General features: G+C 44.1%; 3 protein-coding genes and 1 pseudogene across 8 annotated transcripts; 3 read left to right on the top strand and 1 right to left on the bottom strand.

Moving 5' to 3' along the window:
* Window positions 1–49,782: 49,782 nt before the first annotated feature.
* On the top strand, window positions 49,783–51,234 carry LOC135987887 (sulfotransferase 1 family member D1-like; annotated as a pseudogene).
* Window positions 51,235–52,749: 1,515 nt separating this feature from the next.
* LOC135987886 (sulfotransferase 1B1-like) lies at window positions 52,750–55,536 on the top strand. Its single transcript, XM_065633161.1, has 8 exons — window positions 52,750–52,829; window positions 53,605–53,756; window positions 53,854–53,982; window positions 54,089–54,186; window positions 54,293–54,419; window positions 54,505–54,599; window positions 54,675–54,855; window positions 54,928–55,536. Exons 2-8 carry the CDS (start codon window positions 53,609–53,611, stop codon window positions 55,038–55,040), a joined length of 891 nt encoding a protein of 296 aa, XP_065489233.1. The 5' UTR covers window positions 52,750–52,829; window positions 53,605–53,608; the 3' UTR covers window positions 55,041–55,536.
* Window positions 55,537–62,247: 6,711 nt separating this feature from the next.
* Window positions 62,248–75,024, top strand: LOC135988041 (UDP-glucuronosyltransferase 2A2-like). Of its 3 annotated transcripts, none has more exons than XM_065633574.1 (6): window positions 62,248–62,980; window positions 70,934–71,082; window positions 72,419–72,550; window positions 72,973–73,060; window positions 73,823–74,042; window positions 74,748–75,024. In XM_065633574.1, the coding sequence occupies exons 1-6, from the start codon at window positions 62,248–62,250 to the stop codon at window positions 75,022–75,024; spliced, it is 1,599 nt and encodes a 532-aa protein (XP_065489646.1). The 3 variants fall into 3 exon arrangements, with proteins under 3 accessions (XP_065489646.1, XP_065489648.1, XP_065489647.1); XM_065633576.1 differs by lacking the exon at window positions 62,248–62,980 and adding an exon at window positions 65,611–66,325; XM_065633575.1 differs by lacking the exon at window positions 62,248–62,980 and adding an exon at window positions 68,292–69,015.
* Window positions 75,025–76,777: 1,753 nt separating this feature from the next.
* On the bottom strand, window positions 76,778–100,200 carry YTHDC1 (YTH N6-methyladenosine RNA binding protein C1). 4 transcript variants are annotated; one of them, XM_065633422.1, is made up of 18 exons: window positions 100,108–100,200; window positions 98,449–98,583; window positions 96,083–96,184; window positions 95,035–95,360; window positions 94,550–94,904; window positions 92,240–92,329; window positions 91,688–91,741; window positions 90,977–91,071; window positions 88,958–89,066; window positions 88,740–88,857; window positions 87,544–87,628; window positions 85,243–85,409; window positions 82,643–82,725; window positions 81,358–81,394; window positions 81,226–81,265; window positions 81,059–81,121; window positions 79,364–79,498; window positions 76,778–78,668 (listed from the first exon to the last, which is right to left on the bottom strand). In XM_065633422.1, exons 1-18 carry the CDS (start codon window positions 100,133–100,135, stop codon window positions 78,444–78,446), a joined length of 2,247 nt encoding a protein of 748 aa, XP_065489494.1. In that variant the 5' UTR covers window positions 100,136–100,200; the 3' UTR covers window positions 76,778–78,443. The 4 variants fall into 4 exon arrangements, with proteins under 4 accessions (XP_065489494.1, XP_065489495.1, XP_065489496.1 ...); XM_065633423.1 differs by lacking the exon at window positions 91,688–91,741; XM_065633424.1 differs by lacking the exon at window positions 98,449–98,583 and having other exon boundaries at window positions 76,779–78,668.
* Window positions 100,201–110,136: the final 9,936 nt, after the last annotated feature.

The following is a 110,136-nucleotide window of genomic DNA, read 5'->3' as shown; positions in this document are numbered from 1 at the left end:
CTTCAGTTTACATCCAGGTCTGATTTACAGAAATAAAGGCACATCTCTACCACAAAAACAGGCTGCTGCTGACAGATACCTGTTACTAGATGAAAAAAGGGCTTAATCTCTTTTTCGCTTTGTCACATTGAGCATCACAAAGGGAAGCACTATAATTTCCAGCTACCAGTGGCTGCAGGCAGAGAGGGGCTTTATGGTTTGTGGTGTGAGGTAATTATAGAGCACACTAACGCTAAATAACATGAAATGGAAGCTGTAGCATACAAACAGAGGCACTGGGTATAGGGCAGGTGAATGTTGCTATTGACTGAAAGTGGTCATTTAATCTTTAAAATGTTAAGCTTCTGCAAAATCTTGCCTTGTTTCCTTTCCTGCTCAACAACACCTCAGGCTTCATCTACCCTCTGAACTGGCTAGCTCAGCTGGACGTCCTCAGCTCTGTCCTGCCTGGTCTGCCTGTCCTGGCACGTATCTGTCTCCTCTGACTGACAGCCATTCAAAGTTGATGGCCTGCCCGTGGCCTTCCCTTGCATTGCCAGAGTAACTCTGTGCTCTCAGCCCTCTACAACTCCTTTAAGCATCAGGCCATCAGAGAGATGAACCATAAATGAATAGAAAAAAATGAAGTCTGTCCTGTTTTCCATAAGGAAAAATGCAGGAGTTCCCCAGGTTCTCACCAGTTTGAAAACATCAGGTGACACTTCTACAGCCTGCTTCCTTTTTGACCTGTCTCCTGTTCTGATGCCCTGTGCTCCTGATTTTCTGTCCACTGACCTGCAGGACACTGATGTGTGGCTCCCAGGAAAAGGGTCTGTCTTTTCTGGCAGGAGGTTGCCAAGTGACTATCAGGGTGCAATGTTTGTTATCGGAGCCGTGACCTTGCAACTGTATGGAGTCTAGGTACAGGAAAAAAAAAAAAAAAAGAGTGCAAATGAAGTGTTATTGCTATAAGAAGTAATCCATTAACATCATTTTGTTATGCACTTTTAAACTAGCACGTGGTTGGGAGGCCAGTTGGTAAGCTTTAGTCTGCTTTCTGAGAAGTCATCAAAGGATACCAGCTGCAAGCTCCAGCTGATGGTGAGCTAGAGACAGTTGGTGTAGATAAAAAGACAGAACTTAAAGCTTCATCTGTCACTTGAAACGGTCTGTACTGGAAGTTTAAGTGGGCTTTACTGGAAGTTTTAAACTTTCTTGATTCCTGATGTTCAAAATATTTGCTCTGTTCTTAGAAGCTGAAATGCATAAAACAAAAGCATCAAGGTAATGTAGAAAAATTGTCCTCACAGCTGGCTTTTCAGCTGATTTAGGTGGTGACCTTCAGACATGGTGTCTCCAAAAGTTAAATATCAAGGGGCATATTATTAAGCAGGTTTAGAGTTCACAAGAAAACCAAAGGAATTACTTGACTTGTCTCCTGTAGTGAATAGTTTAGAAACTGCAGCTCTGTCGTAGCTGTGGGAGGAGCCCAAATAAACAGTGTCTTTTATTTCCTGACATGAATTCCTGAAACTTCAATGGAGTTGAGCTGATCTGCACCAACTGAGGATCACCCATGGCATTTTTGACAAATGGCAAGCATTCCTGATATAGAAACAAATATATGGCTGAACCTGAATTTAATAGTCCAGGTGAATTTTGTCAATACTCAACTCCGCTTATTAAAAAAAAAATTCTGGAGTGAAGCACGTTGGCAAAACTCTCCAGAGGTTGTTTCTTGTTTGAGATTTATGGAAGAAAGAAACAGCTTTAGCTTTGCTCCATGTAGAGTATGGAGTTTTTAGTCTACATGTCATTGCACCAGTGAGAGGGAGCTGCACAGACTGTTCCTCTTTTCTGATGCTTCTCTGCTTGGTCAGCAAGTTCACAGTAAATCTAGAGAGCTCTTCCATGTCACACTTTCAAAGAGGAAGACGATCTTTCAGATCCAGAATGAACTGACTTTCTCCTGGTTATTCAGCAGGTGAGATCAGGGTCTCACAGGCTTGCACTTGAGGAGACAGACAGCCCCACTGTGCCCAGGTGCTCTAGGCACTGGGCTGAGACCTGTTGCTGACTGTCACTAACTTGCTGAGTAACTCTTAGAGAAGATGCTTCTCTTCTGTCTTTTTAGCCATGCCCTGAGCCTGTAGGGACATACAGTCAGCAGGGTGGAAATGAGCTTTCACTGCGCTATATTTCCTTCTGGGACTTTCATGATGTACTCAGAATGATTTTTTTTTTTTTTCAATGAACAGCACAAACCCTTGTCCTCTCAAGCTGCTCAGTTCCTCATCTCAACCTCCACAGGAGAACAGAAATAATTATTTCAGGGAATAAGTGATGACCTTAGAAACACTGCTTAAACACCAAAGCTCTTCACATTTTATTCTAATCTCATAGAATTTGAGACCTGCAGAAAAAAGTAGAGCATGTTTCAAGGTATAAAGGATTAGATTAGGTAAGTATTCCAGCCACTACCCTTTCAGAACCAAAGGGCAGATAGTCTATACAGATGTTCAGCTGCATTCAGCTCTGAAAAAGATGATACAGATCCTCTGACTGTAGCTATTTCTGTCTTCCCCAAACCAGACACAGTTGTGCTTATTCATGACAGCAGACCAGTAAAGCAGGTTTGGTCAGTGCCTGGTATGAAACAGCACCACTTACTTGGAAGTCAAATTAGTAGACAAGGATAACGTATATACGCATTCTGATATATGTTTATCAAAATTAGCCTGTGTTCTATACAAGAATAATACACAGAATGGAGGGACTGTAAGTAGGGAAACAACTTAAAATGTGGCTAAATAACCAGATAAATGAAACTAAGTAACAAAATTCCTTCTAGAGAAGCAAAAAGGAGGGATGAAAATTCAAGTCTTAAGCCCTAGGATATAAAATTTGTGCCCAAAGACATGGCAATTAGCAGACTGGTAATCAGCAGACCCTTTAGCTGGGTATCTAAAGGCATGTAAGCAGAACCATACACAAATAACAGGAGCAAGGCTTGTGGAGGGAAGAGGGGTTATGCCTCATGCCTGGAGTTTCCTCACAGAAGCTGAGCTCCAACACATCTGACACAGCCTTCCCCAAAAAATCACATTGCATTTGCTTCATCCTGTAGTGGAATCATGCATGTTTTCTTATCTCACAGGAATGTAGGGAAATAAATTAGTTACCCAGGCTAAGAAAAAGCAGTGCAGCCCTTGTCCAGGTGCTAAGGTAGTAACATCTGGGCCAGGATGCCTGTGTGGGCAACACGTGTCTTTTAGGCTGATGAGCCAGACAGATATGGCATTGGGGGGATGGGAGGAAGAGCTGGGGATTTACAGATGTATGGATAGGAAGCAGCTGACGTTACCATTTAAGACAGCTGGTTTTATCAGCAGGTAGCAGTATAAGCGTTCTTTTTTTCTTTTTTCTCCCCTCTGCGTTGCTCTGAAGCTCAGAGATGAGCTTGCGAACCCATTCCTGCCATGACGCAGGGGAGCAGGGACTGACCGAGCTCCAGCTCAGCTCCGCATACAGCAGCGCCCTGTCCCCACAGCAGCTCTTGCTCTCCTGAGCTGGAAGAGACTCTGCTTTTCAGACGGTGGTTTTCCAGAAAGGAAGTTTCATTGAAACCAGTCAACCATGTAATTTCTTCCATTAGCTGAGGGCTTGGCATACAAATTAATAACCAAGGCAAGATTGGGCTGAAGATACTGTGCTAAATGCCCCACTGCTTCATTTGTGAGACTGTGTGTTGTGCGATTCTCTACCTTCCATAATATTCATTGCTTACCTGCAAATACTTTTTGAGAGCAGTCTGGGCAAATGTACACTTCTACTAGGTGTTAAAGGGCCAGGTTTAATAGTGGTTTGTAAGAATTCTCCTGTTTTTCCTCCAGTAAAATGTCGTAATTATTGACCAGACTTTGATCAGTGTTGGTTAGGCCTTTCAAAGCTGTACTCTAAGTAGGGTGGCATCTCTGCCTCCTGCAGTTTGGTTTGTTTGATGACTCACACTGTAGGTTTGCTCTGTGACCCAAAGAAAGAACTTCTACATTCCTTAACCTTTTTACCAGTTAAGCCCAGAAATCCTTCCCACCTTGTGTTCCCACTGCAACAACTTCCATATGCTATCCGCTACATAGACTGTTGTCACATGTGTTGTCTTTGCCTATTCTTTTTTAGATGATGATGATGATGATTACTTTCTTTGTATCATTATTAATTTTACTTAGGTTGGTACCTAGAAGACCAGATGGAGCCAGGGGCTCCAACATGCCAAGTGCTGTACAAACATGCAAGACATCACTGACTTTGAGGGCTTTCAGGCTGAACAGGCAGTGGAGATAAAAGGTGGGGCAAGCAGCAGTGAAAAAAGGCATTATTTGATGCAATGGAAAGGGTTGCCAGTAAATCCAGGAACACTGACAAAACTTCTCAAATTCCTGACCATGCCCCTATCTCCTTGTTCAAAACTTCTTTGGTTGATATGAAAGAGTCTTTCCCGCTTTGTGACTTGCCTTGTGGAAGGAAATCATAAGAAGGAATCATAACAGCAACAACACAAAGATTACAGAACAAGACTGTCCCTGGAGAGAAATTTGGGCAACTGCATAACCTAAAATGCATGTTCTAGCCTGGAACATCTGTTTTAATGTCCTAATCTCTCCAGAGGACCTTAAGATTTTTAGATCTCTTTTTCAGTTGCCTTCATGTACTGGGTTGTGTCCCTCTAGTAGAGGCACACCCATGTTTCCTCTTATGCAGGTCTGCTGGTTAAATCAAGTAATATGGAGGAATATAATTTGTATACATACACCCCCAAGCATTGCTCAGTTGCTGCTCCAAATCCTCTTCCCTCTATAGACTATAGTTGGACACTAACAGTGTGTAGGGGAATGACAAAAGACAAATGGGCCAGAGCTTACTCCCATGAAAAAGAGCAGGCTTAGCTTCCCCAACACAAGTTTTTGTTGGAAGCAACCCAACTTTCACCATAAAGGGAATATATCTTTTAACACAGTCACCTTGTAGCTGTTCTCTTACATGTATTTGCTTTGTAATAACATAATCAGTCTGTTTGGCAGATGAAAAATTAGTATGATATGTGGGCCCTTTGCAGACAGCTGGAAACAGCGAGGCTCCCCTGTCATGAGCATCTTTGCACACAGAGGGCTGGATCACTGCACCATAAAGGACTTTCTGAAGAGGTGGATTAGAAGCCTAAAGTAACAGCACAGGCAGTGTAAAAGAAATCGTCCTTTCTGTTAGTGGTGATCAGAGAAGAAAAAGGTGTAAAGCAAGAAGTGTTAGAGCAATTTATATAAAATAATTGGTTTAAGAAATTGCTGGTGTGCCGGAAATACCTATGCCCCCACAGAAATCTGCAACTTTCCCAAGGCCTCATTGCAGTTGCAGAGACGAGGGCAGAACTTTTCCTTTCCACAAACTGCAGAGTTCTTCACCTGAGACACATCCGTGAGCCATGGATTGCCCTCCCATCAGGAACGGGAATATGGAAGTAGTGACAGGGGGACGTCTGCAAATATACACTTCTTTCTTTGGTGTATTATAGATATGTAAGGCTTGATCTTAGGTTTCCTCAATTCCAGTCGTTTTCTTTTAACTTTTGTCTCAGTCTTCCACTTCCAAGAGGAATACCAGCAATAAAACACCAGCAAAAAATTCCTAATTTCCATTCCAATACACATTTCCATATATTTATGTTTCTGTGAACAAAAAGCTCATTATGACATACATGTAAGCAGGGAAATCAGAAGGCAGGTCCTGAGGCTTTAGGAGTGCATTTTAACAAGGATGAAATATAGCCATCAGCTCCTTAAGCTAGATTCAATGCCCCACTCCTTCAAACGTGCAAGAAGTTTTGGTCACATATCTTCTTTTAAGAAACATTCCCTTTCCTCAGAGGAACTGGTCATTACTACTGGCAGTCAGTACCTTCAAACACCTATGGTTTCTGAAGTCTGGCTACTATTGGATACACCTGAATCTTTTACACAGTTGTATGTCTATTAATAGTCACACTGCTGGTTAAACCTGGAGAAAAAAACTGTGAATATAACCAAATACAGTACTAGTGAGAGCGTAGCATGCACCATTTTTTCAGCAGCAGCTGCATTTATCTTACGAGATTACCCACAGCAGTCCAGCAGTTTCAACAGGAATGGCACAGTTACAGCCGGGGGACAATACATAAACAAACATATTCTGGATGATACCTGTCTGTGGAGGCATTTTGTCACTAACTTAGCAATAAAAACTCTCGTGCCAGGAACCAACTCGGTCCTGGTTTTGCTTTATGACGAGCTGCCAGCACTTGCATGTTAGAGGTCAGGACTTAATTTAGTTAACAGAATTGCTATTTTGTAAAATTTGAAAACTTTCAGAAAGATCACTAGAGATGTAAAAATAATAGCGTGTGTGGAATTCCTGATAATTCATGCCTGGGATGTTGACAGTGAGGTCAGTCCTCAAATTTAAATTCCCCAAGACACAGAATGCACTGTGCTGTATGTTTTTAATGGCCACTTATTTTTCCCAACTTCCTTTCAAACACCATATTGTTTAAAGGCACAGGAATCATATATAGTCATTATAATTAAAGATCTGAAGGGTGAAATCCAAGGAAGACTTTGAAAGCTACCATTGCTTCAAAAGATGTGTTTTCACCTTACCATGAGGGGCAGAGAGAAGTCCTGGCTTGCTTGGTAACACCCAGCAATCAGCACTTGTTCTTCATCAAACCTATTGATGAGCTTGTGGTAGATCTGTGCTCCTTGGTAAGCATCTTCCAAGGCTGACATGTTGTGCTGCTTCACAGCCTGCCCTCAAAGCTAATCAGCTTGTGTCCTAATGTGAAAAAAGCTGAACAGCGCTGCTCTTGCTATGGCACTTTCCTCCTAACACTGTAGGTGTCACTGTGAAATAGAAAATCTGCACGTAACAGGTTCTCTTCTGGTGACTTTGCAGGGAGATAGGCTCAACTAGGGTTTACGTGAAAATATTTATCCTCTGATGACAGATTAGAAGCTAGTCTCTATTCTAATACTGCTGCTTGAAGTGTATTTGGCGGTCACGGTTCTCATAAGAAGAACAAAATGTTGATGTTCTAAAGGCAGATTTTTTCCCTCTGCTGTGATGTTGCCATTTGTAAGAGAAAGGCATAGCATTCCTGCCTGCAAAGCCAAAGTGTTGCTTTGCAGAAGTGTGGTGGAGCAGTGATAATTCAGTGATGTAAAAAAAGTAATTTGTTTCTCCCTCCATGGGGATGTGATTGTCCAGGGAGTTGTATCATTCAGGGATGCCTGAATAGATCTGTGCGGGAGGAGTTTCAAATGCTGTAATTAGGGTGGGTATACCCAGTCCACCAGGTTATCCTAACCTAATAGAGTAAATCCACAGCAGGTTCCTGTCTGGTAAACGTGAGACGTATCTTAACTTTGCTGTAGCACAGTTCCGTGAGACAGGGAGATTGTCTCCTGTCTCAAAGGTTCGTTGTGAGGATAAATGCACTAAAAAATGTGAATCACTTAGATATTTTAAGTTGTGAGGGTCAGATCAGATGCCAAATGAGATTCCCCTCTCACTCAGGAACACCAGTTTTTGCTTGTTGTCTCACTGTTCTCACTGCCTGATGAGAAGCTACTCTGTGAAGGCTAAAAAACCCCAGCCTGACACATTCCCTCACTGCAAGAAAAAATACCTAATTTATCCACAATCAACCTTATGTGTCCCATAGTATCACTGCTGCCCTGAGCCCCAGATCTGCCATGCAAGATTGAATTATGAGCCATAGTGCACAGAATCTGACTACTGCAAGTGATGGTTGATACCAGCCACAGATCTGAACTCGAGCATTTCTCTTCTCACATTGTATAACCACCTCTCTTAGATTTGCCTTCTCTTTTCTAGATGGCTCTTACTTTTTATTTCCACTCACAAAGCAATGCACAATCATGTTTGCTAGTGAAAATCAGTAGTAGGCTGGTTCATAGCTCACTTAAACATTTTGGAAAACATTCCTGGCTTACTGATGTGAGTATTCTGGAGGCTAAATACCCTCAAAAAATCCACATCTTGTAGTCTGCCCTCCAAAGCTTAGCTTGTCAGTCAACAGGGGTGTTTGTAAAGGAAAGGGGGGAAAAAAAAAAAGCAGCAAAACCTTGATTTTTTTTTTGTGCATTAATTGCAACTATTTATGCTTTTGAAATGTCCCAAGGGATATATTTTAGTCATATGAATTTTTAGTACATAAATGACTTAAATGACTCATGTAACTTTAAATTCTAGCTCGAGCTCCTGTAACTGTTGCTGGCTGGCAGCAGGTGCCACAGAGAGATAGAATTAGGGGCACTTACGTTTTAGCCATCAAATTGCCTTTACTCCATTTCTTCTTTTTTCCTTCTAACATGAACATGTTCTTTGCAATCTTACGGGTAACAAAGACTATAGGAAGTACTAAAGCAGTGGGTCTGTCTTTTGCCCTTGGGTGTGCTTGTGCCACTCTCACTAATGTCTATGGGGATACTGTGCCTGTATTCTGGGCAGAAATTTAGTCTTCAAGAGAGCTAATGAGCTGTAATTCAGCCCAGAGCTAAAGTCACATGTCTGCATCAGCTGTAGCCCCACTTAGTTGCCTTGGGGGAAAACACAGACAAATCTCTCCTAGCTATGTGATACCTTACTCTTTCTCTCGCTGCTAATAGTTGGCATGAAAGCAAAGAAAATCTGGTCTGAAAGAGCCAGTCCACCTCCAGCCTCAAGTCAGGAACCTGTGTCACTGTGTCTTACATTTGTCTTGCAATGTAAAACTGGCCCCATGCTCCAATTACACCCAATGCTATCCTGCTATATGCTAGTGATAACTCTTGACTAGATAGAATCACTTATTTTTGTTGGATAACATCATGTTTTTCTAAGCTGTTACTCCAAGTTGACAAGATAATTTTGACCACCTAATGATATCCTCTAAACATCATTTGCAAATCTTTCCAGATCGGTTTTGTCTGAAAATGTGATATGTATTGTCTCTGTTACAAAAAATATAGACAAGAACCAGACCTAAGACAGAGCCTGGCAGAATTCTGCTTGGTGCAGCCTTTCACTTCAGTGATAAACCCACTGCTAAGTGTTCCCCTGTGCATAGTTTCCCAACAAGTTTTTATGTTCTGTGGTACTTTCTCTAGCCAGCTACTGATAATATCACATCATGAGGCAAAGTCAAAGCCTTATTGTCTCTGATAACTCTCCATGGAAATTCAGGGAGGTGGTGGATGCCCCATCCCTGGAGACACCCCAGGCCAGGCTGGATGAGGCTCTGAGCAACGTGATCTGGTTGAAGATGTCCCTGCTCATTGCAGGGAGGTTGGACTAGATGACCTTTGAAGGTCCCTTCCAACTCAAACTATTCTATGATTCTATGATTTTGAAGAGTTGGGTGGGGGTGGCTTTTTACCTATTTACAGGATTGCATGAGCTGTTGAAAATCGAGAAAAGGAACTTTTAAAATAAAATTTCAAAATCTTTTTTTTTGTTTTTTACACTCTCAATTAGCTTGAGGTGCAAGTCAGGGCAAGCTGGGAGATCAATTCAGGAAGAGAGGATAAAGCTGTGACACAGTATTCTTCTCCTTCATATGTGTAAATACACACTTTCCTGAAGTCAGTTAGGGATTGGAGCCTCTGAGAAATGGTGCTGTAGAAAGAGCATCATTAGTATCAGCTGCTTTCTAAGGGTACTTGCAGCACTTCAAACTGTATTTTTTTACCTTTCATCCTTCTTTTATCTCTAAGGTCTCTAAACACTTTTAGATGAGAGATGCTTCATTTCCCATTCTTAGCAAGGATAACCACTCTCAGAGGAAAAAGAAGAGATGATGATGAACTCATGATGATGAATTTAAAAACTAGAATAGTAGTGAGAAAGACTAGACCGGAAAGAGCAGGCTTTGCTCTCTGGTGCTTACACATTTTGTTGGTAGTGACTCTGAGTGCTGCTAGCATCTTTGCAGAAATTAATCATAGAGTATGCCTCTGAATAGGCTCAGAGTAACAAAGCTTGAAGTTTAGGATTAAAAAACTGTTCCTATGAGGTGTTTTGAAGTTTTCTTAATCATATGACAGCTGGACCACACTGGATAAATGTAAAGCTGAGTAAATACATGTTTGATGGAAAACATTTAAAAAACCCATCGGAGCCTTTTTTTAAGAATGATGCAAAACTCTCCAGAAAATGTGGCCTTTTCAAATAACATAAACCACCATTTTAATTGTGCAAGTATATTAGAGACATATATTAGTATTAGTGTATCAGAGTATATTGGGCCATATCAGATAAGATATCCCAGAGTGAGCAAGATCCTAGCTGTTAAGGAAAGTGATATCAGCGCCCATTAGTAAAACACAAAAGTATATTTAGCCAGAATATCAACATCTTCGTGCTTTCCACTTCTCAGGTTGGGCAGTGACTATTCACAAGTATTTAGGCCAATATAAACTTCTGCAACCTGAGCTCTGATTGTGCTCCAGTAAAACCCGGACCACTGGAGTTCTGCCACTGAGCTGCTCAGCACTCAGTACAACAGGGACGCCAAGACACTAGGGGTAGAGGAATAATTTCTCTCACTCGTCAGCTGTGTGTGAGGGTAACAACAGGGTGAGCACAGGAAAGAACCTGCCTACAAACCTGCAGGAAAAGAGACAACATGCAGCCAAAGCGTATTGTGCCAATATTTAAATAATATATCTATGTGGGAAAAAAGTTCTCCCCTCTCTTAGTATTTCATGTGATTCTATTCTACGATCAGGAACATGGAAAACTATTGTTGCTGTTTTTCCACACTTCAAAGGAAACGATTGCTCTAGGCACATTTTTACCTTTGGCTTGTCCTGGCTAGTATTTTAGGTTAAGAGGTTCTGAGGGAACAAAAAAGACACATGCTCATTTTATTATAATTCTTGTGCAGGGATCCGTCCTACTACTAGTATGAGCAAAGCATGCCATTCCATATGCTGTAGACATCTAATATATTCTTTTCTTCCCTTTACTCCTGCAGTGCTGGACAAATAGATACTTTTAATTTGTTTTGGTTTTGATGATGTGCCATTCTGAGATACTACAGTAGAAAATTTTTGATTACTTCAATTTACGGTTAACTTAAGTATCTTATTCTTATAAACCCATGAAATAGGAATAGTTTTTAGAGACTACCTTTTAGTACAGTGCTGTATATCCTTATTGTTAGTAAAACAGACAGTACCAAACCAGAACAGAATTATTGATACTAGAAAACTAAAATATTAGATATCAAGATTCCTTTGACCTCTAGAAACATAACAAAGATATTTATGTCACTTTGCATTATAAAGGCACACTAGCTGGTATCAACAGAAACAGAAACATATTTATCCCTAGTACTAATGCTGTTCAAACAAGAATCAGTACTCTCATGGATTGCTAGGTCATTAGAAGGTAAAAGTTAACATAATTTATTTTAAATTGATGATTTTATTAGAGAGATTCTTCCTGTAACTCCAGAGGCAGCAGAAACATTTTGGCATGTGCATAACACTCAAAATAATGCAAGTTGAGACATTATATATTTTTGTAATGAAACAAAGAGAATGAGAATCCATTGAACTAATTTCTTGTAGATGGCTTTTCGGATATAGTTGCACTCACTTTGTTCTGATAGTCACTCTGTTTTCAAAAAAGGTATAGTTCAGCAAAACTCAGCGCATTGTCTTGGTACATGACAGGTTATGATAAATACTGATTTTAGGATTAATGAATTGCTGTTCAAAGATTAATGTCTATGTATTATTTGAATAGGCCAGTAAGGTATGGCTTGCAGGTTACCCAATTAGTTCTAGCTGTCATATTTATACGCTTTTTTTTCATTAGTGTTCCTGAGAGCAATAATTTTTCTCCCTTCCTGCAGGTTAAGTACCAGGCCATTTGTTCATCTGAGGTGAACCTGCCTTATATCTTTTCCTGTCCTTAAGTAGTAGGAAAGGGAATAGGTACTCAGGTTTTAAATTGTGCTGTAAGTAGAAGATAAGTTCACCTCTCCAGTAACAACAAATTATAATGTTACAATAATTATTAGATTGTCTTTTTGTGACTTACAGCATTAAAAGTCAGTCATAATTAGTATGCATTAGCATGTTGAAGAAATTAATGCAAAACCAAATATGTGTATATATACTATGCAAGTCCCTTCAGGTCACAAACTTCAAAACTAACTATTTTCACCTCGTATTTGGTGCTTCCAATATCCTCGTTCCTACACAGGGTTTTGGAGCAATCAAATAGATTCCAGGGTCATAAGGTAAGTAGTTCTTTAGTATTCCTGAATTACTTTTGATTCCTACAGATCAACAAGAATATATAGACTCTCCAATGGAGTGCCAGGAAATTTCTGTAGTCAGAGGCAAGATTATTGTCTATTTCCACCTCAAACCCTGTTCTAATAAAAGTTAGTGAAAAATCCATGAAAAGAATATGTAAAATCCAGAAATTGTGAATGACAGCCATTCTTATGTGCCCATATTATAATTACCTATTGAAAGCATCAGCTGGGTTTAAAAGCAAGAGAAAGAGAAAAGGAGAAAAATAATAGGGTGGTTCTCTAAGAGCTCTGAGGTGGCTAAAATCTCTTCATGAAGAAGAACAGAAAGCTCATGCTTCTCTTTCTGGTTCATGCTTCTCTTTCTGGTAGTCCCAATGGGTCCTCACCCATTCGGAAAACCTGTACCTGTTAAAAATGCCAGTAAGTAGCCACTCTTTTTTAATCTGAGAATTCAGTACTGCGTTCTGCCATGAACACCTGCAATGCTATAGAAATAAGTGCAAAACTCGAGGTTTTCTTTGCCATTAGCTTTCAGAAAAAAACTTCCTGTTATCTGTGAAATCACCTAGGGCTGCTTCTTAAACACAGATCAACCCTCTGCATCTTAGTGTGTCGTATGGTCATCTGAATAAAATCCTATTCCTCTGACTGCTCTTGAGTGAATTGTCCTAAACCTGAACTTTTAGTGTTCTTTCCCTGGACTGGGGACTTTCTTATGCTTTGTAGAGCAAAATGTTGCTAACTCCACCCCAGATCCTGCAAAACAGTTAAACGCACGCTTAAACTTATCTGCACATGTGCTTTGCTGCAAAGCAGCCCATGCTCAGCAGTGTTCAGGAAATGGGTTTTGAAATATTCCATGAGAACTGCAGAAAACAGAATTATTTCAAGCAGACCAACACAGGGGAAAGTATTTTCTTCTGTTTTCTTGGGCAGGAAGGAAATGGAGTGTAAAGATAGTAAAATCTAAGCATGCTTGACTGAAAAGGTACATCATGGCAGTATGTGTGTTTTCTCTGTTTGCAGTGATTATGAACAGCCTGCTGAAAGAAGAGCGGCTGCAGATTTTTTGGAGCAGATATAACTCGGTCTTTTTCCTCACGTTTCATTAACACAATACCGAATTCATGCTGGACTGGGAAAGGTCAGCAAGAATGACAATAAGGGTCAAATATGAACAGAAGAGTAAGTATGTTGCCCTGACACGGATGGTAATTACTCTATGGGACACGCGTCAGATCCATATCTCAGTTTTCGTACAGCCTGTCTTTGTGCTCAGCAGGTAATGAATTGCCGCCACCCCTGGCAGCCAACTGAAGCTGGAAGAGGAAGGTGACTGCCTGGTCTTGAGCTCTGTGGACCTGTTCCATGGAAATAAAGATATACTGTATGTGATTTCTTATACTTTAGTTGATTTTTTACTCCGAAACCACAGCACAGTTTAAAAAACATAATTAATTTATACCAACCTGGCCAGATTCTCTGCATCTCTAGGGGACACAGGAGTCCCGCAAGACCTGAAGCAGAACCAATATTCCTATTTCTTACCAGCACAGCAAACTTAGGACTCACATTCAGGTAACAAAGTATCCCGCACTATGATCTTCTCTTTCTCTCTATATTCAGATTCAGCCCATAGCTATTTGCAAAGCTGGAAACTGTAAGGATAGTAGAAAAGGAGAATTCACACGCACAATTAATTTTTTCCATCTTATTGAGGCCAAGAAAGTGGTACCCCTTACAACAAGATTGGATAGTTATTTCAGATGTTCTCAGAAATGTGAATCTTTCCTCAGAATCCAGTTCAGTCTGTCACTATGGCCTCAGTTTGCAGGGACGGCAGGCAGGGTCCTCCCCAGATGCTGGCCATAGTCGAAGAAGAGGAAAAAGGGACGAGATCCTCGTGATCTCCCACTTTTATATGAAGTATCACGTGAATGGCATGGAATACTTAGTTGGCCAGTTTTAGTCACCTGTTCAGTTCGCTCCTCCTTGCCCCTCTCCCTTACAGGATGTGCATCCTTATCAGCGACCTTGCATTCCATTGCTATGTCTACCAAAACATGTATCCAACTTCAGAAAAGTGCAGTTACTAAGAAGACTTTAGCTGAAAGGAAAATTCACTAAAAGAGAAACTGGTCTTGTTTTTAACAAAACCAGGACAAATAGATTCTAGAGAAATATTACTAGGACATTATTTAGGAACATACTAGTTTGCTGCCGTGAAAATTTAGTTTAATTACAAGGACATTTTTTAATGTCTACTGTGTGTACAAACACATAATTTTGCCCAGTTTCATTATGGGAGGTAATTGGTCTCCCATTCATATGCACAGGAATGTACCAACAATGTCATATTAATCTCTGCTTCTCTTTTCACCCAGGGTAGAATTATTGATTGTGAGTTTTTCCTTTTTTTTTTTTTTTTTTTTTTTTTTTTTTTAAATGAAGTGGAGGTTGCCTTACTCACTTCATTAGAAAAGTACATGTTTGGTAATCTTGTTTTAAAAGCACCTAATTAAAGAAATGTTTTTCACACCCTCCCAAGCTAGGTAGAGGTGAGGTACCAATTTGAAGACCTTAGTGTTACACACAGAGCAGCAGACAGCTTATTAAGGATTGAAGCTTCCTTAAATCAATTATAATAATGTCTCTATTACTCAAATATGAATAAGAAACCATTTATAATACACTAATAATATTTAATGAAGGACTATATCAACAAAAGCATTTAAAATCTTTAGTTCTGCCTAAAGTCACAGTCTAAATTGAAACATTAATTCTTCATTCACCTGCTTGTTTGCCACATGCCTTCTGCAGGTATGTGAAGCTTCTGCAGATCAGGATTTTCACCAGTGAAATCCCAGTGCAATAAAGACTCTGCAGTGCAGAGCAGTGAGGTGCCTTGAATCCACAACTAGATGTTTCATTTCCGTCTCTCTGGTCTTTAGTGTACAAACTGGCACATATTCTGACAAGGCAAGTTTAAATTAAGGCAGTATGATGATCCTGCCGCAACACCGTGCTCTTTCAGCCACTGACTTAAAAGTCTGGGTTGCTAGAAGCTCAAATTCATCTCCTTCCACTTCTTGAGGCAGTTTCTCTCTGCATGTTTCACCCCGTAGCAGAATTGCCTTAGCTTCTCTTGGGGTTGCATTTTGTATATGGAAATTACACAGTCATTGGACAGAAAGACTTACCATGTTCATTATTTACTTGGGCATTGGGCAGGACATAGGAATTACATGGTGACAGCAAGTTACAGTGCCAGGAATGAATTACGTTTCTTGGTAACTCTGCATCAACGAGGAATCCCATTGCGGAGTACACCCTTCTCAACTCACCCCAACAAGAATGCAGCAGCCAGTTGGCTACAAAGTAATTTTTGCTGTGCCCAGTCAAATAGAGGAATAAATCAGTGCTATTCAGCATCTTCAGAAGTTGCTGAAAATCTTGAAGATTCAGCACCTGAAGGACTGTGTTAGATACAACTATTTGCATTTTCAATAATTCCCATTTGAAAGTCGTGAGTTTTCATCTTCTACTGAGTGGGCACAGCTCCACTTGATTTTCTTACTGTTAAACATTGTTGTTATCAAAAAAGCTTTGCTAAAAATATTGGTTACCAGAACTGTATACAAAAAGCAACGAGAAAGAGAAATTATTTCTCCTGGAAGCGAATGCTGCCTGTGAACTCAAGGATTTGATAATTTTGGCTGTAATTAATCTAGTGCAGCGATAGGCTAAATCGCAGTCCTTCTTCATGCTTTCTTTCCGTTAAATGAAAGAGAATACCTATTGACCTTTTGCCAGCAACTAAAATAAATTGATATGTTTAGCCCACTGTTGATATGTAGGAGAGAAAATAAGTGCCCTATAAAACGCGCTCACTAGCAAGCCCATCCATTTGAAAACTGTTGCTGACTGCTGCCTTTAAATGCTGAGCTTATCCAAAGCCCCTACACTGATAGGGCTCTTTCACTAACTTGGGTAAAGTTTGGAACCAGATTTAATGATTACACCAGTAAAATAATATCCAGCTTCTGGCATCTGTAGACTCAGCTTTGGAGCCTGTTCCTGTGAGTAGGTGAAAAAATGAGGATGTGAGCTGTCAATTGGATGGTCTGGGCCCTCCAGGGCACCTGGCGGAAATCTGAACTGTGGGAGCCAGAGACACAGACCAGATACAGATGAAACGGCGGGTAGGAATAGCACCCATGCAAGCAGGCGTACCCCTGCACCCTCTTTCCATAGAAAGAACAACCTGAAGGAGAGACTTGGGGTGCAGAGGACAGCTTGTGGCCCTGTTAGTTTAGTCCTTGATTTAGACATCAGAGAACCCAGGACTTGAAAACTTAATTATAGGGAAGGATTTCGTTCCTGCTTTGTTTTTCCGTCCACATTTCTATGCTAGACATGGCCATGACTGAAATGTATGTGTTGTTTTGTATTCACCGTTAGGGAATAAACTTCCTTAACTTTGTTTAACGAAAACGAAACTGTACAAAAAAGCTCTAAGTTAGACATGAGTTTTTAAGGAAAAAAATCTCTCTTCCCTCCTCCTCACAAAGAAACATATCAGGGGATGCTGATCAAATTTGCAAAAGATTATAGTGATTTTTGGTAGTGTTGAAAATTAGCAGTTTATACCAAATTATTTATCTATTTCTACATTAACTTAAATGATGAATGCACTTTCAGCAAGATTTACAGAGACAAGGCAGGTAGGGCTCATAGAAAATCTGTCACAGTATCTTCCCTTCTTTTGATTTCTAACAAACTAATAGCTGCAAGGTTGGTGACCCCTGGCAGGAAGTTTCATGTCAGAACCTACATAGAATTTATTGCGCAGAGCCCTGGGGACCCTTTAGTATACAGAAAAAGCCAGGAGATTGTATGGGGATGGGAATGTGATGTCTTAGATTTACAATTGGTACTTTTCAGATCTTATGGTTTTGCTAAAAATAAAACCATAGGCCATTTCATACAATTCTGAAGTCACTGTAGCATTACGCTGGAGGTGTGTATACACAAAAAATATGCATATGTATTATTAAAAAAAAGACGTAATCTCTCTCTCTATATATACTGTCTATATATGCACATCTAAAATGAGAGTATGTATGGAAAAACATAATCCCAAAAAAGAAATAGAAGGAATAGGGAAAGAAATCTATTCATTGTAGGCATACATGTTCACTTTCAATTTTCAAAGGCTGGCTGATAGCTCATAAGGAAATCTAGGCACATACTGATGTCACTAAATAATAACCTCTCTGAAGTACCAGAAAAATGAACAGAAGTCATGTAGTATGACTCTAACAAGAGGCATACCTAATACTCCTCTAAACTAAGACCTGAGTGTCTCAAAACAGGTTTTTCTCAGCACACTCCTTACATGTTTATATATGATGACTACAGTATTACTCTCTTACTTTTACAAGCTGCGGGGAGTTCCTGCTTCTAAAACCAAACGAGATGCAACCTTTTCCATTTTTTCTACCAGAATTGTCATCTAAACCATGGAATATTACTTTTCAAAGTCGTATCTATGGAATCTCATTGAAGGCTATGCTTCATGTAAGCAACAACATGTGGACCAGCTGCAGTTAATATCTATGTGTGGTCAGCAGTAAAATAAATTTGACAGGCAGTGAAAGAAATTCATACCAGTTCTGGAGAGCTGACAGACAAAATATGACCCATTTCATAATCACTAAAAAGCATTTTCCCCAAAACACCTCCCCCTGTAGATCATTTGGAAAAGCTGTGGCAAGCTGCAGTTCTGACTCATGGATGAAAGTGTGAGAACAGGTGCTGTAATGACTGGTTTTATCACTCCGAAGGGTGAATTACTATTTCATGCTCTATACATCTCAAAACATTTTTAAAAAGGTAGGGAGTAATTTGCTGTCATTCTCTAGCAGATTGCTAATGGACCCAAGAACAGTTTAAGTTCATTTATCTGAGTTAATAATCACATGACAGTAAAGAAAGAAACATAATTTAGAATATACTTTTGCTTTTTTTTTTCCAGATGGCTAACTCCACATTTGTTGGTAATGGTGGACAGATAATAATACCAGAACAAAACAGATATGAATAAAAAGAACTAAGTACCATTGTTCACAGACGTCAGCAAGAAAGACAGATTGGTATAAAGTAGCAAGCTATTCTGTCCATTCTCACAAGATGTTTTAAGATACATTTTCATTCCTACTTCTCATCAAGACACATCTATAGACCGAATAGTATTTCTGTTCATAAAGCAACATTATGCGTGGCTGGTTGCCTTCTCTATGGATTTTGTTTTCTGTCGTTCCATCTCACAGCCTTAGTGCCTCCTCCAGAGGCTTTATTTACTGCCATTTGTCTGCTTTCTGCCTCCTTTCTCTTTGCTCCCCGGTAAGCTACATGAGCTAAATCCTGCTCTCAGTCCTAGTTCTGTAACTCTACAGTTGCCCACTGGAGACACAATTTAAAATTCATGGGCAGTTGTGGCAATCTACCCCCCACTGCTTGTCCAAGGTTGGTTATGTAAAACACTGCAAACTCCTAAACAACTAACAAGCACCAAATCATCATTAAACTCTAGAGGCTTTCATGGACTTCTTTCCCTGCAGATCAAAATCCCATGTGACAACACTGCCTTTACTTTTTTCTTTTTTTTCCGTGCTGATCTGGTGCCGTGAGTGTTGTGGACACATTGGGAGGCTGCTTTGAAGGTAGGAGGCTCAGCTGAAGAGCAGTTTAACAACATGCAAACTTTTTCACTGACACAGAACACTGTACTGGCCCAAGCACATGGCATTTTAATAGTTAACTGCCTGACTACACCAGCAACTTTCAAGGTTGGACCTCGTTCAAAATTTAGAGCAGCTTTCCCACTGCTGAATTACATGCCTGACAAAATTCCATCAGCAGGAGCTTCTGTAAAGGGCTACACTGGGAGACACAGTTGTCAACTTACCACAGTCCAGTCCCTGAGGTCACTGGCCAAGGTAAGAAACGAGGACCTGCAGTACTCCACTTTCCCTTCAGGGCATTCTCTGCCTCAGTTGCAAACTTCCATGGGACTTCAGCTGCATCCTGCTGATGTCCTCACAATGACTTCTGATTTGGGACTTGGGTGTTAAACCTGGAGATAAAAAGTGTTCCAAAGTCCATCAGCTTTGCCACATTCTGGTACTGAATCTGAATTTAATGCTAGATCAAAATAGCATGCGCACTCTTGCCAACTTACTGGCATCATGTCGTACCAATATTTTGTGCATGGCAGGGATTTTCTGAGGGTTTTTTTGTGCTTGTAATTTCTTTCTTGCTTTCCGACTGAGTCACAGCATGAGGCAGTTTAATTATAAACAACGCTGATATTACTTGAACATGTAATTTATAATAGCTTTTAAAGCCTCCAGCACTGAACTGTGAGGTATGAGCTCACAGCTTCTGTCAGTGAACAAAATCAGTTGTGGGTCATGCGAGTTCCTCTCCCCAGTGGCACCACAGCAACCACAGCCTGGAATTACCTGGAGAACCTGGACACTTGCGACAGCTTGCCAAACACAGATGGCTCTGAGATGACGCAGAAGTCACGGTCACAATATTGCTTGGAGTCCACCTATATTAAATTGTCTATTGGCTTCCTGACAAAGGCCAGTTCTCTCTGGATTCCTCGAACACAAAGAAATATGCTATGTACGCACCTAGGAGAGTGAAAACCAGTAAGCTACAACTTCATTAGGAAACAAAGCTGTCTCAAGAGTGTGTCCTCAAGACACTGTCTCAAGAAAATAATCATAAAGGGCTGGAGAAAGCTCTTTCTGTGTTAAGTACCGGCTTATTTAGGCTACTACCAACCCAATGCCGCTGCACTGTCAGTACTCCATGGTGGATATGACATACCACACTGTCAGTTAACAGAAATTGATTAACATTGCACATAGTTCATAACAGCAGCATGTGCAGGATTATAGATGCATATTTTTCAAATGTAAGTTTCCAGGGGAAAGGCACGAGAAGGTCTTCATCTGACTTAGACCCATTACCATGCCAAATTTTCAGGAAATTGCTGTTACAGTTCCCGGTCTATGTAATTTTACATAATTATTACCAAAATATGACTCAGTATTAGATACAGATTTTGCCTGACCACTGAAGCATTTGCATAGCTACAAACCGTGTACCTGGTTTTTTGCTGGATACTGTGACCTAGGAACTTAAAAAAAATCCCACCCCACCCCAACATCCACTGCCCTGATTAAAAAAAAACCAAAACGAACCAAAACCAAACCAAACCCCAAAACCCTATTCGAAAATAGCTTCAAGTCTAATAACTGATCACTTGTAGCCTTCCAGGCATTTTGGCTTTGAGTTTCTCAGGGTCCTCAGTCCAGCTAGTACCACTTTAAATACAGGCATGTGTTACATCTGGTTCACTCCGGTTGGGTACCACTGGTCTTCTAGCAAGCTTGTAATCCTGTGAATCAGGTCACGAAAAGTGAACATCATTGAAATCAGAAACTATGCTTTAAGCTGTTTAGAAACAGCATTGCTTGAGGGTGACAAAATGTAGAGCAGATCTCTACCCCACACCAAGATCTTCCAGAAAAGGCTGAGAACACACACAAATTTCAACAGTATCCACGTTCATGCCGGGCAAGGGATAAGAGCCTTTAGTTTCTGCCTACAACACATCTCTGACTAATAGACAACCGGATGAGAAAAATGGTCTGACCCAGGAGGAGAATTCCTCTAACTGCAGTATTTTTTCAGAGGAAATTGTCTTGTGGCTTTTCTAATAGGCACCTGTTCAGCACATGAAATCCCTGCAGAAACCTGTGTGACACCTCTCTGCAGGCAATGACTCCAGCTGTGTTCTTGCACCCTTGCACATTTAGCAAAGACATTTGGGTTATGCTGTTATAAAAAGGGTGCAAGTCTTCTGTGTCAGGCTGGTGGTGCACCTGAAGCATATATACTGTTTGTGGATAAACAGTGGTTTCATTAAGTAACTCAAGTTTTACTGCAAATGTTTTTAGAAATTGATTTCCCATGGTTAGCTATATAATTTGTTCAATATTTAAAACATGCATACGGCAGAATCCTTACCTCCCCTCTCTTCCTTGTTTATGTGTGTTTTTTAAAGCCCAGAAAAGGCCAGATCCTGCCTGGTTTTTTCCCTGTCATTCAAAGTTCAATTTCTGTTGAGGACCCTGCTATCGCAGGGCACATTCATAGTGTTCTCTGCCCATGCTGGAAACAACCATCATGTTATACTTGAACTGCCCAGGCAACTTTCAGCCAGAAGTATTTCTGCTGCTGAGGCTTGTTAGAATTGCCATGCTTTAGTAAAGGCTCAGAAAACACCTGACTGAGCAGGGCTTTCATTACTTCATTGGAAAATATGGTTTTTTCCACTCTCTAATGTATCCCAACTCTTTCTGAGTGCATCAGTTCATAACTGGCAGCTGTCCCCAAAGCCCCAGATGGGCTCTGTGAGCTAGAGACACAAGATTGGTGTCTCGCTAACATCCATACTACTCTACACAGTGACACCCAGGCCAGCCCTTAGGCATCATGAGCCCACCAGGATATTACAGCCATATGGAATTGATGGGCACCTTTAACTCAATGGCTGTTCCACTAAAAACCTTCTCATTTCATCTGTACCTGCTTTATTCAAAGTGTTCCTAGAGATGAGGTTTTTGCAGAAGGGAGGGGCACGTGTCCATATCACACTGCAAGTATATAAAAATAGGAGTATTTACAGGGCTGGAGCTGAACCTTTCAAACAATCCTGGAGAGAGGACTCAGGTCATATTTTCATTAGAACCTTAGAAAAAAATCCATGGACATGCTCAGCTCATAAAAAAACATAAGTTCAGGCAGGGCTGACTGGGCAGTGATCAGGGAGCCTAATTTCCTTTTAAAAATGTGTCTTCCTTGAAACTGAACTTAGTGAAATTGTATTGATTTGGCAAAACTTTGTGTCAGAGGACAAGGAAAAGAATTCTGACAATATTAGAACATGCTATTTTTCATAATAGCCCACTTTCATAAGAACATAGTTCTACATATTTTATTTAGTAATTTCCTATTGTACAGCAGAACATAGACTGTTTAAATGACTCTATTTCAGACTTATTTTACTGTTTAGTATGAATCTTAATTTGGAAATCTGAAAACCCTCAGCCAATCAGACTTTCCACTCTCTGCTTTGCTTCTACTCAGATGATTTGTGTAACATTTTTCTAAGCTACCAGTTTTCCTTCCATTGATTGGTGAAAACAAGAATTTATAGAAATTGTCTGTGTCATAGTTGACAGAAATCATTGTGCACAAAAGCCATTGAAAAATCTGACAGCAAGTCTCTATGGTGTAATGTGGAGATACGTGTAGATAAGATTAATGAACACAAGTTGAGTAGTGAGAAAAACATAATTAGGCTGTTTCTGATGTTTATCAGAGTGGAAGGAGCCATGAATAAAAAGCAGGCATTTAATCCACGTGGAGGGATGTGCTCATAGCCGTATGTCTGTTGCAAGCAGACTTTCCCCAGTTCCTTTATGAAGCTGTTTGTCTGGAGAAACACAGCACAGCGTGATGGAAAGCCGTGGCAAAAGGGGGCACATACAGAGCCCACCTCCACCACTTGGGTGCCCTGCAAATGCACTTCCCCGGTGGGGCTGTCATATGGCAATAAATCAGACCAGAGATACATTCCTGCCTCTGTAGAATGTGTTTGGAAAGAGAATATTGGAGCTGCAGTATGGTCATGAACTGTAGTCATTTTGACTTGCTGGTGGCACCCTTGGGACTTAGCATGAAGCTGAATGTCTGGACAGCTGATTTCCCCAGGTGGCACCACAGTGTGCCACACAGAGATTGGATCATGATTTTCAGGGCCTTTTTCAAAAACATGCAGGAAGAGGGGAAAAACATTTAAGTGCTCTTCCACTCTGAAAACATCCATCTATCTTGTCAGCCAGAGGCAGTCCCTAAGACAAAGGGCAATGGCAGATTCAGGATCTTGAAAGTACTCTGAATTACATGAGAGAGTAAGGTAAGTTTTCAGCACAGTACAGAAAAGTGGACTGCAGACTATATCGACTGCAAGGATGGTCCCAGTTAAGTGTCTGACCCAGTATGTAGAAGCTAAGTTTGATACCTTATTTTATTGTGACAGTGACTGAGCATTGGCGCAGTTGCCCAGAGAGGCTGTGGAGTCAACTCAAAAGCCAACTGGGCATGATGCTAGGCAGCCTGCTCCAGGTGGCCCTGCTTGAGCGGGGAAGGTTGGACCAAATGACCTTCAGATGTCACACACCCTTCTTGCATCAAAAAACTCTTTTGTATGCTTACCATTTTAAAAAGGCTTTCAGGGCATGGTGTGGCCTTGTCCTGGAGCTCTGGGTGAGACAAACAGAGTGGAAAACAGATTTTGCTGCTTATTCTCGTCACCAGTATGGCTGTAAGCTAGAAGTCAGAATATCCTGAGGTGGCTCACACAGATCCTACGAAATTGTTATACGCTCTTTAGTATTAGGCATCTGTTTGAATGACAAGATAATTACAAGCCCTCAAGCAGTTTTATGTCATAGAGTTAGTTCCACTTCTAGGTTAATACTATTTTAGCAACAGCTGTAAGACTTGTTGGCTTCATGGTCAAGATCAACTTGACAGATGGAAAAAAGCACTTGAAATGTACTTTAATGCCACACAACCACCATGCACAGGAGCACAAGTCATCCTGGTCGTCCCAAATGTTGGTGTATCTTGGCACACAACTGTTGGGCAGTTTAAAGGCTGCTAAGAAATGCCTCATTTTAGCAAGGGACCAGAGTGTGCGCCAAGTGTCACTCTGGCAGCGTTTTGTGAGCAAGATTCCCTTGAGATGTGAGGAAACCCTGAGCAGCTTAGGCCATCCCACACCAGTAGCTTAAGGTGGACTTTGAGGTTCAACATCAGCCCATTCCCCACAGTCCTTTCCCTTTTCCCCTTTCCATTGACTGCAAACTGCCATTTAACCTTTTAAAACTCTTCATCCTGTCAGATGTATCTAGAAAGCTTTAGGAATTGCCACAGCAAATGCTGCCTTAAACACCCAGGGACCAAACACCTGGAAAATGTACAGCAGCATCTCTGATTTCTACTGCACAGCTCTACATTTACTCCACTAGTCCCCCCTCCTCCAGAGATCTGCAAAGTTGAGCCTTTTCTGGGCAGGTTAGAGGAAAGTGTTTCCTTCCCCGATAAAGGAAAGTAAAATAGACAAATAGTGAGGAGGACAGCAGAAAGACAAATACGTTTCACTTTTCTAGCTTTCTGTGGCATTAGGTGCTGGAGAGTGGGATGGCTAAAGATGGCACTGTTCAGCTAATGCGCTTTCAAAAGACTATCGAATACTTATGCTTTTTATTCTTCCTAGATACGTTTTTTTTTCTTTGAAGACAGCACAGCTCAATTCAGCCCTGGTGTAATTGCAGCAGCTTCAGGGAGGTTGCATCCTCCTTACAACCAGGCTAAAATTATTTGTTCGTTCCACGTTTCCTTCTTTCTGACCAGCCATAGCTCTGTTGTCCTGGTTTTTAACTCTTGTACCAAACCAGCAATTGCTGCATAAAATGCTTTCGTTGTCTATTTACAAGGAGTGACCTCCTTTTCCCTTGGCACAAGTGCCCAGGTGGAAGTATAATCTTTCACAGCTGAGTGACTTTCAATACACAGGCAAAAGCAGAGTGAAAACCTTAGCATTGCTGTTAAAGCTGCTCTCGATAAACAATTACTTGTCTTAATAGGGATTAATATAAGAACTAATCCAGTATTGAAGCAAAGTGAAACCACTGCAAAGCCTGTCTTGCAGCTGTGATTTCCTTCTGCAAATAGAGCTGTGGAGCTACCAAGTCAGGCATTCTTCACCAAGGAGGTTATCAAGAGAGTGAGAGTGCAGAAACAAGCTATTTTGGTGGCTTGTTAGCAATGGGAAGTTTACATAAGACTTCAAATAAACAAAAAATGACTAGCGTGTGCAGAACACTAGAACAAAATAGAATAAGCTAGGTAATAACTTTTATGTAGTGAATTTTGAAGCACAGACAGTTCATTAGGAGCAGCAACAACACAGAACCAACTACTCAGAGAGGCGCTCGTATAATCAGCTAGATTAAATGCAACCTTGTGAACCTCTAATAAGATTACACTTCAGTGAGCTAATCAAGGCAATGTTGTGATTACGTGGAGTTAAAATAGACTATTAGAATAGAAATAAGGCCAGTAATTTGGATGGAATTAGTAGTCTGTCTTTTCTCATTTTTACATTTCTTAAAATTCAAGCTTAGTGTTAATGGTTTTACAAAATCTTTTCTTTGTTTTGTTCTATTTGCCATTCACTAGGATCGCTTTGTTCAGGCAAGCAGAAGTATTAGTAATCTCATGCTTTGTTGTAATGTGTGAAAAAATGACAACATCTGGAGAGATCCAAGTCTCGTTTTGCTAAGGGGCAGCAGTCATACAAAGATGCTAATAACTGAGCAGCTCAGGCACAGCCTTCTTCAAATGCTGTGTTTTGGACCATGCAATGCGTCCAACACAATGTTCCGATGACAGGGCTGGTCTGCTGTGTTCTAGGGTCACGTCTGTCTCACCTGCCTTGACATAGATGTGGCTCACCTTCCTCAACTTCTCCATGGAGCTCGAAAAATGGCTCTGAGCTTCTGAAGTGATTTGCAGCTTAGTACGGCATTTGTGAGTCCTACAGAGCTGTGTGATTTCCCTGAAGAGCATGTACGTGGGCCAGTCATGGCATTGCTACTGGAGATGGCAGAGCTTTCCAAGTCATACTACAGGAGTACCCGGAATAGACAAATACAGTCCATATGATGCAATATCAGATAGTAGTAATCGCTAGGTTATGTGATAAAAGATCATCTGCACAACCATAAACGTACACTGAGATCATCCCCAAACCTGCTCCTTGTTACCTCCCCCAGCTGGCTGTCTCCCAACTGCCCACTTTGAGCCTTTGAGCAGCATTTTACCTCCTTTTTTTTTTTTTTCTATTAAATCTTGTCTCCTTGAGCTTGAATAGTATTTTTTTTTTTGTGGTACGAAAGAAAATACTGAGCTTCAGTATAAGTAGACGGAAACTATTCTACTTTCTTGCCTTAAAAAATAATCATATGCCTCATGGATCTAGAGGTTACTTTGCTTCAGTCTGCCATCTACCACTGCACAATGTTTCTGTTTTTCTCTGTCAGGTTTCAGAATTTTGTGCATTCTGAGGTCAGATGTCAAGATGCTATGTTTGCACAAGTCATTTTTTATTCTTTCTCAAAAAAGTTTCATTTGTTATTTGATGGTCATGGTATGTACGGCACCTCAATTCGGTGTTTATTTAAAATAAAAAATAAAATATTTGGCACCTTGAGCCAGAGCTCTGAGATGGAGTAGGACATGTTTCCCTGTGTCTTTCTTAACCTTTAAAACCACCTTTTAAATTTAGTTTTGATGCTCAACTATTTATTTCTATAGGCCAGAGTAGCTTCTGCTGCAATCTTCATTGAAAACTGATGCAAACTATGCTGAATATAATCCCGTTCTCTATACACGACTGTCCTATTTCTTCACTTTTTTTCCCCCCCAAGACCTTGTTCTAATTTCCTTTGCATGGCCAATATCTGCCTAAGCCACAGCAATTTTTACTCTATCATTATTCCATATTTTCCTCATATCCTTTTTTAATATCCCCCTACTGCAGGCTTTATCATTCTTTTTACTAAAATAAATAGCAATTAGAATATTATCACTAAATTTTAATATAAAAAGAGAATAAGCAGACAAATACAATTAAAATAAAATGCAAATTCTGTTTTCAAGCTGATCAGTGTGAAATGCTTGCTGGCATCTGCCTGGCTCCTCCATATTGCCAATTTCCTTCCAACCAAGAGTTCAGGTTAGGAATCCTCTCCCCGTCGACAGATGCTCAAAGCTTTTGTAATTGTTCCTAAAAGCAGAATGGCTGGTATGGCTTTCTTTGCTCTGCCTGACATACATTTAAATGTGTGTTAAACAAAGCAAGTTGCTGCGTTTCCTGGGAAATTACAGAAACTCTATATATACTGTGAGCAAAATATAACCTTTTTCTTCTATACTCAGCAAAGAGCTTCATGGTGGAATAAAACACAGGATGTGAGAGGCATATTCAGATCATTTTGTTGTGAACTATGCATAATAACTGGAGAGGAAAATAACACATTTACAGAATATAATGGCGTTAAATTGATGCTATCTGAAGAGCTATAAAAGATCTGACAAAGGGTGGCTAAGCCATTGAAATGCAATTTTTCTTTCCTTTTATCAGTTCAAAATGTGAACTGTAATTTTTAGTTTTACATTTGTGACATATCTTTTGCCTGGGAATATAATTTGTTTAAGAGGTAGTTAACTTCTGTGTTAAAACCAGAAATTTAAGACCCTTAGTCAAACTGATCTATTTACACGATATATTTACATCCAAAGTCAGGCTAATTTACTTACTTTTCATGTGCTCAAGCATTTTAGGTAGTTTTAGTCTACGTCTAAGCATTCTTTTCAGATTCCTTTTTTTTTTTTTTAATGTAAGCTTTTTTTTTAATGTAAGCCTTCCCCATCCCGCCCCCAGACATTTAAGGTTAAAAGAGCCTTTGTAACGTTTATTGCTTAATCAAAATACATTAAAAAAAAGAAAATGCCTAGGATTTCCTGCATTCTTTCCTGTTTTTCAGGCAACGACAAACACTCCAGGTAACTCCCTCCTGTTGATCCAACTACTATGTAGGTGTGAGAGAGCATGGCCTGAGTACAAGACCATGCCAGCAACTGCAAAAGCATGATATGGAGAAAACCAAGGAAGATCTGAGTTTGTACCCCAGTTTGCTTTTAATTTGAGTCATTCAGAATTATATACTTATCAGTGTCAGATCTGGTAGCCCAAATACATGAGTTCGCACACTTAGACAAAAGTACATGTGCAGAAATCAAGGCTAGAAAGTTTACCTGAATTTGTCAGCAGCACATTGCCTTGTGCTACTCTGCCCCAGGTTATAGGCATTTTTGTTTCCTTTTCTCCTGCACTCTTACTTCTTTTGAAATAACCCTTTCTACTCCTCTACCTCTGCACAGAGATTTTCTTTCTCAGTGTTTTCCCTGTGTTTTTGCTTAATGTTTTACATGCCTGCGGGCAACTTAGGAGGAAAAGAACTGCAAGAGCACAGTTTATTTACTTGACAAAGTGAAAGCTAGTGGATTAGGTCCTCTCCAGATCAATAAGCTCACATTACCAGTTGCCCGAACCCTCTTTCTGTGCTGGAATTTCCTCTGACTCTACATGAAAATACATACATTCAAACAGGAGAGACAGAAAAAAGCCTCCACACATGCATTTGTATGTGTAACCTCAGACTGACCACATCCACCAGGGACACAACTTGCCGCATGCAAAGTGCAACTGGTGGTATCCCTTCAATGTAGCAACACTTCGCTTTCCCCAGGTCTCCCTTTCAAAAAAATAAAAAAAAAGAGCATAAATTAAACTACTAGACTAAGGTGCAGCAGATAGTAACATGCAGGTTTTGCAACAAAGTCAAAATGCTGGCCTTGTTACTTTATGAATTCCTGTCCCTTTTTGTGAGGCTCAGAACACCCGTGAGTCAGTTGCTAACAGAAGATAATTTGCTCCTAATTAACACTTACACCTATCGCATTCAATTTTTTGTAATTTTACATTTTATAGTTTTCTCAGCTTAGCCTGCTCTTATCCTTTCTGTAATGAATGAACAACTTTGCCTAACTCTTTCCTGCTCTCAAGGGAAGTGTCTGTGAGGTGAGGTGCTGGATGCCAATGCTCTTCTGCAGCCTCTGTCTTAGACACATCCTGTTGCACCGTTCTGGATACCAGGATGACTCTTGCTAGGGCTATATTTCTCCAGGTACACAGGCAAGATAAAAACACTTTTTCCAATATATTTTCAATGAATTTCAGATTAAGGCAAGAGCAACCCAAAACTGTAAAGAGCTCTGAGGACACAGTAGGGACTTGACTGAACATACGTGAGGCAACTGGTGTTGTACTTAATACCGAATAACCCAGCAGAAAAAAAGATGAGGTGTGAGTTCAGAGCTATGCACATAGCACATGTAAAGGACGTTTCTTTTTGTTCTGCATCCACCAGCCCAGCACTTCTCTGGCTTTTTACACGTCACACATATATGTGAAGTAGAAAGTCCTTGAACAGTCCCCATATGTGAAAATATACCCTTCTCCTAGATGGTCAGGAGGAAGAAAGAGCCCTTTTCTCTCTTCACTACCAACCATTTCATCCAGCAGCAATTGAACAGGTATTTACCTTTTAGTTAAAGTTATCTTACCTTTGGAATTGTGTAGAGCTCCTGAATAGGTCATTTTGAAGATGGCTGAAGGTTGCATATTTTGTTTGATGACCGGAACATACTAGAAGAGTCCATACTCTAAGTGTCAAACCAGGCTCTGAAACATAAATTTAGTTTGAGCATTTGCTTTTTACTGATAACATACATTTGGGTAGAAGCCCCAAAACTGAATGCCATCATATCTTTAGATTTACATGATTTTGTATTTTCAGACAACGTATAAATTCTCTAGGTAAGGGGAAATTCCTCACTACTGGACTAGAATATTAAACACCAATCTTGGTTGTTTGGTACCTAAGGACACAGCTCAAGGTTGGTGTTATCAGTGTACGCATACTTCTGCCTATTGTCTCATCTTCATAACTGCTCCAGGTTAACTTCAGCAGAAACCTTTGGTCCTAGTCATAAAGTAAAAACCTTGCTATCAGCATGCTTTTCCTTTCACATCAATATTCACCCAGGTCAGATAGATAAGGTGAATGATACCTCTTAAAGGTGACACTCTCTAAAGAGCTGTCTGCAAATGTGCCCTTTTAAGGTCTAAGCAACATAAATTCCCTGTTAATTTAAAGGAAGCTGTAAGTTTTTATCCCACCAGTACATTTGAGATAAAAATGTTCTTAGCATATAGGCAACACCACATTCATATTTACATTACCTCTGGATTAACAACATGGTTACTGTCACAGCTGTCTTGCAAATATTTCACGAAATCCTGGACATCTGAGCAGCCCAATGGCTATGTTTTGGTTCCTTCTCATGTGATGAGGAAATATCCTTGTAATCCTGCACTAACACATTCCAGCAAGAAAAATGAGTCAAGATTTCATGGCCTTAAGAGCCAGTTGCCAAAAGCAAATCATAGTGTATACCAGCCTGCTCCCATTTCTGCTCCCACAGCTGGCAAAGCTGAGCCTCGCAAGGATAGTGGTTCTCTGTGCATTGTTAAATTGACAAAGACTTTAATACAACTAATAGTGTTCAGTGATGGTGCGTCAGCCAGTCTGATCTTTTTGCCCCAAACTTTACTCAGGGTTACCCCTTGAACCAAGTATCCAAATTTAAAATTCCCTAACAGCATTAACAGTCTGAGCTGCATGTTCTAAAGGAGAGGAAATCAAGCTGGGCTATGCAGTGACTCAAAACCTTTGCAGATGACTGACCTTTGACTGTAACTTCAAAGGACAATTTCAGCCTACTTAAGCAAGCATAGCCATTAAAAGACACAGTCCTGCCCTTCTCCTCGATCATTTATTTCCATGTTTCTTCCTTGTGCTAGCACAAGCTTTTCTGTGAATATACTGGGGTACTGAGCAGGTTGAAAAACAAACCTCTTTTTTGGCTTTGGCCGGGCCGTTCTCCAGCTCCTCAAGTCTTGCCTGTCACCCAACTGCACAAATACTTGTGCTCACCCAAAGGCAAGTTTAAGGCCAGGAAAACTGCAGCCTTCTTATCTGTGGTCATCTGTGCAGACTCCTAAAGGCCAAGTAATCCACCAGTTGATCTCTGTCAGCAGTGCTCTTTCTCCAAGTGAGGGCTGCAGTCCCAGCTCCAAGCCCCGTGCCACACCATGGCACTGTCATGCAATAACATACTCAGTCTCTGCGAAAGAAAACTGCCATGGGTAAATGATCCAACAACAGCAAAATAGTGAGAATCCTAAGTCAATATATAGCTCGAATGACAGTTTCTCCTCCCATTAGATTAGGGGCTTCAGATGACGTATTTGTACAGAACTGCCCTAATTGATTTTTGCACAGGCCTGGTGCTTTTGCTCTCGAAACTTTGCCTAGCAGGAGCCGTTGTTAAGAGATAATTGAAAGAAGGAGAAAAGGGACTTTCTAGTCTCCCTCCTGAATAGCTATTTTGTTCTGGCTTTGGTATGTCTTCTCCATTTCTTGGTGTTCCAGCAGTTAGAGAGCAAAACCCATTTATTCTTGAAGTAAAGCCGTGAAATTAAAAAACCTGAGAAGGCAATGTCGAGCACAGCAAGCCATCTAGGACAGAGCATTTGACTCTGCTCGAGGAACCAAGTTCCCTGCCATTTGACTGTTAGGCTCATGATGAACAGCCTCAAGACCAGGCAACTGAGAAGCCAAACCACCTGAAAATGACAGGCTGCAGCTACTGTTAGGAGCAGAAAGTGCCTTTCTGCGTGAAATCTCTGTATCTTCTCCTGGAAGAGGTGGAATGTGTATGTGCATGGATTTTTCAGTCACAGCTTGACTGTCAGTAAAACCAAGAAATGGGAAGGACATTGATTCGAGGGGGCCCCAGCAGATGGTTTCAGACTGGATGACTAACTCCTACATATTTTAGGGACGAGACCTATATACTGCTTAAATACCAATTCCAGGTGGTGCTGGATAGTACAAAACGTCTAATGAATGTAACTGCAGTTAGTTGTAACCTTATAAGCTTAAGCTGAATTAAGAGGAGACAATACTGTTTTGCTGTGTCTAATGATCAACCATTTAAACAAACTAACTTGCTGAACAAACCGTAATACATGCAGGAGTTTTGTTGGTTTGGTGGGTTTTGTTGTTGTTGTTGGGAGTTTTTTTGGTTGTTTTTTGTTGGCTTTCTGGTTGTTTGTTTGTTTGTTTGTTTTCCTTTATGATTAGCCTCATCTCTTAAACCCCTACAATGTTGGGAGCAAGATCTTGAGAAAAATACAATGGTGCAAGACAAAGTATGATGTGCTGGTGACCTTCAGCTGGCACTCCAGAGCCTCCCTGAGTCTTGGCACATTCACTCTTCATCATGGACAGGCTTCACCTCACTCACCTTTAATCATCAACGTATCTTACACAAGCCATTTTTCTCAGCATCTTCAGCAGGGAGAAAAAAATATAGGCTCCAATTAATTACAAAAACCAGGATGGTAAACAGAAATACAGGACAGTGTTTCTGCAAATACTTAAAGCTCTATTTCTCAGCAGAGGCTGTTTTGCAGTTATACTCAGTTATACTTCTTTGAAATGTAATACTCTGATTACTGATCAAACCATATGCATTTGTGTCCTGTATATTTTGGATGGTTTCCAGTAGCGCCTTTAAGACCTGCAAGTTAGGAAATTAAACATAGTTTTGTATTCTGTTACTTTTATATAAACTACTGACTTCACTAACTGCCTTTCAAAGAATACAGGACTTGCAAAACTGAGCAAGACGTAGGAATTATAGTACTATGTAGATTTCCTGAATAGCCATGACTCTGCCTCATCTGCTCCATGTATGACTTTATTTATGTTACAAGATTTTATTTCTCCATCACGACTTGTTCATGCCTCTAGGTAGTGAATACATGTGTCTCCCAAGCCAAAATGAATAATGTTGTTCACAGGTGATGGTTTCTTCTTAGTCCATTCAAGTCTAGAACGATTCTCTTCCAAGAGCTTTTTTTATTCCTGTATTGTTTCCTCACAATACAGCTATCTTCTGTTGTAGCCTTGTGCTTACACAGCTAGTCCAAATGCGGGGTTTCTTTTGTTCCAATTTCCCAAAGGGCGTATGAAACTCTGACCATTATTTTAAGCTTAGTCAGCAGCGGGCACACTGAGCACTGTACTGATAGGAGTTTACAGGAACTGTAGACAGGTTGAAAGAGAGGTCATTTGCTAATGTTATACTTTCAGGAAATCCTTCCAGCTAAACATTAGTAGTCATATTTAACTTCACCATATGTGAAGTTTTCTGGGGCTCAGATTAACATTTTTTGACTTAGGATTTATTAACCTATATTTTAAAAACATGGCTCTATTTGTTAGTAAGACTCATCATGATGACTTTCTAATTAGTGCAATTAACGTGCTCAAACTGCAGTGCAATTAACATGGGGAAATTTCATACTACTCTCTCTATAGAAAACCATTAGTGGATGTATGAATACATTTACACCTATAGTTGTACTTCGTCTAACAGGTAATAACTGCTCAACTGTTGAAGAGTTTTCCCTTCAATCTCAAAGATAAAAAGATGCCTTCAGCAAAAGTAACAAGTACACTCACTCACTGTATTTGACGTCTGAGTCTCTTTTCCGTATATTCTCAATCTCAAGAGCGTTTGCTGGTTCTAGCCATTCATATAGACATCCCAAAGCTTGAATCATTTCTTTATTTCCCTATGCTAAATTACTGGGCTGATTTTTTCCTTCAGTTCAGAAGAAATTTTAAAAAGTTATTCTGAGTTTTCTTGGTAGTCAGAATGAGTCACCTATCCTTGTTAAAGACTGAGCATCTTGCGGTCAGATTATGACAATTCACTTCGGCTCTGTCTCTTTTTGCTGGCATAGTTTGCCATCATCTCTGATGCATGAGCTATATAACTATATAATTTTTGTAGCTATTCACCTAATTTCTTCTGTTATTTATGCTTTCTTACACAGATGAAAACATCACATAGATGACAATAAGGGAATAATTTGTCCCAACGTTAGGCACTGCTTCACCATGGTGCTCAAACGATCTGTTTATGTATGTCAGCTCACCAGCTTCCCTTTTCCCTACATTTTAGGGGGAAAACTAGGCTGGGTGACCAAGAAGGAATGTGGAGAAGACCACATTTGAAGCTGAACAAAGGAGGAAGAAGATCCTAAAATTAGGAAGACAGGACAGCAAACACAGCACCAGTTTGAGCCCAAAATGATCACCCTCTAAGCCAAAGGTAATACTTATAATCCTTCTTGGACAGTTAATCACCAGCATTTTAGCGACATTTCCCCATAGCTTGCTCTCCCCCCGGCTGCAGCCGTGGCAGTAGAGGGGGTGTACGGGCTCGGCTGCGTGGATGGGGTCGCGCTGGGGTTTGCAAAAGGCTTGTTGTTAGCACAGTGCTGACAGTGGAGAGGTGGGACTGTCCTTGTAGCGGCCGAAGAGGCTAATACCGGGTTTAAGGGCTGTTCTCCCCGGCAAGTCACCAGATGGCGATGTAATGCCAGCAAAACCAAGGGCTGCTGGCAGCTTCCCACCTTGAGAGGTGCTGGGTCTGGCATGGTGACTATCACCCTTCTCCGAGCACGTTTGATGGTTAAATACTTGATAATGTCAGATATTTCCTTAATTAGTTCTCCCTCCCCTCACTAGTTGTATTCACTGGGTAAATCTGTTCTTACTGCTGTGAGACCTCCTTGCAAATCCTGTTCAGAAAAGTGAAAAATCTATTTCCGACACATGCCTCTTGCTTTGTTTTCCCATCTATTTTCTAAAACATAACCAGACAAAATTATTACTAAATACAGCAATTTTTCCTGCATGCAGCCTGTCTGAATATTTTAATTAACTATGCAGTGCAACCCTAGAACCGACCCCAGATTTTCAGTAGCACTCCTTTGTCTGAAATGTAACAGAAACAACCAGAGCAGGCCTGAATGGGGGGAAAAAAATAAAAATTGAAATGTTAAATAACTGTTGGGAAATAGGTTGACAAAAGATACTACATTTTTAAAAATAAAATGGAACTGACCTTTTGAGAACTGTCTGGAGGGATTTTAGCTCATAGAAGCAGCTTGAAAATATAAAGAATAGGTTAAAGTGTCCCAGGAGAGAGAAGAAAGAATTTAGTCTTTTCGGAGCATTTGAAAACAATTGACCAGGTAACCATCGCAAAGATAATACTAGATACTATGCGATCAAAAGCAGACAAAGACAATCACCGAAATGACAGACTGTATATAAGGAACAGAAAAGGAGGATAAAAACTCCCCTCTACGTTATTGATTAGTTTCCTGTAGGTGTCTATGCTGTGGTCGATAGCTTAGATTTGGTTCTTCTATGTAGTGGGTGGTGACCTGGGCACCCTGCACCCGCACCAGTACAATGGTCAGGAGCATAAGCCAAGCTCGTCTTGGAAAGCATGTACAGGTGAGCACATGTATGTGAGTCAGGATTAGATATTCAAGTCCCTGTTTACACTCTGTCAGGCTCATCAGATTTTCTGCTGGAAGAGTGTTGTTTCATCATCTGTGCCTGGAACCAAAATTAAAACTACCAGAAGATGAAATATAACAACAAAGATGTCCTGTACCTCAATAATGAAATAACCTGACTATATGAAAGACGTTGTTCCAGGTTAAATCAATCTAAAGCGGACTTGCTAGCTGGCTTACTAACATTCTAGTCTGAGAAACAAAAAATATATATATTCAAGCATCGTCTGAAGAACAGAATATCCAGCAATTTTACAGTTTGGAGTCGGTAAAATTATTATCCTTAAGACTATGATTTTGCCTTGAAATTTCTGAAACTATATGAATGCCCCCTCAAATTATTCAGAACTCAGTCCTATGTCGTTTGCAAGACTTTTCTTGACATCAACAGAGATCAGTACTGTTATATCTCTGTGTCTTATTGTGTAGCCTAAGTTCAGAGACACATGAATGTGTCCTGAGGCTTACAAACATATTCTTCAACTGTGGAAAAAATAGAGAAAAGCTGAAACTGTATTTCTGCTCATATAATTATAATTTTCAACAGAAAATTTGAATGGGGGTCATCCATCCCTGCTGGGCAATTTCTAAGAAAGATAGTCTGTGTAATTGTGTGGTTGTTACACTCTATATTGTATGCATCTAAATTAAAGTAGGAAAGATTGTAAGTAATAATCCAGGCCAACTACTAGTCTAATCAGTCTATTGTGCTTATTATAAGTCAGTAGCAAATTGCTGGAAGGACTTCTTGAAGCTGTACAGAAAGGGCTGGAAAATATCCAGCTTCAGCCTCTAAAGCAATATCCTGAAATCCCTGAACCAGAGCTGGACACAGGGCTCTTAAATATGCCAGTGTTCCCATGAGAGAGCTGGAATGGAAGAACTGGAAGTTTTGGGCTGCTCCGAAATGGCATGTACAGCAGCAATGCCCAGGAGACAGACACCCTGGGATCTCCATCACTGCTCTGTGGACCTTGTTGCTGGCAACAAGAATATTATGTTCCCCTGGAGCAGCTGCCAAGTGAGGGAAATATTTTGGTTTAAATATATTGCATTCAGGTGCTTCTGAAATAAAATTTTCTTTGATTTCTAGTTCACAGTTCTGCTTGCTTTACTTCTACGAAATAGCATTAGATAACTGCAGCCTTAACACCTGCGTAAGAAACAACCATGTACAATGTTGCCAACATCAATCAATGCAAGAATCTTTAAAACCATGTGTGAAGCGGGAGTAGAAATCACTCTAGCTCTGATCTATTACTGATTTCTCTCAAATAATGCATTCATTTAAAAAACATTACCTGCAACAATCTCTAGCAGAGCAGAGAAGGAGGCAGAGCAATGAATTTACACCAATGGCTGCTAGTTTTCCCTTACGAAGAGCCCAATTTGGTAAACCTCTACAGGGATCACCAACAGGCATACTGCTTTCCTTGCCCTTTTCTGAATCATGCGCTACCCCTAAATAATTTCAGCTCCCTGCTCAGTCATACCTCAGTGAAACTTGGCATTGTAGGAGCAAAGGGGACTGAGGAATTGTGCTCCTTCCCCGAGCAGCGCACTGCAAACCTGCTGCTGCAGCCCAATCCGCTGGCATCCTCTCTATCCAAATGATGTCTAAGATAGCTAAATATTATTTTGCTGTTTAAAGTGCAGCTTCTGGGGATGAGGTCAAGCAGGCGACTGGAGCAGAGTTCCTCCCTCTCCTGCCACACCTGGCACCTCCTTTTGCTCTCTAGGCAGCTTAGCAGGCCAGCTCTTGTCCTCTAAACAGCAGCTGTGTGGTAGAAGCGGTTTACCAAAGACTGGCAAAGCAGTGTCTGTTTCAGAGAGGAAACAGAGAGGCAGTGTGATTTTCATTTGCCATCCTCTCCAGCAGCTCTGCAAAACGCCTCTCACCAGCGGGTAGAATCCAGCTGGTTGCAAGACCATGGCGCTACAGCCTCCAAAGAGCTGATGTGCCAAGTGGAGGGTACGATCCCACTCCCAGGAGTATGCCCAGCCTTTTCCAGAGGTATTTCATAGAATCAGAATCATTTCGGTTGGAAGAGACCCTCAGGATCATTGAGTCCAACCATAACCTAATCTAACTCTAGCACTAAACCATGTCCCTAAGAACCTTGTCCAAACACCTTTAAAACAACCTTGCAAGGGAAATCTGCTGCCTCTGGAAGAAAAGGCTCAGTAAGGCAAAGGCAAGTTTCTTACCCAGCTTACCGAAAGGAGGGGAAAATAATGAAAATTATAAATTACAGGGCTTCCTCGGTATAATTATTTCGTATGTCCTGTTTATTCCTACTCAATACTACAGTGTTAGATTCCTTCAATCCGTTAAACAGGTACATTCATGGTGCAAAACAAATGAAGCGGAACAATTTTGGACAGGACTGGCTTGTTGCAGTGTGCTAATGCACATGTGCCATCAAGTGGTGCAGCAAGAAGGAACCTGGCAAAAAGTTTCAGCTGATTACAGCAGATCTGGTGTCTCCCAAAGTCACCTTTTTATCCATAAATAACAAGTGACAAATATCGACGTGCCACCATAACACCAGGTGGGAAAGAGCTCTGTGGCTGTGGTTAGTGGGCATAGAGCTACAAGGGCAAGTGTCTATTAATTTAGCGGGCTTTGAGACACTTATAACAGGCTTATATGAAAAAACCCACTTTTTAAAAGTCTGCCCAAGTCCCTAATTATACAGCATGGTGCATGTCCACATTGGAGGACACAGCAGCTCCTGAACGACCCTTCTGAGGAGCTGGGGAGCAGCAGGACTGGTTCAGACATGGGATGATGATTTGGGTGCAGCTCCGTTAATCCCAGAAGGAAAAGTGCCGCTGTCTTTCTGTGATTTTATAATATGATCTGGGAGCTGCTGGCAGTGCCTAGTTGGTGACAGACTTATCACAGAATCACAGAATCACGGAATGTTAGGGATTGGAAGAGACCTCAAAAGATCATCTAGTCCAATCCCTCTGCCGGAGCAGGAACACCTAGGTGAGGTTACACAGGAAGGCATCCAGGCGGGTTTTGAATGTCTCCAGAGAAGGAGAATCCACAACCTCCCTGGGCAGCCTGTTCCAGTGTTCTGTCACCCTCACCAAGAAGAAGTTTCTTCTCAAATTTAAGTGGAACCTCTTGTGTTCCAGCTTGAACCCATTACCCCTTGTCTTACTGTTGGTTGTCACCGAGAAGAGCCTGGCTCCATCCTCATGACACCCACCCTTTATATATTTATAAACATTAATGAGGTCACCCCTCAGTCTCCTCTTGTCCAAGCTAAAGAGACCCAGCTCCCTCAGCCTTTCCTCATAAGGGAGATGCTCCACTCCCTTAATCATCTTTGTGGCCCTGCGCTGGACTCTCTCCAGCAGTTCCCTGTCCTTCTTGAACTGAGGGGCCCAGAACTGGACACAATATTCCAGATGAGGTCTCACCAGGGCAGAGTAGAGGGGAAGGAGAACCTCTCTCGACCTACTAACCACCCCCCTTCTAATACACCCCAGGATGCCATTGGCCTTCTTGGCCACAAGGGCACAGTGCTGGCTCATGGTCATCCTGCTGTCCCCTGATGCGGGGACACCAGGAAACTTGCCATCCTGCTCCTCACATTCCCTCCAGCCACGCTGGAGCCGAGGAGTTCGGCTCCATAATGTCTGACTGGGGTCAGAGATACGAAGAGATTAATTTAGAGAATCCCTGTCGGGGAGTTCTTGGGGACCGACACATCATTCACCACCAAACTACCTCAGTACCTCAAACCTGAATACATCAATCCCTATGTTACTGAGAGGAAATATTTTACTGCCTTTTTTTTTTTTTTTCCCCTACATCCAGGTAACTTGAGCACATACAAGGTTGTACTTGAAGAGCCTGGCATATTTTTTACCTCCTCTATTTCTATTTCTATTTCTATTTCTATTTCTATTTCTATTTCTATTTCTATTTCTATTTCTATTTCTATTTCTATTTCTATTATTTCTATTTCTATTATTTCTATTTCTATTATTTCTATTTCTATTTCATTCCTATTTCTGTTTCTATAGCACTTGTGTGTCCCCACTGCATTTTCACTTCTGGTGAAGCTGAGCAGCAGATATCACCCCCTGGCAATCGCACTTGTTCTAGATTTTCAGTGTTTGCTTGATGCAGCTGAGATGAATGCAGCACAATTTTCATTATTTCTTTTTTTCCCCCCATCCTAATTAGAACGTTCCAGTATATGCTGAATGAAACAGAAAAACTCTGAGAAAGAACGTTTAACATTTTAATATAGCCCTGCACCATAAATAATAATAAGAGTCTGCTTGGATAGCATTCAGGTAAAGAGTCTTTAGAATGACTGAGATGAAGTTACCTTCTAAACACAGGCTGAATTGCTATTATGGTGACCTTCAGCTTCACTCTCAATTTTTTCCCTGGATATTGGCCAGTGCCAAGCACATGCCCACGCTGCCTCCTTCTTTTGATGAAAAAAAGGTAATGCAAAAAAAAAGTTCTGTGGTTAGCAGGTAATTGCAGTCGTGTTGAAGCAAACATTTGAAATAACGGAATCGGAAAATGTCAAGGAAAAACAACAATATGAGCAATAACTGAAAGATTGTTTGGAGAGTATAAAGGGGGCCCTAATTTACTCCTTGGGGAGTATTTGTTAATACCAACATTCTGAAATATCCAGGAGCTCTGTTCTCCTTATTATCAGCATTTACACGGGCCAGAGATAAAGGAGATAGGAAAGCAGAGGAAGAGGAGAAATACCCATTTGATTAGTTTGAAACACAGCAGTGGAATGGCTTTGTACTAAGAGAGGCAGAGTAGTATTAATATTGTCTGGTTTTGAGTTTGCTGGAGGATTCTGAAAAGTCTGCTCTTTTTTCTTCTTTTTAAAAGTTTAATTCTTAATAATGCCCCCACTGAAAAGCAAATAACATATGATATCCTTAATGGATTTGCAAATTAATGATTAAAAAAAATGTGAGGATTGGTTTAAAGCTCACTACAGTCTTACTCCTTCAAATGCCAGAACCAAAGAAATCAAGAGCAGAAAAGAACATCAAGTAAAACAAAAACCAGAAAACACACACACACACACACATCCTCCCCCCACCCCTGTTCAGGCCCAATTACCTGCATTATCATTTTTGCAGCCACAGAAGGAAGAGGGCCTAATATTAATTACTGATGGAATCAAGTGACTAGTTGGGCAGAGAAAAGGAAAGGTGTATCTTCACACCCAAAGTGCAATAAAAAAGCTCCCGTAGATGTTTACCAGACTGATAGAGACTCCAAAAGTGCATCTATCAGCTCATATAGAGATGTCACTCTTGGGGTGTGACCTCTTTGGAGAATTGTAATAAATGAGAATCGCCGTGAAGTCACCAATAACCTATAAGCTCATTTTTAAGTGAGTAGCTTCCCTGCTCCCCATGGCAGAACTAGACAAAATGTTTATTTACACAAATCCACTTTTTTTCTTGTTCTGTTTTAATTCTGATACCCTGAATTTCTGTGTTATAGAATTTTCATTCAAAGATTTCCATGCCTTTTTTTCAAGCATTAGCCAGCAGAGCCTGGATACACTCTGACAATACAGGTAAGAATTTCTTCTATTTTATGCAATGGAGGTGGGCAACACAATTCAAGTTAAAATAAGAGCTTAGTAACTTACAGCACAGAACCTGAGACTTTTGACGCCTGTGTCCCACTTCTAATTAAAACAAAACAACACAACTACCTTTTATGACATACTGCTGTTCCCTCCAAAGTGTATAGCAAATACAGGTATGAATTATTCCTGGGCCAGATTAAGTCGATGATCTTCAGTGTTTTGCTTCAATGGGGATGAATTTTTATCCTCTGCAGTTTAGCTTTGTGCAGAGTCAAATATCTGTGTAGATGTTACTCTCTCCTTGCAATGAGCTGGATTATGGAAAATCACAAGAGAAAAGCCACTTCACAGGTGAGTGCGAAGAAAGTGGTGAAAATGGTTTTTTCACATAAAACAGTTTCTTTAATACAGAAAGTACTTTTTTTTTTCCGCTCTAGGTGATGTAAATGACCCTCTAGATTTTTTGTCTGAAAACTTTGGATTTACCAAAAAAATGCATATGGAAGTGTTGCTCACCTTCCCCACCGCATCGTGCTTTCTCCAGTTCAGCCCGGTACCACTGTCTCCTGTCCTGTAAACCCTGTGTAGTTCACCTGATACCCACATAAACGTGATGCAGATGTACTTAACCTCATGTGACACAGCATGTCAGAGTAGAGAATGCCAGCCCTTGTAATAATATTTGTGTTTTAAGTGGTTTTGGGCTTTTTTCCACCTTTTTTCCTCCAGAATCCTCAGCCAGGAGGAGCTGTGCCAGCAGCCCAGCAGCTACGTTGCTGCTCTTCTCCCCATCCAGGGGCAAAAATAGTGAAGGAGGTGTTTTGTGAAGGTTAAAACCACACAGACATGTTTATGAAGCTTAAAACCACATGGACACACTCACCCCCATGCGGCAGTAAGTGCTGACGATTTGTGGTGACATAAATCCAGTGCCTTTACTGCTAGAGCAAAAATTGCATAAATCAGGAGAAAAATAATCTCAAGTCTTTTAAAGGGAAAAATACTAAGTGTTTTCACTACAGAATTATTTTATGGCAGAGGTGCATGTAAAGGGTGCCTCTCCTAAATCAGCCCTTGGGATGCTCCATTGTCTTAAGCAGGACTGAGAAGTGTAAACCAGCCATCGCTTTTGGGGTGCCCCAGGCTGGGGGAGACACAGAAATGAGCAGAAGGGTTGAAACCTTCAGTTAAAAAAAAGCTTTTTTTTAGGTGACTGATGTCCATTAAAGTCCTGTTTGGGTGAAAACCTTTCCTACGCTCAGCACAAGGTGAGGAATGAGAATAAGATGGGATGTCCAAGCTCCAAGGAACAGCTGGTTCTTGGTTCTGCAGACCTTGCTGCTGCTTTGTCTCTACCTTCTCAAACCTTTTAAATAACTTTTTTCCTTTTAATCATGTCACTTAGTGCGATACGTACAGAATTACCCGCAACATTTTCGTTTAGGAATGATCAGAGGGAAGATGAAAAATAAAGCTCAAGGACACTGCAACCCATCTGTTGCTAGAATTAAACTTCTTAATTTGCAATGCTAATTACACGTACAGGTGTCGTGCAACCCAGGTTACATTGGCCATGCTGCCTTAAGAACTCAAATCTGGCAGTTCTTTCTCAGTTTGCATCTTCTTCCTAAGGAAGATGCATATTAAGAGGACTTCAAAATGAAGATGCATCTTAAGAGGACTTCAAAATGCTATGGGAATAGAAATACCGAGCATTGTTTCGGGGGACTGGGATGGTGCTGAGGTGCTGACCTGGCATTCCTCACCTGCGGACAGACCAGCCAAGGGCAGCTTCATTGGTTTTTCAGGAAGAGCAGAGCCCTCGGCACATGCAGGGTTATTATTTTGGGTGTTTGCTTGGAGAGCTTTAGTTTTGACAATTTAGGAGCCTGGTGAATTCCAGCTTCTCAGTCTCACGTCAACTAATTGTACCTCTGGTAAAATTAAATGTAAAATTATATATCAGGGTTGCACAGAGCTCGTTTGGCCAGTGTCCCAGTTTCTTCTTGCACGCTTGAGTTTGGGCCGATGTGGACGGAGCATCTCTGCGACGCAAAGTACAGGGAGATACTGAGATGCACCTAAAGGCCAGACAATGGCTGATCAGCAAGTTCTGCAGATGCCAGATGAGCTCTGCTGACACGAACAGACTGGTTCAACAGGCCTCGGGGGAAAATACAAGTTCAGCTCTTTATCCACTGTTTAAAAAAAGAGATGTGTGACCTTAAGCTTATTGTAGAAATCACAGTCGTAGGTGGGACAAGTAGAAGAGGTGCGTTTCTGATTTAGAGGGAAGTATAAAGACATCCATGTTGTTAGGCTATTTTCAGCCAAAAGGCTCAGCACACTGAAGTATTTAGTTCTCTGGTTTGTAGCATTAGATCAAGGAGCCCATGCTGCTGTGATCTACAGAGCCAAATGTGGAGAGACTGACTCACAGCCCCTCCTGGGTGCAAACATGCCTTAGCTTTGACATCAGAAATGACCCCAAACTAGAAGTGGTTCCACAGGACCACCAGAATGCCCGTGTCCCAGCTCTATCAGACCATAGGTTCCACACTTCCAATATTTTACACCATTGGGCTCTGGTGATCAAGTATGAAAGTGCCATCACTGAGGCACTGAATACTCAGCCCCCTGTAGGGAATTAGTTACCCTGCTTTTACCCGCAGGGATCAGATGTGGTACCAGAGCAGAGGGTCAGCCCTCAGGTCAAGTCAATTTTTCTGCCTGTTTCTGGGCGACAATTCTGCAGTTCTTTGCAGAATAATGTGTCTTATTTATATCTTAGTTCTTACGATTCTTAGCAAAAATGGCTGAGTGCGAAATGAACACTTTGTCTCTGCAGTTTTTGTTCTGTCTTCTGAGACACATCCCTTGTCCATGGCCTAGTTAAGGTCAGGAAGAATCCTCAGAGCGCAACAAAGTGGAAAAACATTCCCTCTCTAAGGGAACAATAAGGGTTCAAGGGTGTAAGATATCTCAGGGACGACCAGGGAAAAAATTTACTGTAGCTGCAAGGACTGGCAGACAACGGCTTCTGAGGCTGGGATAACTCATGCTGGATATACAACAGCCAAAATATTACACCGCTGGGATGAAGAGATCCTCACGAATTAAGTTTGGTCGAGGTGTTCAACCAGATGTCCCCAGCCTCCACTGCAGAGCATCCCCCAGCTGACTGCTAATGGGGGAAAAATCCTTGGCGATTGTAATTCCTGCTTTTTAGTTCTCTCATTTGAACATTCACGTGCGGCTCCACGCAAAACAGGAACTGTCATGTCGGTCTCGTATTGGCGGTGGAAATGATGCGGATCCTTTCCACGCTGTGCTCTGAGTGCTCCCTGCTGAGGGACAACCGAAAGTCCTGAGGACCGTCAAGCGGGTGTCTAAATAGCATATTGGGCTCCCAGGGACTCGAGTACACGCAAAAACCCAAATATGACCGGCAGCCTCAGTTATCTGTGTTGGTTTGAAAGAAGAACGATTAGCAAGGCTTATTGTGAACTGAAGCACAGAAGATTTCTGCTGGGCTTGCCGCAGACCATCCTCAGGCACATGAGAGGAGGAACTGGGGTTAATTCAAAGCTCATCACTCCATTTTAATCATGGTGACTTCACCCCCTCAGTTCATATGCTGGGATGGCATTTGGTCAGTATTTTTTCTCCTTTTAAATGGCGACTTTAGTCACTTTATTTTAAGACGTATTTTAGAGTGTTTGCGAGGTTTGTCCTGTACTTCACAGCCAGAGAAACTGTCAAAGTGCCTAAAAAAAAGAGGCAGGGACACACTGGGGGGGCGGAGTGACCGCAGAACCTCCTTTTTGGAGGAAACAGGGCAAAAAAGCAGCAGGAAGCGGAGCCGCGGGTGTCACGGGGTGTCCCCGGCGTGGGAACCGAAGGGGCCAAGAGCAGACGGTGGAATCCGGGGAGACGCTGCGAGTCGGGGCCGGGGGGTCCCTGGGTGCTGCCGCCCCCTGCCCCACCGTGCGGCGTCCGGGGCCCAGGGCCGGGACCGGCAGCGCCCGGTTCTTGCCCCGGCAACTCGCTGCTGCGGGACGGGCTGAGGGACCCGACCCGGCCCCGGCTGCCCCGGGGGGCTGGGGGGGACGGGCTGGTGTCCCCCGGCTGCGGCAGAGCCGGGGAGCTGACGGGCTCCTCGGCTGGGGCGGGGGCCGTGAGCAGGGACACCGGGAACGCCCGTGCGGCTCTGCCCGTTTCGGCTTTGTGCTGTCCTGAGCGCGGGAACGGGCCGACGCCGGGACCCCCCAGAGAGGAGCGGGGGACAGCAGGACCCCCCGCTGGGCACGACCGGGCAGGGACGCCCCGGAGCTCCGCAGGAAGGGATGCCCGGCCCGCCCTGCCCGCGGGGACTCGCTTCCTTCTTGGGGAGCCATAGAAGCCCGCGGGAGCCGGAGAGCCGGGGTCAACGGGGCCGATCGGTGCCCCCCACGCCGGGGTTTGCCCGCAGGGGCCAGGGCGGTGCTGGGCGGGCGGGCGCTGGGACCCCGCGGCCGACGGGCCGGACCCTCTGACCACGCCCCCGCTCCCCAAGCTCCGCCCCAGCGGAGCCGCCTCCCGCCGAGCGGGGCCCAGGGTGCCTGCACGGGGCGGGGCAGAGGAGTTTCGTCCCCTGGCGGCCGCCGTCCGCGTCTGTTCGCATTCCCTCTGCGCCGCACGGGCGGGCGGAGCCGGGTCACCGGGCGGGGCTGCGGCGGCCCCGCGGGCGGGGGGACCGGCCCGCCCCTTCGCCGGGAGCTCCGGGCTCTCGGGGCTGCGGAGGGGCCGTGTCCGCCCGCCCCAGGTGAGGAGGGAGCGGAGGCGGGTGGGCAAGTGCAGCCGGTGCCCGGGCGGCTCCGCGGAGCAGCAGCCGCGGGGCTCGGGGCGCCGGGGGTGAATAGAGCCCGCAGGACCAGAGCCCAGTGCCGCCTGTTCCCGCCCGAGCCGCCCGCGGCCACACGGGGCCCGACACCGCCGGGGCTCCCGGCCCGTCCCCGACACCACACGCGGGTTCGGTAGGGGGCTGTGAGGTCCACGGGTGCCCGTGGAACTGGAGCCCCGTGTCCCAGTGCTGGGGTTCAGCAGCACCGAGCGAGCCGGGCATTTCCCGGGCCTGAGAACGGGCCCTGAGCGCTGCGTTGTTGGGGTTGGGAAGGGGGCTCCTGGGCGTGGAGCAGGGTCCAAGCACTGGGCTTTGGGCTCAGGAACACAGACCCAGTCGCTGTTCCTGGGCTCAAACCCAGGGGCCAGGTTGGCCAATTGGGCAGGGGATGGGAGGGCATTGGGGAGGGAGGTGGGCAGAAGCGATTGGCTGGAGCGGGGCTGGGGGCAGGCAGGGGCACCCCCTCCAGAGTAGAGGGGGTCTGGTCAGCCTGGACCCCAAATCTTTGGATGCTGGCATGCACCAGGCTGAATTAAGTGTTTGACTTAGTTTCTGGCATCAAAAGTGATTTTTTTTCCCCCCCTTTTTATTCAAAGAATGTTCGACTACTGGACTAGTTATTAATTAGTTCATATTTATTCAATGTTTAATTATGACAGTTTATATTCATATGGAAGTTGTGACAGTGATTGATTTACGATCTGGCCAATGGCCAAGCTCATTGGAACAAGCACAAGCTGAAATGAGCTGGAGCTGCATAACAACTGGCATCAGAAGGAGCTGGAGCTGAAGAGGAGCTGGAGCTGAAGAGGAGCTGGAGCCTTAAACAAGCCTGAAGCATCCACAGGCTGGAGCTGCCCATGAGCTGGACCCGAAAGAAACCAGAGCAGTGAAACTGGTACAGAGAAGAACTGGAGCCAAAACTAAACTGGAGCTACCTACAAGCTTCATGTGAAACAAACGAGGGCACAAACCAAATAAAAGAGTACACAACAAATAAACTGGTGCACACGCCAACTAATACAGGGGCACACACCAAAACACAACATGTGCATAAACGCAAAAAACATGAGTGTAAACCCAACAAAAATGGGGGCACAAACCAAAAAATAAGAGGTGCAAAACCCAAAAATACACAGGCACGCAAACCATCAAAAAACGGCTGCAAATTCTCACAAACAGGAGCACAGACTAGTCCCACAGACCGAGCTGGAGCAGAAACAACTGGGGCCAAACCCAAAGGGGCCCCCAACAGCCGCGGGTCTGGGCCGGACCGCCCCAGCGCCCACTCTGGCCTCCCTGGGCCCGGCCCCGGCTCACCGGGGGCTGCGGGGACGAGAACCGCGGCCCCCTCCCTGCACCCCCCAACAGCCTCCAGCCCCGGGGCAGCCCTGCCGGGGGACGGGACGCCCCTCACCGGCCTGCAGCACGACGAGGGGTGAAATCCCGAGCACAGACCAGCCTGTCCGAGTCTTACGCTGTTTTCTTCAAAGAAAAAACACTGCTTTAAAAAATTCCTATAAACACACCTATGTCCAACACAGAGAAAGATACAATGCCCCTCACAACTTGCAAAATGCTTAAAATCCAAAGCACAGTGAAAGCCAGGGAGATCTGCGGACTACAGGAAGGAGGTTTCTTTGTTCTGCCATGCAGGGGGTGAGCCTCCCAGCTTTGGACGTGCTCACCGGGCACGTCCTCCCCGCCGGCGGCCCCCGGCGCTCTCCGCCTCGGGCCCGAGCTCCTGGCCCGGCGCCGGGATGAGCCTCTGCACCGGCCGCAGCACTCGGGAGCTGAAAAAAAGGGGCTTCGGTCCAAGCCCGGCTCTGCGCAGGGCCCACAGCTGCCCCACGGCCCCACGGGGCTGAGCCCAGCGGAAAGCAGTTCCCGCAGCAGCAGCCCCGCACTCACCGCTTCCAGCTCCTCCGGCTGCGGCAGAGCCAGCGCCGGGCCGAGGGATTTGTCCTCCCGGCAGCCGCTGCGGAAAAAAGCCGGGGAGAGGAACCCGGAGGAGGGAGAATAAAAACCGGTCACCGGGGCTGCCTAAAGCGGCCGGGAGACAGTGCCGCCCGCGGTTCCGCCCGCCGGCTGCGTTCGCCCCGCACCGGGACCGTGAGACCCGCGGCCGGAGACGCCCCGGAGAGACGAAGCGCCCGGTCCCGGTGCAGCTACAGCCGGTGCCCGGCACAGCGGCACCCCCGCCCCGGCCCGGAGCCGGTTCCCGAGGACCCCGGGCCCTGCAGAGCCCCCGCCGGGCAGAACCCCGCAGCCGGGACCCCGCTCCCCGCCAGCCCCGCTGCCGCCTCTGCGCATCCCCCCGCCGTAGCGGCGCCCCCTGGTGGCCCCGGGCCGGGGGGGTGTGTGGGTGGGTGCGAAGCCCCGAGACCAGCGCGCACGTGCCGCCGCCGAGTCACGTGACTGCGGACTGAGCTGCCCCCGCACAGTGGCGCCGCCTGGCGGACGCGGAGCGGCGGCGCAGCTCCCGGCATCGCTGACACCGCCGTGGCGCTCGGGCGCGACCCGCCGGGTCTCGTCTGCCACATCCCGGCTGCCCTCGCCCCACCGACCCCCGGCCGGGCACGGGCCCGTGTTCCTGCCCACAACGAGGCTCCGTCTGAGCTCCCCATGCCGGTGTCCAAACCCAACTGCCACGGGGGGCAGCGTTGTCCCCCAGGCTCTACCACCCACCCACGATGTTTCCCCAGGGGATGCCAACCCCAAAAGCACCCCCCGCTCCGGCTGTTGGCCCTTTAAACCTGCTCCCTATCCTCCTTGGCTGAGCTGGCCTTCGTTAACCATTAACAAAACGAACTTGGGGCGAGGCGAAAGGGCGGGGGTGCGCTGAGGCTCCCGGGTGAGCAGCGCCGCCGACCAGTGCCCACGGGACCCTCGCAGGTAGGGCTGGTGGTGGGGACCCTCGGTCAGATCTGTCCCTGTGTCCCCAAAACCCCATGGCACCCATTAAAGGGGGTTAAGCGGGGTCAGAAACGCGGTGGGTGGGAGGAGAAGCGGTGCTCCCAGTCCCTCACATCTTGGATTTAGTACATGGCCGGTACCAACATCATGGTGGTACCGTGCCAAGGAATGGAGCATCCCCCACGCTGACACCAGCAACACCTCCGCCACTCATGAGTTGGGGTGGACTTCACCCTGGGCTCTGCCAACCCCAGAGACAACCGGGGGGCTCCAGGCTGAGCCCCAACCCACGGGGCTGGGGTCCTGCTATCACAGCCCGGGACAGCACCGTGGGCCTGGCTCAGCACCAAGTCTGTGCTGGGAGCCAACACCGCAGGATGTCGGCTCTGCTTCCCAGATCCCAAAACTGGCCAAATGAGTCGCGTTGCAAGCACCTAAAACACAGGACTTAGTGTCTGCTTCTGACCCCTATCAATGGCCAAATGAGCCTGGTTTCAAACAATAATAACACTTGACTTAGTCTCCTTTCTCAACCCCCAAAACTGCCCAAATGAGCCCGGTTCCAAGCATCCCGAACGCAGCACTTAGTCTCTGCACTTCTGCAGGCACGGTCCAGCTGGTGCTGTGCCTGCCCTTGTTGCCACCAGGGAGGACCCACCAGCACTAGGGGAACCCGCTGTGGGCCATGGGGAGGGAGGCCATGGTCAGAGAGGAGCTAGGCAGCCTTCCTTGGCATCCCTCTCTACAAGTACATCGTGGAGGGTTGGCCAAAGGTGGAGGCTTTCCAAGCTCGGCCAGATGACCTGCTTATCGCCACCTACCCCAAATCAGGTGAGTGGCCCCTGGGGAGGGGGTGCAGGGTGGGAGACGGGGGTGATGCCAGCCCCTTGCGATGTAGCCCCTGTGCCGCAGGTACAATGTGGCTGAGCAAGATCCTGGACATGATCTACCACGATGGTGATGTGGAGAAGTGCCAGCAGGACACCATCTTCAACTGAGTGCCCTTCCTGGAAATGAAAGCACCTGAGATGCCAAGCGGTGAGAGCCCCAGCCTGGCCTCACCGCCAGGTTGGGTGGGCAGGGGTCTGAGCTGGGTGAGGATGCTGGGGCTCACACCACTAAGCCCTCTGGCCTGCAGGTGTTGAGCTGCTGGGTAAAACCCCATCCCCACGGCTGGTGAAGACCCACCTCCCAGTCCAGCTCCTCCCAGCTTCCTTCCAGGATGAGGACTGCAAGGTAACACCATGGGTGACCACATCTCTCACCCCAGATGGGTAGCAAAGAGGGGGCACCCCTCTGCACCCACCCAAACCACATCCTTGGCTTTCCCCAGGTAATCTACATGGCACGTAACCCCAAGGACGTTGTTGTTTCCTACTACTACTTCTACCAGATGGCCAAGATGCACCCTGACCCTGGCACGCTGGGCGAGTTCCTGGAGACCTTCATGGCTGGCAAAGGTGAGCCCCAGGGTGCCCACTCTGAAATACTGGTAGGGAGGATGCCCCCCACCACCTTACTCTTTTAACTCCTTGACCACATTCCACAGTGGCCTATGGGTCCTGGTATGGTCTCGTGTAGGGCTGGTGGGAGAAGAGGCAGGAGAAGCGGCTCCTCTACCTCTTCTATGAGGACATGAAGAAGGTGAGGGCAGGACGGAGGGGAGGGTGTCCCAGTTGCCCCCTCCCCCCAGCCTTTTCGGCAACCTCCCGATGTCCACGACCTCACATGACCCGTGACAGGAGGTACACAAGATCCTGCAGTTCCTGGGCGAGGAGATGGCAGAGGGGACAGTGGCAAGGATCCTCCACCACACCTCCTTCCAGGAGATGAGGAAGAACCCTGCTGCCAACTATGAAACCATGCCTACCTTCCTGATGGACCACAGCCTCTCCCCCTTCCTCCAGAAAAGTGGGGTTTGGCCAGCGGCAGAGGTGTCCCTGGGCTGTCTTGCAGCCCCCTTCCATGGCTGCAAATATTTTGGAGGTGTCAGGGTTATCCCCCGCTTGCTTTCTCACCTCCAGGCATCTCCAGGGACTGGCAGAACCACTTCACGGTAGCCCAGAATGAGTGTTTTGACCAGCACTACCAGCAGCGCATGGCAGGTTCCGACCTCCATTTCCAGATGGAGGTGTGAGGGGGCTCGTGTCCCCCCAGATTCGAGGGGGCTCCGCTTCTCCCTGCTCTCCCAATGGAGTATCCTCACACCGATTCACTTTTGTCCCTGCAATAAATTGGGATAACTGGAGGGTAAGCCATTGTTTGTGGGGAAGGGTGGGAGACAGAACACCCCCCAAATCCTGGGCAGTGGTTGGGGACATCCCCATGCTTGTCAGGCGGGAGAGTGGGTGCATACACCAGATTTTTTTATCTGGTTCTGCATTACCCGGGGTGGGCATCCTCCTAAAAAGCCACCACTGGCCTGAGAAGCCTTGGGCCACCAAGGCACCTGGAGGGAACAAAGTTCGTCGAGAAGTGGAAAAATCCCAAAGCGCCAGCGAACCCTCTGCCCCAAATTTCTCGTGTGCATAGGAGCTTTTGTGCCTCTGCATTTCTTTACAGGGCAGGCGGTGGCCGGGCTCACCCCAAACTCTGTGCCCAGGCAAGAGCTCGTCAGCCTGTGTTTTTTTGGAGCAAAGGCAAAGAGAAACACTTCCCGACTGGCATTATCACCGTCCTTGCCTGGTGGATAACCCACCCTGCTACTTCCCTGCTGAGCCCTTGCTGGGGGATGGCTGAAGCAAACCGGTCCCCGCACCATTGGCACCAAGGGTTTGCACTTTGAGCCCCAAATTGCCCTTGTTACGCCCCATTTTTCCAGCCTGTTCTTTGAGTTTAAAACTTTTCAGTAAGGCAGTCTTGTGGGGTTGTTTCATCCCCAAAGAGATGTGACCTGGATCCGACAGCTAAACCCTTTCCACACATTTATTTAAATGCCGATGGCTATCTCTGAGCTTCCCCAGCTCCTGACTTTGCTCAAAGTGGAGCTTTTTCCAAAAAAGCCACGTGTGGGGTTGGCACACGCAGCCCGTTTTTCCTGGCGGACAGACAGATAGGAAGGGAGGGCATGTCCCTGCAAGCAAAACATCTAACATATGTCCCTCCTCACAGGGAAATTGGCCCCAGGGCCAAATCAGGAGTGTTTTCCCCAAGGCTGCAAACAGGTGAGCTGTTCCCCCTTCCTGGCTACCATCTCTCCTGCCCCCTGCGCTCCCCCAAAGCAGGAAGCAGTAAGAAACATTCAACCATCACTGTTGCCTTTAAACCCTTTTCCTGGCAGCACAAGATCTGTTGCGTTTGTGTTTTTACAACCCTGCAACTTTGGACCCATACTTGAGTGCCCTTGGTGTGTGTTTAGAGGGGAGGAGTCACCAAAGCCTGACCCCCACATCCTACTAGCAAGCCCCACACTGCTGCGAGGAGCTGGGGACATCCGAGGAGCTGGGGACATCCATGTGGGTGGCACCTGGATGGGGACAAGGGGACGTTGAAACCCCCCAGGATATGAGTTGGGATTTTCTCCCTGCATTCGGATCCGTGGTCCTTTCCACAGTGCCGGGACCGGGGTTGCCCTGGCTCCCTTCCCTAATGACGTCCCCTGGACTCCAGCGTCCCCAAGCACCTCCCCACGCCTCCATCTTCCGCACAGGGAAGGGAAAATAAATCCTCCCCCGGCCAAGCTGCGGACAAAGCTTTGCCTCCTCCCTGCCAGAGCGTCCGAGGAAGAAGCAGGTAACGTGGAGATCCTGGCCACGGTTCGGGGCTTGGCACCCCAAAAGTGAAGGGTCTGTGTGTGCGACATGGGGGGACACAGGCAGGCGGGGCTTGGAGGAGCCCAAGCAAGGCTTACCCATGCTGCTGTGCAACAGAGGCCTGGGCAAAAAACAAAGGCGGGGGGGCACTGAGAGCCCATGCCAGAGTCCAAGGGTGGGGGAGATGGCAATGGTAGCAGCTGGCTGTCCCCCTCCTCGGCCACATCAGGAGCACCCCAGTGCCCCAGGTCAAGGCTCACCCGGGTTTTATTTTGCTGTCTGAGTCACATTGCTCCTGCAGGGACCTGCCCTCAAAGCTGCCTCCCTCCTACACCAAAAGCCCAAGATGAAACTCAGGCAGGGCACATTTTGAGCCCCTTTTTCTGCAATCCTGGAGCTGTCCCCCCAGCTGGGAGTTGTTCAGAAAGCAGCCCGAAACTCCAGCCAGCAAAGCCCCAGCGAGCTTTTAGACCCGAGGAAAGGTCCTGCTGGCTGGGTACGGGCAGCTGCCCACTGCCTGCACCAACCTGAGCCCCCCTGGGCCAGCTGTGCCCCCCATGCTCCCTGTACCCCCAGCTGCCCCTCAAAATCCCCGCAGGAGGCAGTTACCGCCTCTCAGGACATCAGCAAACAGGGGATGGTTTCTTTCCCATGGCCAGGAGGGGTGGGCTCAGCAAGGATTTTGGGGACCCCCTGGGGATGAGGTGGCCCTGTGACGCTTGCCAGCGCCCCCCCCAACAAGTCCTAATCAACAGCAGGATGGCAGATTCGAGCCCCTACCTGCGGCAGCCCTGGAGCATGGTGCACGGCATCCCCATGGTCTGCGCCTTTGCCCTGGGCTGGGAGCGGATCGACACCTTCCAGAGCCATCCCGAGGACATCGTGGTGGTCACCTTCCCCAAATCCGGTGAGTGTCCCAGGCTGGGATGTGGGGATGTCCCTCCAGTGCCCGCGATGGGGCTCCGGTGAGAACAGCGCTGGCTGGACACCCAACTTCTTGACAGGCACCACCTGGCTTTGCGAGATCGTGGACATGATCCTGCAAGGAGGTGACCCTGAAAAATGCAAGCGGGACCTCATCTTCATCCGGGTGCCCATGCTGGAGTTCGCCGCCCCCGGGGAGATGCCAGCAGGTAGCAGGGGGGATGTGGTGCAGGGCAGAGAGTGCTGGATGTGGGCAAAGCTTGGGATTTGGGGTGGGGGGCACCCCGCTGGCAGCAGGAAGAACCTCCGTTGCAGGCACGGAGCTGCTGGATGCCATGGTGTCCCCTCGCATCATCAAGACCCACATCCCGGCTCACATCTTGCCCAAATCCTTCTGGGAAAATCGCTGCAAGGTAATGGGCTGGAGGGGACACACCTGGAGGGACCCAGCAGAGATAAAGGGGTGACCTGCCGTGGGGGGACTTTGCGAGTCTCCATGTGTCACCGAGCCCTCTGCAGATGATCTACGTGGGGCGTAACGCCAAGGATGTGGCTGTCTCCTTCTACCACTTTGACCTGATGAACAAGTTTCACCCCCACCCTGGGACATGGGACCAGTACCTGGAGGAGTTCATGGCTGGCAGAGGTGGGACAGGGCATGGTGGGTGCATGTGGGGACCCTGTGGGTGCTGTCAGCAAGTGACATCTCCCTGGTCTCTCTCCTTACACAGTAGCCTATGGCTCCTGGTACGACCACGTCAAGGGCTACTGGGAGCGGAGGAAGGATCACCCCATCCTCTACCTCTTCTATGAGGACTTGAAGGAGGTAGGGGCCTGAGGTGGATGGTGGTGGGGGGTCTAGGGGACGATGTGGGGGTGAGCATCAGCCTCTGTCCCACAGGACCCCCGCCGGGAGATCACCAAGGTAGCCCAGTTCCTGGGGAAGGAGCTGCCAGAGGCAGCACTTGACGCCATCACCCGACACACATCCTTCAAGGCCATGCGGGACAACCCCACCACCAACTATAGCATGGTGCCCTCACACCTCATGGATGTGGGCGTCTCCCCCTTCATGCGCAAAGGTGAGTGTCCCCAGGGTCCTGTCCCATCGTGTCCTCTTGGTCCCCGCTGAGCCCCATCTCGCCCGGCCCCAGGCACCACTGGGGACTGGAAGAACCACTTCACTGTGGCCCAGAGCGAGCGCTTCGACCAGGACTATGCACAGAAGATGTCGGGCACCAACCTGCGGTTCCGCACCGAGATCTGAGACAGCGTCACCTGGCACCCTCACACCCGAACTGTGCCGATGGCACCGCTGCCATGCCGGGGGCTCCTTTCCGTCCCCTGGGACTGCTGCAGAGAAATAAAACATCCTCCCCGTCCCCTCCGAGGGATGCTCAGTGCCCTGTGCCTGCTCTGACCCCCACCTACGGCTGCTGACCTTTCCCCAGCCGGTGTCACCACACGTTCCCAGGGAGATCACCCCTGGCACCTCGTGCGATAGCAGAGGATTTTGGCAAAACTGTGTGCAGGGAAGGCACCAGCGGGGCACAGGCAATGGGAGGTGGCCTCCCCATCCCCAGGTGGAGGAACACAGGCTGGGACGTGTAAGATAGGGAGCTGGGGGGCTGGTGGAGGCCGGACAGGTGGGTCACAGCTCCACTAGGAGGTCAGTGATCAGTGGGTTGTCCCCAATGCTCGCTCCTCCCTCCTGGCACACAGCAGCCTTGGCAAATGTTGCTGCTCTGGCCACGCGGCCTCTGCCCTTCCATCTCCTCCCAGGAACAGCCACCGTGGGCTCTGCGTCTCCCTGTCCTCCCACTGTCACCTCCCGGTTTCACCCACTGGTGTCCCCCTCCTGGCGCGGAGCGACACAGCATTGGGTGAGGTGGGTGCTCTGGGGCTGCTGCCTCGGGGAGCGGAGCTGAGTGGGTGGGGGACAGCTCGGGGACCCTCTGGTGACAAGGAGGGGTAGCTGGGCTCAGGCTCGCAGGGCTGTGGGTTTGGGGGACTTCAGGGTGCAGCTGACACCCCTGAACCCCTCCCTGGGGCTGGGGGTGCTGCCATAACCCTGGCAGCTGGTTCCCTGCCCCGCTGGGGTGCTGGGTCAGGGGGGGACACACCTGACCTGGGTGACACCAGCACCGAACAGGCACCCCCAGGCCTTGCTGTGGCACAGGGGGGGCTCCTGCCACCCGCCCTGTCCCCAGTATTGGGCACCGCAGGAGCCTGTGGTGACCTCTGGTCCCTGCACCAGAGGCGTCACCACCACTCCCCAGTACCAGTTGTCTGGGTTGCCCTGGCTGGCAGCCACCCTGAGGAGGCAGGAGAGAGTGTTCCCCTGGCAGCTGCCCTACACATGTCCCTGTCCCCGGCAGGATGGTGGATTGGCGTAGCCACCTGTGGCGGTCCTGGCACAGGGCACATGGTGTCCCCATGGTCTGCGCCTTCACCAGGTCTGGAAGTGGAGTGGCACTGGGGATACGGGCTGCAAAATGGAGTTAAATCCCCTTGTTTTGCAAAGTGCTTGGAATTTGGACATTAGAACTACAACACAAACAAAGTGGGTGGTTGGTGTCACCACAGAGTCTTCCCTACCTGAATGGGTGAGGAGAAAACAAGGAGAGAAAGAGAAGATACAGAACCATGATCCCTCCTTGGAAGAAATGTTATTTTAAGTCATAATAGAATGATTGCAATGAGTTTTTGGTTCTCTCTCAGATGCTTGGAGCTCCTTTGCATTGCATGATGCCATTTCTGTATTTTTCAGTAAAAATAACTCAGGTTATTACACACACAAGCAGAGATATCTGGTGAGCAGTGGCTTCAGCCGCTTCTGTTGTAAAGAAACCACATAGAAAAGTCGGTCCTGAGCCAGATGCGATTTCTCTGTGTTCAGTCACTCTGTAGTTTTGCCTTCTATAAATCTGCCTTTGAAGCCCTGGCTCTTGTGATGCTCAATACAACCCGTAGCACATTGCACCTCCTCCGGGGATTCACTTTTGCCCCACAACTATTTTAGGGTGGTTGACTCACATACACAGTTTGTTCCTTGGTATTTGTTCCAGGCATTTTCTTCCCTCCCTGAATCCCTTGCACACCTGTTGTTTGTTGCTTCTTGGATATAAATCCAGACCTTCCAACCACCCCTGCTTCGCTCCTTAGATATTTGCACTTGGATAAATTGAACATGGATATTTGATTTTTATTTCCTCCCCACCGCCCCCCCCCACCCCCCCAAAAAAAAACCACCCACACCAAAACGTCTCTGGTCTGTTAGATGAGTTTTTGACGACACCTCTTCAGATAGTAGCTCTTGTGTAATGTGAAGGGGCACGTAAGGTGCTCCAAGAAGTGTTTTGTTCCTTACTGTCAATGAGAACCAGTTGTTTTTTTTAATAGATACATCACTTGCTCCTGGCTCAAAGTGCAACCCCAACAGTACCTAATCTCTGTGCTCTTGAAACAGCACTTGTTAGCAGCCAAAGAGATGCAATGTAACCAGCTAAGGGAGTCTAAAATGCCATGCCCCAGAGGTTTTGGGCAGATGTAAAGAACCTGCAGCTAATTTTGAGGCCAGAGGAGGGATGGTAGGAGTAACTGTGCCCTTGGAAGCCCCATCCAGCACAAGGAAGAATACAGCTCAGGTGAAATCCTTGATGCTCACAGTACCGGTGAGCAAGAGGGCTCCCGCATCACACTCAGAGGGGTCCAGATGCCCAAGCAGGTGGTACCTGAAGCAGAGGATGTTCCTCCTATCTCATTCCTCCAGCCTTGAAACATCATGAGTAGCCCCCTCCAAAATCCCAACCATGCCTCCACTACAAACAGAGGAGTTAAATACAAACTTCTCCTGACAAAACTCCCCCAGGGATGAAGCGGCATCCCTCACAGTCACAAGGGGAAGCCCAAGCCCGAACCTCCCAACCTCGTTTCCCAGGAGCAAAGGGAGGTGCCTCTACCTACCTCCCAGACAGATGCACAGAAACACTCCTCCACACTCGAATTAGCAGGTGAAACACTTGTGTACCCAGGTACAAACCTCCTACCAAATAGCAAAGCTTCCCTCCTGCAAGACACAGTTGTGTCTTAGGACCTCAAGCACACTGCATCTGAATAAGCAAAAATGATTTCTCATCATTTGCCCTAGCCAGAGATCAGCTTTGCTCTGCTTCCAAATTTCTTTAAACCAGAAAGCCAGCAGGGAGCTACGGTGCAGCAGAAGGGTCATGTGCAGTTGGTGGATTCAGCCAAAATGTAGCAGGGATTTCAATTTACTTCTCGGTCCTCTGCAGAGCTATGAACACCTAAATGCATTATAGCATGTCTATTTATATTTATTTATAGCATATTATATTTGGACCTGTTCAAGAGGGACCAGAGGAGCCACAGAAACGACCCAAGTCTGGAAAAGCTCTGCTGGGAGGACAGGCTGAGAGAGTTGGGGGTGTTAAGCCTGGAGAAGAGAAGGCTCCGGAGGGACTTTATTGCAGCCTTTCTGTGCTTAAAACGGGCCTGTAAAAAAGATGGGGACAGACTTTTTAGCAGGGCCTGGTGTGGTAGGACAAGGGGTGATGGTTTTAAACTAAAGGAGGGAAGATTCAGGCTGGACATGAGGAAGAAATTTTTTACACTGAGGAGATGAGACACCAGCCCAGGCTGCCCAGAGAGGTGGTGGATGCCCCATCTCTGGAGACATCCCAGGCCAGGCTGGACAGGGCTCTGAGCAACCTGATCTGGGTGAAGATGTCCCTGTTCATGGCAGGGGTTGGACTGGATGAGCTTTGAAGGTCCCTTCTTACCAAAACTATTCTATTTTATTTTTCTATATTTATATATTATCACTATGCTCAATCCAATACTGCTGGCCAGTCCCTCAGGGGGACCCCCGCTCCATGACAGCCTGGTCTTGGCACAAATCCTCTGTGGACCAGTTTAACTCCCTGACCCATAAACAAACTCATGCAACTCATTATTAGTGAGCTCACCTGGTGCATGGCAAGGCTTGGCACGGGACCATGAGCAGCCCATGGGGAGGTGGGAGGTGGAGTGTGACTGCTCCTTTCCAGGCTAGTGAGCTGTGAGATGAGTCCCACCAAACTGACATCCTCACTGTTTGCAGATCTGCTGATCCCTGTAGCACTCAGCTGCCCCTTGCGGGGGTCAAACAGATGCTGGCAAGACAGGGATGTGCCATATCTGCAGGAAGATTCAGCAAGTGCCCACCACTGTGCCTCACTCTAGAGCTGGCAGGGACACACATGCCTTGGCCTGGATTCTCTCTCACTTCCTTTTTTAAAATTTTTTTTTTTTTTTAGTGCCTACACATTTACACACTGAGGTGTCTGTGCAGCATCAGAACAGAAGTGAAGAGAGTTCATCAAGTCTTGAACTGAGTCAATAAAACCACATGGAATGCCATCAGCCTAGTCCAAGGTGGTTTCGTCCTGCAGCTGCAGGGTAGAGATTTTAAGATGTAATTTAGCTGAGGAGGGTGGTTATGATAAGGCTATTCCAGCTTATTAACTTTTCTGCAATTTCCTTATTACCCCTGGGGCTTACATAGGAGAAGGCTTTTACTGAGCGTGTTGCGCATGTACCTCTGCAAAATTCCTCCATCTACTCACTTCTGTCGGTACTTGGGGATGAACTAACCTTCAACATTCAAGACTTTAAAGACTGCTTTCAGTCCAGAAGCTGCTTTTTTGCCCTAAGTGAAAAGAAAACCAGAGTCATTTGGTGCTTCTCAGGGCAAAAGTTTCCCTTTTTTACACTGGCACTGGATCGTTGGGGTGCTGGCATCCCAGTTTTCTGGGAGTAGGAGAGGTGCTATGTACACCGTCACCCCCGTTCTGCAAAATTATGTGGAAAACACTAATTTATATAATCTAACTTTTGCATAACTCACCTTAGCCTCAAAAAGCCTGCCATTATTTAACAAAGTTGCATCAGATCCTGCAGCCGTTCTACTTAGTAATGCCATATCTGTGAAATACAGACACTTAACACCACCTGGTATCTTCAGCCCCACTTTTCTCTCATTTACTGGATTTTCTCCTTTAATCCCTTCAAAATATTTATCTTCTCTGCATTAAGAGTAATCTGAGTATCATCTTTAAAAGCTGGCCACAGAAACCAGATGAATTTAACCCTCTGGTTCCCCTAGTGGTAGCTCTCCTTTGCTGTGGAGAAATTAGTTGCTGAGGGGTTAGGAACTGAAGCAAAGTTCACATCTGCCCTGGCCCACATGGAAATGGCCTTTCAATAGTGGCTGGAAAAGCTCTAAGTTTCTTATGGGACTAAGCTAGTTCTATAAACTAAGTGAACTCTAAAAAAAAAAAAAAATACCCTGAATATAGAGATCTATGGAGAGATCACAGTGAAACCCCTGGCTGTAGGGCCAAATTACTGATATAATATACTGGGGGAATTGTTCTGAAATCTGAGAGATTTGGAGGAGTCAGGCTGAATATTATGGATAAAATTTTTTTTAAATGGAGATGCATCTTTAGATTCCTATATTTTCAAGTCATTAAGAACTTGCTTAGATCTCCAGAATCAAGGGCCACACACCCAGTACAAGTAACAAACCAACTTTTGAAAAACTCCACAAAACCAACCACAAGATTTTCTCTTTGTTCTTGTGGACAGTTTATAAACAAGTCTATTATTTAACAATTTTTTTTTTTTTTTTTTTTTTTTTTTTTTTTTTTTTTTTTTTTTTTCCCCCCAGCTGGGACCATGGAAGGGGTGAAAAATGTTTTTAGGCAGTCAGACGTTGAATTTCTGAGCTACAAGGTGCAAAATCCTTCTGAGAATCTGGCTCTGTAATAAAACTATAATATACCCTAGCATGGGGAAAAAACATCTTGACTATTATTAAATTACTGGAGCACAACAAAGCAACGAATAATCCCAGAATACCTGCCTCATTGTGATCATCCCATATTGTATTACTTCCTCCTATTGAAAAACAGGGTGGAACTTATTTAAGCTCCTTCTGCTCAACACTCAACCTCACCAGAACTGCCCAGGCACAGAGGACGTGAGACACCAAAGACAGAGGCAAACCAGCAAAGCAAATTGCACCTTATGACTCTGAGCACAACACTGACCTACCTTGGAAGACCCCGCTAGGTAAGAGCTTTTTTTGCTGTGTGGCATTCATCCCCCAAATTGTGTCAGATCAAGTGAACTATTTCACACCTGGGGTTTAGTTGTCATTTTGGATCCAAGTGGTTAAGAGCTCCTTCCAGGACACCACACCTTACACTCAAGAACTGACTTTCCATGCAAGAGCCACCCCAGAAGATGTAGGGTTTGCTCCAAAAAGAAATTTCAGCAGCCAGGAGAGCTCCAGACCAGTGTTAAGACCCCCAAACCAAACCCTTAATATGACCAGGTTGGTGCTCACCTGCCCCAGAGAGCAACAGTGAGCTCCCTGCTTTAGAAGTTGTCCAGGAGTGGCTGGAAACCACCTGCTATATAACAAAACAAAGTACATATTATTGGCATTATCATCACCCAAACAAAGGATTTGCTGCCTTCTCTCAGCAGGGGAGGATGAGGCTCTGATATGAGTGAAGATGTCCCTGCTTATGGCAGGGGTTTAGACTAGATGAGCTTCAAGGCCCCTTCCAACCCAAACTATTCTATGATTCTGCTTCCAGTTGTTTCCAATGGAATACAGGCATTTTAAAGTCAGATGTGGTTCATACATTCTCCAGCAAATCTCGGGACATCTCCAATGTAGGCAGAAGGCCACTTGTTTGCTAATACTTATTGCTAACTCTGCCAGAATTTACTGATACAATAATTACACAGCAAGAAGAGACTCCCTGGTATTTGCTTTCATTTCCACAGTAAGGATTTTGCTCTTCAGAGTAAAAACTACAAAAGACATAAAAAAAATAAAGGATTAAACTCTTCTCATGCAAAGTGAGCAGCCTGAAGGCAGTAGGGACTTCTGACATCAGTGGAGATTGCTGCCACCCCTCTACTAGACATGAGGAAGACATTTTTGACACTGAGAGTGGTGAAAGTCTGGCCCAGGTTGCCCAGAGAGGTGGTGGGTGCCCCATCCCTGGAGACACCCCAGGCCAGGCTGGATGGGGCTCTGAGCAACATCATCTGGGGGAAGATGTCCCTGTTAAAGGCAGGGGGGTTGGACTGGATGAGCTTGGAAGGTCCTTTCTGACCCAAACCATTCTGCGATTCTACAGTTCTACCCAAGGAAAGGAGCTGTCTCAGGGGAAAACTAGCAGGGTAGAAGGCAGAAAGGGAAAAGTTAACACGAACCATCCTTTTTTGTCTGTTCAGGCCCAAGACCAAACGTGGATTTGAAAGGCCCTACCCGTGCAGCTGCAAACTCTTGCCTTTGCTCAAGGTGCTTGTGAAGAACCATCTGCACACAGAGCTGGAGCGCTCCTAGTTGGAAGGGAAAACTCCCATGTTATCTAGCTGTTAACCCTACCATGGCCACAAAAGCCACCAGCTCTCAGAAATACCTCCAGCTGCTCCTTCTTCAGGTCACTCTCCTAGGGCCTGTCTCCTGTGGGAAGGTGTTGGTCTGGCCAACAGAAGGCAGCCACTGGCTGAATGTGAAGATAATTATACAGGAGCTCATCCACCGTGGGCATAACGTCACCATCCTGGTGTCCAACGCTTCCCTCTTCATTAAACCTGCTGATGCTGTGGAGAAGTTTGAGGTCTATAATGTGCCCTTTGAGACAGACACTGTTGAGAACTTGATTGGGCATGTAGTGGCACTGTGGCTGGATAACAGGCCAACCACCTTGACCTTCTGGCAGTTTTACAAGGAGCTGGGAAGACTATCCAAAAACTGGAACCAGATGAACAGGCTGATGTGCGATGCGGTGGTAACCAACCAAGAGCTGATGGCCCGTCTGCAAGAGTCTGGCTATGACCTGGTGCTGTCAGACCCCGTGACCCCTTGTGGGGAACTCGTGGCTCTCAAGTTGGCCATCCCCTTTGTCTACTCGCTGCGCTTCTCCCCAGCCTTCACCCTGGAGAGGCACTGTGGGAAGATCCCCACCCCGCCGTCCTACACACCCGCAGCCCTGTCTGAGCTCACTGACAGCATGTCCTTCAGCCAGAGAATAAAAAACATCGTGTCTTATCACCTGCAAGACTATGTTTTCCAGAGCTACTGGGGAGAATGGGATGTCTACTATAGCAAGGTCCTAGGTAAGCCTTCTGCTGCTTCACTTCTCGCTATGCTGGGGCCAGTTCTGTTTAATCTCTTCATCAATGATCAGGACAAGGGGATTGAGTGCACCTTTAGTAAGTTTGCAGATGACACCAAATTGGGTGGGAGTGTTGATCTGCTGGAGGGCAGGAAGGCCATACAGAGGGATCTGGACTGGCTGGATCAATGGGCTGAGGAGGCCAATTGCATGAGGTTCAACAAGGCCAAGTGCTGGGCACTGCACTTGGGTAACAACAACCCCATGAACACTACAGGCTTGTGGAAGAGCAGCTGGAAAGCTGCCTGGCAGAAAAGGACCTGGGGGCACTGGTCAAGGAATGGCTGAACATGAGCCAGTGTGTGACCAGGTGGCCAAAAAGGCCAACAGCATCTTGGCTTGTACCAGCACTGGTGTGGCCAGCAGGCCCAGGGCAGTGACTGTCCCCTGTACTGGGAACTGGTGAGGCCAAACCTTGAATCCTGGGGTCAGTTTTGGGGCCCTCCAGACATGAAAGACCTTGAGGTGCTGGAGCAAGTTCAGAGAAGGGAACAGAGCTGGGGAAGGGGCTGGAGCACAAGTGTGATGGGGAATGGCTGAGGGACCTGGGGAAAAGGAGGGTGAGGGGAGACCTCGCTCTCTGCAACCGCCTGAAAGGAGGTTGGAGCAAGAGGCAGGGGGTCGGTTTCTGCTCCCAAGTAACAAGCAATAGGACAAGAGGAAACAGCCTCAAGTTGCACCAGAGGAAGTTTAGATTGGAAATTGGGAACTATTTCTTACCAGAAGGAGTTGTCAGGCATTGGAACAGGCTGCCCAGGGCAGTGGTGGAGTCGCCATCCCTGGAGGGGTTCAACAGATGTGGAGATGAGGTTCTTAGGGACACAGGTTAGTGCCAGGGTTGAGTTAACAGGTGGACTTTGTGATCTTGAGGGTCTTTTCCAACCGACATGATTCTATACAGCTTCAAAACCTGCAGAGGTAGGAAATAGGCAGGGTTGCAAAGTCAAGGTCTCAGGGAGGCCAGCAAGAATTTTGTCATTATGTTCCTGTGTGGAAAAGGGAATGAGCCACCATGGTCCATCAATCACAACCACTCCCCTGTCAGGGTGTTGTGCTGTTATGCCACTGCATCTAGACAAGGACTGGTGGTCATCTCCATTGATGGATTTGACATTCACTATCATTTTTTTTTTTTTTTTTTTTCCAATGTGGAGGTTGCAACAACATCCACACTATATAGGGGCCTAAGCCAGGAGAGCTCAGCTCACATATTTGCCCTCAAGTGGCTGCTTTCCTCATCTTTCCAGAGTACTGTGACAAGGAGGGGAGGGCTGGTGAATTACAAGCCAACCCTGCCACTCTCCATAGCAATACTGAAATGCATGGTGGCTTCGCAGAGACTCCACTTCCACCCCTGGGCATATGAAACCAATCCTCTCCACGCAAACCCAGTTTTATTTAAAATATACCCTCCACCCATGAGCAAACAGTGAAAGCAACAAGTAGTTCGCCACAGGATTTTCTTCTAGCCTGTTTCGAGTAAATACACAGAAAAAGGTATTTATGTAAGCATGAGTCACAGGCGACCAGCAGGCCTTTTTTCCTAACCTCACATTGAACTTGTGGAAAAAAGGAGCACTTCCAAATCCCACCAGGTTCAATTGCCCACAAACACTTGCAGGCTTCAGGACTCCACAAGTACACCAAGCTGTTGGCCTGTCTGCAGCCGAGGAGGTATCTCACCTTGTCGTCTCACAGCCCAGCTGCTTCCATCACCTTGGAAAGGATGCTCTAGGCAGCACAGAAGGAAAAGCCTTGCACAACAACATGACTAGGAAAACAGCAAACACCAGAGCTAGGCAGGAGCCCAGCAATGATGGTTTTTGGCACAGTGAAGAGGGCTTACATTATTTCTTAGAGGCACATCAGAAGTATGACCATCAGTAAAACTGTTTAACAGATTTTCTGGCTGCGCTTGTGCATTTTTGGCACCTAATGGCAGGTAGGACAGCCCACACCATCACCTGCTAGCCCTGGCCTCCTGTGATGCATGCTCTGGAGAATGTAAGTTCACATGAGGAGAGTCTGATTTGACACTGGAGTCACTTACCATGGAGTTTCATCCACTTTAGAGACGAACTTGTAAGTTGCAGCCCTGGATCACCATCTTAAGCGCACCGTGAACTGACACTCAGTGGCTTTATAAAGCAAAAGGGTGCCCACACAGTGGGTTAACATATCCATCCTTCTCTTTGAAACACAGAGGAGAAGTCACATCTTCTACCAAAAAAACCCCAAAACCCACAGAGACCATAATTAGACAGGCACAAGGACCAGGATGACCAACAGGACACAACCCTTCTGGGACCAAGCCCCCCAAGGCTCACCGCTCTCCCCCCCGGGCTCCAGAGCAAGCACATCTTCCAGCTTCAACACATTCTTGACCACCAGATGGTGCCAGCTGACCCCAGCCACCTTTTTACCCCAGGGAAAGGCACAGTTATCCAGGATGGGATTTCACACCAGCTACTTTGGCTCCTTGCCCTCCAGAAGAAGGCAGCATTACACAGGCCCAGCCCAGCTCCTCCCAGCGAAGTCAGGCCACAAGGGCGCTTCCACACAGGGCTGGCTATGGCTGGGAAGGAGGTGGCAGTGCTGTGGCTGCTGGCTGTGTTGGGCTGGGGGTCTGGGGGGAAGGTGTTGGTGTGGCCAGCTGACAACAGCCACTGGCTCAACATGGACTACATACTGCAGGAACTTGTGGTGCGGGGCCACCAAGTGACCGTGCTGCTGCCTTCATGCTTCCTCATCCTCGACCCCACTCAACCCTCACCTTTCCAGTTTGAGGTGTTTGAGGTGCCAATCACCAAAGAAGAGATGGCTGCCTCACTAGAAGAAGCTCTTTATTTCTTTTTTTACAAGGAGAGAACACTACCTGCCTGGAAAAGTATTTATGAGACAATTCAAGTGATATACAAGCTGGAGAACTTCACCAAAATCATTTGTGATGAAGTCCTGAAGAACAAAGCATTGCTGGAGAGGCTGAGGACATCTGCCTTTGATGTTTTCTTGATAGACCCACTGGTGCCCAGTGGGGAGCTGGTCGCTGAGAAGCTGGGGATCCCCTTTGTGTATACCATCCGCTTCTCCATAGGCAACACGCTGGAGCGGCACTGTGGGGCACTCCCGGCACCTCCTTCCTACATCCCAGCCACCATCAGCCGCCTAACAGATAGGATGTCCTTCCTGGAGAGACTAAAAAACATCTTTACCTACACCATACAGGATATCATGTACCATTACATTCTCTGGGGAAGCTGGGATCAATACTACAGTCATGCTTTAGGTAAGGCTGCTCCTATTTCCACATATTACACTTGCTGTACACACAGAAGTTCTCAGAACTTAGGAACGAAGGCACAAATTATAATTAAAATATCCCTGAACTCACTCTTCGTTCTCCAGAATTCTTGTGTGAAATCAAACAATCCAGTTAAATATAAGCCTTATCTGTTTATTTACACTGGTACAACAAAGTCCATACAGATACCTTTGGAGTAAGTAAAACATTGCTAAGGCCACGGCAAACAGGACTCATGAGTCATATCCATACATAAATCAGGACAAAGAACAGTAAAACAGACTATACACCCACTAAACACTACTACTGAATTAAAAATTTTGAAACAGAAATAAAAAATGGAAAACTACATAGCAATACTACCTTTTATTTCCACACAGCACCCTTCCCACTCCCTGGCTCATCTGGAAAGAAAATGTAAAGGCTTCCTCTGGTCTTTTAAAGGCTTGGGAGAGCAACTGATACTGCATGCCAGGAAAACTGGATACAGCTGAGGCCAAATTTGCAGTGACAGAAGGCCCTCAGCACAGTCAGGGCTTGTTGCTTTTCTAATAATATTTAAAAGAAGTGTTAGAAGTTAGCTGTGTTTATTTTTTTATATCATTGTATAAGTATTTTTACTTTTTTGTTTGAAGTATTTATTATTACGTTTAAAGGAAGCAGGGTAAATATAAATGTTGTTGGACAGATAAAATTGGTATTATTTTAATGTGAGGTTCTAAGTTTTTGTTTATTTTTCACTAGTAGGATGTAATTTTGCTGTGAAAACTAAGTTGTCAGGAAATCCTGCTATTATGGTACCCAACCATATGTTTATTCGTATTGTTTATCACATTTGGCAGAGGCTACAAAATCTTGCGTTGGCAGGAGCACAGTTTGTTGATGCCTTGTGTAAGTCTCAGGCCTGCTTAGACTTTGTGTTGGCTTTTTTATTAACTGTAAAATGTGGGGTTTGGCATTTAAGACACCAACCAGTGCTCCTCACTTCATTTTTCTCTCTGGCAGCAGTCTGATGCTGGAGTTAACTCTACCAAGACTCCTTCCTTTCAGCAGTATCTTAGGTAAATCACTAGTTGTGAATCACTGCAGAACACTTTTCACCTAGTGAGGAGATAAAAACCATAACTGGCTTTATAAGTAGGTTTGTTCTTACAGGGTGAGGAAGACATATGACATACTGGTTTTGGCTGGAATAGAGTTAATTTTCCCCGTCGTAGCTTGTGTGGGGCTACAGTTCGGATTTGTGCTGTAAATAGTGTTGATAACACAGAGGTGTTTCAGCTATTGCTGAGCAACGTATGTGCAGCATGGAGGCTGGGGGTGCACCAGAAGCTGGGAGGGGACACAGCCGGGACTACTGACCCCAACTCACCAAAGGCATTTTCCTCATGTACCACACGATGATGTTCTCAGCAAAAAAAGTTGGTGGAGGGAAGTTTGCCAGGGCTGCTGTCGCTCAGGGACTGGCTGGGCATTGGTTGGCTGGTGGCCAGCAAGTGTTGGTTTTGCAGTATTTTTCTTGGAATTTTTGTCATTGTGTTGCTCATTAAGCTGTCTCTATCTCTACTCACGGGTTTTCTAACTTCCGCCCTTCTGATTCTTTTCCTCTCCTCCTGCCGGGTAGTGAGCGAGTGACTGTTGTGCTTAGGTGCCTACCAGAGTTAAACCACAACATTGGGCAAGGGCTTCTGGGCCTTGTATGCTGCAAAATGCACTTTGTGGTGAGCAGAACGAGAAACCGCCCTTATTTCAAGAACTGGAGAAGACTCCAGCACAGGATTTGCTGCTTGCCCAGCCCTGCTGTGAGTGCAATTTTGTTTTCTGGCGTGCCCTCTTACCAAGCTTGGCACCAGGCAGATCTCACCTATTCGCTGTCCCTGGCGTGCTGGCACACTGGAGCAGTGAATTGCTCCCAGCTTAGTCAGACCGGAGCTGTGCACAGACTGCTGAGATGAAGGGGCCAAGGCTCACCTGGCTGCTGTGGGCCTGCATGTGCTGCTGGAGCACTGGCTTTTGTGGAAAAGTGGTGGTCTGGCCTACGGATGCAAGTCACTGGATCAACGTGAAAGTCCTACTGGAAAAGCTTGTTCGCCGGGGTCATGAAGTGACTGTGCTGGTGGCCTCAAGCAACCTGCTCATCGACTACCAAGACACCTCCTCCCCCTTCACCTTTGAGGTCCTGCAAGTCCCCTTTTCCCAGCAGAGCCTGGATGCTGTCACGGAGGAATTCCTCAATTTCTGGCTGAATGAAGCTTCTAATCTCTCTTTCTGGGAGAAGATGTGGAGGATGAAAAAGGACTTGGATGTCTTTACCGACATATCAAAGCAGACCTGTGACACCTTGGTGATGAACCCTCAGCTGATAGAGAAGCTGCGGCAGGCCAAGTTCGATATTCTGATCGCTGACCCCCTGGCTTTAGGTGGGGAGCTCGTAGCAGAGATCTTAGCAATCCCTTTTGTCTACAGCTTCCGCTTCTCCGATGCGAACGTGGCAGAGCGGCTGTGTGGTGGGCTCCCGTCCCCACCTTCTTATGTGCCTGCTAGCACAAGTGGGCTGACAGACCAGATGTCCTTCGAGGAAAGACTACAGAACTTTCTTTTCTACCTTTACACGGATTTATTTTTCTCGAAGTTTTGGCAAGATGAATGGGATGGGTACTACAGTAATGTCTTAGGTAAGGCAGCTGTTGAGTGGTCTCTGCTCTTGCATAGGTTGTGCTTTTGAATGTTTCGGGAGCTCAGTGGTGTTGTCTCAAAATATTCTTTCGTAATGGCCAGCGGAAATGGTAATCTTGTTCTGGTCATATGGAGGTTGTGCTTTCTTTTTTAGGTCTGGTCTAGTCTAACAGACAGCAGTGTGGCTTTGCTCTTGTTCCTTTTTATGGTCTTTAGGGCACATAGTTCCAATTTTTGTCAGTGATGATACTGCTGCTCAGCTCTTCCAGTGAGTTGTGTGCCCATTTTAGTGCTTATGGAGGAGTTTAGAGGACAGTTCTTAGCTCTTCATTTTGATGACAGGTACTCCTGCAATTAAGAGAGAGCAGATATAGGCTGGAGGGCAAAATCATTCCTTAACACAGTGTAAGGCTCTGGAGAGACAGCTCTGTAGGCAACACAGGAATGGAGTTAACCCTGTTCTGACTAGGAACACTAGCTGACTTTGGGCAAGTGCAGAGCATAAAAGCACCCTTGGTTCACGTTGTGTACATTGTCTGGAGGCACCACCTTGCAACCCTGCTTAATACGTGATGCTAAGCCTGAGTTTCTACTCTCCAAGAATAAACGCTAAGAACTGTCACCTTCCCCTTTCCTCCACCATCCAGAGTTCGAAATCTTCTCCTTAAACTACATAAATACCTGAAAGTCCTGTTCCAACATAGTACAGCTCAGACTCGAGACAAAGTCTATCAGAGTGACCTTTTGAATTCAATGGACTTTGAATCTTGCACACAATAACTGTGTTAGGGCAGATAACAACTGAACAGCAAGGATGTTTATCCTGTTGCATCCCTTTTCCCTGGTTTGAGTTTTCCTACCATGTTAATCACAGAATCACACCTTTCTAGCACTCTAGTTGTAATGCAAGCTTAATATTCACTCCAGTAAGTTTCTAATTGCCTCATTACTATTTAAATTAAAATAATAAAAATGTACTAGTGCCCATTTTAATGCTGATCAAGTAGTATAAGAAGATGTCCTACAGATAATTTTTCTTTTGTTGCTTATTTTGCTTGGTTCCTGCTTGCATTAGGCTGGCTGTGGACAATCATTTACCAACACTTCCAACCCTTTTACTCCCAGTTACACTTTGGTGGGAAAATATTGCAAAGACAACTTGCAACATGTACCTGAGAATATGTTACTTTTCCAAATGGGAAGCTATAAAACTGTGCGGTGTTTTTTGTTTGTTTGGTTGTTGTTTTGGTTTGGGGTTTTTTTCCCCCACTGGATTGTTTTCTATAGATAGATTTTGAGAAACATTGGATTTTGCATAAAATTACACTGAAAGCATCTACAGTTTTGGCCAAATTCTCTCAATATGTGTTGGAAGGAGCTGAGCCAGTCACCAAGAAAAGTAGGGTTGGCTGAACCTGGCTTTTATTGTAGCCTGAGCAGCCACCGACTGAGTCACCATTTGAAAAATGTTTAAAATCTTTCTTCCTCCTTGACTGCTGATCATCGATTTGTGATTTTTTTCTTATTTGGAACTAAGTTTTCTGTGAGTGTTCTCTTCCTGTGCTTGTAGTGATAACGCACTTTGAGGTAATGAAGTAATTCAGCAGTACAAGAATGGCATTTCTGTAACACAGGAATTAAATGTTTCCCGCTTACTCATGCTGCTCTAAATTAATCCTGAAGGTTCGAAATCCTTTTGAAGATAGTATTACCTTATTTGTGGCAACCTGCCAAGGCCAAACACAGCATAGGGCAAGGAATAGGTCTGGATTTGTCCATGTTTTCATTTCATGCACGATTTGATAGATTACATTGACTGGGAGTGCCAAACGACAAAGGTAAGGCTCCTGTTTCGCAATCTACAGCAAACAAGACTGCTCACGTGCATGTTGTAAACCCCTTGTACCTTGCCCATAGGAAGGCCCACAACCCTGTGTGAGACGATGGGGAAAGCAGAGATCTGGTTAATCAGAACATACTGGGATTTTGAATTTCCACGCCCTTTCCTACCCAACTTTGAGTTCGTTGGAGGACTTCATTGCCAGCCTGCAAAGCCGTTACCAAAGGTATCCTGACTTGGTTCTGCCATCAGTTGGGTATCTGCCCAGCTGAACAAAAACTGTTTCTCTCGCTGATTGCCACTCGTGCAAGCCATGGCCCGAGAAAGCTGATTTTTAAAGAAGGTTCTCTGCTGCCCGTGGGGAGCACAGAGCTATTTAGCAATCTGCCCTGCTTTGTGCAAACTGAGGGCTGGGTTTACAGCCTACCCTCTGAAAAAATGAGAACTTGCATCACCGGAACCAAATGTGGTGTTTATTTTAGGAAAAATAGGTGCTATGTCGTAAGATTTATTTCTGCAACACAGACTTGCAGTTTGTGGTAACACTGAAACATGCAACACAAAAAGGCTCTATGAAGGGACAAATTCTTCAGGCAAAGCAGAGTCAAGACTTGCAGAAAGAGATTACAGATAAATGCCTTTTCTACTGTTGCTTAGTTTAAGACATCTTAAGGGGAGTAAAATGCTCAGTCTCCAGCCTATGGTCTGATTTGACTGGCAATACTCAGGAGGCATTTGAAACTCCCAGATATTGATGACAGCAACATGACATGCTCAGGTCTACATTATTGCTCCTGTAGGAGCCTTAGAGGAGACAGGGTAATTTCAATGCAAGTTGTTTACTGAAAACCAAAACAAAACAAGACAAAAGACAAAACCAAAAACCCTACAACTCTTCTTCCCTCTCCCCTGTAGCAGGGCTTGAATCAGGGGAAATGGATAACCATTCCCTTTTGGATGATATTGCTACATTTTACGTGACACTAGCTAAAAAAAAAAAAATAATCAGGAAGACCTGTTGGTCTGATTTGTATAAAATCCATTCAGCAGTACGTGCTGTATTGCAAGCAATAGGAAAGTGGATGACTAACAAAGTGATGGCAGCAACTTGTTGCATCAGGATGCTTGCAAAACCCTGGCATTTTTCAGCACTCCTTCTTCCCGCGGATTTGTGAAATGAGAAGTTCTTGTTCTGGGAAAATCCAGAATCTTCACTGGCTGTGCTAGGGAGGGTGCCACAGGGTACAGCCCTCTCACTCCCCTGCCAGGATCCATTCCTGCTCCCTGTGCTCTGGAAGAAATGTGTCCTGAAGCTGCTTGACTTGCTTTCAAAATGACAAAGCTCCTGTCACCTGTATCAACTTGTCCTGCTTCTTCTTGGGGAGAACGTGTCAGTTTTGTACAAGGTCAGGTCTATTTTTGTAATGCCCTTCTGTCAGCAGAGCTGCTCATACACCACGATCGTCTCCTCGATCAGCTAAAAAGGTTATGCCCTCTGTTTACAGAAATCTGTGTAATCTGCAGTGCATAATTACTCTTAATATGTTTTCTGCCTCTCCTAGGAAATGGAGGAATTCGTTCAGAGCTCAGGGGAACACGGCATCGTGGTATTCTCTCTTGGGTCGATGGTCTACAACCTCACTGATGAAAAAAGTAACATCATTGCCAGAGCCCTCAGCCAGCTTCCACAAAAGGTGAATTTTCTTTTGAGTCTAAACTAACTTGCCTTGGTTTTTTTTGGTCACCTGTCTGGTTGCCTTCAGTGAGCCTTTTATGTTTGCACCAGCCTATTTTTTCATCTGCATCTCTGCTGGATGTGCCACAGCTGGGAAGTTGGGCTCTGCAGAGAGGCAGAGTTTCCTCACAGGGAGTTCTGGTGTTTCCCCTCCTCTGCACCAAATGACATGGAGGTGCATCCATAGGCTGAAGTACAAAAATCATTTAATGTAATTTTTATAATGAGCACATAACCAATCAAAGAGCTAAACTGGAGCCTAAGCTGTTTGAATTACTGGGAAAAGGTACATGGGTTTGAGATAAAGATCTACATTACATGTAATAATACAGAAGAGCATGTCACATGCACTACATTTATCTTACTCTTCCTTTGTTCAAGGTCCTCTGGCGGTACAAAGGGAAAAAGCCAGAAACTTTGGGCTCCAACACCAGGATTTATGACTGGATACCCCAAAATGACCTGCTTGGTGAGCCTGATTCTATCTGTGATGCATTGCGCCCTCGGAAAAACTGCTTCCTCCTTTGTTTTCCCACTAAAATGGCTTATTTGGTCAAAAGAACCACATAGTGCTTGTGGTGACAGTTTCGCAGCTTAAGCAGCCGAGGTTTGCTCTTGGAGCCTTTATTTCCTAGCCTGCTTTTGGCTTTAGGGTGAGCAGCTGTACAAGAACTATGGAGCAACCTGATCTGGGTGAAGACATGCCTGCTCATGGTAGGGGGTTGGACTAAATGAGCTTTGAAGGTCCCTTCCAACCTAAACTATTCTATGATTCTAAAGCCAAAGGCCCTGTCTTACAGAGCTCGGTGGCAGTTCTCTGGAAGGGCTAAGACCCACCCGTGGGCAGCAGTAAATATCGAAATAGCCATGTACTCTGGAGCTGGGTTTGGCCTCTGCAGTTCATCTCCTGGGGTCAGTCTTGAAAATACTTCACCCAAGCCAGGCTGCAGCAGGGGACTGTTGTGAACCTGAGACGATGCAAAAATGAGAACTGCACAACAGCAGAAGGGCTGAAGTCAGCCTGAGCTAGTCTGGAGGAATATGCCAATTCACATACTGCATTCGAACATGAATGTGTGGAAGCCAGGTGTCGCAGCTCTGCTGATCCTAGGCTCAGGGCTGTTCCCTGCTCTAGCAGTGCGTTTCCCCCAGGGAGTTTGCTACGTTTGTGTCCCAGCAAACGCAGCCTGCCACAGCTCTTGTCACACGTGACTTTCCCTCCCTGCTCCAGGCCACCCCTTGGCGAAGGCCTTCATTACTCACGGTGGGACCAACGGGATCTACGAAGCGATCTACCATGGGATACCCATGGTTGGGATTCCCATGTTTGCTGACCAGCACGACAACATCGCTCACATGAGGGCCAAGGGAGCTGCAGTGGAGCTGGATTTCAACACGTTGACGACGCAGGACCTCGTCAATGCACTGAACACAGTCATCAACAATTCCACGTGAGTTTTGTCCTTGCCATACAGCAGGAGGAGGTTATTAAAACCTTTGGCTGCTGATGTGAGAAATTCTGCTGGCACTTCCAGGCACCAAAAATACTGAGTAGTTGGAGTTTGGGTTTCAGATGAAAACCATCTTTAATTTCTGAGAATTAGCATTTTTCAAAAAGGAGAGATCAGTAATTTGATTTCATTGTACTACATTTTGTGATCCCTTTGAGACAAATAGTTCTTGGAAAGCCCAGAGCAGCTCCTGAGAGCTTTCTGCTCTGTCTCTCCCTTATTCTCTGCCAGTCTAAATTCTCTGGAGGCTCTGGCTGACAATTTTACTTGTATTAGTCTCCTCTATCTGCAGCCACAACAATTCTTTCTCTTGGCTTCTGAGTTATAAATATCCTTAGGTTATACTGGAACAGAAAATGCTGCAAATGTTTTCATGTTGCTTTTTTTAAAGGAGTATTTGGAATAATTTTGAGTAACTTTTCTTTGCAGAAGATTGGCTTTGTCTGTTACTGTTTGTAACCCAGCTTCATGCAGATAGAAGTAAATTTGATCAGTTTCAAATATATTTTAATAACACTGATGAAAGTAAAAGCAGGGCTGTTTACCTTCCTCAGGAAGACTGTCAGCTGCTGAATGGGTTGTTTCAGGAACTGGTGACAAATCTCTTTGGTTTCCTTTTTTTTTTTTTTTTTTTAAATTCTCCAGCTATAAGGAAAATGCTCTAAGGTTATCCAAGATACATCATGATCAGGCAATCAAGCCTCTGGATAGAGCCGTCTTTTGGGTTGAATTTGTCATGCGTCACAAAGGAGCAAAGCACTTGAGACCAGCCGCCCACCATCTTACCTGGTACCAGTACCACTGCCTGGATGTTCTGGCGTTCTTGCTCGCCTGTGCAGCCATTGCTGTCCTCATTCTTGTCAAGTGCTGCTCATTTTGCTGTAGGAGATGTGGCAGGATTGCAAAGAGGAAGAAAGACTAGACATCCTGTACTCACCAGTGCTTTTTCTTCTCCTAGGCTGATTCAGCAAGGTGTTTATGCATATTCCTTGGTGAATAGAATTATTAGGAGGTGCTCATTGTGAAGCACCCTGTTGAACTGGGTCACGCTGAAAAGCTGTTGTGGGCCAGAGCTGCTTGCTTAGCCAGGAAATTCCTTCTGGGATAAATCAAACTAAATTACAGTTGCTTTACTCCTGTTAGCTGATCAAATGGGGTTCCGAGAATGGTAACTGCTGCTTTACCATTTCAAGTTTATTTTGGTATAGTTCATAAATTCAGCCTTCCCTGTGTTGTACTGTGAGCCCCCAAATCTGAAAGTAGTCTCCTCACCTTAAATCTGCCTTCTCCTATAATAGGTCTTTCCAGATTAGACAGTGAAGCTAAAATCACAGACTGCCAAAAAGGGCCAAGATGATGAAAAATTGGGAGATGCAAGGGGCTGGTAAAGGCTGGATCATCACTTTTTTTACAAATGCACTGACTATTTGGGGAGTGAGCAGAGACCAGAGTCCCAAAACCAGCAGGGAAACTACTTTTCTGAGAACCATTTCTCTTTTCCATTCAGTATATGCTTAGAGTTGTGCTGCACAGGCCATCAGTCATGCTGCAGCACTACAGGGGTGTGAAAACAGCTTCTGTGTGGCAGCAGCTTGCCCATCTTAACCCACAAATGCCTCTGAGCTACATTAACTGAGGAACGCAGGAAAACCTCTAGAGATGGAACTTGCCAACAAGTAACACCACATGTGTGAACGGTGTAAAAGTCCCTTGCCTTGCCTGAAATGGTGGGAGGGAAAATAATGCTGCTCTTGGCTCAGAAAAGAGTGGTAGTACATGCAGAACTCCTGAAATTGTTCACGGTGCACTTACTAATGAAAACTTAATAAAACAATGCTAGTTCAGCCCTCCTGTTCCAGGTAAGGTTATTCCACAGCCATGCCAGCTTACTCAAGAAAGAACTTGCTCAAATTTTAATGGATGTTTGCTGTATAATTGTTTTCAAAGAAAACAGGCTAAGAAAACATGTTAATTTGCTTTAATAATAAAATTACTATGTTAACTTTTTATTGGTATTGTCAATAGCTTCAGCTTCAGGGCTGCTTAAATATCTTCATACAAAAGCTAAATAGAATTGCTTCCAAACTGAAGACGGGTTAGAACAAGATAGCTCTTAGAAGTGGTTCTCATGGTAATATCCAGTTCTCGTACATTGTTCCTATGGTGATGATGGCATGATACGCAGACATATGCATAAAAAGCAAAGCAGAACAGCACGACATTTATGGCCCAGATCTGAAAGGTTCACAGAGCTGGGTCCCTAGGTTCAGCTCTATAGCACACTGCATCAATAACAGTACCCACTGTCCAGCTTCTGCAAGCCAAAGATTTGCTGAGGGTGTTGGTTCTGTCAGAAGGCCAGCAAAGCTCCCAACATACACAGTAGACACTGGTCCCATCAGGATAACACAGGGCACAGCAACAGGATAGCAGGAATAAGCTGGGCAGAGAAAATGCTCTGCAGTTACTTCAAGGAGGTGCTTCTTCTCTGTAACTTACTCAGAAATTTGGCTTCGCTACTACTGAATTAAAAAAAAATTAAAACCACCAACACCCGCCCCCCCCCCCCCCTTCTTTATCTACAGATTCTAGAAAGCAGAGAAAGTCAAAGAATGAAGGTGGTTAATGATGAATTCTTCTAGTTAAACACAGGACACATACGGAATTTGATAGATCTAATTCTATTGTTAACAGGCACAACTCTCAGTGCATAGTAAACCAATTTGAGGAACCCAAACATGTTCAACTTCTTGTAGTGTTTAAAAAAATCCCAACAGACTTGCACACTGGAGGTCAAACTTTTTGCTTAGCACATGTAGGTGTTAACTACAGCTGTGTAGACTAAAGCATACAGACCCCATATTATTGTTAGATCTAAAAAACATTTTTCCACAACTGTCACACTGTGGCCAACTGCATATTGCAGTTTATAAACAGCTGCAGCACTCAGCTCTCTGGTGTTGGGAGGAAGCACATGTGAAACCTGGCTTTGTTACACGAGAAGGTACTGAACAAAGGTTATGAAGAAGTCCACTGATGACATGCTACCCATACAAGTTTTGCAGACTAGGAAATCGCTGAAGAAACTAAACAACTTCCACTACAAGTTTTACTTTGCCTTTTTTCCACAGTTTTACCATTGGCATGTAGAGTCAGGTATTTCCTAGTTAAGAGAAATAACAATTGACAAGGTAATCTCTACAAAGAAGATGGGGTACGAGTCTGGAAGTCGCAGGACTAATGCACTCCTGGCAGACAAGAATGACTATGGCTGAGGACAACCTATCAATAGGTCAAAGATCATTTGATTAAATTAAACATGTAGAGCCTTAATAACTCCGATTATCTGCAGGAGCTGTAAGTAGCTACTTCGCTGTGGAAACAGAAAAGCAATTACCTTTAATTTCAGCCATCCTTTTCCTAAATTCAGACTTCAATTTCACCTATCACAAGACCCTTTAAACTATTTTTGAACGCAAATAATTCCCTAGAACTGCCAGAATCTATTAAAGCTGGCAGGCTTAGAAGACCCAAGAAACCCAACCTGGAGTTTTAATCATTTGAATAGTTACCAATTTATTTTTATATATATAAAAAATGGTAGCAATGTAGAATACAGCAATATTTTTCTAGTTCCACACACGCAGGTTGTGAACATTCCAAGCAACGTGTACATTTTAGAAGGAGACTAGACAAGAGAATTGACCAAAATGTTACTGAACATGGGAAGATTTTTAAAAAAAGGTTAAAAATTAGATATCAATAGTGTAGTCTTAATATTGCTTTCATCACTGAAGACTGAAAAAACACTTGACTTTACAGACAGGGTTAAAAACCAGGAGGGAGTTGGGGGGACAGAAAAAAAAAAGGCTGCTACAACACTGCCATACAGTCAAAAAATCATACTTCAATATTTGCATACTTGATAGCAGCATTCTCCCACTGAACCATGTGAAACTACAGGAAGAAAACATCAAAGCAAAAAAAAAAAAAAAAAAGAAGGCAGTTATCTATCAGTATTCAAAAACTGAGAATGAAGTCACTAAGTAGATGAACGCTTATTGAGAATTAACCAATATCTACATTCTTAGCTGTTTCCCGTTCTGCTCCAACAGAAACATCAAGTTGCATGTCAGCTTTGTGCATTTTATTTTTGGCCGATTTGAGTTTTTCCAGTTCATAGTTCACTGCATGCTTGGAATAGAGAGGGTCATTATAAATCCTTCTACACAACGAACTTTAAGTAGACAGCTGAAAATAAAATGTACTACTTGTAAACACACAAAAAAATACAAGCTTTTTTTTTTTTTTTGTTTCAAGTGAGCACTGGGTCCAGGTAGATTATCTTCGGTATCTACCTCTTTCGCCTCTGTCTCTGTCCCGGTCACAAATTCTCTCCCTCTCCCTTTCCCGATCACGACCTCTGTCACGTTCTCTGTCTCTTCTGTTATCTCTAGGGCGGTCCCGTTCCCGCTCTCGGTCCCTCTCTCGGGGCCTGCTCCTCCTACCGCTGACAACTGCTTGTGTGCGTCGAAGAAAGTCGTCTACCCTCATGTCGTAGTCGTGCTGTGATGAAAGGACAGCTCTGTTTATTTTCTTTCCCAGATTAAAATACCCTCCCTTCCCTTATCCACAGAACTGCCCGTAACTCTTGGGAAAGCCCAGTATTAAAAAAAAAAAAATTAAGTCCACCATCCACAAGCACAAGTTTCTTCTTTCATCTTCAGGGCAGCACCATGTCTGTGCTTCCTCTGTGCAGAAGCTGAGGTTCAAATGCCAGATACCAGCAGCAGACCCAAAAACTAAGCAGCCTTCAAAACCAGCTAATAGAAAGTATTTAACCATCTGCTCTGTTTTTTGATGCGCCCGTAAAAAGTTATAAAATACAAACTTCTCTGCTGATAATGTAATTTGCTGTGCATGAGTGCAAGCAACATCACAGGCATGTCCTTATTCAAAGTGGGCTTCAGCAGGAAAAGTTCACATGGAAAATGGTTGAAAGCCATGTTAAGCAAACACTTCAGTTTCCGGGAATTTGGCACTTCTCCATCACCTGGGAGAGAGAGAGGCTTTTCAAAGATGCTAGAGGCCTCTAGTTGATCCAAATAACTGATTTTTACAACGAAAACTAAACTGCACTTTTAAAACCTTTATTTTCAAAGTCAACAAATCTCAGGTTAGGCTACATCTGTACCCAATTCTTCCTGCTCCCCCTCTGGCCTGCACACTTGCCCCCCACCTTTGTCTTTGTGGATACTTACTACTCGTTTGTCCCTGTATCTTGCATCATGTGGTATAGGGTGATGTCCTGAGTAAGGAGGGTGAGCCTGAGGTGGAGGCGCGTGGTGTTGATAGTAAGTGTGGTGTGGTGGCTGCTCCATACCCGGATATGGTGGCTACAAGGAAAGTTATAGGAGGTTTGCTGAGTGCACCCAAACAAGGGAATGCATGCAAGGCTGAGCGCTGGGAATTAAGAGCAGAGGTTACTTTCATTCGGATAGAAAACATGACACCCAAATATATCTGATCACAGCCTCCTAACTGAATAGCAGAATATTTTCATGTTGCCTTCGTGGAAGTTTGGCCAACACCCTCTTCAAACCCCAAACATATCTGCCTCAAAGTTATACAGTAGATTAACTTCAGCTACTTAAAAAACCAAAACCAAACCAACCACATTTAAGATCTATACATATAGAATATGAATTTCATCCAAACTAGTGAGCTCTTACAGAAACAAGTCTTTTCAGTGCTGTTCCTTATGAATACATTCCTATCTTAATTGAACAAACTTACTTGGCAAGAAAAATTATTTGACTAAAGGCTAGCAGATTTTTTTTTCTCTAAAACAAGACATCTCTTGGCTCTTCCATCTTTTCAATCAGCAAGGCCTTTCTTTCCCGTATTACTGGAGCATCTCTGCCTGTGGTGTTGTTCAAAAATGAAGTAGGTGGAAGTGCTAGATTTTAGGATGACTACTTGGACAGCATGGAGAATGGGTAAGAGAGGGAGAAAACAGGGTAGTATCTAGAGGCCTAGCTGGGTTTGTAAAACCATTTTCCTCCCAGTCTGACCCATTTGTTCACTTCCTTCAGTGATGACAAACCAGAGTTGTGTTTCAGCTGAGAAAGATGAGAGGCTATAGTAGCATCTCCACATCCAGTGATGCCTTTTGCTCATTCACAGTATAGACAAGAGCCAGAAGACTCATTATAGTTATTCGAAATCAGGACTCTCAGGGCCAGAATTACCAAGTATAATCAAAGTAACTAGTTATAATGACCATTCCTCCTGACAAATAGAAGGCAAAATCACAGCTGAATATAAGCATGAGTGAATTATCTGTTAATTTCCATGTATGTGGTGCTATACACATGTACTTGTACATGTGCTTATCTGACTGGGAAAAAAGTGCATTCCAGCGGAGGGTGCAAAACAGCAAGACTTATTCTCATTCTGCTGTGCAGTACATTCTGCTGCTTTCCTGCATGTGTCACTGCCACAGCCAAAAGCAAGCCACTGCGTAACACTAGAACGTCAAGCTGCTCCACGAGCCTCTGCAGCAAGTCCACCTCTTTGATGCATTTTTTGCTTGAAAGAAAGCCTATTACTACGAGTATTTAGTGGAATATGGAATTTTATCACACCCTCTTGTGTGAGCTAAAGGAGGGCTCTGCTGTTTCCTCAGGGCTTTCAGTTTCTCATAGGTTTGAATCAAGTCAGATTCCTGCTGCCATATGGCTTACTAGAATGCTGGACTACTGCCAAGAGCTAAGTAAATTACAAAATACTTGACATAAATAATTTTTATCCTAAACTTTTTATGTAGTTACAGCAAAGATACATTTTAGGAAAAGGGAAGAGTTGAGCGCAGATCCGACTTTCTAGGCTCCTTCAGTGGGGAACAAAAAAAGCCATATTTTACAGAGAAAAAGTGAATTCAACAAGACACAAACCATTCCTTGCCATGGTGGTGGTGGTCCCATGTTGTGGAATTCCCTCACGTAATCATTGTAGGACTAAAATGAAAGACAGTAATATTAATATTTGTGATGTGTGTTCTTTGGAAGCGCTGAAAGCTGAATATAAAAAGTTCTCCCAAAGTCCTCATGCATCAACTTACCCCATTTAAAAATACATCTCGTCGAACTCCTGAAAATCGTCTGTTGGGAACAAAAATTTGTAGAACTAAATCCAATTTATCCATACAGACAAGTCACCAGGGCATAAAATGAATAGCATGAACACACCTTACCTGTCTATTTCGGGATATCTGGGATCCTTTATATACCCTGTTCGAACATCAAGCAGTATTAATTCAATTTACCATCTCGCGTTAACAGTCTTAAAAAAATATACTCATTAGAAACTGTCCTTTCATTGTGCCAGCTATAAAGTTGTATCTACCTAGTATTACCCTCTGTTTCACGATAACTCTCAAAAACTTACAACTTCTTACAGACAGTACAGAAAAATAGCATAATATGGTAACAAAAAAATAATATAGATATATCCATAGGAACTTTCACACAGTACAAATATGCATGGGGTTATCTGTGCAAATAAAGACTTGAATTTTAGCCAAACGAATGGGGAATGCCCACAAGCTTGAAGGGTATGGTCCCTTGGCAGTCAGCACAGGGCTGTAACTATTTATTAGCCCTGTATTCAACAGAATCTGCTCATCTGGCCAACTCTTAGAGCTGATTCCTAATAGGTTTTGGAAAGTCAGGGAGCAGCAACACTTTTTTTCCATCCAAGAACACAGGCTTTGCAGTGAAGCTGAACAAATGAGGGCAGGTTCTTAAGAAAGATTTAGAAATCTACTACTGAAGGAATGGCATATGTATTTCTAATAGCAGTGAAGCGACACTCAGTAGATGACAATTTGGTGACATTTTCTTTATAATTGCTTTCTGAAAAAAAAATCTGCACTATTACTAGTGTTGTTGCTGCATTACCACAGCAAACATTTCTTTCTAGAGAACAAGAAAATCCCTTTCTCAAACTCACCATTAGACCCTCTTGTAAAATGCAGTGAAACTTCCCTCTCCCTTCCTCATCTCAAGCTTGTAAAAAAGAAAATTCTCTCTGAAACCATAATTGAATATCATCTCTAAACACAGGCTGCTAGTCAGGCACTCTCAGCTGACTTTCCCAGTGGGAAATTTCTGGTGAACATTTTAATTTGATGATTTGTGCACTGACAAGTAGGTCAAACCAATTCTTGTGTCCTCAAGCATTTCAAACCAGCCCACATTAACAAAACGCTTGAGAGGATCACTCACAACAAGCTACACAATTCTGAGGCTCTTGAATGGGCTCAGTCTAGATTAACTCAGCTCGCACTCTCTCAAACCAGCGAAACTGTGTCACCAACTTGTGCGAGAGGTGGGTTAAACCAGCAGGCAGCACTTGGGACAATTCCCATTTTTTCTATCCTAGTCATAACGATATTTACTTTTTTATTTATGAGGATACACTAAAAGAGAAAACACTTGTGAACTGGTGCACAGAAATCTTCATAGTAAGATATTAACCTGGTCTTTGGTGAAACTCAGGGGGATAGTCAATCCTTGGTTTCTTTCTGCTGTTATGAATATCATAATCTTCTGGTCGACGCCTACACAAATTAGATATCAGAGATTAAACAAAGTTGCTTGGAGCATTCGTCACAGCAGAATACCTCACAGGAATAGCTTGAGCTGCCCAGGATCTCCATTTAATCATTCTGAATTCCAGCTGCTTCAAAACGTTCTACAGCTTTAAATTTGAACTTAAATAATCAAGAACAACAGTCTGATTAAACACCCTCCACTGTCACTTTCTGGCTAGAGGAACTTTGGTAGTTAAGGAAGGAAGTCTACCCCACTGTACCTTCGCACCAAACAAACGGTAACAGATTTGTCTAAAATAAATTCAGACTTAAGCTTTAACATCACACTTTCCACATTACATTTTTAAACAACCTATTGGATAATGGAAGAATTTACAGAACTAAAGACAGTGAAAATAGATGGCAAAATATATCACTACAGTCAGAAGACATGGACATTGCTGTATTTGCTAGCTATGGGGTAAAAGGTTTAGTTCCATAACATTTATAAATAAAACTCTGCATGCTTTGTGAAATCACCTCTTTCACTGTAGCTTTTCTAACTGGGTAGGCCAATAACATTACTTCTAACAATTTCTGTTCTAGGCAATTTACTTCATTGGTGCCTTTTACAGAAAGTTTAAGAATGCTTAGGAGTCCTAATAATTAAAATAATTGGGGCTCCTTTCAACACAGCCAGCTCTTTTCTGGAAAAATGCTATCTTTAAGAACTCAGGGAGGAAGTTTGCTTATAAAAGAGCTACATTCCGGTTGCTGTTATGTTTATTAAAGAACTGGCTGCTGATTTTGCTCCATTGAGGTACACGAACATTAATGGGAGACTCCAATGCTAACACAACAGTGTTTCTCAAAACAAAGCAGCTGCAAATTCATTCCCACCCCCACCCCAGCAACATAATTCCTTACGACAAAGACAAGAAATTAACATTTTCTAGAATTGCTTAATTACTATGCAATTTGCTCATTGAACAATAAGCTCATGTAGCTTTTAGTTTTATAAAAAGTCATTTCTCCTCCCCCTTCCCAACTTCAGTATTTAAAGCCCACCATACCCAGTTACTAATATTTTTTAAATGAAAGCAGATTCTTTACTATGAGCAAAAAGCCCCAAAACTAAAACATTTGCATCTACAGCAAAATCAGATCAAGGAAAATAAAAGCTGGTGTAAAGAATAAACATACCGCTTTCTTGTAGTTTTGAGAGTGCATTTACGACCGGTATAAAATATGATAGAAACAGTTCATATAGTAGTCCAACTACTGACTTTAAGCTGTAAGCCACACACATAAATGGAGGCCCTGGCAGGCTTGAGAAGGTGTGGTGGTGTTAAATGTATAGTTTGCAGTCCATTGCAAAACCTTCACTTGTATATACTGTATTGCACTGGAAACCTCTTAGCTTAACTTCAAAAGGCATCTCGGTGTTCAGTCCTTTAAAGCCAAAGAAAGGGGGGTGCTGCCAGGTTTCCTCCTACCTACTTGTTACAGTGTCCTTTTTTTTTTTAAGCTCAAGGAAATGGGGACTCTTGTTGGGTATCTGTACCTACCACAGGACATTTCCACAAAGAGGAAACCTAACCAAAGGTTTCAGCCCAAACCATACATCAGTCTGTATGCAAAGTGGCTACACAGGGAAAAGATGTTTGGCAGAATGGCCAATATCAGTTCTTTGCCAAGACTTCTCCAATCCTGTAACAAGTTAAACCCCCTTTTTTTCTCTGGAAAATGATGTTAAGTTCATATAGCAGTGATCAATAACCATGTCGATCCTCTAAAAACACTTTAAGTCCACAGGTACTGCCAGCATCTGGAAAGGTTGTATAAACAGACACAGCAACAGCCATTCTTTTTGGTTTGTTGCCGGGTCTCCAAGGGCCACTTGATCCCTTTTGGAAAGAACCTACTGTTGGCAGAAGCTCAGCAAGATGTGTGAATTCAGTGGTTACCATGTTAGAGAATATTTGGCAATGGGGTTAACACATCACGGTGACACAATTTGAAACAGTCCCAATAATGCTCCTCTTGAATATCAAAATAACTTAAATATTTTATCCCCAAAATGAGGCGGCATCTTCTGCAAAATTCTAAGTGATCCTTATAAAAGTCCCATATTTGATAAGGCTTATCTCCAGAGACACACCTGAAAGAAAAGGCTTTTACAAGATATTAACACATTTTTGGCATATAAATATTTCCTTTTTTCCATCTAGCCTGCTCATAATCAAGCCAAGGTTACCTACAGCTAGCATTACACATTGCATTATCTCAAGAAATGATCTAGTCTAAACTAGACAGCACTTTAAGAGCTTTTTTCTGCAAAAGGAAAGATCCCCATTTTCCTCTTGAAAAATGACAGACTGGGGAACCATGTGAAATCCTCAATGAAGCCACAAACTTGTCCATGCAGCTTGATTTGAGGATTTTCTCTCTTCTTTATCGCAGGGAAAGCTTTGACGAATCATATTCCTCCATCACGTTATTCTGATACATGTGCCTATTATCAGTCCAAAGAACGTTTCTAACCTTCCCACATCCCGAATGGGGTCTCGACGGGATGGGCGTCCTCTTGATCGGGGTTGTGAGTGCATTCTTCTCTTGTGCCTCATTTTATGAATGACTTGATATAAGTCAATGCTTTCATCAGGAGGGAAGAGAAGACAAAGTTGGGTTCCACATTCCGGCTCAATTTCCTAGAATTAGTTAGAAGTTCAGTAGTGGTTTATAAACCAAAGAAATTTAACTCTCCCCAAATACAGTGACAACAAACATTTTAAAAGAAAAAAAAAAGACACTTGGAAGAGATTTCAGTATCACTAGACACAGAGCAAATTCACTTACATTACCTTTCACTCTTTAGGAACTACTTAGAACTTTCATAAAATAGTCCAAAACTTGGGGCAACCATATCTTCCCATGAGACATACAGGCCACATCACTGTTTGCTACAAAATTAGAAGACTGTTTTTCATTAAAGAAAATTATCACCTATTACAGAGAGAAAAGTGACACACGTAGGAAAAAAATCCATCCCAGCTTCATATATAAAGCCATGGCCTGATGAAGTTGTCTATTACTGCTCAAAAATGAGTTATTCAGTCTCTGATAGGTCCACAAAAAACACTAGCTCAATGCTCAACAGCAGTCAAAACAAGCAAATTGTGTGTTCAGAATTATTAGGAAAGGAACAGAATGAGAAAAACATTATATCACAATGAAAGTTCATGTTCCACCCACACCTTAAATACCAGGTGCAGTTCCGATCTCTTCATCTTAAAAAAAGGAAGACAGTAGAAAAGAAAAAGCTTCAAAGCAGGGCACCGAGGGTAACTGAATGAGGGCAACAATTCCTACATGCAATGACTGAGCAGGTTGGGTCTCTTCAGCCTAGAATAAAAGAGGAATATGTGGGGTACATGCGACAAGATGGATACAACAGGAGTGTCCGACGACATGAGTAGCCTGGAGAAGAGAGGCACACATCAATTTGTTGACTCCCTCTTCTGGTACAAGAACTCGGGGCCACCAAAGGAAGCTATCAGCAACCAGGTACCAAACAATCCAAAAAAGCGCTTTTTCAACCTGGTATCTTGCAGGCCTGGGGAACACCTTCCCAAAGGACGTCATAAATGCAAGAAGCTCGGTGTACATATCCTCAGAAGAGGGATCCATTCAGGGTTACACAAAATGTAAATGGATAAATAACAACTACTTTGGGAAACAACCAGAGTTGAAAAGCAGGGAGAGCAAGCACCAGACAATGTCTGCCCAGTACCTAACAGTACAGCAATTTCATGAATGAATACTAAACCCCACATTCAGAACCCTACAGTGAAGTGAACAAAACATTAAAAAGAAAATCAACTTCCTTAACCATGCAACAGAAACAAAGTTAATTCACTTTTTTTTAGAGGTCATACTAAATTAAAAACAAGACAGAAAATACCGTTTTACTTCTGTTACCCAACAAACCATTGTCTATGGGCAAAATAATGCACAGAGTTTACATTTTCCAGACAGTATGGAGATTAAGTAGCCTCCCATCTTGGCCTAAGAAAGTAGAACTGTTGATGCTGGGTTACTTGATGACAGCAGCACTCTGGTATGTCTGACAAGACAAACAGCCACCTCACTTACAACTTACTTAGCATATACTTTATAATGGTAGAATCAATGCCCTAAGCAATACGGCAGATAAAAAAAGTGCAACACAGAACACAGCTGGAAACACCAGAACTTGTTGAAAACTGATGCTATATAGGTTTGCACACCATATAATGCAAGGCATGTTACATTTCAAACTCAAAATATCACATAGCTTTCAAGCACCAAACACTGTTTATCACAAAAATGACAATAAAATTGGCACCAAGGATTCATAGAATGGTTTGCGTTGGAAGGGACCTTAAAGCTCATCTAGTTCCAACCCCTCTGCCATGGGCATGCACACCTTCCACTAGACCAGGCTGCTCAGAGACCCATCCAGCCTGGCCTTGAACACTTCCAGGGATGGGGCATCCACAGCTTCTCCGAGCAGCCTGTTCCAGGGCCTCACCACCCTCATGGGGAAGAATTTCTTCCTTATAGCTAATCTAAATCTGCCCTCTTTCAGTTTAAAGCAATTAACCCATGTCATATCACTACATGCCCTTGTAAAAACATGTTGTCTTCCATTGCCTTCTTCCCCAACAACATTCAAAATAAGCTGAGTGCCTTTGTCACAGAACTACAAGTAACCTATCTAAAAAGATTCCAAAACTTCTGTACATACAAAGCTGAAAGCAGGCACTAGAAAATGTGGGTTACAGAAAAGAAAAATTAACAAACCTGTCCGTCACGTCCAATCTTTACTGGCTTATGTTCATTCCAAGGGTTGGTCAGGTGAGCAGACTTAGTGAACGGCAATTCACGCCTAAATATGCAAGTGGCATAATTTATAGTTTTGCTTCTATTTTTTGTACAACAAAAAACTAAAAATGCATACAGCAGGACATTACATATAGAAAAAATCCTGTTACCCTTTGAACTGTAAAGTCTCTGAATTAATGTATTAGTACATATTATGTATTAGTAACAGAAGAATTAAAGATTTCACTTTGAATTATTCCAAAACTAACTAGTGTAGTCCACCCTACAACAGCCTATCTTATTAAAGAGTTGGGGTTTTTTTGCCTTTGTACAATATTGAGAACATGCTTGCTTATTATCTCACCACCTGAATATGCTGACCAACCTCTATGTGAGCTGGTAGCTCACCCTAGCGACTGAAACAAATCCCTGAGCATGTGACCTAACTATGAAGCTAAAACTGCTTTGAGTTGGAGGCTGGAGTCAGCAACTTCCAGAGGACCTTTCCAACATAGATTTTTCTATAATTCAAAGCATCACCTTCCCTGTATTTAGTCTTTCTGCCAGCACAAGTGCTTGTGCAACCATGCAATTTATCTTACAGGTGTGATACAGCCTGTTTTCTTAAGAAAGGTTTAAAACCTTTTCTCTAAGACCTGCTCAGTTACATCAATGAACATACTGCTCGCGTCCAACGTATTATGCAATATCTGTACTATTTCATATGTTATTTTAGAGTAGTAGCATTTTCATTCAGTCAGACGCCAAGATGTCACATGAGGACAGAACTGTCCTTACAGGATTTTTTTCCCTGTTACCCGCAGGTGTATATCTAAGCGAGCAGCTGTTTCTACTCAAAGACTTCAGAATATGGTCTTCTGTTTTCAGTGCAAGAGATCAGTGAAAGAGCACAATCAAGTGTAAAAAAAAAAACCCCAAAACGCTAGTTATTTGTCTACATTTAAAAACCCCGTATTTTCTACAGTGCATATCAGGTACAGATCTGAGTTCCAAACTCAGTAACATGGTGGTGTGAATTTGGGGAAGTTAGAGGACAGATGATCGGTTGCATCAGGTTTTCAAAAGGAAGCTGGTGGCACTCAGGTGAGTAATATATAGAAATTACATTATAATGCCTTGTTACTAAACAGCAACGTAAACAAATAATTATTTACCTGCAAATCCAGTCAATTTTAAAGACACCTCCCAACATTTTTGCATTCATTCCTGCAGGCAGCACCCAGTGTATGGGTGATCCTCCATGATGGGACTCTGAAGACAGTCTTGCAAATCCTAAAGGATTTAATATGAATTGTAACAAAGACACCACAGAAAAGATATTGCAGATAAAACTGACTTTCACTTACCTCGATAATAGTGCACTTTTCCTTACCTTGGAATTTGCCACTCTCTCTTACAGAAAATATCAAAATAACACTCCTCGCTGATCTAAAAGCAGCATTAAGTTTCTTCTCATTCACTGGAAGTGTTGACCATACTCCCTAAAACAAAAAAACCCCACCCCACCCCACCAACGAAACGTAAGAGTTAATCTCAAGTGATTTAGCTAGCAAAAGTACATAGTAGAGATGACAAAACCAAGACCAAACAAGTGGTTTGAGATAAAAGATAATGGAAAGCAAAAGGCATTGCTAAATTCAGTTCCTTCAGAAAATATTTTTAGTCTGCCCCATGATAAAACTTCTAAAGCACTGGCTTTTCAACCTTTTTTTGAACACTGCAGAAGCATTTAGACCACCTGTAAGACTTCAGTTGTAATGACAACCATGGGCAGATATATGAAAACATTTGTCTTTAGTATTTTAGTCGATGTTTTAAGTGACTTTGGGAGTTCATGCATTATATAATATACATAAATTATGAAAAACCAGCAGCATTTATACTGAAAGGTGGGCAGGCAGACTTCAGTAACCTTCTTTGTATGACAGGTTTGTTAAAGACAGCTTGCAGACTTTAAAATTCTTTTAGAGAAAGGTCAGAAAGATGAAAGTCACCCAAGCGATGTTTTAAATTGGCAAGACAACTCCAAGCAGTTTGTTCAGCCTTCCACATCCCCACCTGCTAATTCTTACCTTTTTCACCAGTCACATGCAGCCATGCACAACAAAACCCAGTCTGGTTTAGGGTATCAACTGAGCTGAGCTACAGAATTACCAGCTTGCTGTGTTACTCTTCAGCAAGATCAGCTCCCTAATCCACCTCTCTGGGCAAACCCAGAGGAGAAGTTTATGTTGGTTTAAGATGTTGAAACTTCAGCCTTAGAATATGATCTAGGAGCTACCAGATGAAATGTTCCTCCCTTTCCTTTTTTCTTGAAGACGTGTTCTCATGTCCTACTCTGTGCTCAGATTAGTGCTTGCCTGACCCTGACAATTCATTAGAGTCATGAGGGAACTATATGTTTTTTCCAGTTATTATACTAGCTGTCCGTCAGCTGTATACTGCTTTAGGCTGCTTGTGAAGCCCTGCCATGAACTAGAACAACTTACTACATTGGCACGACACAAGAGCCAGTTTCAGGAAAGTGCAGAGGCAAAGCAGCAATGCCTGTACACTGAGAAACAATGCACCTGCTCCAAGAACTTTAGGAATAAGGACACTGTTACAGCCCCAAGCCTGGAAGCACAGAAAATATATACTCCTCTAGAGACCTAAAGCAAGCAGCAGTCAGAATGGTGTTCACTGCACATACCAGACCTAAAGCCAAACCTGTCCAAGAATTTTAAGATGCATTTAATCAGTTTATTGCTAGAAAATCTTCATTAATAGAATTATCTACTCTGCGTATATTGTGTAAGAGCAAATCAGCTATTTTCTCTAGAAGCTGTTCCGAACAACACACGCAAAAACAAAACCACCGGAGTGGCCTAGTGCCATTCCTCGCAGCTGAACTCCCCTGCTCTGGAATTCCCCCAAAGAGCTCCCTCACACCAGCACTGCCAGGCATATATTTCTGCAATAAGGCTTCAGATCCCTGAATCAACTGAAAAAAATTACTTTTATAGCATGAACCCAAAGCCAAAACCACCTTCCGAAGCTGCTGACAGTACAGCAATATGCACACAGGTACCGATGAAAGGGAGAAAATGCCATCACAGCATTCCCAGTGTAGGTTGGCCTAGGGCATTATCCAACAGATCGAGGCCCCTTTTTAACTCTACTCTTGTCAAGATAAAAGACTGATGGTCTAGAAGTTTTTCTAGGCTACAGTGGAAGCAGCATTGCAACTCCTGAAGAATCAAGGAGCAGTAGCTTTCATCCTTGCCTCTACCAAGATCTGAGTGATGGTATACATGATATTGATATATGATGCATACATCAAAATGCTTTTCTACAGTAAAGGGGATGTGTCTGAAAACAAAGCAATCAGTTTGAAGAAAGTTCAACATACCTTTGCTTTAGCAAGTGATACATTTTCATGGTTATTACTCTTGATGAGGAAGAATCTTGCATCTTGGAGAATGTATTTAAGTTTACTTGTTTGGTCTGAAAAAAACCAAAAGTGTCTAGTAAGCTGAACTGTATATGTTTACAGTTGTCAAAAACGTTGCTTTGAGTGTAGATATTTGTTTGCTTCCTTTGAAAATACACTGTATCCCACCCAGTTCCCACCTACATTATTATAACAGTCAACCACCCAACTTGAAACTTGAAGCCTAAGCCGTAGAGCACAAAATACCAGGGGAAACCAAATCAAAACTAAAACTCAGATAGTCAGGTAAAGAAAAAAATAAAATAAAATCAGCACGAGTCAGTGATGTTCCGATATACAGGACTCATTTCCTTGCTTAAGAATCTTTGTACGAATACTGCATAACATTTCGTAACAACACAAGTCATCCAAGAAAGCAAGCTAAAACGTTCCTTTTTTCAGATTTAAGTACTTTATTTTTTGCTCTGCTGCCTCTGCAAGGAGTGACTGAACTTTTTGCATCTTGCTCTCAAGACATGCAAGAGCAGCTCAAGATTCATTTGTTATGCTCAGAACAATTACGTGCTCAAACTGATTTATATCGGAACATTACTACTTAGAGGTAATTTAATGAATACAGACAATGGCTTGCTATGGGGCATGCATTAAAAATTCAAATTTAAATGATACCTTTTTGGACAGCACGAACGGAAGATGATAATTTCTCATGCTTCTTTTCTGAACCTGTGTTTAGCCAAAGCACATTTGTTCAGATTGAGCCTTAATAGAGATAATATACAATTTCTACAGCCTTGTCACATACAATTTTCATTCATGACAAATTATGCTTTCTGGCGCGCACCCACACACACAAAAAATACTATTCAATGTGCACGAGTGTTTTGGTTTTTTGGTTTTGTTTTTGGGTTGTTTGGTTTGGGTTTGTTTGGTTTTTTAAAATAGTATTTGAACAATTTCCTACTCAGAAAACTAGTCACTGAATCATCATCTTCCAAGTTAAAAAAAAAAAGTGAAAATTCCACTTAAGCAACAGAAGAGCATTAAAGTAACAAGGAAGCCTACTTCCCCCCAAAAGTATCCACACACAACATGCCAGAAGTCAATACCAAATTATACAAAGTTATATACCCCATAAATCTCTACAGCCAGCTATGCTCGTTTTAGATTACACGTTAAGATTTGACGCAAGTCGGGATGACATGCAATAAAAGGAAAGAATACCTGCATACGATTCTGACGCAGAACTTCCGCTTCTGTCGAAAACAATTGGAGAGATACCTCTAGCTCTCTTCCTCTCCTTCTTTTTCTCATCTGCAAAACACCCATAACAAATAAAAACAATATTTTAAACAAGTGGTAGGCAAAATCGAGATAAAAAGCACTCAGGCAGGAAAATAACGTATGTAATGGTCCAGTTAGCATTTGGTTTGCACGTGAAAATTTTGGTTGCAAAAACTATCACACACAATATAAGCAAATGTTCATTACTCAAGCTCTTCATTCACGAAATGAGGATGAACACTACTGATCTAGTAATTCTGTGCAATGTTTAGAGAATTAATTTCCTAGGTGTTTTAGTAAAGGTGGTTTCAGTCTTCTCTCCAGCTTTCAGGCAGATTCGCAACACAGAGTGCCTTTGTAACATCATCTAGGTGTTCCTGCTCCACCGGGGGGATTGGACTAGATGATGTTTTGAGGTCCCTTCCAATCCCTAACATTCTGATTCTGCGATGGGCTTGTTTGCTCCAAGCTCAACAAAATAGCAAGAGGTATGAAAACAAAACACTGTGGCACACAGGCAATTATTTTCACACTCAAAGTAATTACTTTATACTACAGAGCTTTATAGAACAATCTAACAGCATCACTTGTCTTTAGGTTACACCTTTCTGTTCTCTAATTCCAAACAGCAGAGCTGAGCCAAAAAAAGGGCGCTATGTTAAGCAGAATGACCACCCATGGAGATTTCAGACAAGGAAGGTATACAAGAGAAATCTTAACAGGATTGCAAGCACCTTTCTTAAAAAAATCCAACACCTCCCCCGCCCCCCAAAACCAACAAACAGCCCAAACTGAAAGCATACTAGAGTTTCTCCACTGTACAGCAATTATAATACTGAGATCACCTTTTTCAACGCTTACTTGCTCCAAGCCCTTTACGTTTGCTTGTACAAAGACAACTAAGGGGAAACAGTTCAGCCACACTCAAAAGGTGGGTTTGTGTGAGACTGAAATCCTCCAAACAATGCAGAATTTACCATATTAACAGTTCCTATCTCTAAGTTAGGACCAGCTATATAACTGCAAAGCATTTGTTTCTAGTTTCTGCTTAAAACATTTCTTTTTTTCTAAGTTTTCCCTAATAGCTAATCATTTCAACTTAGGTTTAGATTTCCCATGCTGTAGGCAGCCACTAGGTTAGGGCTCAACTACCCTTCCCTGGGAGATGGTGCTTTTACTACACCAGTCTACCTGGTCGCTCACCTAGATGAACACAGAACAGCTTGACACCAGCTTAAAATCAACCGTATGGGAAACTAAGCCACAGGGGTGGGTGGGGAGATGGGGGGGAGGTTTCTTTTCCCAGGTAACAAGCAATAGGATGAGAGGAAATGGCCTCAAGTTGCCCCAAGGGAGGTTTAGACTAAATATTAGGAAAAACTTTTTCACAGAAAGGGTTGTCAGGCATTGGAACAGGCTGCCCAGGGAAGAGGTGGAGTCACCATTCCTGAAGAGGTTTAAAAGATGGGGAGATGTGGTGCTTAGGGACATGGTTTAGAGGTGGATTTGGCAGTGCGCGGGGGACTACAGTGGGTCCGTGGATTCCCTGACAGAGGGCACGGGAACAGAGATCAGCCTTGAAGATATTAAGGCCTACCCATGAGAAAGATGGGAGTAAAGGAGTATCCAGAGATATTAAGGTGTACCCGTGAGAGAGAAGGGATGTACCCATGACAGAGAAGGGAGTAGAAGAGTAACACTGATGATAGCAAAATTAGCCAATGAGATGTTACTGCTGTAACTTGTAACCAATAGTGAAGAGACACATGAATTGGTAAAAATGTACAAAAATGCACTTGTGGCAACAAATGGCATCTACTACTTTCATCCTGGAAGAACTTGGTCTATGTCATCTGTCCGTCTCAACCGCGACAGCAGTGCTGGGTTAATGGTTGGACTCGATGAGCTTAAAGGTGTTTTCCAACCTAAACAATTCTATGATTTTAAGATACCCAAGAAAATTCTAACTCTAACATTTGAACGTTGTTTGAGCATTGAACAGCAAAGCCAAAGCAATCAAGAACAATATAAATCTTCGCCATAGTAATCCTGATATCCATGAGTTCTTGTATAAGGTAATACTACTTTACAGCACAATTTTGCCTCGCCTATGATATTTCAGAATTAACATCTTACTGACTTGTGCTATATTAAGCCTTACTTTTCACATGGTCAGGAAGTGGTATATTTCCAAGTAGCCAAATTTTCAAGGGCAAGATATTTCAGACCAGCAGGCTAGATGGTACCTACCTGATGCATCTGAACCAGATGCAGATCTCACTGACCCATCTGTGAAAGAGGCGGATTCAGAATCGGAATCACTGGCTTCACTTCGTGTGTCGTAGTCATTTCCTTCCTTCTGATCTCGCTCATCCTGTTCGTACTCCTCTTCATCCTCCTCCCCATCTTCTTCCACCTCTTCATCCTCCTCCCCTTCATCATCTTCCTCTTCTTCCATTCCTTCCTCCTCATTCTCTGTATTGCCTTGTTCAGAAGAGCCGCTACTGCCAGTCTCATGATCTGAACAATATTCCTCAGAGTTCACCTCTTCTTTAGAAGAATGGCTGGATCTGCTTGGTCTTCTATCCACATCATGCCTGATTCTCTGATGTTTAAAGAAAAAGTGAATCAGCGCTCATATAACATTGTCAGGATGCACACAGTCCTAAGAGAATGTGCCTTATAAAAGCCTCATATAATTGTTTAATTTAGAAGGCAGCGAGAACATTTAGTACCTCTGAGGCATCTGGTGTAGAAGATTTGGCCCTTCTGTCAATATCCCTCTTCCTCATGCAAGTTTTTTCTGGTTGTCCTTTATAGGGTTCCCTGGAACTGCTCGACATGCGCGTCTTTCGATCGCCCTCTAGGCGCTTGTTTCTGTCAGATCTCTGATACTCCTCAGTCTTGTATTCCGATACTGGCTTTCCTTTTGTACTCACTAGTCTCTTGTTATTGCTAACTGATGAACTAAGAGGCTTTGGCATCATCTGCCTCGACGAATGCACAGGTTTTTGTCTCTTGCTTTCGGCGTTTTCCATCCTGTCAGTTTTTCTTTTTGAACCTTAAATACAAAGAGATACCAAGTTCAATGTTATTTTGTACATCAAACTAAAAATTGTGCAGAGACTCCCACTTTCTCTACTTTTGGTAATTCCCGCATTGCAGTCATACATAGCATCTTCCAGTTTTAAGCTTTGTGACAACACTCAAAACAGTGGATGTTTAAAACATATATATTACTTTAAAAGAGCAACTAATCCTTTAAGGCTGGGGTGTCAAACAACTCCTGCATTTATACAGTCCTAAAGTTACATTCGGCCCTATGAAGGCAACCGCAAGGCTGCTGTGGCCCTCAGTGAAGATGAGTTTGACACCCCTGCTTTAGGCTTTGGTAGGTGCTTTCCAAATTCTATATATAGAAAGGCTACATCAAATGCTTATTGGATTGGCCTAAAGTCAAATTGACAACTGAGTTGGAATCAGACTTTGGGATCCCCTTGGTCCATTTCCATTTAACTGAACCAAAAAGTGCCGTCATTTTCTCACAGCAATTACATTCACAACAAGCCAGATTCGGCAACTGCTTCTGAGACAAAAGGAAACCTCATTAAATGTTTGTTCGGAAAATCAGGTTAAAAAGCAGATGCCCGTGAAATAAAGAGTTTTCCGGAACTCTTTGAATCAGGTTACAATATCTGCTACTTCAAAGACTCTAATCTGACTAGGACAGATGTTTCTTACCATTTACATTCCTGTAGGACATCCACTACCAAAGTCACCTACCCTTTTTCTCACTTTTATCTTGCTCGCTGTCAGGGTTATACAACTCATCGTCTTGGTCAGGAGCATCAGTCAAAATGTCGTCCAGAACATTGAGTTCACCATCTGAAAACAAACCAAGAGAGTTTTAAACAGACTATAAAAAGTCTGAAGATGTAAACTACTGTAGAACTAATATTTACAAACCCAATACAAACCCAACAATAAGGTTACACATCTGCCGCAAGGCAAAAATTAACGTCTTCTGGATTTATTTCCACAATTTCAGTTGGAAGGATCAAGCAAAATCAATAAAAGAAATCAAGTACATCACAGGATCCATTTAAACCTCTGAATAAGGTCTAAGTCGGCCCATGTCACACTAGCTTTGCAGAGAAGCTGACCTACAAATGAAAGCTTAACAAAAGAGCCTGTACAGAATTTGAGAAAAAGGAGATGTCAAGATAGCCTGAGTGCCATAAGCAAAGAGGAGGGACCTCCCTCATCAAAATCCTGAAGAACTTGCGCCTTAAATTATTTTCCCTCCCACCCTGCTATTTTTGTTTTAATTGCTGGGTTAGGAGAGCGAATTTTGAGGTTCCCCTACAAGTAGAAAACATGCAACAGGGCAAATTAGGAAGAACATAAGCTAGATCACTCCACTGACAAAGTGGAAAGTAGTAGCTATTTACTGCATAATTAATTCTGAGCTGCTCTGAAAAAAACACCACTATTAATTCACCTTGATAAAAAGAGCAAAAGTTTAAGAAACTTTGTGCTAGAAGCAGTAAATGGCCACACTTGGTCACACCACTTTTAGAACTTGTCATCGTTTCTGACCCTGTTTAACTTTGTCTGAAACCAACAGGGATACGTGGCAATTCTGGCAGAAGGATTCATCATCATCTAAGACAGCAGATCTATATTCCCAGGACATTAAAAATAAGAGTGGGCTAAGTCTAAGCATGTAAAGGGAAAAATAATAGAATAGGTATTAATTTTAGAATCTCATATTTATTCTCCTAAACTCTGCAATTCTTACTTCTTTCCACTTTATATTACTAAGATCGATTCCATTTTCTGTGTTCAGGAAAGCAGAGCAAACTCCAAGGATTCAACTAGTTGACAGTATCTGTAGAAGACGCATCGTACAATATTATAAAGCAGTGGGTAAGGACTCCTGTGCTGGCTGAATTCAGGGTAAAGCAGCAAACGAAGTCCTCCACAGTTTGGCAACTTGTCTATCTCAAAATCTTGAGCTGTGCCACAGGAGAAGTTTTACAGCTCGATATAAAAATAAAAAGACACAATCCACACCAGAAATAAAAGTTAGTAGTATTAGAATTGTATCTCTACTATCTAATAGCCAATCTGAAGTGAGCCTGCGTGCCAGCTTTCCTGCTGGCTTTTCTCCACATTCTGCATGGTGGGGGAATGCAGAAGTGGTCCCTGAACTGCATGATTGCTGTAGCTGATCCAAAGAGAGTGGTGCAGAGAGAGGAGGATCAAGCCCTTCCCTGGCAGTTTACAGTTAGAGGGCATTGAAACATAACAAGAAACTCTGTGACAATTCTCTTGGAAACAGAGCTTTATGTTTGTAGTTTGTATACCTATATATCCACATCAAATATTCTTGCTGTTACTGATGAGAAATATAAGGGTCAGATTCATGGCTGTGCAACTGCTAAACACAGGCTGCAATTCCCTGGCTTGCATTCTGCTGGCCCACGGACAACTAGGCAAGTTAAGAGCAGAAGATTCTATTACTGGAGACTAATGAAAAAGAGGTGCACTAGGCTTAGAATATCAAACATATTGCCCAGACCATACACAGTGAACCTTAGCTTTGTCTCCTTTTTGGTGAGGCAGCAGCACACTCAAGTAAACTACATTTAATCTAGCTGCTGCAATATCATTCGGAGATGTTAAGACTCATGTATCAGCTGGTTCAGAAATAAGTGAGAACATAATCAAAGTTTAATGCAATAAGCAAGTCTCTGGAATAAGCAATACCCTCTGATAAATCCCCTCCAGGTGAGATGGGCCTGATTTATAATTGAAACTTCAAAAAAGTATTCAGAAGACAGAAGCAGGAAGGGTCATTCCCCCCAACCCCCATCCCTTCTGTAGATGCATCCATCTGATTTTAAAATACTTTTTTAGACTTATTTAGCATTGTGGTGATGCAAAAAGGGCAACCTGAACACAGAGTTCCCATCTCTCGCTCGCATCAGTTATACTACTCAATTGACTTTGACAGGACGATTCCACTCACTGAACGGCCACTGTTAGTGTTCAACCCGATGAGCAAAATTACCTCAGAGAAATCAAGGTAAACATCAGGAAACATATAGAAAAAGAAGAAAAACAGTAGAGGACAGATCTCTTACAGTTCATCACTGCCGACGGGTGAAGGTCCAAATGAGTCCTTTTCATTACAGACACTCCCAACTTGGCTCTCCTGCAACTCATCTTTTGTGGACTCTGGGGTGTGTTGGATCCTTCCATGAACAAATTTAACTCACCTGAAACAGCAGGAAAGTAACCTGGGGAGGCCTTTTTTCCTCTGCTGGCCATGAGAGTTAGATCTATTCAAGGAAGGCTCCAAGCAAGAATCTCATTTGGCAAACAGAGGGGATAAGACCAGGCGATTTCAAACTGAAACGGATTTATTTGCACTTCCTTTAAGCTGTGAAACAGCATTTCTCTTCCAAAAAGGAGCATAGAAATAACATATTTACAGGAGAAATAAGTTCAATTAGAAATAAATGTGCAATCACACCTACTATTCAGTTAGAATCAGCCCTTCATAAGACAGAAAATGAAATATGAAACAAAAAAATGTGTATTACTCATGACTTGGCCATGATCAGTGATTAAAAACCAACCTCAACAACAACAACAAAAACAACACAAAAATTAAAACTCACTGACACAAACAATGATATGAGTAGAAATTTACAAACGACAACACTAAACATTCCCTTTTCACTGCTCATCCACAGTGGAAGCTCATGTCTGTTTCAACACAACCTGATCACACCCTGCCCTCAAGAACCAAACACCAGAAATAATCTTGTTTATCAGCTCTAACAAAATCCACTGGGAATTTTCTGTGTGACTTAATTTCATAAGAAATATTAGGCACGACAAACTTTTACCACTCCAACATTTTATGGACACCTATGCTGCAGAAAAACTTGACACGAAAGGCCTTCCACAGAAACCCACAGCACCACAGTGATCCTTCACCTTTTTGATAATACTACCACCTGCATTAAGCACAAACCAACAGTATTCTACATCTAAAATTTATTTCTACTTCTTAAATGGACTATTTTGTGACAACTGACTCATACATCCTCATATACAGCAGGTGGATCACTTCAGCTTACACATACAGCCATGGGCTGCTCTAAGCATTCTGAATACGCATCACCCTGGAAACACTAAATTCTTTTAATTCCAATTTATTAACCCACAGCGCCCAGAAAGCGCAATCGACTGTACAAGGCCGAGAAAAAAATCCCACCAAAATAATATGATAGTGCCAGCTTCTGCTTGCTAAAGTAACTATGTCCCTCGCCAAAAAAATTATGCAGAAAATGCGACTAGGAATCTAAGCAGAAATAAGAGGCAGTAGATATTTTCCGCGAGAAGCTGCCCAGCAGCAACTCATGGATTATATCGTTAAACTTACTGCACACCAACTCATTCCGCTGCGGCTGCCCATGTCGCCTCGCCGCGGGCCCACAGCCGCCGGGGACCCGGCGTTACGGCCGCGATGGCCCCATCCCCTCCGCTACCCCAGGAGGCATCTTCCCACACGCCACACCTAAATGCTATAAAAATGTTCCTCGAAACGGGCCTCCAGGCCCCAGCGCCCCTCTGCTCTCCTCACAGACATCTCCCAGGGTGAAGGCCCAGAGTCAGCAACCAAGGAGGCCCCATGGAGGGGGGACAGCTCAGGCGGGGAGGGGTCCCCCCCCACCCAAACCATCCCCCCTGCTCAGGGCGTAGCGATTACCCCCACGGCTATAACCACGTACCTTTTTCCTCCCGGCTATCAGCCGCCATCCCGCCGCCGCCGCGACGCGTCCAGCACCTAAGATGGAGGCCGCCTCTTCCTGCGCGTAACGGCTCCCCCTTCCCGGCGTGCACCGCTTTGTTTACGCGCCGCACGTCAGAGGGCGCCGCGGGCGGGGAGAGAACGGGCGGCGAGAGAACGGGCGGCGCATGCGCGGTGGAAGGGGGCGGGGCCAACGGCGTGCTTATAAAAGGCCCGGCCCGGCGCGGCGGGCAGTTTGTTGAGGCGGCCGTGGTGGTGCCGGTTGGTTTTGGGCGGGTGGCTTGGTACCCGCGCACACCGTTTGTTGTAAGCGGCGGTGTGGGGCAAGAAAGAGGTTTCTGTTTCCCCTCAGCGTGAGGGAAGCCGCTGTCGCTCGGCGTCCTTGTGCTGTTCCGTGAGGCGTCGGAGCTCTTGCTGTGGGGCAGAGCAGCCGTGGCCTTCTGCGGTGTTAGGAGCTGCTGTTCCCCGGGTTTCCTCGGCTCTGTGAATCGCTGTGGTTCCCGCCAGGTGTGCCTGCGGCTCTTTTTTTTCAAAGCAAAATTTTTTTTTTTTCCTTGCACCTGGTGATGTTCAGCTTGTTTTGTAATATGTATGTTAAATATTAAACGAGTGTCTTTTAGCAATTTAAGTATTTTTTTAAAAGAAATTTGGGATTAGGGCATGTTTCTACCATAATTAAATGAAACTTGTTACCACCTTGTTGTAGTTACCCTTTCAGGCAGTTTCCGAAGAGGCCTGGCTGCTCAAGTGTCCTTCAGTAGTTTATTAGGGCTGTGTGTAACTTGCAATTATCAACTAAGACCTTGTTTTGTGCGCTGTGCTTTTAAAAATGCTATTAGCTGGTATGTTACAGTTATAAAAGCTTTACCTGCTTGCATTTTTTTAACTGAGGTAGGCTAATAGCTGTAAACTAAATGATAATTCTTGTTTTAAGGCTGCAAATCATTGCTAGAGTTGCCCTGATGGGTGCAGCTGGTGCACTCAGTGCCTCAGATTTCTCCCTCCAGAACAAGGCAGTTCCAGGATGTTTCACTTGTGATGTTTAGTGTGTTTACCTGTGCTTGCAGCATGGACAGGCTAATAAAAACATCTAGTCATCCATTGTTTAGCCTGACTAAAATATGGTGAGGAAGCACTTTTCCACATATCCTTTCCATTGATGAAGGCTGGAGTGCAAAAGGCAGTCTATAGCCCTGGTTGGTATTGTCTGTCTCTCTTCAGAAATGGAAAAGCAAAGCCTGAAAAGAGAATAAAAACATCCCCTGATAAACTGGAATATTTCTACAGAGAGATTATAGAAGTTACAGTTCTGTGAAGAGGCAAAAATGCTGAGATGATTGTGAAGCTTGCACAAAGAGATACTTGTTCTTCAAAGTTATATTGGCTTCTTGATCTGAATAAAGGTTATTTTTATTGCTGTAGTGCTACAACTGATTCAGCACTTGCTCATCCCAGGAGTCTTTATTTGTTCTCTGGAGTTTTATCTTGTTAAATATGCAGGACTTGACAGTGGTAGTTTTACTGATACTTAACCTTTTGATTCTGTAGTCAAAGACTGTATCTAATCTTGTGTTTCTGTGTTCCTATCGCATCACCTGGGTAAGCCGCACATAGAGGGAGGTTTCAGTGACTGGCAATCCCACAACAGGTTTATTTAGCATGTTTTATTCATAAGCAATACTTGCATTTTCCAATTTTACTAGAAATTACCCTGTGTATTGCTTTACAGGATGTTTTGTTCCTGACCAAAAATGTGTTCATCTGCCTGTAATCCACTAGATGGTGTAGTTGACATGACTTGAAAGTCAGAAGCAGCTGCAATTGATACCAGTTCATGTAACATGTCCTTGAATTTGCAGATACACCAGGATGGCTTTGAAGAATGTTTTACATCCATGTGTTGCCCTTTTGGTGGGTTTCAGGCCTTTCATGTTGCACAAAGTTCAAATATTGGTAGCATGAGCACCTTTACCATAGTATATTTTAGGAAGAAAAAAAAAAAGTCTTCCAGTAAGGATACCTGCTGAAACTTTTTATGAGACTTCAATGGTTCCAGGTAGATCAAGCCATTTCCAGAGGTCTCTTTCAACCTTAACTATTCCTCATTTCTCTTATTGATGGGCTCTTGGTCAATAATGATGGGGTAAGAGAGGCTCCTTAGTGCAGGAAAGCACCTGATAGCTATGCCTTCCCACATAGATTACAAAACAGCGAATCCCAATGCACAGGAGGGGGAAAACAGGACACTAAGCTTGGAAGTGGGTTTCCTTTTAATTCTTGCTGTGCCAGATATTAGCTAGTGTTGTAGTTTAACCTGAGCTAGCAATACACCCATGATAGCTGCTCACTCACCTCCTCCTACACCGCTAATAGGGGAGAGAATCAAAAGGGAAGCGAGAAACTTGGATTGAGATGAACACAGTTTAATAAAATAACAAAATACTAATACACTCCTAGTAAATATATATAAAAAGTAGAAATAAAAGATACTGAAGACAATTCCTCCCAAACTCTGTCCACAGTAAGCAGCCAGTCCCAGGAAGCAGCATTCTGGACTTGAAAAAAACAGGAAAAAGGCAGAAAGGCTTAGAGGCCTCTGCAAAATGGCAAAAAGCCAAATTAAGCATCCTGCACTGAACTCCCCCAGCTGCACCTGAGAGAGAGTGCGAGTGAGCGGAAGAGCTACCTGGAAGGTCCTGACTCTCCTTAAATCTGAAGCATGATGCTAATGGGATGGAATACTCTCACTGATCAGTCTGGATGTCAGTCAAGCTCTGCCCCCCTTCCTCAATGCCTCTCGCCTGTGGGCAGAGTGCTCAGAATGTCCTTGGCTCTCAGACTAGAGCAATTAAAAACATTAGCTCTGTGCTGGGTTGTTATGTCTTGTTCTCAAACTAAGTCAATAATAATGAGTGTGCTAGCTATGGGGAAAAAAAAGGTTTCTGGCTGCATGAAGAAAATTAACCCATTTTCAGTCAAGCCAGCAGAGCTAGGTATCTTTTTATTTTATGGAACACGTAATTGCTTTGCCTAAACCTGTTTTAACAGGAACGTAGAAGAATTCCCTTGGTGTCTGCAGGATGCCTTTCATAACCCCGTTATGACAGCTGCTTGAAATGTCTCTCTTTAAAGTGGTGTTTATAACATCTCATTGTTAGCCTGTTTGTCCATTTGTTTTTGTGCAAGTGACTGCTGGTGGGCATTTTCTGATGACTGTGTATTAGAGGTGAGCCACAGTTGAGGAGTGACCAGGGTGACTGACAATGATCATGCCCTAGGTTAGAGGAGAGTCTTGGGCCTGTTTCTATGTCCAGACCTTCTGCTGTCTATCAAGGGACTGAGTGGGGATGGTTGCTGACTGCTGAAGAGGCATATTTTAGAATAAAGATTTCTTTGCAGACCTGTTGTAGCCTGTACAACTTGAAACTGTAGAGAACCAAGATGAGGTGGGGATTTCACTTTTGTAAAGTAGGTTAGCTTATCTAAGATTAAAATGTAAAGTACACTGATTCAGAATTTGTTTTCTGAAGGAGGACAGGACTTGTTACTGCCCCTGCTCTTCTTGAAGGCAGACTTCTATGAAGCAAGTCAGTGGGAAGCTGTTCTTGTAGCTGTGTCCTGGTATGTAAGTCTTTACTGATACACCAATACGTTTGGCTGGTGTTACCACGTGTATGATTCCCACAAAGTCTGATACCTTTCAGAATGTGTGCATACTAACCCTTGCCTATAATCCTGCAACAGTAAGGTGTATGTTAGAGTGAGAATTTCTTCTACCTTACTCCAATCTACTTAGGCCTAAAAGCCTTTCTAAAGCTACTCCGCAATGCATGAAACTGTTTTGGCTATGTCAGCCAATGGAAGATGTTTACAATTAAAAAAAATTGTATAGTGACTTTTAAAGAAAGCTGTGGAAGAGTGCTGGGAAACACTTGTTGGCATAGATAGCTGTAAACTACTATTTGTGTTTGGTTTAATTTCTGATTTGCACCGTAACTAAGCTGCAGGAGGTGCTAGTGTAGAAGGATAGTTTCTGTGCGGCTCCGGTTCCTGCAGTGCATTGGCAGTAGTAGCTTCCTGTTGACAAGGTAATTACTGTATTCTGGACTGAGTCTTTGTCAAGGCCAAGTGCTTCAGGTTGCTGATTTTATGGCTCACAGAGTTACTTCTGCGTAAACTGGAGACTCCCTATAAGCATTACTCAAAAAGGTATTTTTAATTAGTAAGGTAATAACAGAAGATAGAGGAGAGAATTAAAAAAAAGGAAACTAAAATTCTTGGAAGCCATCAAGTTTTTCCCTGTCTCCCCAGAGATAGGGGTTTGACTGCTTTTTCTTGCTGTTGTTCCTGCTGGTAGTGTTGGCTGTGCTCTTTCTCTCACTTTTTTCCCCCTCCCTATTCTCCCCTTGGGTAATGTGATTCTCATGCTGCTAGTGTTAAGGGTGATATCTGTTGTTTGCACTGGGTTTCAAGGAGAGTGATATTTTTCTTAATAAATAAATGAAACCTGAGAAATGCTTTTGGAAGTGCTTATTGTGAGACAGACTGACCCAGGAGAGTTGAATAGCCACTTCAGTGACAAGGAAGGACAAAGCTGGGTTTGTTGGGTCGTCCCATTGATCCTGGTTTTGTGGAGATGCAGGAAGAACCTGCATTTCTTAATAATCACTGCAGTTTTTCCTTGTTTGAGCACTTCCACTTTAAAAAGTTGCAGGGTGCAGCTGCCACACACTTGCCTTCTCAAATCCTCTAAAGTAGGGTTAGATGATATAGCTGAAGTTGTCAGCATGTTTCTGCTGTGGAATGTGATGACCCCTGTTCTGTTGCTCTTGTCCCTTGCTTTCAGTTGTGCTGCCACCAGTTCTCGTAGTCGTCACTGTCCTGATTAAAATTGCTAATCTGAAGGAAAACAGTTTCATTTATCTTTCATGAACAACTTTCTGGAGTGCGAGTTGAAATGGCTTTTCAAGAGGCAGGGTGAACGCAGAAAAGGCAGCTGTCCCCTTTTGGCAGTAGTGAGTGGTGTTTAGATGCACTCAGTCCAGCTGCGACTTGGTACAGCTTTGCGGGTTTTCTGGGTCAGTCTCCTATTGAATCAGGAGGTGGCAGCATCTTGCATTTGTTGCTTATTTTGATCCCAGACCAATGTGAATTGTTTGATTTTCTTTGCTGTGGAAAGTGGCCTGCGGTGGCTATGGCTGGAGGAAAGGAAACACAGGGCCTGCTCTAGATTGCCAGCATGAAAGCACTGGTTGGCCTAGACAGACCTTGTCTGGAGATGGCAGGATTTGTTCTGGGCCATTTTTTAAGTGGTGAATTTTTGCTCCTTGTCCTGTGTCTGTTTTCTTGGGAAACAAGTGGGGCTGTAAGGTTGCAGTTAAGGTCATCCCTAAGGTGTATTTCTCAGAACTGTTTTTGACATTTGCATTTGCTTGGACTGAATCCAGCTGGGCACTTGCAGAACTGTTAGAGCTCTTGCCTGAGTCTTATGGAAGCCACAAGGTCCTAAGCAGATACTTCAAGTTAAGCATGTCCTTATGCTCCTTGCTGAATCATGTTACAGTTAGCTCTTGTTATTGCCAATGAACCCTATACTAGGAGCTCAGCCTATATGCTATGCTGCACTGAAGGGGTGAGGAATGTATTTGGTATTCTATACTCGCTCCCTTCTGTCTGCCATGATTTAGAGTTGCTGAAAAGTACAGCTCTCTTCTTAGTTGTCATCTCACTGGAAGCATATGAACAATTACTGTATGGTACAAACTGTCTAGCCCAACTAGGCAGGGGTTTAAAGAACAGGCTTGACAAGACTAGGTGTCTACATGATACTATTATAGACCCTGTCATTAGCTAGATAGCCCTACCTTAACTTATCCTGAAATAGATGAATTAGCACCCTGACGCGAACCAAAGAATTTTTTTTTTGGTCACAAAAATAGCATCCAGTGCTCTGTGTGCAGTAAGTATTCACACCCACTGGTAGCAGAGTAGTTTAAAGCTATCTGTGATGGACAGATAGCTTCCAGAAACGTAATGGGGAGAACACACCAGGTTTCCCTGTCTCATGCCAGTGTATTTTTCTGTTGTTCTGTGTTGTCTGAAGAAAAAAAATGCAGAGTTTTTCTTTCTGGCAGTACAGACTCTCAAACAAGAATTGCAAGAAAGGCAGCACTCTGTGCTGCTGAGGTACTGGATTGTAAAGGTCACCTTTTCCAGCTCGCACTGTTGCAGCTGACTACAGCGAGGGCTTCTGCATGCTGGCAGTTCTGAACATCTGCTTAGTTTCTGACTGGAAAGAACTGTTCAGGATTGGAAGTCTGATTAAAGACTGAATATAATCATTGGGATAATGTTGCTGGGAAGTCATCTTTAAAGAAAGAACGAGGCTTCTGTTTGAGTTTGCAGGGGGTTTTCTGTTAATAAGTAGTTCTTTGGGAGGCCTAACAGAAGCAAAACCCAGTTACCTGTCTTTAGCAGAGTTTCTTGTATCAAGATGTGAGCATAAATGTCTTGTTCTCAATAGGGGCAGTAGCCTGTTTTCCCACCCTGCTTCCCTGTCTGCCCTTTAAAGTTCTTAAAATTTCAGAGCCTGTTGGGTTTGTTGGCAGACACTTGTCTGTATTAATCGTCTTTCTAAGAAACCAGGTTCTAAGTAGCAGCTGCTCAGAGGTTCAGACTGCTAGAAGCAATATCTGAGGGAAATTGAAGAGCAGGAAGCAGCTAAGAAAAATGTATTCCATCTCATGATTGTAGAAATGTTTGTTTAGCATGCTCGCCTGTGTTTTGGTATAGAGGTTATGTATGCATCCATCTCTTGACCCCCAAAACATGAACCCCAGCAGAATGGAACCAAATGATATGCTGTTCATAAAAAAGAAGCAGCATGCGAATAGACATTAGATGTTGTGTGAGTTACTGTCTCATTCTGCACATATAAGCATGTGGATAGTTGTCAAGATGAGACACGCATGTTCTACTATGGCAGGAAATTCCTTTTCTCCCGATATTGTTCCTTCTGTGCATCTGCAGTCTTTATGGTCAGTCTTGGTTGTGAATAGATGTCTTGGTTGAAATTCCGAAAGTTGTGCTGATTTAAAACCTGGCTTAGTGTAGTTCATTGGGGATGACTGCGTGCATCACGACTGGCAGATAAGCTGGTAAGAGCCACTGAAGCGTTTGCTGGCTTTTGTTTGTATGGTGGATATAGTTTTTCCTATGATTTGGTCCCATGGAGCCAGGTTGCCCTGTTCTTAACCTCTCATTCCAGCACCAAAGGAGCTGTTAAGGCTGTGACTCTGTATGTTGTCATTTCAATGCAGGTTTTGGCTTGTCTCTTGGTTTTGTTCTCTCCTTGTCTTCCAGGTGAATCACTGCTGTTATCTGATATCACACCCTATTTTTAAACCACAATGCTCTTCTGTTTCTAGGGCTGCTGTGCTTCATAGCACTGGCGTTTAAACTTGCTCTTTCTGTGTCCTGTTCCAGTTGGTTTGTGTTATGTTTAGTTTTTTTCTGTGTTGGCTTGCTTATCAAATGGTTATCAGTGTTGCCCTCATTGGATCCTTAAAATCATGAATCAGATGGCAAAACTATGAGGTTGCATAGAAAACCAGCAGAGGTACAATAGAAGCTAGGGCTGAAACAGTATTGGTGAGTCTTCCGATTCCTCCTCCACCACAGGCATGATCAGCTACAGTTTAAGTACTCCTGGTTGTTTATTTAGAGAAGCTTTAGAGTATCTGTAACTGGAGCTTGGAAGAACAGGTTGGACAATTAAGTGCTCAGATACCATTAGGGTGGGTATTCTATTGCCTTTGCATTTTAGCATGAGTAGGATTCATACTTTAGTGCTTTGCCTCACCATAAATGTTAAAGGAATGAAACTACATTACCAGGAAGTATCTTGTCTACAGCAGACAATTGGGAAGAGGTAGAATGTTGAAAGGAAAACATTAGACTGAATCAGTGATCAAAATCAGTATTGACAGGATTGCATGTGTTTGAAGCCTTGATCTCGCACAGAAGGTTTCAGTATAGCACTGAAAAAGTTGAAGTTCAATTAAGGTCATCCTTCTCAGGAAACTGTCTGTGAATTGGATTCAAGAAATGTCTCTTACTTGGGATGGCACTTTGGCCTGTGTGTATGTCCCTCTAGAATAATTCAAGTTAATAATATTTTAAATTATGTCCTAAAGGGCTTCTGCACATTTAGAACCTTTAAGCTTCTCCTGACTATGCATGTCAAGGTGTGTCTCTTCCCACCACCCTTCCATTGTAAACCAGAATACAGTGTGCATGACCCCGTCTCCTTGTATGGTGTGTTTGTGGTTGAGTGCTCTAGCTGGTTAAAGTATGTGAGTGAACTCTTAATGACTGAGTCCTGCTGCTGGAAGCTGTGGTGCTAGTTGTGTGGCAAGGCTTCCTTTGGGGCTTGATAAACCTTGCTGATAAGCAGTGACTTTCAGGGAGACAGAACGCTTGCAAGAGGTCGCAGGAGGGGCCTTATGCAACTCCTGCGCCTTTGCAGCCTTTGTCCCAGAGAGGAGTTATGGTGGAAGCAGACAATGAAATAGAAGAGATTTGAGATGGAGGCAATCAATGATGGCTCACTCTGGAAAAGCTTAAGCATTTGTCTTGGTGTCTCAGTTATTCTCTGGGAGCATCCACCTATCAAGCTTCTTCATACAGTTCTCTGATGAATTTGAAATATTGCTTTTCCTTTCTCTCTCAGCCTTAGTTCTCTATCAGTTGGCTGTTGGACTGATCTACTTCTGCAGCTCATTGCAGTTTTACTGTGAACTGTCACTGGTTCTGTCTCCTTTCTGCCCTTCCTCTGCCAGCTGGCTTTCTCTGCAAGGCACTGACAAGGTCTGCTGCAAAGCAAGTCAGCTGAGTACAGCTCACCTTCTCTGACCCAAGTGTAGAAATTCTTGCATGCTGAGGTGTGTTTTTTCAGGCACAGCTTGCTGGGCAATTATTCAGATGAGTCATAATACATAGGTCTAGTTTATTCTGCAGGGTTTCTTTTGAGTTTGTCAGCACCGTTGGGTCACAAGCTCCACTTGTCTGCTTGTTTCTGATGTAGAATTTAATATTCCATTTTTAGGACACTTTGGCAGGTCTTGGACCCCTCAGGCATGAACTGCGAGACCCAAATGAGCATGTTTGGGGTTTTAGATACTTTGAGTTTTTGCTCCTTTTTTCACAAATGTGTCTTGCACTTTGCTGAAAACAGTTAACACATGCCTGAGGATCCTCTGTTCTGCATCTCCTGAAGTGGAAGCAGATGTAAAAATATGTAGTGTTACTGCACTGACTATCTGCTTTATCCTTGTACTGGACGTTTAGAAGCCCTTCAGGTACCTGGCTTTGATTTAATGGAAAAACTACAGGCTCTTTTTGTTCTCTGCTCTTGAAATCCCTAGCTATTACAACAGATTTTCAATTCAGTTGTGGTTTTTCATTCTGGTGTCCAAAGTTGTTTGAAACTTGCTTTAATCTGACCTGCACGATGCTCAGCTCCTTGGTTTGTCAGGGGTAACCTTGTCCTGGGTGACTCTGAGGGGAGCTGACCCTGGCCAGCAATGGAGCACCCACCAGCTGATGGCTCAGGGCCACCCAGTGGGATGAGGGAGAGAACCAGAAGAGCAAAAGTGAGGGAAAAACTTGTGGGTCAAGATCAAGAGGGTTTAAATGAAGGATGGGATGTGGGAGGGAGCATGATCGGCGATGCAAAGACAACAACTCACCACCTTCCACAAGCAGTGGGATGCCCAGCCAGTCTCCGAGCAATGACTGCTTTGGAAAGTAGTAACCCACAGGTTTTTTGCCAAGCATGATGTTATGTGGTGTGGAATTTCTGTTTGATCTACGTGGGTCAGCTGTCTCGACTGTGACCCCTCCTAATCTTTTGCCCACCTCTATCCTCCTTGCTGGTGGGGAGAGGAAGAGCAGAGTGAGAATCAAAGATGACCTTGATGCTGTGCAAGCACTGTTCAGCAATACCTAA

The sequence above is a fragment of the Caloenas nicobarica genome, chromosome 4 (assembly GCF_036013445.1).
Source record: "Caloenas nicobarica isolate bCalNic1 chromosome 4, bCalNic1.hap1, whole genome shotgun sequence".
Taxonomy (NCBI): domain Eukaryota; kingdom Metazoa; phylum Chordata; class Aves; order Columbiformes; family Columbidae; genus Caloenas; species Caloenas nicobarica.
This window is presented reverse-complemented; position numbering and strand designations above follow the sequence as displayed.

What these genes read in the sequence shown, in the direction of transcription:
- LOC135987886 (XM_065633161.1), top strand. Translation starts at nt 53,609, where the DNA reads ATGGCAGATTCGAGCCCCTACCTGCGGCAGCCCTGGAGCATGGTGCAC. An exon ending in GGAGTTCATGGCTGGCAGAG is followed by an intron (nt 54,420 to 54,504) that starts GTGGGACAGGGC and finishes CTCCTTACACAG; the next exon opens with TAGCCTATGGCTCCTGGTAC. An exon ending in TCTATGAGGACTTGAAGGAG is followed by an intron (nt 54,600 to 54,674) that starts GTAGGGGCCTGA and finishes TCTGTCCCACAG; the next exon opens with GACCCCCGCCGGGAGATCAC.
- LOC135988041 (XM_065633574.1), top strand. Translation starts at nt 62,248, where the DNA reads ATGGCCACAAAAGCCACCAGCTCTCAGAAATACCTCCAGCTGCTCCTT. An exon ending in CTGCAAAGCCGTTACCAAAG is followed by an intron (nt 71,083 to 72,418) that starts GTATCCTGACTT and finishes TGCCTCTCCTAG; the next exon opens with GAAATGGAGGAATTCGTTCA. An exon ending in TCAGCCAGCTTCCACAAAAG is followed by an intron (nt 72,551 to 72,972) that starts GTGAATTTTCTT and finishes CCTTTGTTCAAG; the next exon opens with GTCCTCTGGCGGTACAAAGG.
- YTHDC1 (XM_065633422.1), bottom strand. Translation starts at nt 100,135, where the DNA reads ATGGCGGCTGATAGCCGGGAGGAAAAAG. An exon ending in TGCGTCAGAATCGTATGCAG is followed by an intron (nt 91,742 to 92,239) that starts GTATTCTTTCCT and finishes GGCTAAACACAG; the next exon opens with GTTCAGAAAAGAAGCATGAG. An exon ending in TGAGTTTCACCAAAGACCAG is followed by an intron (nt 81,395 to 82,642) that starts GTTAATATCTTA and finishes ATGTTCGAACAG; the next exon opens with GGTATATAAAGGATCCCAGA.